This window comes from Rhipicephalus sanguineus, chromosome 2 (genome assembly GCF_013339695.2).
Source record: "Rhipicephalus sanguineus isolate Rsan-2018 chromosome 2, BIME_Rsan_1.4, whole genome shotgun sequence".
NCBI classification, from domain to species: Eukaryota; Metazoa; Arthropoda; class Arachnida; order Ixodida; family Ixodidae; genus Rhipicephalus; species Rhipicephalus sanguineus.
The window spans coordinates 144914526-145058704 of NC_051177.1; the positions used below are offsets into that span (position 1 = coordinate 144914526).

General features: G+C 45.4%; 2 protein-coding genes and 1 non-coding gene across 3 annotated transcripts; all 3 read right to left on the bottom strand.

The window, feature by feature from the left end:
• Nucleotides 1-27068: 27068 nt before the first annotated feature.
• On the bottom strand, nucleotides 27069-76775 carry LOC119381943 (uncharacterized). Its single transcript, XM_049412946.1, has 5 exons — nucleotides 76746-76775; nucleotides 76433-76596; nucleotides 59854-60081; nucleotides 31464-31641; nucleotides 27069-27185 (listed from the first exon to the last, which is right to left on the bottom strand). The coding sequence occupies exons 1-5, from the start codon at nucleotides 76773-76775 to the stop codon at nucleotides 27069-27071; spliced, it is 717 nt and encodes a 238-aa protein (XP_049268903.1).
• A 7874-nt stretch (nucleotides 76776-84649) lies between these two features.
• On the bottom strand, nucleotides 84650-86376 carry LOC119383762 (carotenoid isomerooxygenase). Its single transcript, XM_037652061.2, has one exon. The coding sequence runs from the start codon at nucleotides 86272-86274 to the stop codon at nucleotides 84760-84762; it is 1515 nt and encodes a 504-aa protein (XP_037507989.1). The 5' UTR covers nucleotides 86275-86376; the 3' UTR covers nucleotides 84650-84759.
• Nucleotides 86377-106313: 19937 nt separating this feature from the next.
• Nucleotides 106314-106386, bottom strand: Trnaa-agc (transfer RNA alanine (anticodon AGC)). The gene has a single exon. It is a non-coding gene; the product is annotated as a tRNA-Ala (tRNA).
• Between the last annotated feature and the right edge of the window lie 37793 nt (nucleotides 106387-144179).

The following is a 144179-nucleotide window of genomic DNA, read 5'->3' on the forward strand; positions in this document are numbered from 1 at the left end:
AGTAGTAGTGCGTAACAAGTCTTACGCTTTGACCTCCAAGGTGGTGCCGGTGGAAGATTTTTCCTGTGCGTTGTTGAACAATAAAAAATTCGCAGCGTGCGCGTTAACTAAAAGCCGAATTCTTCTGTCTCTCATTCCCCATTAGCAGCCATTGGCATGTTCCAGTAGGAAACGTTAGTAGAAGTAGAAGTGTAAGTGTTAGCTAAAAGCTGACTTCTGTCTCTCATTCCCATTAGCAGCCATTGTTTACCTCCAAGGTAGTGCCTGGTGAGATTTCTCCTGTGCGTGATTAAACAATAAAAATTTTGTTCAAAACGCCGTTGATTGATGAAATAAACCTACCAAAGACGCCAGATGTTTTGTAAAAGCAAAACGAAAGAACGCCAGATGTTTCTAAAGCAAAACGAAAGAACGCCAGATGTTTCTAAAGCAAAACGAAAGAACGCCAGATGCTTAACGAAAGACGCCACATGTTTTCTAAACAATGAAAATTCACAGCGTACATGTAAAATTAAAGTGAGCTGCAAGTCGTCATAACTCATCGAACCTTTAGTATAAACGCGCCCGATCTCACGTCGGTGACGATGTACTGGGCAGAATTCACGGAAGATTCACGGTTTACCGATGAACCTCCGCAGCTTCGCCCACTCATCATCATTCACTCCGTGGATATGCTGCGATTTTTAAGTTTGCGCGTTTTAAAGAAAGGCCGGAAAATAAGCAGGGGAGTTATCTTAACATAGATGGAAAAATTCGATGTTCCTGAACAAGCGCTACAACTTCTGGATTCAAAACTTTTCTCTAGAGTTACTAATTAAAAAGTTAATTAAGCAATCTTTGTTAATTGCCGAGCTTGGCGGATTGAAAAAAAAAATGTTCTGACGTGCTCTATATTCCTCCGAACAATACTGCACTAATTGTAGACGCGCAGCGCCTATGCTTAATTTTTTAATACTTGGTGCTTTTTAGCTGGAACACCTTGTATAGCATTGCCTTTGAGGCTGGTCGTGCAGCTATTTGCTTGGTCTCGCGCAACACGTATTGTATCTGCGAAGCAAGTGATTGGGTTTGTTGCTCCCTACGTCACTTGTTTCTGAAACTATGGGAGCGATTATGCAGTACTACACGCGATAGCACTTTGATGCGGCTTTGGTCAGCTTTGTAGTTTTTTTTATAAATTTATATATGAAAAAAATATGGGAAGGTAGGCTACGTTAGAGACGGCTATCCCATCATCATGATAGTAGTATTGGAGAAATACACAAAGACAAGAAAATTAGGAAGAACAAAAGAATAAGAAAATAATAAATAATCAGAGGCACTTTGTACATATACAATATGTGGCGTATAAAGCATCAGCAGATTCTAAGGGCATAGTCAGTACATATAGCGGATAGAGTCCGTTGAAACCAATCGTATGTTCAATGAATTAGTCAACCGGTCTTTTCGTTAATCACTTCCCTTGATTTTTTTTTTGTGTGTGTGAAAAACGTACAAATGTCCTGTGCAAGTGACAGGTGCGGGAAAAGGTCAGGCAGGCCGTGGATGTGATTTTACCAAGCTTTCTGAATAGGTTCGACTAGCATCGCGCGGCGTTCTTCGCGATAACTTACCTATACCACATTTTGAGCCTATTTCGCTAATGCAGACTATTTTTTTAATAATCGTTAGTAAGAAAAAAAAAAGAAGATGCATCCTAAGTGCATCAGAAGGCTAACTGCAATGAAATTTAGTTTTGTCTAAGTTACATGAGAGCAGTATTAGCCCCCACCACATCTCTAACTGCCGTCCCATCGCGTATAACGACAGCAGAGAGTCGTCAGCCGCGCTGCACGTGTGTTTGCTACATGAAGGATGCTCAACGCTACCGGCCAATCTGCGCCGCTTTTGAAGCAACAGTTTTTCATGTTTTGTTGAAAAGTGTGGGCGAGATCATCCACAAAAATGTTACCCGCAAAACGGAATTGCAGTCGGCAGCACAATAAGGGTTGATTACTCCGGTGCTCGCTATCGGTGGGTATATGTGCGTAAGCGGTCTTACGGTTTCCGGTCACGACGACGTCGTGGCCGTTACGGCCTGGATGAAATGCCCCCCCCCCCCCCCACCTTTTTTTGTTGGCGATTAGCTTGAGCAATCTGCCTTCTGCCACCATGTCTGCGCAATAGTTCGTATAAAGTTCTCGCTCAACGCGCGGCGCGCATCCGGCACCCCGCTACGTTGGCCACAGAGCTCTCAACTTCGCTGCAGCCGTGAGCTACAAAATGGTTATCGCTAATCGCACTTATGCAATTAAAAAAAAACACAAGAAAGCGGCTGCATCGCGTTAATGGATGTACTGCTTTAGCGGGATGGGTTCAATTGGTTGAAGAGGTGAGGGAGCTTTAAAATTGCAAAGATGCAAGCTGAACGACCCGCCGTGGTAGCTTAGCGCGTAAGCTGTCGCGCTGCTAAGCCCGAAGGCGCGGGTTTTGTTTCTGGGCGATGGCGGCCAGATTTCGATGGAGGCCCGAAATGCGAAGAACACCCGTGTTCTCAGAACTGGATGCAATTTCATAGTAATAATATCTGGGGTTTTACGTCCGAAAAACACGATATCATTATGAGAGACGCCGTAGTGGAGGGCTCCGGAAGTTTGGACCATCTGGCGTTCCTTAACAAGCACCGACATCGCACAGTACACGGGCTTCTACCACTTTGCCTCCATCGAAATGCGACCGATGCGGCCGGGATCGAACCCGCGACCTTCGGGTCAGCAGCCGAGCACCGTAACCACTGCTCCACCGCGGCGGACTTGCAATTTAAGTAAATCCCGGTGGGTCTACATTAACCCGGAGTCCCCACTACGGCGTTCTTCATCGTATCGTGGTTTGCACATGCTTTCTCAGGAGTTATATCATGCAAGCGAAAGATGCCTCGAGAGCATCAGTGAATTAAGATCCTTAAAATTGTGTTGCAGCACGTCACGTACTAGGCCTACCCAATATTTCACAAACTCTTACTTAGAAAATGGCATTTGTACGTGAACTTGTACGGTGGGTATGGTTTTTTAAAAACAGCAACAAAAAAAGTGACACCACGGTGTGTTTGAACACCAGGTTTTGAACGCAGTCACAACGAAGTGCTGTCGTCTAAATTTCAGTGTATGCCTGTGTCCGTCCCTGCAGGAAAACGTTGCATGGTCTTATGAAAACATATCTAGAACATCTTGTACCCGCACGGACAAAATTTACTGGTAAGGAGACAATATTACGCAGTCATGTATTTGCTGCAGCACTGACCACCTGAAAATGACCTTGACTTCGTCTATGATTCAGTTAACGTGCGCATGTTAATCTATATGACGTAACGTCACTTATTCGCTCCTGCATTGCTGAACGGGCTCATTTCGAGGGCGAACTGCTACATCTGACGAGTATAGCATACGACAAAAAGCAACAATCTGAGTTTTCAACAGAAGCTGTGCAAGCGCGCCATTCAGAAACAAAAGTGGAAGTTATCGATATAGCTCACACACACCGTGTGTACCACTGATCAGCTTTCTGCATGCTGTCTTGCACGGTTGTCTGCTTTTTCGGAAAGTATGGGAAACATGTACATCATTTTGAAGCGCAGCGCCGGCAGGCGAACAAGAGGGCGCGCAGCGAGATAGAACAGTTGACACGCCGCGGACAACTGAGTGAAGTGCTGGGTGTAAAAATTTGAAGACCACATCAAATATATCCCTTTAACCGTACAGTGAATGGATCAAGAACTCGTTCTGCACGCAATAAAGATAGAGAGATTGTTCAATGCGCGAGGAAGGCGTCCCAGTGACGACGAAGATTTACCGCTAAATCGTGAAGCATATGTGGCGTTTTTTTCTCTAAAACAGTCAAATCCAGAAACCTAAACTAGGCGAAATTTCATGGGAGCGTAAAACGCTCTAAGTATCTCACTTCTAACACAGTTGGAATCAAAATGAGGCAATTGCCGATTACAACGTGAACTCAAAAAGGAACTTTCGAATAAAAGCAAAATGAGCCAAATCACACCTGCTTGAACCTGAGCCAGATACATTGAACCAAAGCTGCGTCAACAATTCCGAGAAAAAAAACATGCCCGCATCCAATCTCTTTCATTTGTGTCCTAGTGGCTTTGCTATCGTGTCTTTGCTTCCCAATTAGTTTTTATTGGGCGAGTTCATACGTACAGCCGTGGCCACGTCTGTGTGGAGCGCGCGAGCAGCCGGTTTTTGCTGTACGGGGCGACACCTTGAGGCAGTTTCGGGCTCTGACGTGGTCAGCCTGACTATTAGGCCGCGCACCATGGAGGAAGGAAACACAAAGGAGGGAGCATGACGTCACGCGATTGAAGCCCACCGTGTCGGCCCAACACGTGATCAAAACGTCACAGCGCGCGGTAGGTTTTAGTACTACCGGTGGAGTTCTGTTTTTGAACCGCCGGCTGGTCTGCGCCGAACAAGCGCGCTTCGATTAAAAGCTACCGGGCGCCATAACCCGAAGTCTCGGCAAACCTCATTTCTTGCGTGATCATGACGCAAGGTCACGTGTTGGGCCAACACTGCTGGTTCAACACGGGTTGGCTTGGCAAGGCTGGCTGCGTGACGTCATGCTCCCTCCTTTCTTTTTCCTTCCTCCATGCCGCGCACGCTCCTGACACACCACGTCAGAGAGGCGCTGCGCCGTGCTCCCGACCGGGCTGCAGAAATTAGGCGCCTTTTCCTCTTCAAACCACTACCACCACCACCACGTCAGAGCCCGAAACTGCCGCAAGGTGCCGCCCGGCAGAGCAAAAATCGGCAATCATGATTCTTAATGATAATGAAGACAGTGAGCATAAGATACAGTAAGTCACGCTGCAGATAGTGGATAAGTACAAATATCTGGGCGTATGGATAAACAACGGGGCTGAGTACCTAAGGGAGCACGAAAGATACGTAATGACTAAGGGCAACAGGAATGCAGCTGTAATGAAAAATAGAGCACTGTGGAACTACAATAAGTATAACGTTGTGAGCGGGATTTGGAAAGGGGTAATGGTCCCAGGTTTGACGTTCGGCAATGCGGTCTTGTGCATGAGAGCAGAGGTTCAAGCAAGATTGGAAATTAAACAACGTGGCATAGGTAGGCTTGCTTCGGGAGCACACGGGAATACCCCAAATCAGGGGGTACAGGGCGACATGGGATGGACATCGTTCGAGGGCAGGGAGGCTAGCAGCAAGATAGAATTTGAGGAGCGATTGAGAAAAATGGGAGAGGAGCGTTGGGCTAGGAAAGTTTTCAGCTACTTGTACATGAAGAATGTTGATACTAAATGGAGGAAGCGAACTCGATAATTGTCAAGCAAGTATTTAGACAACAGCAGAATACCAAGCCAAAAGGAAACATCGGTTAAGAAGAAGGTGAAGGAAACAGAGAGGGACATGTGGAAAATGGGGATGCTTACGAAATCATCACTGGAGACCTACGGAACTTTCAAGCAGAAAATTGCAAAAGAAAATATCTACGATAATTCTCGGGGTAGTTCTCTGCTGTTTGAGGCCAGGACGGGAGTATTGCGGGCCAAGACGTACCGAGCCAAATACGAACGCACAGACACGTTATGTAGTGCGTGTGGAGAGGAGGAGGAAAGGGCTGAACATTTCATAATGTTCTGTAAAGGGCTTCACCCTACAGTCCAAGATAATGGCGCGGAATTTTTCAAAGCATTGGGGTTTAGGGACAGTGAAGGCAAAATAGACTTTAAACGAGTAGAAATAACCTGGAGGAGGCTAACCGATTGGTGGCTACAATCAAGGCACGATGTGAAATGCAATCCTTCAATACATAGTGATAGTACTTAACTTTATGGCTAGGTGGCGTGAGCCGCCGCCCGTGGTAGCAGTGGCAGCAGTGGCAGTAGTGCTTGCGCACTGGCTTACGCATTCTTCTTACCTGTACAGAATTTGGAGCATCCGCTGGTTAACCCACACGTGTCGACCATCGGGCTATCTTGTCAAGCGAAGCAAGATCTACTCTCAAGGCCACCAGACGGCGCTGGGTTGTCCCGGCATCGCTACTTAAAGGGAGCCTTCACCTACCATCGACCATTCGTGGCAGCAGTGGCAGTAGTGCTTGCGCACTGGCTTACGCATTCTTCTTACCTGTACAGAATTTGGAGCATCCGCTGGTTAACCCACACGTGTCGACCATCGGGCTATCTTGTCAAGCGAAGCAAGATCTACTCTCAAGGCCACCAGACGGCGCTGGGTTGTCCCGGCATCGCTACTTAAAGGGAGCCTTCACCTACCATCGACCATTCGTGGCAGCAGTGGCAGTAGTGCTTGCGCACTGGCTTACGCATTCTTCTTACCTGTACAGGTTGGTTTCGACGGCTTCTGTCGTTTCATTTATTATCCGATTTCTGTCACTGCTGCCAAGAACAGTTTTTAGCTGCTACTTGTACCTGTGTCTTGTATCTACAGTGCTTTGTATAGTTTCGTGCTGCTAAGATGCCTACCTGTGCTGAACTTGCTAAGAGGATTGATGAACTGGAGTCGAGGCTGCTCAGCGAATCTGATCGTATGACCGATCGCATCGTTGACAAGATCGCTGTGAAAATGAAGTCCTCGGGGGTGGATGTGCTAGAGCTAAAGAAGCACGTGGACAGCCTTGAGTCCAGTTTAAAATTCCTGAATGATCTGGTTGACAAATTAAACAGCGAAAAGGCCTCACTGGTAGCCGAAAACAAAGCCCTTAAAGATGAAAATTGTTCACTGTCTCGCAAGGTCTCACAGCTCGAGCAATACTCGCGCATGAATAACGTCGAGATAAGGGGCATCCCCTGCACTCAGGGTGAAGACTGCGTGGCCGTAGTCGAAAAAATTGCCAAGATAATTGAATGTCCAGTTACTCCCTCAGATCTCGACGTTGTTCATCGAGTTTCTACTAAAGATAAGGGAAAGAAGAACTTAATCGCGAGATTTTGCTCTAGGGCAAAAAAGAATGATTTCGTCAGCAAGGCACGAAAAGCAAGGCTCTGTCTCAGTGACATCGGCATGTCTAACGGCACCCACCCTATTTTCGTTAACGACCACTTGACACCTCAGAATAAGGCATTATTTTCTAGGGCACTGGCATTAAAGAAAGCGAACAACTGGAAGCACCTGTGGACTGATAATTGCCAGATTAAGGCTAGAAAAACTAATGAGAGCCGTGTCTGTCGCATTGCTGATGAGTCTGACCTTTCCGTTTTCAACTAATAGCTTCTATCACACGCATAAATTCAGTCGTCACCAACCATGGCGTCTTATCTGACACCATCTGCGCTGAATAAATTCATGGCGTGCGACTGTCATTCAGTAATTCACTTGAACGCTAGAAGTCTTCGCAAGCACCATGATGAATTTGATAACCTTTTTTCGACACTTAATAAGGCCTTTTCATTAATTTGTGTCTCCGAAACATGGCTTGGTCATGAAGATAAGGACCTATATTGTTTTAAATCTTACCGCTCTGAATACTCCCATCGAGTGACGAGTGCTCACGGTGGTGCGGCTATTTTTGTTTCACCTACTTTTCCGTATAAACGTCGTCTTGACTTTGAACTTAATATTCCCAACTGTGAATCGGTTTTTATTGAGTTCGATTCTCTTGTCTTCAACATTGACAGCAAGAACTTACTGGTGGGCTGTATTTACCGCTCGCCTTCTTCATCAATTTCTGAGTTCTGTAGTGCTCTCGATCATGTTATGGAAGAAATATCGCATGCTAAATGCAATGTATTAATATTAGGTGACATCAACATCAACCTCTTAGATACTGCTTCACCTAATTCTGCTAATTATTCTAGTACTTTTCATAGTTATGGTTACGAATGTTTGATTACTCTCCCTACGCGCTGTCCAATCAATAATGATGGCAGCTTGATTGATCATGCATTATCTAATTTACTTGATCAACCTGATGCAAGAATTGTTACTACTGATGTAACCGATCATTACCCTATCGTTTTACGCTTCCAGAATCTATCACATTCAAAGAACAATACGTATTACAGATTTACACTTGATAAACCAAAGCTTATTGATAACCTGGCTAAAACTGAGTGGTCGGAAGTTCTATCGTGCATTGACCCGCAGAAAGCTTTCTCACAGTTTTTAGCTACACTATCATTGCATTTCAACTCGCATACTCATAAGCAAAAGTGCAGAAAAAAGATTGCATCCCCGCAAAACCCTTGGCTTACAGATAACCTTCTGAAAGCTATGCGGTCTCTGGAAAATATGTATAAAAAAACAAAAAAACAACCTTTCAATACCAAATTACTTGCCCGTTATAGGAAATTTTCTAACTCGCTTTCCGCTCAGCTGAGGAATGCGAAGAGGATTTATAACGAGGGAAAGATTGCTGAGTGTGGTAATAATGCTAAAAAGAAATGGGAAATTGTGAACGCTTATCTCAACCGCAGTAACCAGAACGCTATATCGAGGATTGTGCATAACAGCGTGATATACAGTAATTCATCGGATATTGCAGATGCCTTTTGTGATGCTTTTTTTAATAATGCCTCTGGTTCTGCTTCATGTTGTGAAATGTCTTTGAACCGCCTACCTCATTCATTCTTCCTTTTCCCGACTACTCCTGATGAAGTGATTTCAATTATTAAGGCCCTTAAACCCACGAGTGCTGGCCTTGATAATATTAAAGCTCATGATATTAAAATGATTGCTGAACACATTGCCCACGTTCTTTCATCAATCATCAACCTCGTTTTTAAATCTGGTATTTTTCCTCGTGAACTCAAACGCGGACGCGTCATTCCTGTTTTCAAAAAAGGTGATCGTACTTTGTTGCAGAATTATAGACCTATTTGCGTTCTCCCATTTCTAAGTAAAGTTATCGAAAAAATAATCGAGACACGCATTACAAAATATTTACATAAATTCAGTATTCTTTCCCCCCATCAATTCGGCTTTCGCTCCGGCTTTTCGACAAATCTAGCGCTTATAACACTTACTGATTACCTCAAAAAAGCGATTGATAGAGGTGAATTTGCAGCATCGATATTTATAGACTTATCTAAGGCCTTCGACTCTATTAATCACCCCATTCTTTTTGCTAAATTAGAAGCTATTGGAATAACCGGTGCGCCTTTGCATCTAATCAAAAGTTATCTTCAGGACAGAAAACAAATAGTTGACATTTCTGGATCTTATTCCAAAGAAGCAACAACTAACATAGGTGTACCGCAGGGGTCTATCTTAGGTCCCCTACTCTTTTTAATTTATATCAATGACTTGCCGACTAGCCTTTCCTCATCTAAGTGTATTCTATACGCGGACGACACGACAATATTTAATTCTAACGGCTGCCTATCCACACTAACTAGTATGCTTAATGAAGATCTTTTGAAAATCTGCTCGTGGTGTACACAGAACAAACTGCAAATCAACCATACTAAAACCAATTTTGTCATTTTTACCTCACGCCTACGTCCGTCCGATCCTTTTCAATCCATTTCCATCAACAGTCACCTTATCACCCCAGTTGATCACTGTACTTTTTTAGGTGTGGAACTCGACTGCCACCTTAAATTTCATCTTCACGTATCTAATGTCAAAAAGAAAATGGCTCACGGTATACGCGTTCTTATCAAAGCGCGATTGCATTTCTCCTTTTCTACTCTCTTATCCCTTTATTACGCTTTTGTTCATTCTCACCTTAACTACAACATTGAATCATGGGGTAATACATACAACAGTCACCTAGCATCTTTGCAGACTATTCAAAACCGGGCCATTCGTCTAATAACGTTTTCATCGCGCTCTGTTAACGCAAATCAGTTATTGCATTCCTACAATATTTTAAATGTGTCCGAACTTACTAAATATAATCTAGCCATTTTTGTTTTTAGGGCACTGCAGAACGACATTCCGGTGTTCATAATACCAAGGGCATCCCTCGTTAATACTAACAATACTAGATTTGCTGGAAACAATAATTTCATATTACCCATAGTTCGCACGAATTACGGCAAGCAGTCGCTACATTTCTCAGCACTTGCTTTTTGGAATTCGCTTCCATGTACTCTAAAATCACTAAATGCTCATAGGTTCCGAATTGAACTTAAGCATTTTCTGCTTGATTATTCTGATTCCGGTTCTTCACTGCTTTAGGTGTTCTCATTCAGTAGATTTTTTTTCTATCTTCTCATCTTTCCTCATTCTTGTATCCCTTTTCTGTGATTTCCCTTATTTGTTTTTATAATTTGGTTATTGGTTTGAGCTTTACTATGTTTTATACTGCATTTCTGTTTATTCCTTTTGAAATGTCTCCCACTGTCCTTACTCTCATTGACTATGGCTCATTACTTGTTCAATGCTTTTTGTGAAAGCTGTTTATCAGTTATTTTCTTATTTTATTCGCATTAGTCATTATTAATATTATTATTAAGTCCATGAACTGCCAATTTACTTGTGTTATTCATTTTGTAATCATGTACAGGAGGTCCCAATTCAGTTTGTAACTCTGGGACCTCCTTCTGTATATACTAATCATGTATTCTCTCCTTTGTTTGACGTGAAAATAAAATTATTCTGATTCTGATTCTGATCTAAAGGGCACTGCCGTATACATCCATCCATCCATCCAACCTACAAAAACCGGCTGCTCGTGCGCTCTACAGAGACGTGACCACGGCTGTACTTGAAGGACATGATGTAGGGAAAAACTCGAATATGCAGAGGAACAGGCCGACTTTCCTACTTTCTGCCGTTTAGTGTTTCTTTTAGAGTTTTTCGCTACAGTATCACGTCCTTTCGTTCCAAGACAGTGCATTTGAAAATGAACACAACTGAAATGATTTTGAGCACCAATCTATTCTTTGAAGAAGTGGTCCGAAAGGGTGCGGAATAAAATGAGCTAAGAATAACAAGAATAAGAAGCGCTGAAGCATTTTTTGAAGGCTTTCAACGGATGTCAAGAACAAGAAAACGCTGCCGACAGTCCAGAATGGTGCGCCTCTTGCCTGGAAGGACCGCTTGATCTAGTCATCGCCATTCGAGCCATGCAACGAGGACGGCACTGTGGGAAGCACGAGGATGGCGTTAATTTTATCGCAAAATATTGCTGTATCGTTCATTCGTTGTGATTTAAACTTTTTACGAGCTAATTCAACCCAAATGCAATGTTCCAATCTATAAGAGCGAAATCCAAATTTCACTCTTGAATACCGACGATAGTGGGCTATACAGATTTTAGCCGCATTATATATGTGAGGTAATTTGGTGACATGAGCTAGCGCCCTGCCAAAATATGTTGGAGCAGCCCCAACCAGATTTGCAGCAGCAGCAGCAGCAGCAGCAAAAAACTGCGTCTTTCTCGGTGGACCTAACTATTATAGAAAAAAAAAAAGAAAGAGCGCCACACATCTCGCACCAAAAAAGAAAAGAACAGATCGCCGACTATTAGCTACTCCTTCACAGGGGTACGCGCCTGTACGATCACCGAAAAGTAATTTTGTTTACCCAGTAACAGTCACCTTGGTGCCCCCCTCGATAAAATCTTAACACCAGCCCCCAGTTCCACAATTTAAACGAAACGTTAGCATTATCACAGCTAACGTTGATAAAATGAGTTGCGTTATCATATATACTGGACTCCGTTTCAAACAACAGGTGCAACACTGTGGGGGCTAGCGAGACCTCTTGCAGTAAGCGGGTTCGTAACAACAAATATTTTTCCTGGCACGCGGCCCACGACTGAGGACGTTTAAGGAGCGCTATCCGGATTCCAGCAAGTTGTAAATAGACTGAACAACAAGAGCAGCGATATTGAACTGAGTTTCGCCGAAATCATGGCGACACTCGAGCAGAAACCATCTGTAAGATTCATTAGGCTATCGGTGACGACGACATGAGCACCTCTCGGACACAGGAGTGGTACAACCGCTTCACAAGTGGCCGCACATCAGTGGACAGGGAACCGGGTTCAGACAGAGCCTCAACAAGCCGAAATCAGAATGTAACTGCAAGCGCGGTGTTTGGTCAAGGAGGACCGCCACACCACAGTCTGAGAACTTTTGACGGGATAGATGGAGTTATGCATTGGATCAGTATACGCAAGGATTTCGGCATGAGGAGAGCGTCCGCAAAATTGGTACCAAAAGTGCTTGCAATGGAGCAGAAGAAACTCGATCAAGAAAACATTTATGCGATTCGTCAAGCTCCCTATTTCCCTAACAGCCTCCGTGTGACTTGGCGTTTCTCAAGCTGAAAATGCCGCCGAAACGAATCAGATTAGAGCCAAGAGATTTGGAATGCGACGACCCGATTGATCATTCCTAAAGGTGCATGCCAGAAGTGTCCAACAAGGACGGGAGCGCTAGTAGAAGTGTGTCCATTACAGAAGAGATATTGAAGGGAATGAGGGTTTTGTACCTTCTACTCAAATTTATTTCTCATGACCTAAAATTCGATAGTTCTCGGACGCACCTCGTATGTATAGTCGACTTCGTCAATGCTCCCGACAGATCGCAACCTGGTAAAGGAAATGGTCATTGCTCCTGTACACTAATGACTATTCTTCCACTGCAGGCCATCCTCTCCCATCCGCGAATATGCAATATCTAGCTTCATTATCTTGATCATATGAATCTATAAGTACCTTGGAATATGCATGCGCTCCGCTACGCGAGACTGTGTGCTATAGCTACCCATATCTGCAGTTAACGTGTAATTAGGATTAATACATACTTGGTTATGCCTCCGCCGCTCTGCGCCAATATAACGGGTGCCCCAGCTATCTTTAGCCAAGGGTCAAAATATACAATATTAGAGGCAGGCGAGCGAAATCAGTTGCAAATTGCTGACAGTCATCTTGTGCACTACAGACAATTTTTTGTTTGGTAATTATTTTGTTAATTAGGATTATTCAACTAAATCGCTAAACATTCACTTTAGGCAGGAATTGCGACTTTCAAAGTTCGAGAGCATCTTCAGAAACCTCAATTGCATTATTTGCTATAAAGAAAGTCACGTATACCATTTTTTCCCAAGCTGCAAAGAAAGCCCGCAAAATACAAAAAGAACCACATGACTAGCGCATTCGCGCGCAGCGAACATGCTGCTCTCAGCAGTGGTTTGAGCTAACGAAATCAGCTGTGGCCGCGACACGCCGGCTCCGTTGCAGCGGTAGGCCGATAGGTTAACGGTGGTTTCTTGGCCGCGTCAGCCAGTTGGCGCGCGTGACGGTGCAAGTTGGACAGAGTGCGGGCCAAGAAACCACCGTTTACTGATCGGCCAGAATACAATCTGGCACGCATCTACGAAGTTTAGTTCTGGGTGACCATCTAGTCTTTGTTCTTTGCATGCAAGAGATGATTTCAACTTCGTGAAATGTTCAATACCTTCCTGCATGACGAAAAATACCAGAGGGGCACTAACGCACCTTATCGTACCTAATTTGTAAAGCACTACATGCACTTCAATCTATTCCCAGTGTATTCCACAGAATAGAGAATTTTCATTACGCTAAAGGGTTAGTTGATTCGGCGCAAAATGCTTATGTTCTGCCATAAAAAACAAACTAGCGCGACTAAGACGACTGGTCGACGGCACTGAACCTGCGGTTAGATTGTTTCAATGTTTGCCAACGGTGCGGCTACATTTATCGGCAGTGGTAACAGAAAGGAAACCACGCCAGGACAAAAGTCACGGCGCCGATTTCTAAGCTTTGGAACTCACAGAATCCGCGAAAAGAGTGCAAACACGCGACTACCTTCAACCAGAACTGAAGTGAACACATCACGGTATTGCAGTCAAGTTACCTTATTCGGTAGGCTTTGAACACATTTCTTGTAGTCGTTGGCGCAAATGTCACGGTATCGCGCTCAAGTTACCTTACTCGGTAGGCTTTGTGATGTATAGGACGGCAACATGCTAGGTGTCGACGGAAGCCGGTCGAGTTGAAAGAAGCGTCCCAAATTCTTCGCAGGAGCAAATAAATGAAAGAATAACAGGACTACTGTGTATTATTAAAGCACTGCTCTCATCATCATATTTCTTTCTCTACGAGAGTAACTATCTGCTGTTTTTTTTGTTGGCCCGTTCTCCGTTACTATACTGAAGCGCGTTCCTCATATTCATATTGTTGTTCTGGCACGTAAAACCCGACGAATTGTTATTACTCTTGAAGGCTTTTTATGCTGATGTCAAATTTCTGTATTACCACTCTACTCTGAACAAATGAAACTTCGTTGCCACCTGCAGCGGAACACGAATGCTCCAACGAAAATATTGCAACGCATAACTCACCTTCACTTAGAGCGCTGTTGGTAGAACCATGAGGCCTGGCTCCTGGTACGCAGACACCAAGCCATGCCGATATATGCAGATGCTCGATCGCTGAATCGGTCGTCCAAGCACATCTGCAGGAAAACGCGAAGTGCCCACCGCGGGAAGAAGCCGCACGAATCGTTGCCAACACAGAGTTAAACCGCTGTTACTTGTCGACCATGCGGCTTTGCCTTTTATACCAATGTCGCTCCCACACGCATGCGCAAACTGCTTCAAGAATGGAACATTCGTCACGCTTTTTTTTTTGGCTGCTGTATATACGCAAAGTCTGGTCTGACATGAACGCTGTCAGAATCCAGTCGTAATTTGTTTTTTATTTAAATTTTCGTTTTTATTTGCCCAGCAAGTGTCACAATTTCTTTGGGCTTATCAGCTGCCGATGTTGCCTGTACGCGCGACCGAAGAACAACGCACGCGCTTTTACGTGACCGTAGTATAACTACGCGCAGTTTGCATGTCTTAAAGGAGGGGTGACAGAAAACTTGTGGACCTCTTTTTTTTTTTCTCCCAATCAGTGGCGACAGTCTCGTTAATAACGGCAACGAAACTCATTTGCCCCAGCGCGAAACGAATGTTTATTTATAGGCTCGTATATTAGGACTTGAGGCAGTTTCGATTTCGAAAAGCACTCCGGGGTCCCGTGACGTAGCCAGCCTACTCGTTAAAGAAGTACTGACATGAATTTTAAACATTTTCGAATTGTTGCTCCAAATAAAAATTCGGCAGATCCCATGCTTTCTGGGAATCGGTTTCATGCGAAGCAGTCAGCGAGTACTTCAATGCTGTATTTTATGGCTTTGAGCCAAGCGTTACGAGGTTGATCAAGGTGATTTGTAAGTGTAGTAGCTGTGTGCACATATTGGGCTTACCAGGCACGTCGACAACACTGGCATTTAAAGTGTAACTTATGGTGCGACGTAACGTCAGCCCTCACGTTAGAGTACATACGCCAGTATTATTGAAACTAAATGCACATTACGGTGCAATGATGGGAATATCATACGTAACTTTCGTTAATGTATTCTTCCGGGGTCGAGCAATCCTTCATTATAGGTTGCTGAACCATGGGAATACAAATGTAATGTTTATTAGACTGCTATAAAAGCGGAGCCAACACTGAAACCAGAGACGTTAACCTGACATGCCGCCTGTATCGTAGGAGTACATGTTTATTGCATTGTTATACAATCATATACCCAGCACCACAACCACAATTCATGTCGCACCGACATTACGCCTGCATTGGCTGTTTTTCCAAAGTAGCCTCTAGACCTGGCGTGGCTCTGTGGTAGAATACCTGGCTGCCACGCAGAATCCTTGGGTTCGATTCCTGCTGAGATCCTAGCTTTTATTATTTCCATTCAAGGTGAACGCTGCCGATGTCGGTTTTTTTTAATGCTCCGGCATTTAAATTACCAATGTGTGTTCTCGCCGTTCCTGGGTAGATATGAAGTGGCAATCACCTGTGGCGCATACCAGTACACCGCGGCCCGTGGTAAACGGGTGTGTGCCACACGTGTCTGGAGGAAAGGGTTTGACGACGTACGCGACAGGATTTTCATAGTATTCATGTCATGACCCGACAGTCATATTCGTCACACGCAAAAAAAAAAAGATATATATATATATACAACGCCATAAATTTCCTGCAAAGTGCTGTAAAACGCTCCTGCATGAAACTGGGACTCTGTCAGTATTTTTTCGAGGAGTTATATACTACTGCCTGTAGTGAGCCCGCAATGAAAAAAAAAAAAAACACGACGTGTCGAATAACCTTACCCCGAAGAAACACAAGCGGAGGAGCTGTGATAATCAAAATATTTTTTCCTGTGTCTGCAAATTTAGCCGTGTTGCGTGCTCGGCTGTTTTGAGTCCTTAGAAGATCTCAAAATTAGCAACCAGTGTTCAGAACCTGCGCGAGAGCATCTACATCGACACCAATAACTAAAAGTGTAACCTACTCATGAAACGAAAATTCGCCGATGATGGGCTGGAGTAGTGCTTGAGATAGACATTCCTAAGTCATGACAGGCAATTCACCGCTATTCGTAAAGCGGGATGTATACAACAATTGCGCATAGGTCGGCAAAAAAATTGGAGCTCACTCAGACTCAATAAAGAAATACATTTTGCTCAGAAGGCTCACTCGGACTCAGACTCACTAAATGTTTTATCAACCGGACTAACTCGGACTCAACCTCACCAACATATTACTCAGCCGGACTCACTCAGACTCACGGCTTGACCTGTTTCTGAGTGAATCTGAGTGAGTCGATTCATGAGTCTGTTAGCGTTAAATTAGCTTTTTCGGTCATGGTGCCGATGCTCTTTAACGCCAATAACTCACGTAATCGGTGCTCTACGATGCGCCTTTTGATCTTGCACCATCAAACACGTAATATAAGTGGCTGAAATCATGCAAGGACAGTTTTATGAAGTACGCGACTCACACGAGATATATTATCAAGAACTTCCCGTGAAAGAGTCTGCACGGGGAGGTAGACCCCCCCCTCCCCTCACACGCCTCAAACCTCTGATCAATAAATATTGAGGTGGCGCATTAACGCTCGTGCGTTGACATATGTGTGAATAGACTTGGGTATAATGGTAAGCCGATATAAGACTGGTAGTAATGCTGAAGATGAGTAGATATGACCATAGGTCGGCATTAGACGGTCTAGCCCACTCAGACACAGTCAAGAAACTCGTACTCAGACTCGCCAGTATGTTTCTCAACCGAATGCACCTGCACTCAGGCTCACTAAAATTTTCCTCAGTCGGACTCACTCCGACTCAAACACACCAAAACATTGCTTACCCGGACTCGCTCAGAGTCAGACTCATGGCCCGATCTGAGTCTGAATGAGTTTGAGTGAGTCGACTCATGAGTTTGCCGACCTGTGCAATTTCGTATTATTGGTAGTAACATACGGGGCTGAAAACTTGGAGGATAACAAGGAAACTCGAGAAAAAAGTGAAGTACCGCGCAATGTATGACGGAAGAAAAAATGGCCCGCATTAAGACACCGAATGATACGTAGAGGAAATAAGGGAACAGACAGGCGTTGCCGACATCCTAGTTAACATCATCAGAAAAAAGTGGACTTGGGCAGGTCACTAATACGAAGGACCGATAATTCATGTGCCGTTAGTGCGGCGTAATGGATACCAAGAGAACAGAAACGAAGTCAATGACAGCAGAGTGTTAGGTCGAGGTGATGAAATTAAGAATGTCGCAGGAATAAAGTGCAACCAGCTGTCGCAGGATAGAGGGAATGGGAGATCGTTGAAGAAAACCCCAGTTCTGAAGTGGTCACTGAATAGGCTGAAGATGATGACAATTATGTTTATGATGCTCACAGAGGCGTTTCTTGGACTGACCGAAAGAGGGCTTAATTGCAGCTGAATGAACAGTGTGCCCTAGCTGTTGAATATACAAGTTAACTGGATTTAACGTAACGTAGCGTTCTAAGCTATAGGCCCTGATGAAATACGTCAAATCAGTTAAAACGGTCGTTTTTTAATTGTCAACTCAAACTTCTAATGTGATCGTTTACACTTAATTGTAATGGCAAAAATGAAAGCTCAGAAGCTTTCCATTGAAGCTGGTTCAACATTGTCTGCTCGGTGCACCGGTGTACGAACAATGCGCTACACAAGTATTAAGCCTCCAATCATGCTGTGGATTTCCCAATCTATGGCGCGAGGAAGAAAAAGAAACGCGGATACGATGAGAATAAATTGCTTGACTCGTATTTCACGAAGTAAAATGTACTGCATTCAAACATTTCACGTGCAACAGCAGCGCCAGAAGACAGCCTAGGGAGCAGAAGCAAGATTGGAGGGGCGGGATAAACATCCGCCGTGATGACTGCAATACGTCATCGCGAAGCAATAGCGTCCGTAATCTGGAAAAGTTCACATGCGCATACGGACTAACTTATGCTTGCAATAGAACATTCCCAAGCTTAATTTCGGCGAAGCTAAGTGCGTGACATTCCCGCGTTAACGACGAAGCATAAATGTGTGGTTGTGTTCAACGGGTCGTATCTTTTTGCCCTCCAGTGACCCATGTCGGCGACTTTAGACTAATAAATGTTAGTACTGCCCTCTGAATTTTGTGAAGTGCTTATTGGTAGTATCGCATGACTGAATTTGTGAAGACGGACAGCGTAGCCAAAGGCACCGAATAGGTGTGCTATTGGCCGCGAGATCGAGCGGAGTCGCCACCTGGCGACTCCTGACTGAACCGCGCCTAGTGTGGATTGCTCCCTACGTCGTCTGCTAGCCACGTTGTGTTTGAATGTGCGCGTACGTCATGCAGGATCTCAAAAGGCGGTTTGTTCCGTGCGCTAGTGCAACTTTAACAGCTCGTACGTAAGCCTAACACGATGTAAAGAAGCATTTGGCCTTGGTCGGCTGTATATGTACTGTAATAAGATCAGTGAGTGCACTTGTAGGGAGTGCTGTGTGTGGTCGTCGTACCCTCCGTTCACGAGAGTCATATCAGTGTAGGTGCCGTTCTGTGGTTTAAGCGCATTGCAAAGTACACTTGGCGTTGTCCTAAAGCATTAAATCTCATGTGAATATAGCCTTTTATCGGCTAAGTGGTAAAAAAAGGCTCTCATGCACTTGCGCGCTATGGTTAGATGTATAACTTCGGGACTGTCGTTTATAGGTTACGCAACGAGCTTGAGATGTGTATGGTCCTGGTCCCACTACACAAATATTCCTGTGAAGTCACGTCCGACACTTCGGTACTTAAATTGTCCCCTAAAAAGAACGGAAAATAGAATGACACGGAAATCGCGAAACTGAGTTTTCTTGCGCAATTTTAACTTGTGGCGAAATTTATACAAAAACACCCATGTACTTAGATTAAGGTACGCGTTAAAGAGCACTGATGGTAAAAATTAATATAAGCGGCGTACTTTACATTTATGTCGTAGTTATTTGACGCGAAGCCACATCTTTTTTTTTTCCTTTACATTATCTTGAGCGTTTGTGTTGCGTTGTAATAGATTGACGGAAAGCAGCGGACATTATTCGCGTGAAAAAACATACTTTGGTCCTGTGAAATAACCTGGCCTTTGTTCCTTTACTGTCATGCAAGTAATCAATCGAAGAAAGTTCCGTGCTGTACAGTTACCTTTGTGTACTATTACTGGAATAAAAATAGGCGTGTGCGTGTTAAACGCTTCTGTAGCGTTAAAGCGCTGTCAGCCACATAGTTTTCCTCAGTAAACCTATCAACTGTCCTACATTTGAGAAGTGAATAAGAAATTCGGATGAATATTTGAGCACGCAGTGTACAAAGTGCTATTTGAACTCATCGTGCAGGAATACGGGCTTTCTTTTTGTTGCGGGGTATCCAGATCAACAAGAAGTAAATACTTAATTCAGTCGCTCTACAGCAGTGCGTAGTAGATAGAACACAAGTTGAAGACGTACAAATAAAACAAGAAAATGTCATTCATTGCGAAAACGCCGACTGTTGCCGAAGGCGAGCAACCCCGTTCGTTAGCAGAATGCGCTTCTCACAAGTAATAGTAACGTTCGGCGCGCTTCGTGCATTAATTCGGGTATGAAGAGCGCACATATTACCAGAAAGCTGCAGTCAACGCAATTTGTTTGCCGGAAATCGGGTCAAATCGCTCACAACGAAGCGCTGTTGTGTGCGTTTGTATACGCGCCGACAACCGCCTATCCACACTAGCGCGGCGACGGTGCTGCCACATCTAGCCCGATCTCGCGGCCAATAGAGGTTGTCTGAACAGGAAAAACTCAGAGGGTCCCTTATGCAATTGCCTAAGACGACTCGAAGGCGAAAGCCATTTTCTTGTTCTTTTTCTTCTCGGTCGACGTGCTGATCCTCCCCTCCACCGTAACATTCAAAAGCTTTCCGAGTTCAACGTGCTTTTGCACTGCCTCCCGGATCGGAGGCATTACAAGCTTTCTGCTCCTGACATGGTTTTGCAGAGCATCCGTAATCGGCCCGCCTTTAATCAAGTGACGATGCCCTTCGATGTCGCCACTACGATGTGTCGAATTCTCGCGATCTGTGACGTCATGCTGACGTCATGTTACACTGAGGTCATGTGGCTTTTGGTACGCCAGCACACACACACACACACACACACACACACACACACACACACACACACACACACACACACACACATTCACTTGAGTATCACGTGACTCTGAACCCACTTTTATTACATTTTTTTGCATCCTTCAACGCCAATGCCGGTCTCGCGAAGTATCGAGAGATATTGCCAAATCTCGAAGACGCCGACGGTCACTTTTCGCGTTTGATGAGGCATCTAAGGCTTTCGCCATAATAGGGGCCTCATACCGGTTAGCTGATATTTCGATGGGTGGTATATTCGTCAAAGGCGCCATATGTTTGGAAGGGTTGGTCATTGACGCCTTTGACTAAGATAGGCTCACCTACGAAAACATCGGCTAGCCTGCCTTATGCCCTTATTCCTCCCCTGCACTTCGGATTTTCTCACTATGATCAGTGCGCACTACAAATAACTGGGCAGTACACATCATTCTGTAGTGATTGTGTCTACAAAACATGAGTGGCTGCTTCGCAGAAGGGCGGCCAAAATTTGATACAGAAGGTGATGCATTTCTGAGGGAGCCGGGCTTTCTGCGAATGTGAGCCACGGGCTGCAGCGCAGTGATCGAGCCACTGACTATGACACGCAACTTCAGTTAACCCTCTAATCTGAGACGCTCAGTGACGACACTAGAATGGTGCCGCAATGAAAAATAGCGATAAAAACATGCGGGGCCCATCACGTGAATATTACAACGTACTGAGGCTACAGTGTCCACAGGAAAGCGGGAAAAAAACTATGCTTGCGTACTCTTGCCGAGGCAAAGACACAGAGTGCCTGAGTTGTCGGTGGCGCTGATCTTCTGGAAATGCGGTAACAGGACAGTTGAACATCTTGCAACTCTTCCTACAATTAACTAATTTACAAAAAAATCATTCTTAAAATCTTAGCTAGATGGCATCTACAACTTTAGGTGCAATCGAAACAATGTCTTGCAAAGAACACGCACTTTTTTCACGGTAAACAAGCATTCATCACAGAGAACAAGAAGACATGCGTTTCGAGACTCTTGCAGTTGCCTTGTTTACATAAGCAACAGAAACCTTCCAAATGTAACAAATGTTTTCAATGGATTTCGTGAAGGGCCTGTTAACGTACGTTGTCACGTAAAGAAACGCGTTTTTGTTTCCGTTTTTTTTCCTGCTTTAAACAGGCCGCAATAGCACGGTTTCAACCCATGACTTCGCACAAATCTGCAGACTAGCAGATATTCATTGAGGCATTGAGGTGGGATTTGTCAGTTTATTCGATTTCATTTCATTTTCAGAAACACTGAGAAGAAAGGCGAGGGCGGGCTGTAAATTTTGTACTGTGCTTAGGAACATAAGTTATTTAGGGCGTATTTTATTATAAGTTTGAGAAAGGAAAGCCACACGGTTCTAACTATGGCGCCTAATTAAAATACTTCAACGAACGCTACTGAATAATAATCAGTATTCAAATAAATTTGTGCCTTAGTTCTGTCGCTTATTGAACACGAAAAAGCGAAGTCAAGCGACTGTACCACACGGCTTGGCGCTTTCACCCAGTTGTGCAATATAATGGGTTTGTAAACTGACGCCAACGAAAATGAGGGAAGTCAAGCCTGAGCATGCACAGTCCGAAACGCACGACCATCATCATATTTTAAGATGGTATTATTTCTCAAAATTAGCTTCTACGATTCATAACATGGCAGCGACAAAAGGCGTGCTCGCCAACTTTAAAAGGAACCGGGGAGGCCAACGGCACTACGATCGGACGAAAAATATTGAAGAAACTCGGAAAATATTCAAAGAAAAATGAGAGGAAGGGCAGGACGCCTTTTCCAGATTCCGTCGTCTTGAAGAAGGACCGAGCCACTTTGCAACAAAACTAGTGCTGATTCACAGTTGAGCGCGCGCCGTCCGCTCGTCGCATGCGTTGCGATTATCAGTCGGCGATTGCCGGTTCGCGTGCGGTGGTGAAAGCCGATATTGTTGCCTGTCTTTGTGTCCGCTACACTGTCGGAGTTCCATAGCAGGAATTATGAATCTTTAAGGTCCGTACGCCACGTGGTGCCAAAAACAGCGAACTGAAAGCGTCGCGATGTCCAGAATTGCTGGGTATGCGCTACGTTGTGATCATCCATCCACAATAGCATCATTATTGCAACGCTGAGTTTCCGTACGAGCGAGAGCAAGAAGAGGATCATGTGGCTCCTCGTTGCCTCACTCGGACAGCTGAAACTGGCCGCTTGCATCTAATTGAGCGCATGTATCGAGAACAATCTAAGAATTATTTGTTATTGGGCTAGTTAGTCGTGCATAACGGGCTTAGAAATATTACCACATGCATATTAGACACTGCTTCACTTCTTACACAACGCCGGTCTAACGGCGCACATCTAGTACACATGTGGCGTTTTTTTCTCTAAAAGAGCCAAGTCTACTTTAACTGGAACTGAGAAAAACGCAGTTTTATGCTACTGACAATAACGTCAGGCCTGCTCCAACAATCTTTTGCCAGTGTGCTAATGGGCCTTTTTCAGGTGCCCTCTCTGCGCATGCGTGGGGCTTTTCCGCGCCGTGCATCATGGGATGACATACGACGCCATTACTATTGAGGGTCAAGCAGTCGTGCTGTTCGAACGGTGAGAGCGTGCGAACTTGTTTTCTCCGCGTTTTTTTTTTTTTTTTTGGAAGCGGATCACAAACTATGCCGAACCGGTGTGCTGCCGTGGGCTGCGCGAATGTTAGCAGAAAAGATAAAACGGTTAGACTGTTTAGATTTCCTGCTTCCGGCTTTGCATGGAGCCAGAGGAGCAAAATGGCGCCATGCAAGATGACGCCATGCAAGATACCAGCCCTCTGGACAAAAGATGCCAGACTTGTGACGACACACTTAGTCTTGTGCAACTCCAACAGCAGCTTAATGCAGAAATGGAAGTGTCAGCAAAACTAAAACAACAGCTTGAATCTCTCAAAGAGAATATTAGCTGCATTGAGCAGCTTCAACAACAACTATAGCTGCTGAAAAGCAGTGTTCTGAGCGCCCAGAGCGAGAGCTTGTACGTGCCAACAATAGCTTAAAACACTGGAGAGAATGTTACGAAGATTTAAAAGCAAGAACTCTGCGTTTAGAAAACATGAAAACTACAAAAGAGATGCTGTATTACACAGGGTTACCCTCGTCAAACATTTTCAAGCACATTCTAAATTCTGTTCTTGAGCGAAACCCTCAGCTTCTGAAACATCATAAACAGATCACCAGTGCCGAAGGACAATTCTTCATGGTCTTGGTGCGCTTGCGTACTGGCATGGCATCATTTGAGATAGCCAGAAACTTTGAGATCTCTATGCCGAGTTTCAGCAGAATTTTTTTCTCGGTGGGTGCTCATACTAGAGAAAGAACTTTATGCACTGACAGCTTTTCCGACACTCGCTGAAGTGCAGCAAAACATGCCACATCATTTCAGGCAGCAGCCCAACACTCGCATTGTCCTCGACACTACGGAAGTACGAATTCAGAAGGCCTCAGGCCTTAATGCCCGAAGACAGACGTTTTGTTTAGCTCATTTCAGCAATTTCCGCTGTCGTTTTCCACTCCACATTGCTTCCGATGTGGTTCTGTTCAGCATCTAGCGAACTTTCCACAGCAATGGCGACGAGGATGCGATAAAAAGCACATTTTTTAATGCGTATTCTTCTTTTTCCTCTGTGCAACGAACCCGCACTGGGAGGACGCCACCAAGCCCGAGCGTCGCCATTGCTGTGTTGTGGGTGGCAGTCCCGGCGCAGCAGCAGTCGAGGAAGACCGGAGGTGACCGACGCGGCCGGCGGAGACGCCGTCCAGCCACGAACACGCGGGTTGGCGCGAAGCGCCGAAGAAGAACGAAACGTCCGCACTCCAAGAGTGCTCTTCACACTCTGCTTTATTTACACGTCGCCTGTTGAATAACACTACACGCGCGCCCTCTCGAGGGGTCCAAGGAGCAGCGTTAGCAGACGACGCGCCACTCGCTCCCGTGCATATTGCGGGCGCCTGAAACCGAACTCAGTGCTCGCTTGAACCGTTAAATTATTAATATTTGTGGCCTAAGATGCTCATCAGTTATCAAATTACAGGGACAATACCTTTAACGAGCACGTAGCACGTTAAACATGGAAATAAAACGCGTACGTTTCCGAAGCAGGTTCTGAGCGGGTTCCCCACAGCAGCTGTCATGCAGGGCATTTGTGATTATTTTTTTTGCATATTTTGACACTCAGCGTAACTTGAAGAACAGGTGGTGTTTGGGTGAGTTAAAAGTGCTTGTTTTCTAGTTCGAATAAAATAGGCATGTAGTGAGCGTACTACTACTTTCGGAAACTTCATCGGGCTCCTAGCGCTCTTGTATTGCGTAGCGCAAAATACCCGCTATTATTGGTTTGACTGCGCTTGTCAGCGTTCGGAAGTCTTCCCACGGTTACACGGTATTTTTAACTGAGCTTATTTTGCTTATACTCTAAGAGGTTCACTTAGGAGAAGAGGGGATATTCCACAAATGTAGTTGCACTGCATTTGAGGAATATCAGCAACTTGAGTACCTTTTAAGATCTAGTAAATATAGCATGCCCACTAGTGCCTCGCCCATTGTAATGTTTAACTGTTTTTAACAACGTGCATTTATCCAAAGCCGTCCCCCTTTTACTACCCCCGCTGCCTCCGTGTCCCGAAGATGTAAAGGTACGTTGCATTGCAATGTTACCCAATGCAATTTCAAATAAATTTGGTATGTGTATACACGTACAGGTCCTAAAACCAGACTACAAAAGCTGAGTTAGGTGGCTTTTTGTAGAGATGTAAGAGAACAAAAGAGCACTAGCCTATTGAAAAACTGGGTTTTATTGCATGAATAACAAACTTTTTCTTTGGGACTTTTGTTGTGAGCACTGATCCCCCCTTCACTCGCTTGCAGGGTGGCTTCTGTTCCTCCTGCCTTTGAAAATTAGCAAAGATGCTTAGTGCGGCATATATGGTTTCAGTTTTTTCCTCTCAGTGTCTTGCAGTAAAATTTATTCGAACTTCTCAAAAGCATTGTGATCTTCTAGGGAAAACATTACGCGCGGAATGCTTCAACGAAGAAGCCTTAATCGATCTCGCACACAGCAGTGCGGCAAAACACGGCAAGGTGTGGCAAAAAACTAATCCCAAATGCTCATTTCCCTGTGAGCTTGTAGTGTCGAAGCCACCCCGGTGAGAAAAACAAAGGCAGCTTTATTGGGTTCCGAGCAATTTAATGTTAGAAGTACGGGGCGTGACTCTGCATTGACTACTACGCACAAATACACGACATAAAGAACGTCGAAGCAGTAATATCGTTGCTAAGATAATGCTCATGCATATGCACGAACAAAAGCACACCGGCCAGGCGAAAGGCTGTTTGAAGTTATAACTATTACAAAATCACTTAGTTCGCATAGCCGGGTATTTTCTGTGGGCACAAATTTCTTGCGACTGATTTTGTTAGGGCCTTCCTTCAGCATATGTTTTTGTCACCGCGAGGAACGAAAAAAAAAAAGAAAAGCTTTTTTCTGTCCTCCGCGCGGGGAGGCAACCGAAGGCATAGAGACCCGACATACTAGCACTTCACGCTCCAAACATTAAATTCAAACGCGGAATTCCTGCGTCCACTCAATTTCAACTACATAAACGCTTCTAGTTTGCAACGACAATGCGACAGAGGCGCGTGAAGTACTCTCTAATTGCTAAAATCGCCCCACTCCACGCTTGAAAACTCAGTGATCCGTACCGATCGCCGGCACAGCGCTGCCGCCGCTGAACCCTTTGGGCGGGGCGCGAAGGCGAAACGGTCACGTGTCGCCAACTGACCTATCGCAGGGCGCGGCGGCTAGATCAAGACCTTTGGCTACTTTTGAAAGATAGAGGGATTTTATTATGAATGCCAGAGCGGCGCCCCCTGGCATCCGTACAGTGTATTTCGAAACCGAAACCGCGAGAAACACCAACACAACACCAGCGTACTTAGATTTAGGTATAGATGTTTAGGAACCCCAAGTTGTCAAACTTAGCACGGAGTCTGCCACTACGTCGGGCCTCATTTTCATACTGTAGTTTTGGTGTGCAAAACAGCGCAATTTATTTTTATTATTTACTATGCCTCATATATACTGTCCGTGCGCTGCTCCGTGGTTCGTATTTCACCTCTTGGCTTTCAAGTGATCGTGGCCTGTACATCACGTGTCCCGTATACGTTTTATGACTTAAAAATTATCACTTGACAGACTCCCCCCGCCCTCTTATTTTTTCCTTCCTCCATATCCGCATGCACGTATGCCGAGTTCCATGGGTTGTTGGTGCTGTATGCGCACTGGTATTGTGGGACACAGCTTTATTAGGTGCAAAAAAGAGTCACACCGATTGTAACATTCCGCATGAAAAAAGGAAAAAAGAATAATATGTATGAGCGCTGAAGTACGGAACACGGCGAAATGATAGTGCAGAGGGCCTCATTTTAATATTCTAGTTTTGGCGCGCAAGACAGCGCAATTAATTTTTATTATTTACTATGCCTCATATACTGTCCGTGCGCTGCTCCGTAGACGACGTGTATAGCAAGCCACGGCTGCATCGTGCTGCGTCAGTAGTCGCGGTTGTCTTCACGCAGCGTCGCCGAAGCGCTGGCCCGCGCCGTGCACCGCGTACAAAAGCCGGTGGCAGTGGGGCGGTACCTGAGCTCGAACGAAGCACTGCATACCTGCGCAATGAAAGTTCAAACGAGTCTGCAAAGCAGCCTCAACCCCAAGTATAACCGCCTCTGGTATTTCGCATTATCACTACCGCGGCCATGTTTGCGCCAAGTTTACTGCCAGTCCTTAGGTTAGCCTGACAGCTAGCGATCCTATTAACGATATAGTGATCGACCAACGGAGCACTTCCCAGCGATTAGATTTGGGTGTGTACGTCTCCAGATCGGCCCACTGCAGTCTGGCAATTATATCTCTCTCATTTGTATGCGAATTGATTTGTTTAGCTACATGGTCAGTTTCTTGCTTGGGCAGCTGGCTTTCTGTAGGCTGAGTGTCAGTTTGCAGCTGCGGGGGTCGGAACCGGTGCAAAATATACTGGCAGGCTGTTTAACCGAAAAAAGCCAGCAGTAGCAGTGGCCGTAACGCACGATGCGCAACAAATCGTTTCAGTTTTATATAACGTAATTCAATTCACCCGCGGTTACTGTTTCATACCACTGACAGCAAACTGAGCCCTTTTTCTATGACCAGGAGTTAAGATTGAGCGAGCGTCGAGCACAAGTATAAAACCGAAGCACTAAGGCGGCGAGTGAGTGTGCACGCGTAGTAAAAATCACGCCCAAACGTGCGACTGCGCTGCCCCTCTTATCGCTAAAATTTCAAATAGCAAAACTTTGAACCTTCCGCCTAATTTTTTCGGAATAATATATCTCTCGGAATTTTGGCCATTCTTATTATTGATTGTTACTTTTCATGTTCATGCCACTTCATGACAATAGATATGAACTATTCTCTCTATTTTCAGTGATTTGTATAATAATTTTTGTATTACTTGACGCCATGTTAAACTTGTAAAGTGTATTCTGTATTTTGCATTCATGATTGTCCGCCATCCTCCTGCATTGCAAATTTGTAACGGGGTCGGGACCTCGTCAAGCTCTCGAGCTTTTAGTCCTGTACTCCTCCTATTGAAAGGAAATAAATAAATTGATTGATTGATTGATTGATTGATTGATTGATTGATTGATTGATTGATTGATTGATTGATTGATTGATTGATTGATTGATTGATTGATTGATTGATTGAAAAAAGTTCTGGTACACATTTCCGGATGAATCGAAATGAACGCGAGTGATACCCGTTGAGTGTATTACGACCACCTGAAATAAATGAATATGATGGCAAGGAAAACTTATGAAAGCGCACTTGATATCGAAAATCGGTTGTCACAACAATATTGTTCAACTATAGGACTTTTGCAGGTTTAAACAATCGACATTTTGCAGCAAGATGTAGCATTAATTAAACAATTCATTTAGCCGCATCTCATGTCACATTACCTACTATTTTAGTGTGAGCCGTATTATACGGATCCTAACATCCGCAGACAAACTATGTTTATCTGCATTAGCTCGTAAGCATTACGGAGAATAATTCTTTCGGATCTTGCAATTCCAACACCAGCGCAACTGTGGAATGCTCCTTCGCTGAACAAGTGTTCAGCGTCCTGCAGTGCATCTGCAATTTAAAAACTGCGACATATATAATACAGGCGCGGTTAAATTACAGTTTGTCAAAACATAGGATAACAAATCGGTTACGGGAGCACAAACAGAGCGTTGCTCGACACAGAGATAGGCACCTGTACACACAACGCAATGACTATGGTTGTTCACCTGTTTATTCAAAATATATCATAATTAGCCGCCACAAAGATAAGTGCACTCGGTGAAGTTATCGAAGCAAAGACCATAATCATAGAAGGGGCGAAATGTGTCAGCTCACGATCGACAGTGTTGTCAGAAAAAGAAATAATGCTCCTGAATTCGTCAGTGCGCTGAAATTGTCACGTGGCCATAAAAGCGATGTATATATGTAGGGCAGTTTTTCAATAAAATCCAGTTGCTAGAGCGCTTCCGTCTGTGTGGCTTCCTTTATTCCGTGTCCACTAGCGCTACCCTTCCAAGTATGTCAATACTGTACATAAAGTATTTCCTTCCATGAACTTGTCCTTCTAACTGCTCCGAGCACGATGCCCACACGTGTTCGCACCGGCTACGCAATCCCAGTTCCAACAGGGCATAGCTGCTGCTAGTATGCTGCGAGTTCCAGTCTCCCCGTGACGTCATACTATGTTTTCACGTCATTGGGAAACTGCCCATTCGTTATCGAAACCAAAACCGTTTTTTGTTAAGTTAACGGCATTAAAAATATATTCGATGCATCGTTAAGCACCCCTACACTCTTTTTTAGGGTTCTCGACACCAGTGTTTTTATTTAGAGCAACAATCCGAAAATATTTAATATTCGCGTCACTACTCTTTGAACCTTTCACGCTCATTTCGAGGAGCCACAAGTTCCCACAGTGCAGCAACAAGATGCGGCCACGTCCACTGGTGTAGCCAGTGCCCTTCCGAAAATTTCTTTCTGCCATGGGATAAACAGAGCACAAAATTGCACTCGACCACACTTGCCTGCCCGGGCCCCACTTTGGATCAAGGACGTTCCCGCACCAAAATAAATTTCTGCCTACGTCACTGACCGCGTCCATGTAAACGCCGGCTAACTCAAAGCCCGACCTTACGTCTGTTATATAGCATTAATTAAACGCGAAGCAATTCTCTCGCGTAGGGGAGCCCAAAAGCGGTTCAGAAAAAAGTAAGACCTGAAAGCAAAGACAAGCCCCTGTGTTTCTTCCAAACCGCTTTTGCACTTCCCATTGCAAAATGTCCAACCAACTATAGCCCAACAGCTCACTATCTTGAAGCTATTCTCGAACTAAGGGTATGTGGCTGAAAACATTCGAGCAACGCTCTCGCGCGGACAGAAGGCGATCCCAAACAGCGCCGACGATGTACCGAGGAGACGGCACTTTTCTGGTGATATAAGCGTGCAACGATATATGCCATCGGCACTGCATTAAGACAAAGCTGGAAGTGAACTCAATTGTTGCAATGCAGCGAAAGTAGTTCAGCGCCAGCGCGTGCAGCCAAATCGAAGAGACCAACGATATTTTTTTGCGATTATACGGGCACTCAAGGCGTATATCTGCCGCCGCCGTCATGTCCCGTATAAAAGTCCAAATCGATGACATCGTCCCGCATATTCTATTTGCGCGTGAAAGCTTGCGAAGGGGCGCTGCTCAAGCAGAGATGAAGCGCGCCGAGCGAAGGAACGTGAAGGGGTGCTGGTTAGGACAGCCGGGCGAGCAACAGGGCGCTCTGTCTACAGAGATCAGTAGAGGACTCATAGCTGCGTTCGTGCTTTACTCTCACCGCTCACTTCGCGATGAAGCACGAAAAAAGACGGCCACGGAAACCGCTTCGCTCACTGGAGCGGCCGTATTCCCTTACGCCAGAGTTTTGTAGATTTACGTCAGATTGGATCCGTGGGAACCACGCGCGCCGGCTATCTCGAGATAGCGCTGCGTGCTGCGCAGTGGAGGTACGCGTGCCCCACCTGCGCGGTTTAAAAGCCTGCGCGCTGCCTCGGGGAGAGGTATACCTTGGCTGCCGAGAAGGATAGACGCTGCAACCCGCGCTGGGCGATTGCTGCTGCCCGAGATCATTGACTCCGCCCCCCTGTCCCTGGGCCGACCTTTCCGTATGAGCCGTAGTTTTAAATAAATTGCCGTTGCTTGTGATTTGAAGCCTCCGTCGTCCTTGCTTTGACTATACACGGATGGGACGCTGCAAACCCCACAGATCCTAAAGGTGCTTCCAGATAGCCTTACTTCGTATAAGGCTATGCTAGTAGTGAACTTTAGGTGATCTTTCTTTTTTTGCTGGAACCGGCACGTGCTGCTAAAAGGATACAAATGTATCGGGGTCCCGCAAGGCTATAGCATTCCGTTTGCTGTATCATTATCACCATTTATGTTGTAAGTTATACGAGATGACTAAGCGTTGCTTTCTACCCGCCAGTGGTGTATATTTGGCCCATGCAGTCGAAGGCACAGATTCCAATATTTCCTGATGCCAGTGCAGTTCGCGGATTTCAGTGATCGTCGATCACTTCAAGTTGCTGAAGTTGAAAGTGCGCACGTTACGTAGATTGTCATAAAAACCAGTGAATCATAAGAATCAGTGCAACTAGTGGAACCAGTTTCATAAAAACCAGCAAAACATACGAAAAAAAGGGTATCTTTGCATCACCGGAGCAAGCTATTGGGACAAGCTCGAAACGTCGGGCTGGGACTGCACATCTTATTGATGAAAAGTCCTCTGTTCATTTGGGAGGTATACACGCCACGAGTGTGCATCTTGTTTAACAAAGTGACTGTCACCTCTTCGGTCCGTAGAGTGTGCTCCACCTCGAACTCCTCACGGAGAGGCGCCATTTTGGGAGGGCTGTTGAGCCGCTGGAACGAATATCGCAGGGCCTCGCAGAGCCAGAAGAGGCAAGCAAACGTGTAGCCGGGTCGCTCGTCGGCGTTCGCAACTCCCAACCGGTTGTAGTAGATACTGCACAGGATAGCGAAGAACGCTTTGAAAGAGCTCACGCGGCGATTTCGTGCATTTCGTGTGAAAAACGTGGCACCTACATGATTATTGGTCAAAGGCATACTAAATTTAAAGACGATGTCAGTTTAGCGCGATAAATTATTCAGTAAGAGCTCGATTGTCGCCAATTTTCTGATCATAGGTTCGCCATTAGAAGAGAAAAACGAAGGTGAAAGTTGCTTATTCGAATTTCACGCCGGAGCCTCCGCACTTGATTGTCAGCGTGACGTCATGAATTTCAAATCATTCTTTCCGTATTTTGTCCAGCTTGGCCCCATAAAGTTCCCTTAAACCTGGTATATTATTTATTTATTCATTTACTTTAACCTCATGGTTCGAACATTACTGTGCGGAGGGGCATGTTATAGATCAAATAAGGAACAGAACACAAGAAAAGAACAATTCAAGCAGGAAAACATGAACATTCTGGAGATTCATACAAACCTGATGAATTATAGAACATGTCAAGAGCAAAGAATGTAACGATAACAGCAATAAATGTAACAATATAAATTCATGTTGAAAAAGAATAAAAAACAACAAATGAAATACAATACGAAAAGCTCATGTCAAGCAATGCCAAACATGATATTAAAAAAACTCTTAAAGCCTCATGTATCTGTGACAGCAGTAGCTGATTGTGGATTCCATTAGGAGGTGGCCCTAGGTGCGTGCGAGTAGGTTGCGGTTCAGCAGCGAGGAGCATGACCTTTTTGTGGGCGGTCACAAGAGGGGATGTTCACTACAAGTTCATTTCATTTTTGCCGACTATGCAGGGCTTGTTTCAGAAGGACCAGAGAGACCGCAGAACCGATACGTCTTCGGTTTATTGTTGTCAGAACGAGCATAAAAAAATAATAAGAATGTAGAGCGTGCCCCTGGCCACCTCTTCCTCCTCGTCAACAGCTCCACCTTCAATCTGTTTTCTACATATTCCCGCCGGCCAGATTCAACCGATGCAGCCTTCGAGCGAATACAACAGCTGAATCGGTCTCTTGACCAGTTTTCCTTCAGATGTCCGAAGCAAACATGTCCTCACTAGTCCATCCTTGCCTGGGAAAATCTTTTCAACCTTACAGAGTTTCCACTGCGTCCTTTTACGCGCTTCTCCAAGCAGAAGCACATCTCCTTCTTGTATAGCTGTGTGACCAGCCGTTTTTCTGCTAGCACACTTCAGCTCCCTTAAATACTCTTGTTTCCATCTGATCCACCATGTCATTATTGCCTCTTTTCTTCTACTCCAGTAATTCAGCAAACTGTTTTCACCAGGTTTGTCGTATTCTTGCTTGTTAATTACTTGCTTGCCTCCTATAACATCCGCCGGTGTAATGGGTTGTGGCTCGTTGGGATCGTCATACACGTAGGTAAGAGGCCGGTTGTTAATTACTCCTTCTGCCTCAACAACCACAGTCCGTAGTTCTTCTTCATCCAGAAGTCGAGCTCCTATAGCTTTTGTCATTGACGTTTTAAAGCTTCTGATGAGTCTTTCATAAAATCTTCCCCACCATGGAGCTAACTCTGCAATGAACTTCCATTTTACTTGCAAGTTGCTGGTATACTGTTGCACCCTTTCGTCTTCCATCTTTAATATTTTGTTTATCTCTTTTTCGGATTTCTTGAAGGCTCTTGCATTGTCACTATAAATTGTTGTACACAATCCTCTTCTAGCTACGAATCTTCTGAACGCTTGTATAAACGCTTCCGATGACATCTTCTTGACCAACTCTAGTTGTACAGCTCTTGTTACTGCACACGTAAATATCACAATGTAGAACTTCGTAATTTTGCTGCCTTTCTCCTCTCGAGCATTTAGTGGTCCAGCGAAGTCCACACCAACTATGTCGAATGGTCTCGTCTTCGTTATCCTATCAGCTGGAAGTGGTGCCGTTTCTTGCGTCATTGGGCGTGAATTAAACTTCCTACACGTGATGCATTTCTTTATAATGTATTTTACCATCTGGCGGCCCCGAACAATCCAAAACTTTGTCCTTAAGTGTGTCAATGTTGATGCAACGCCACCGTGCATGGTAACGTGATGCGCATGCAGTACTAATAGTTCTGACAAGCGACTTTCCCTTGGCAAAACAATGGGATGCTTTTCATCAAAGCTTAAATCACTCCATTGAAGCCTCCCTTTCACTCTTAAGACACCTTGATTGTCTTCGAAGATGTCCGTGCTGTACAATTTCATTGTGCCATTTATTCGTGTCACTTCGTTTTGTAACGTCTTCTGCTCCTGCTTTAACAGCAACAGTTCTGCCTTGTCCAATTCTTCTCCTGTTAGCGAACCTGCTTTCGCATCTCTTCTTAGGTTTCCAATGTATCGCATCACCCACGCTGTAACTCGCAATGTTTTTTTTTATACGATCCGAACCTGTTGGCATCGATTATTTTTCCTTGACTCGTTGTGGTAGTTAGGCTTGTCACGATCTCTTCGTCGTGTTCGTTGTCATCATTGTCCGATTCTAGCATGATGTCATAATCAGGCCTTTGTTTTTCGTTCCTGATCCACGTGGGGCCTTTCCACCATAATTCACTGTTCAGTAAATGTTGCATCTTCACGCCCCTCGTCATCAAGTCCGCAGGATTTTCATCACTTTTAACATAACCCCATTGACTATTTTTAGACTTGTTCTTGATTTCTGTTGCGCGGTTGCGAACAAACACATCTTTCGTCTTGCTTGACTTGATCCAGCAAAGCACAATTTGAGAGTCAGTCCAGAATCTCACGCTTCTTGCTTTCCTGATGAAATTCTCAGTTATATGACTGGCCAATCGAACTGATACTGTGGCGGCCAACAACTCCATTCTTGCCAGTGTAATCTTTTTGATTGGAGCGACTCTACCTTTTGCCATGAGTAAACTGGCCTCATTGCTGCCATCTGAGTATTCTGTTACGAGATATGCTGCTGCTCCGTATGCCATTGGGCTTGCATCTGAGAAAACGTGTACAGTTGATGCTTTCACCTCAGCTTGCTTGTTGTAGTCATAGCATCTGGTAATAGTGAAGTTATCCAGATGCTGAAGCTCCTCTGCCCAATCCTTCCACGCTGATCGGTTCTGGCTCGGTAACGGGTCGTCCCATTTTAGGTTTTCTATCCAAATCTTCTGCATCAACATCTTTGCTCTAACAGAAAATGGTGTCAAAAAACCTAAAGGGTCGTATAGCTTTGCCGTAGCTTGCAAAACCTGACGTTTTGAAAGATGTCTTGTATCCATGTCCTGTCGCCACGTAGTGTCTGGGAAGCTCAGCAGGTCGTCGACAAAATTCCATTTCAATCCCAAAACCTTGATTTGTCCTTCTTTTCTGATTCTTCTATCTAAATCTTCTCCTTCTTCGTCAAATAGATTTCGTAGTTTGGCGTCATTTGAAGTCCATTTCCTTAAATTCATTCCTGCACCACGAAAAATGTATCTTGCTACTTTGTACAGTTTAGCAGCTGTCGAGTAATCATCGGCTCCTAGTAAGACGTCGTCGACGTATATTCCTTTTCGGAGTTGCGCCACAACTGCGTGATGCTTTTCTTCGAAGTCATCCAAGTGTCGATGAATTGTGGCCGCTAGAAGAAAGCTACTTGGTGTAGTGCCGAAAGTTACTCTCGTCATCCTCCATGTTCTTACTCCGGGCTTGGCATAGCTTCGCTGGGTATTTCTTCCCACCACAGAAATCTCAGTGCGTCTCGGTCATTTTCTTGTATTGCTATTTGCAGGAACGCTTTTTCCACGTCTGCTGACATGACAATCCTGTGTTGTCGAAAGTTCATCAGCAAACTTGTGATATCGGGGTTAAGGTTTGGCCCATTTTCCAGGTTGTCATTCAGTGATTCCCCTGGGTTTTGACTTGACGATGCGTCAAATACGATCCGTATCTTTGTCGGCGTTCTTTCTTTCTTGATCACAGCCTGATGGGGCATATAATAGACAAATTTGTTCCGTACGTCTGTTCCGGCAGGTTCTTCGACGTTTTCTGCTATTTCTTTCTCGAAGTATTCTCGAATAGCTTTGTCGTAGGCTTGAAGGTCATCGCGATTTTTCCATAATTTCTTTGTCACCTGCATAAGCCTCTTCTCTGCAACTGCCTTGTTGTCACATAAGGGTCATTCCACGCCAAACGTCCCAGACATTGCGCTCGACCCTCTCCAATTGTATTGCAAAAAATTGTGGACGTTCATTTCAGTGCACTATTTGCCCTCGGAAAGTATTTTTTGGAAAAAAAATTTTTCTTGTCTGTTACAGTGATTTGAATTTTGCCGTAGTGGGTGAAACATAGGTTGCGAAAAAATACTCTAAAAAATACAATACTTTACGGAACGCCTTAAATATCTGCTGTTTACTTGGAAAGGAATGGCACTATCTTATTATCACCCATTGACGACCACTACTTTGTCTGACGATGTGCTTTGTGGTGTAGCAATGCTGCAATTCTGCGCCCATTTTGACTATTTTTTAAAAATTCTACGAATATTACAGTCAAAATAGGACTATATCTCATGGCTGGATAGTTGGCAGTAAGCGTGTCAAAAAAGTATTGAAGTCGATGACCGAACAGTTTCGAAGGGGAAGGGGCGCAAACATTGAAAAATGTGTGAAACGCTCCACGTTCAGGCACATGTAGAGTGGTCATGCAGTCCAAGTAAAAATGCACGCTTGGTCTCGTTCGCAAGAGTGAACAAAGGAGATTTATTTGTGTAAGTTTCATCGGAGTGTTTTTTGTTTTTGGCGAGAAACAAAAATTTATGTTGAGCGTTCGCGGCGTGCCTGGGCGCGGGCCCGTAAGTCCGCTTCACTGCGCCGCCACTATTACTTGGGGCAACGGAAGTATGCAGCGCCCACGCGGGTGGCACGATCGTGTGCTGCTGTCAGTTTTCACGTTGCTGAAAACTTGCAAACAGTGTATATGGCTGGCAGAATGTTTCGGAAGGGCACTAAAGGCTGCTGGTTAGTAGTCGGAGCAGAGCACGATTTCATTGCCACGTCACTGCATGCACACGTACGACAGGCGCAGAGCTTGGGTTGTGTTTTCGATCTCTGCGGAGGTTGCAGTTCTTACTTCCGTTGCCGACGTATGGTATTCACCACTTGAAATGCCTGTGTTGCTGAGTAGGTGGTGAGCCCGACATTAAGAGTGATCAGGGATGATGGCAAGAAAAGGTTAAACGTGAGCGTACCTTTGAGGGAGATTGTAGACTCAAACCTTGCTGAGAGCTCAACTTTCTGCCACGCTGCAAGCGATGCTTTCATCTTAGTAATCGCCTTGCGATTGCTAAACGAAGGCGATAGACATTTAAAAGGACGAAGCCGCCTTAAAGGCGGCTTCGTCCTTTTGTATGTTTATCGCTTTCGGTTTCCGTTGTAGCGTGTATCCGAAACATATCCCCTAGGATGGCTGGGGCCCATACTGCGCCGCTATTGGCCGGAGATGGTCACGTGACCTACACGCACTTCTGGGATTTTTTTTGTTTTTTTGTTTGTTTTACGTTAACATGGCGGCGTCCATAAGCGAAGCCGCGCGGCCGCGCCCGCTGTAGAGATGACGCCGATATGTTTGGGCTTTTGGGACGGCGGCGTTTATGTCCGCTGTCGGCGGGCGTGGAAGACGCGGCACTTGTACGCCTTCGGATGTTAGCTGTTTTGAGGTAAGTAGTTGTCTTACCTGTGGTATTTACGCTGCGGTCTTCTGTTCCGCGCGTAATCTACATGTGTTTCAAAGTTGCAGTCTTTTGTGACGGGGTGCTGCTTCTTGCTATACCGCACGTTCACCCAAGAGTCCTTTGCCATCTTTTTCTTATGACGCGATGCACCGCCTTCCAGCTTTCGCGCTGTATAGTACCACTGCTTATGAAACGCATAGTAGCGGTTGGAGCCTTGGCGTTCTCTAGATACAAGTATACTCATTTAGGAAGGACACTGAAATGCGCATAGCGGGTGCTCCCCCCCTCCCTTTTTTTTTTAACACAGACTAGTGGGTGCTGTCAACATTTAGCAGTAAAAAATACACGGTGAAGATAAATCGTCTTTCGAAAATAGTAACTTAGCCTGTCCGATTATCTCTTCGCCAATCCGTAAAATTTCAAAGCCTTTGATCACTCTATCACATTAAAAGTAGGGAGCGCAGTTCTTCTCATAGACTGATGGTTAAACTAACGTCCAAAAACGTTTTGTGCTGTTTTGAAAAATTGAAATAAGAAGCAGTAAACGGTACATGCCAGCTTCAATGCATATCTCTGTCATGTTGAATCAGACATGCAGTGCAAGTAGTAGTGTCCACTGTTGCCCATGCAACATGAATATTGAGAAGAAGAAAAAAGTGTATTATTGTGAAACAAAAGTTGGTTATTGAATTCAAAAACATAATTGGACAGTACAGACACGCATGATATTTGCAGACACAGTTATTAGAAATATTGTACACATTCCTTTTATTACTGTCACTGAACATATTACACATGAGTGCTGCTGATACAGATATGAGAAATGAACTGCAAATATGTTTTGTATGAAAAAAAGAACTGCGAGGAAGCATAGTGAAATGACAGACAGTATGAAAAGACAAAGACAAAAGGAGGCAGACATGTGCACTCATAAAAAAAAAGAAACGCTCTATATTTCATGCACTTCTGAAAATGAAATAATTTGCGAGTCAGTGAACACGTCTGTCTCCTTCTGTCTGTGCCATTTCGCGCCGTTTATCATTTCGCTGTGCTTCAAAACCAACCATCCCACAAACAAGCATTAACTGCAGGAAGCTTTCCTAGACTGTGACATGTTTTGAAAGAAATGACTGTGAGAGAAGAGTACTTCACAGTGCATGTTATCCAAGACATAATGCCATGACCACATTGAAAGGACACTTCCGGGACCCTATTTAAAATACTATGTTAGACGACAAGGCTGAAGATATTTTACTTGAAGCAGGATTAGAACACCACAATACGTGAAGCGGTGTTGAATTTTGGAACAAACTGTGTGTTCTAATACCTTGAAGAGATGCCATAAAATTGCACCAGAACATCATTCACAGAAAGACATGTGCTCTTACCCTTTTCTTAAATAGTGTGTTCCCTCGTCTGGTTGATGCAAATGCATGGTCCACCCGATGTAGCTTTCTTTATGGTCTGTCTGCAGCTTAGAGTTAGTCTTAATCGTTGTAGTAATTTTCGGCGTGGTATCATGTTGTTCAGCAAGCATCAACTCCCCCAAAAAATGTTTTTGAACATCAGTCTTGCCTTGGAGGTAGCACTAGGCATACAATACAGCTTGGTAAGCACAGATTTGAACCTGAAAATCTGATTTATTTATTGATTTATTTGTTTGTTTGTTTTAGTTATCTCGTACGTACTGTCGGTCTTGGGCAGGAGTGAATATAAAACGATGCAAGAATAAATGAAACAACATGAGAATACATAAGAGAAATTGTCATGTACGGAACCTTACTGGTGCATGTGACAGCACTCGGCACTGCACACGGCAAAGTAAATGTTAAATGGCATAGCTAGTTTATCAAAAGCAAGCAATGAATACTATTACACACCTAGTTGATCAGAAACAAGAAAGAAATCACAGCAAGCAGTACGAGATTGTATCTGAAAAAATCACATACACAGCATCTTAATGTCGTCGCGTATGACAAGTAAGGAGTAAAAAAACACAGCTACTTAAAACAAACAAAAAAGAATTACCGCATATCAAAGGTGTATGACAAGTGTAAGGAAGGCCGCGAAAACTATTAACGGGAACAATCGAATGCACTCAAGAAAAACCAACTAATTCGGCATTGAGACACCTCGGCAGGCAGATCCTTTGAAATATGGGTACTACTGCGAATGAACATGTTTTGTGCCGATATTCGCTGACGTTCATTGGATGAAAGGCCCACGTTTGCCACTTCTGTACTGTTGGAAAGCACTGTTTCTTATCTGCTCCTAGTTCTGTTCATCTATTCCTACTATCTATGTCAACCATTATAACTCTGGATTTCAGTAGGCTAGGGACTAAAATTTCAAAAAGATTAGGCAGGATCTGCAGTATAATATAATTCTTTTTATTGCTTGTCATTAAAAATGAAATTACCAACAGGGACATACCCAGCACGAGGTCCTTTCAAATGGCGTGGTCTAATGTGTACTTTGGGATGTGATCAATTGTAACCAATTTTCCGCAGCTTCTGGAGCAACTAAAACCTCACTTTCGAGCAGGAAAGCAGCCTTTTGGAGCAGTTGCCAGTCACGCATTTTCTAACATACATTTTGTCGCTAAACACGAGTAGTTTACCATGTTTAACAAAATAAATGTATGCACACATGCATGTATACTTGTCTATGATGTCCCAAAAGGTGAAATTAACCCACAGCGTCTCAACTTTCTGCTGACAGCCCTAGATTTCTATATATCCATGACATCAGGCTGCCCGACATTTCCTTGTGATACACATCTCATTTGCTAATCAGTAAGGCTTTCCCTGATGCTTCAAGATTCATAAGTTTTCCACTCATATACTGTTTACTATCAGAAAGAACCAGCCTTGTGATGACGCCTGTGCTTTCAATGCAGCCTAGGCATTCGAGTTAAGTGGAGAAGTACATGCTGTCGCACTTTATGGCCAGACTCGTTAGGCTTTTGGTTCTTTTGCAGTTAATAAATAATTGGTATATTGTAAATTCAAACAATGAGCAACATGAAATTTGCTAGAATGAAAGGTTTCGCATTTTATTTAAACAGGTTTTCTTAACTTGCACTTTTGCTGAAAAGTATTTGTATTGTATTTCACCGTGCTATCCCAGCAAAATCCCGCCGCCCACTGCAGTGGGCTGACATTATTTATAAATTCTGTCCATTGTATGATATTAAAACTTCAGTGACCTGCATAAATCCTTTAGAAGTCAGAAGAAATAGCAATCAAAATCAAATTTTTTCTAAAATTACCGAACTCGAACACCATGTTTTAATCACATGTGCATACTTCTTACTGTAGTTAATACAGTCAGTCCTCACATAAAAGACTGGAGTCACACAAAAACTTGTAAGTCTGTGCTTGTTTGTGTCACTTCCTTCTTAGTCTCCTGCCCCAACAGTCAATTCAACCAAGATGAATGCTCACCAACTAGCCCAAATTTCTACACTGCTTACTCATGATACATAGCAACTTCAGCTTCCACCTCCCCCTTCCCAGTGTTGCGGTCTGGGTCAGTACAACAAACTCTCATACAACCTTCCAGGTTGCATGAGATGGCGGCAAGCACTGTGTTCATGTCTTTGCTGCTCAAGGTCGTCACAATGGGCAAAGTTGTAGCACAAATGACGGGTAGGTATGAACATTATTGCTGCAATTTACTTGCTCATCACCATTAACTCAATTTAATACATATGCAGACCCTCGTTGGTGTTCGCCCAGCCGTACGTACTTTGCTAACAGCCGCCCTACTGCTCGTTCACCGTCACCCCAACCACGCCGCTATTCCATGCTGACCAACTAAGTATCATCTCGGACGGAAAACGAGATCATGCAGCTCCTAGAGGTAGTCTGCATCATTTTCGACTGATCCCAATCCTCTGTTGACACTCCCTACGAACAAGAACCTAATAGAAGTGCATGTTGTCAGTATTTCTTTCACGGCATTAGTCGATACTAGAGCTCAGGTGTCCATAATGAGTGCTCTCTCTGTCGCCGACTCAAAAAGTACTCATGTCTACTATAACTAAAGCCGCACACGTCACCGATGGTGGAGCTGCTGCCGTCACTGGGATGTGTACAGGTTGAATAAGCATTGCCGGCCACCATGATCCCGTCTATTTACAGTGCTCAACAATTGCTCTCACGACCTAATAATTTTGCTTTTGTGTAAAAATGTTTGAAGAGGAAGACCTTAGAAAGTTGTTGGTACTGGGAAAGCATAGAACGACCCTGCAGTCTGCTGTACGCAGTTTTTTTTAATTGCCTTTGTCTTGCTCCTATTTTTACTTTCAGCAGAGAGCCAGAAGACTGCACTGGAAACTCCATTCAACACCATATTGCAGAACACACAGTGATGTGACCCCAAGGCCCCCGAGTATTTTCTGACATTGTTCCCACTATTGCAATAAATGATGAGATCACACACACTCTACTAGAATAAATGCAGTTGTCGTGCGCTTACAGCAAATAAACTTCTTCAGTCTAATTTGTTTTGTGACTCGTTTATGTTGCTTCCCCAACACCCACCATTATTCACAGCCAGGATACTAACTACCAGATGGACTGGTCCCACCCATGAAAATGTCATAGCTATTTAGCAACCACAGGAGATATACTTTTGTAATTAGAGCACAGGGTTTACGAAAGGACACAGTACATGGGTCTGCAATTGAAAATACACTATCTGACCTTGGAGTCACTGAAAAGTAAGTAGTGTCTGTGGCCCAATCTAAAATGAGACATGGGACAACTTAGTTACAAGATTCCTTGAGTAAGTTCATTCTGTATGTGAATCCAGCAGTACAAATACAAATGAGGCTTATGAGAGCTTTGTTCCTTTATTAAAATATGCTTAGTATAATGCTTTACATTTCACATGGTAAGGGTTGCCAAGAAAGGTAGAAAGTCGTGGATTCCTTGTAATTCTCTGCAAATGTTTCATAAGAGATGCTTCCATATGTCATGAGAAAAAAGGACTTTAACAGTATTTTGGCAATGAACTAATGCAGATATAAAAAAGTGCTTGAATCGAACTGAAGATGTGCAGATTAGAACTTCTACCACAACATGTTGGTGTACAGCGCGAGGAACGACGAAGACCGAAAGAACAGAAGGGACACGGACGAGCGCTCGTCCGTGTCCCTTCTGTTCTTTCGGTCTTCGTCGTTCCTCGCGCTGTACACCAACATGCTGCCGTACCAACTAGCCCAACTTTCAATACTGTTGTTCTACCACAAGGTAGTGCTCTAGTTGAAAGACGTGACGTGCAAACATAGACACACGAGAGAAGACATTGCAATCACCGCCTAACAACTGAAAAGGCACACAGTGGCCGAAAAGAAAGTACCTAGACACGAAACTTATCTGCGCATGCCCAGGCAAGATGTGATACCTATCAGTCCACACACGTGGTGGTACACGTGAGAGATAACCATTCAGGCATTTAATTTCTTTATGCGCGTTAACTGACGGCTGGCTCACACGTGCACTACCATTATTATTTACACGCCATGCCTGAACTATCAGACGTGTTGCTTCATTCCTGTGCCTGTAGAAAACTGCGCATTCATCGAATTTTGTCGTGCATTTACACTCTCGACAATGTCAAGATAGATGCATGCATCATTAACTTGCATAAAGCAGAAATAAAAATCCTGAACAGTTATCGATAGGTATCACCTCTTGCCTGGGCCTGCGCAGGCAAGTTTTTATGTTTACTTTCTTTTCCGCCGCTATGTGTCCTTTCAGTTGTTAGTCGGCGTTTGTGGTGTCTTGATATCTCTCTCGTGCCCGTGTTTGCACGCCCTTTTAACATGAATGCGAACTAGCTCAGCTCTCTCTTATTGTAGTGCTCATGCCGATTTGTCTCTTCCTGAATGAATGTCATCCAATTCATTATAGGTAACATAAAAGCATCAAATCTGGAAGCATTCTTAATCTGTATTTCACGCCTGTCAAAAAACACAAGGGCCTTTTAGGAAGCGTAACATGAGTAATGCATATTTCAAACCAGGACCGTACGCAGGAATTTTTTTCGAAGGGTGTTCGTGTGTAGAACGGCTAACTGCGGCAACTGGTGGTCGCTGTGAAGGCATGGAACTATTTTAGTGTCACACGAAAAGTTAAAGCACGAAAAAATTTTGGGGGGTGTCAGAACCCCCTCAACTTCTCCTTAGTTACGGCCCTGTTTCAAACCCCCGTTCATATATATGTCTAATAAATACACTAGTGCCAAATAATGCCAAATGTCTTATAATTTATTCAATTAAGAGCTTACTTGACCTGTTAACCATCCTTGTCCATTTCATTCAAAATTTGTCACGCTTTTTCCCAGAAAAAGTACTATAGCGTCCATATAACTTGTAACCTACTTTGAAAACACACACCTATTTTGTAACAAGAGTCGGTATTTTAGAATAACAGAGAGCTGAGCTAGTTGGTACGTTTTCATTCTAAAAAGACAGGGCGTGCAAACACGGACACAGGAAAGGAGTCAGGACACCACAAAGCACAAACGGCATTTGTGGTGTCCTGACTTCTTTCTTGTGTCTGTGTTTGCACGCCCTGTCTTTTTAGAATGAAGAGTCGGTAATAGTTCATTGAAGCACTTTCACAGATACTTTTGCTTGCATCAAGAACCTGCTATATATTATACTTTTGCTAATAAAACAGCAAATCGTTAACGAAGTAATGAGCCTTAGCAAACAATGTATTGTACTAGCAATCTACTTACTGATGTGATAAGCAAGCCTGATAAAAAACTAGACACAATATACAATTGAATGGAAAGTCACAGTCAGTGTATAATGATAATATACAGAAAAATAGCAGCATGGTTTACAAGTTGAAGAGGTTCCAGCTGGCATTTGGTTTCTCGTTAAGAAATATATGTGCTGTTGGGCAGGTAATGATGTGTACATCAGAATAAACAGTGCACTGTTCTGTTAGACAAGCGGAAAGGGAAAACAAACACTTTTTAAGGATGGGATGAGATTTTGCTTGCTATTTTAATGTCATTAGTGAACCTTGAACATCACATTAATAAAGAAGAGTCTGTGCTCCAATTTCACGACATATGTCGTTATTTCTGTACTTCATATTCAAGTGTGCATCCAATTACTAGAGGACAGGGGGTGGGGGGTAGTTCTAGGGGTGCTGTATATTTTGTCTTTGCATATTTCTTACAGTAAACATGTTCCTACTATAATGTACCACGTTGAGAGTTTGCAAAATATAGGTATATATTCTCCAAGTACATCATTTCTTGAATCGACTTCTGCTTTCTTCTGTTCGTGCTCTTTTTTTTTCTGATCATGTCGTTAAGTTTGTTAACCGTCCTTCATTTCAATGTATGTCCTGTTTTGGTTTCGATATTTGGGCCCTGATGGGCAATCAATTGGCACTACTACTTGGTTCTGCATGTCCAATTCACTGTGATGGATGCATTGCATGCTGACATGTACATAACATGTCCCATTACATGTTGAAGTAGTAGTTCAATGCAGCAGAGCACCCATTAAAATTACATTAGTTCACATAAAAGAGTATGCTTTGCTCCCTGCCTTTTTCAAAATGAGGTACTACACTTACCAGAAGCTTGGAAGTTTATCATTTAGAAAACGCAATTCCCGAAGCATGTTTTCTTTTTTTTTTACATTTGCGTGCGCTAAATTTTAATTTTAACGGCATCGAGCTGTGTTGTGAAGAATGAACAAATATCCACAAAGTGCCTCCTGTCTTTTCTTTCTCTTTTTTTTCACCGTAGCTGAATAAGAATGCACTCATACGCCAGCAAAATTAAGTTATAGGGTTTCTTGCGTCGTGTCAATTGTTATTGTTATTATTATTAGGTTTTAATACATAGAGAACACGAAGGCACAAAGGAAACAGAGAGGGTACAGGCTGACAACTGCCACCTAACGGGGCACAATGCCTGCCTGCTCCTTGAACGGGCAGGGGGAACAGAGGAAATGAAGATAGGGGGGAAAGAAAGAGGAGAAAAAAACAAATAACACAGACGTAAACACAAATTAGCACGTGCTCGCTGCATAACGAACGCGGGACACTAAAAATTGTGCTTAGTGTCTCACATGACCCACATGACGGACTGTCTACACGTTCATGACGGAATAATATCCCACGCACTCATACAGAGCCAACTTATATAAGAGGGCTCTGTCACGACGAGGCAATCCATGACCACGAATACGGGGAGGGAACAATCCGCTTGCTACACGCTGGTCAGGGTGCTGCTTCAGAAGATGTCAGCGGATGAACAGACGAGCGTTGTCAAACAGGCATGAAATTTCTCGGCAGTCACATTCGTTGTGGGCACAACTTGAAGCTAGGTGACCGGCGTCTTCATTGTCATCAATGAGGGACAACCCCACGAGAAATACCACACGATCGCGTTATAAAGCACGCCAAAGGGGGCGACGCCGTGTACACGCTCCCGGATTAATGTTGATTACCACTTCATCCATCGTAAAACGATCGGCGTATGGGCGTTTGTCAGCAAAAGGCTCAAACATTTCAGCGTCATCTCTACGGCGGGCACGGCTTCAGCGCAAAACAAAACGCGAACGTGGGCGCCGCCATGTTGATTGAAAACAAACAAAAACAAACAAAAAAAAAATACCGGAAGCGCACGTTGGTCACGTGACTATCTCCAGCCAATAGCGGCGCAGTATGGGCCCCAGCCATCCTAGGGGATATGTTTCGGATACACGCTCCGTTGTACAGGCTCTCCGTCTAAAATATGACACGATAGCAGTAAACTCACCATTCGCAATGTTTATCTTACGCGCTGCCAAGGGATGCGGCCGAAAGACGAACCTTCGAGTGCCGCGTGCTCGCTCGGCGACGCGATCACCGAAGCAAAGTTCACCTCTGGCGAAGATCCGAGCGTAAGAATACGTAGCACCATTCGGCTCCGAGGCACGAATGGCGCGAGTCACGTTCAAGCGAGCTGCCCATAAAAAAGAATTATAAGTGTATTACCGGTGCCTGTTAGCTACTCCTATTGTATAATAATATATTTTAAACGACCCATCACTCGTTTTCCCTGACACTTCATCGGTGGCACTGCGGAAAGCCGAAGAATGCGTGTCGAAACGTGAAAAATCACAGCAGCACACGATCGTGCCACCCGCGTGGGCGCTGCATACTTCCGTTGCCCCAAGGAACAGTTGCGGCGCAGTGAAGCGGACTTACGGGCCCGCGCCCGGGCACGCCGCAAACGCTCAACATAAATTTTTGTTTCTCACCAAAAACAAAAAACACTCCGATGAAACTTACACAAATAAATCTCCTTTGTTTACTCTTCCCAACGAGACCAAGCGTGCATTTTTACTTGGACTGCATCACCACTCTACATGTGCCTGAACATGGAGCATTTCACACATTTTTCAATGTTTGCGCCCCTTCCACTTCGAAACTGCTCGGTCATCGACTTCAATACTTTTTTGACACGTTTACTGCCAACTATCCAGCCATGTGATATAGTCCTATTTGGTCTGTTGTATTTGTAGAATTTTTAAAAAATAGTCAAAATGGGCGCAGAATTGCAGCATTGCTTCACCACAAAGCACATCGTCAGACAAAGTAGTGGTCGTCAATGGGTGATAATAAGATAGTGCCATTCCTTTTCAAGTAAACAGCAGATATTTAAGGCGTTCCGTAAAGTATTGTATTTTTTAGAGTATTTTTTCGCAACCTATGTTTCACCCACTACGGCAAAATTCAAATCACTGTAACAGACAAGAAAAATTTTTTTTCCAAAAAATACTTTCCGAGGGCGAATAGTGCACTGATACGAACGTCCACAATTTTTTACAATACAATTGGAGAGGGTCGAGCGCAATGTCTGGGACGTTTGGCGTGGAATGACCCATAACGTTACGTTTTCCTTCCATGGTAGCCGCACTTGATACCTTCCTGCCTTGAACTCCATTGTTTCTCTGATGTACTGTATCACACGGTCATCGCTTGGCTTTGTCTCGGGTTTCTCCGTGATTCCCATGCTTTCCAAATCCCAGAACTTCTGCAGTTCATCGGTGATCGTGTCAGAGTTGGCACTGACCTTGAGGACCATAACCGTCGATGATTTCAGTGGAACAGAACGAAGATCTACAGGACCTTCAACCGTCCATCCCAACATCGTTTCTATTTCCATTACTTTCGGCTGTATCTCGCGAATGCGACCAGTGACTACCGTCCAGTAGTAATCTGCTCCAATTAATATTGAAGTTTCTAGATTTTCGCCGTCATTGCCCGCCTTCTTACTGTCATCAGCCAAAGAAATTCTTAGAGATCTTGCTCTTTCTCGTACTGCCAAAGGTGGAGATGGTAGCACGTCGCAGGATATCACTTCTATCTCGAGCGCTTCAATGGTGATGTGTTCGGATGTAGGGTCCTTCTTCACGTTGACTTCGACGACTTTCAAGTCGAGTTCCACCTCTCCTCCTCCAAACGATCCAACGGTGATTCTTTCGGATCTTTTTACTTTGCACCCTAGTTTTCCCGACAATCTTTTGAGGATGAGTGTCCTCTGGCTCCCATTGTCCAGCATAATCCTTGCGTAGCACCCACTTTCTTCTCCCTCCGTCCATGGAAAGGCTGTCTGCAGTAGTATGCACTTGTGCTCACCAGACTGCTGTGCGTGCATGTTGCAGGACTTACTGACGTCTGCCCGATCAAGTTGGTCGCTTGTACGTATTTGTCCGCCACCGCTGCTTGACTGTTGAGCTGACGTTCCAGATGTTCGTGGTCGACACATGGATGTTGCGTGCCTTCCCTTGCATGTCTTGCAGCGTACGTTGGCGCGGCATATCTTCGCCGTATGGTAAGGTCTCGTACATCTGAAACACCTTCGCTCCCGCTGCAAGGCTTCTTTCTTCTGTTCCATCGTTAAGCTTCTTCTGCAATCTTCCGTGTAATGTCCAGTCAGCTCACAGAAAATGCATTTTTTCATAGAGGTGCTTTGAAGCGTATATGTTCTTGTCCCTCTCGTATTACGTGGTGGTTTGTCCTCGGCCTGTTTCTCCTCATGAGTTTCTTCTCTGCTGCGTATATAGATCTTTAAGAACTCCATCATTCCTTTCAAGCAACGCGTGCTCTCTCTTGATGTTGAGTCCGACGCTGTTGTTGCTGGACTGTTGTCTGCACCTTTCTGTATTTCTTTCATCTTCATCTCAATCCTCATGTCCACTGGTAGCGCAGATTTCACGACAGGCGTTATCACTGTGGCGTAACTGTCCATCTCCACGCCTAAAGACTGCAACGCTCGTGTGTTTACTTGCAACTTTTGGAATAGTTTCTTCAATCCGTCCACATCTCTGGAACTCTTCACTGCTTCTACGTTTGCTAGCTCTTTTATGTATGTCTCCCTTAAACTGTCTTGTCGCCCGAACGTTTCTTTCAGAAGGTCGACTGCATGATCGTAATTCTCATCAGAGAACTGTAAACCTTCTATTAGAGAAGCAGCCTCCCCGCTGAGTGACGCCAGAAGGTAATTAAATTTCTGACCCTTCGGCATGTTCGATCTGTTGTGCACCGATGTCTCGAACTGATGCCAAAACCTAGGCCACGCTGTTCTTTTGCCATCAAACTTGATCATTTCAAGACGTGGCAACTTAACAAGCTCTTGCATGTCCGAGGTGTGGTTAGTACCTTGCATTGTTGTCGCCTGGTCTGCCACTATTCATGTTGTTAGTTGCGTCGCTAGCTCCAACTCTCGTAATCGCTCCTCTATTTTTGTCGTTGCTGCGATGATCTTCATCTCATAATGCAAAACTCTTTCAAATTCTGCCTCCGCGTCTTCCTCTTCGATGAGCGATTCAATCTGTTCGTTAACTTGGTTTAACGCCTGTGACACGCTCTTCATCTGGTTTAGAAGCGTCATTAATTGCGCTCGATCGGCTTCTTCTTCTATCTTCTTATCAATTTCGCTCGTAAGCGTTGTTACATTTGCTCGAAGCGTCTTCCGCTTCTTCGATAAGACTTCTCTATTCATGCGTGAAATCGTGTGAAAAGGCCCTTGCCTGTGTAGCTGAGTTGCCAATGGTCATCTGTCGTGGTCCTTCCCGCGACGGTTCGATGTTGAGCCAGACGCCGCTGCTCCGTTCTTCAACCCGTTGTTGCGAAGGGGATTGAAGTCTTCGCGTCTGTCTTCAGGTATCCTGGTCACGGCACCATGTTTCAGAAGGACCAGAGAGACCGCAGAACCGATACGTCTTCGGTTTATTGTTGTCAGAACGAGCATAAAAAAAAATAAGAATGTAGAGCGTGCCCCTGGCCACCTCTTCCTCCTCGTCAACAGCTCCATCTTCAATCTGTCTTCTACAGGGCTTATGTAGAAGCCGTCAAAATATATGACGTCAAGGCGACTCGGTACGGGAGCCTCAATAGACGTCAGACTCTGCCCAGGCGGCGCTGCGAAAAACCCCGCCACCAGCGCCCTCATCGTAGCCCTGGCGCTAACTGGGTAGTACAAAGAGAGCCGTCCGCAAGCGAATGTGCATAGGCCACAATAGAACCTCCCCCCCCCCCCCCCAGTTCCTTTGGTGTTTAGGCGCGGTTTCCTGAAAATCAAGAACCTGGAAAGCTTCTTCCGCAAAAAAAGTAGGATGCTGATCAAAGAGAACTGCAAGTAGGTATAATGCAACAGAACTTTCAGTTATTCCTGCGCGCTGCAACTCTCAAGTACAAGCGAGCATCGCACAACATTGAGTTCGAGGCAAGCCCTCCGACGTCCGTTCTCTAGCTCCTAAATGCATTAAAATTGGATATATAAGTAATGCCAAAGCGATGAAGTACATACGCGATCAATTTACTTAGCTATGTATCTTACGATCAGTGGTACAAATCTCGCTTTATGCCAGCTTTGTACTCTCGCTTCCTGCGCATTGGACTGTTTTATTCCGCACCCTCAAATAGCCTCTTGATGGTTGTCTTCCGTTTGTATATACTGCAAATTGGGATACCTGCGTGCCCACTTTCGCGGGGCACAACCAAAGGCAAATACCGTGGCCTCCGAGATAGCTACAGCAATCGCGGAGGCCACGGGCAAAACAAAACTGAAGGTTGTCACGGCCAACATTTCGCGATGTACTTGTATGACGCATGTGTTAGCTAGCTCGAACCGGAACTCTGATCCTTCAAAACGTACGTGCGCGATGCTGTGTGGTGACGACCAACTCAGGTTATATATAGGATGTCGCGGTGTGCGTATCATGCGTCTTCAGCCTGCCTCTAGCTGCTCACTCCGTGTTACACGGCACGCACCGCGGTCAGAGCCTCTGCTGAGCTTCATAGTCAAGGTTACCACGCTTCTCCGTCAGCGCCACGCAAAACAACAGCAGAGCCACATCACTACATTTTCTCATGCGACCGGCTGTTGAGAACGCGAGAACTTCGCTTACCCAGCACGCTCACAACGGCCCGTCTCCAGCGCTCTCGCCTTTCTGCTTCGTACGACAACTATGGAAATCGGTAAAACTGAACGTTGTTATTCAGTCCTTTACGTCCGCGGCAATTCACAACGCAACAGTAGCGTCGACTGCGACGTTTATTCGAAGCGTGAGGAGCGGTATCGACTGCTGTTGTTTTTTCTGTCGTTCTGGCGAGTGATCCAGCAAGCACTTGTGGCGGTTCGACGGCGCGTCCGACTAGCGGAGAGACATCCACAGCTCTCTTTCTGAGTGTTAAATGCGACAACACACGCAGTATTAAGCTCACTCGTTGTTTCGCACTCGCTCGTTGGACCTGGTTCAACAGCAAACTGTGCGAGGGAGTCGGTCTTTGTACTACCCAATACTGCTCCGACAGGTGGCGCCACACGTCTTGCGAAACTCCAGAGTTCGACGTCTATACAGCATCGGCACTAGCATTTTCTTTATAAGCGTTTTCTTTAGAGAACCTTCATAGACACACGCCTTCGTGTCTATGAAGGCTCCCTAGTTTTGTGGCTTACCAAGTGTCCTCTCGCGACTTGAGTGGGCGTGCTTTTTGTATTGCGGAAGGATAATTTACTAAGCTCGGTTACAGCCTAAGAAAAAATGCAGTCTCCACCCACAGAACCACGGCGCACCTGCCACTAACCTGTGAAAAAAAGTCGTGCTAGCTTGTTTCCGTTCGAACCGTAAGTATACTTCTTGTCGGCTGATGTAAATACTACGCGTATTAATAGTTAAACGTTCGTCGATACCACCTAAAACATTAGGTTTCGCTGAGCAGCTATGTCAGAGTCCCTGACGAAATTTACCTGGACGTTCAAGTTTCCGATCTAAAACCGGCGACATGATTGCGTGTTTGTATGCAAAGTCAGCTATCTGAAACGCTCCAGAGGCACTTGATGTCACGAGAATTAGTAATGCTATTGGATGGTGCATTTACGCAAATTCTCTGTGGAAGAAAAATCGATGGCTGTGGGCAGAGGTGGCATTTTTAGATGCGAAGCAGCTTTTCCTCGGGGCTGTGTCCGTCCCTTGGCGACCGTCCGCTTTCTGCCACCTAGTATAACCTTCTGTCTTCTTCCTCTTGTTCTTCGACCGTCTTGATGATGATACGTGCAGAGCACTTTAGTGGTCCGGGCTGCCGTATGCTGTCCTAGCTTGGCGTAGCGCAGACAAAACCATGTGTGCTGGCACGCGCGCTAGGGCGTTCGGGCCTGTGTAAGGGGCTGGGTAAGACGCTGTGGCCTCTCCCCCTTGCACTCTCTCAGCAATCACGTGATGGCGTCGGGGAACGAGATTCTGCAGACGCGCGATGAACCCGCGTGGCGTGCTCCAACAAGAGTTCGGGACGAGTAACAGCAACAGCAACTACAGTCGCCGACGAGCCGGCCTGTAGTTCACCGTCACAACACTGACATCGTGGCGCTGCAACGCTTGCGCGCTTCCGTATGCCGACTGAAATGACTCGTCAGTGCGCACCTCCTATATTGCGGCGAGAGCAAAGGACGCTCTCGCTACATGCGCTATGGCGATGCCGCACGCGTGCTGTGCAAGTAAGACACAGGATTCAACTAAGAGATTGCGCATTACAGCGTGCATGTAAGCACTGCATTCTACCAACATTGAAGTGCAGGGCCTGCTATCATCGCAGTGACCAATCGTGGTGAAGTAAAATAATGTCTGCGTTCTTCCCGCTTTCTTCGCCCACGTTCGATGTGCCGAATATGCATCGTGTCGCAAGCAGCGGCTGATGTAGCTTCAACGAACGCATGTAAGGCGCAACCACTTAGCTGATTCCGGTGTATTACTTGCACAGAATGTGGCCGCATCGCCAAAGCGCGCCTAACGAAAGCGTCCTCTGCTCGCGCCGCAGTATAGGAGGGGCGCACTGGCAAGCCATCTCGTTCGACATAAGAAAGCGCGCAAGCATTGCAGCGCCACGCTGGCAGTGTGGTGAACTGCAGGCCGGCCCGCTGGCGACCGGAAGGAGCAATTCTGCAGTGTAGATGTTCTCTTCCTCGCTTTATGCCACAATGCAACACCTTGGTTCCACCAGCACCCACGAGCGGCGCTGCATGTACCGGCAGCCACGCGCTCCGAGTGCCCTATTTCAATCCGTGAGTATACCGTACCTATAGTCAATGCTGCACACTGTAACACACGAACTGAGTCAAGCGGCAGCAATGGAACTTTTTCCCGCCACCCCCTTTCTCCTTGCTGAGATGAAATAAGGTTTGGTGGCAGCCGAGGACCCCTGACGTTGCATTCCGAGAACTGTTCACATTCTCACCTATAACCCGCGTAAAGCCGGGAACCAAACGCAGGCCGCTGTGTGTAGCACGTCATTGCTTCATTCTAATTTTTTGCACCCATTGCGAAGGTTTTTTTCGGACTAGTCCAACGGGTGGGATGGAGGGGCGCTGCGGTGAAGCCCCCTGCCCAGGGGAGAATCATGCGCACGCCTATAGTAACCACCACGTGTTTCTTCGCGTAATTAATCTAGAGGAAGATTGAGACTTGAAGCGATGAGAAATCTTTGAATGGAGCCAAGTGGAGTCATCTTCACGAAGGCAGCGACGGCGCACGCTTCGCTCACTCTACCCGGACCTCGAAAGTGGAGGAGGACTCGCTCGCATTTTGTCGCACACTTTGTGGGAATGAATATCTTGAGACTGGTGCCACGCGCAAAGGTCAAAATGGATACGTCCTGCAAATTCACAACCTTGCGGTTCGTAAATTGCAGCATCCGTTGTAAGGTAATGAATTAGAAGACCATTTGTTATTTTTTGTGAATTAGCCGATTATGCATTTGGATTTTTCGCGCGAGCAATGTCCTCCGCTTGGTTTAATCCAACTCAACGATCCTGCGATTACGCTGTTACTGGCGATTCTTAAAAATTCTGCGTCGTTAAAAATAAAGAAGCCAGTGTAAAATTAAAAAAAAAAAACTGCGCCAAATGGACGAAGCTTTTCTCTCGCAAATGAGCCAGCCGGCTTTACTAAGGGCTATTTTCGGTATCGTGATTGTTTATATTTTTCCCCGGAAAATTTATAAGCTAGAAGCTTTTCGCAAAACGCCCGCTCCGGTATCCTAAGCGTATATAGCACCTTACAGAACGCAGAATGTCGGATACCGATATTGCGCTGACAGTGAGTGTCTTCCGGGACAACTGTTCGAAACTGCTACGTCATCACGCTGTGCGATCAACAGGCGTGTGGTCACCGATATCATTTACACCGCGCGTGTGATCAAGTATGATGAGACACATGTGTACAGAGAAAGAAATAGAACCGTAAGAATTACTCTACGTTGGTTTCGGGGCAATTAAACGTGAAATACGAGTAAAAATGAGTAATTATTTAAAATTCCCACTACATATATGGGGTACGACGTTATATATAGGCATGCGGTCGTGAGTTCAGCTCCCAAACGTAGCACGATACTGCATTTCGATGGGTCGGAAGGCAAGGATGTTAGTGCATACTGAAATATATATGTGCTCGTCAAGGGAACCCAAGTGGTCAAGATCGATTCGCCGCCCTCTGATGCGGCATCGTATACGTTCAGAATCGACGAATAACTTGTGAAAGTTAAAACAGCGATGCAATGAAAACGAGGACTTCCAGGTATACATTCGCGTGAGCACGGGAATTTGGGTAAAGCACTGTACACCATCCTGGGCATGCATAGAAGTGCGTAATGTACACAAGCGAAGCTCGCATCATGACGGCGCCCTTTTGAAGTGTCAGCCGCTGAGTGAGGTGTTAAAACACGCGAGTCAAACGCGTCTCTCAATCCGTTCTAAAAATGACGCTGGCACATTTTCTTTGAGTTCTCTACGCTGCATACACGTGACACCGTTGCACCACACCCAAGCATGTCGGCACTATTCGAAAACTTTGAAATGTTTCTTGCGTTTGCCTACTTTAGCTGATAAGGGGGTATTAGTACTGGGGCCCCCAAGCCGTTGTGGTCCAAGCTCTCGCGTTCTTGTGGTCGCCAGCCCAAGTGCGCAAGAACGCAAGAAGAAGTTTCAGTACTTCTGTTAGCTACAGTCTGTAAAAACAGCGCGAAAAACGTGGACAAAGAGAGAAACGGACGACACAAGCGCATACTAACAACTGAAAGTTTATTGAAAAAACACAGAATATGAAGAGCAAATAAACCACGTGTGCAAGGTTAAACAACAGACAGTTACAAGTGCGCATCGAGATACGCAATCTCCGCCTCGTGCAACGCCACAGATGGCCTGGCAACACAACTATCTCCAGCTTTGAAGATTAAATACGCTTCAACAATATCACGTATAGTACGTTCCTTGTGTCTTGCTAGAACTTTCGTACCGCGGAAAAGCGGGCTGCACTTACAAACGCGACAGTGTAAAGACAGATTTGTAGAAGGCTGTCCTTTCATCGACAACCTGTGGTCATTCAATCTCTGATTAAGACAGCGGCCGGTCTGCCCGATATAACTGTTTCCACAGGAGAGAGGAACAGAATATACCACACCTTTGCAACATTCCGATAGGCCATCCCTGTGTTTGACCTCGCACTCAAACCACTTTGGAGATGCACCCTCCACCTTTCTTTCGACAGCCCCGCAAATCCTGCCCAACATATTCCTCGCCGAAAATACCACGTGTACTCCATACTTCGCGCCAACCTTCTTGAGGTGGTGCGAGACACCATGCAGGTAGGGGATGCTGACCAGTGCATTCTTATCCGGATCACTCGCAACAGGAGTTGAACCTTTTCGCTCGGACTTCAGGTTGCGCAAAATCTTTTCACAAAGGCGGGCCAAAACAGGCCCAGGGAAGCGGGCCTCCCTAAGCCGCCCCACCTGCCTGTTGAAGCTTTCCGCAAGAAGGTGTGGGTATGTTTTCTTTAAGGCTGCGGTCAAACAAGAAACAGCCACCCCGCTTTCCACTAGCTTAGAATGGCTGGAACGCAAATCCAAAATTGGCTTTTCTGAACGTGGTGAATAAATCCAGCAAACATGGGAGCACCGAACCGAATGACCAAATCAAGAAACTGCATAGCACCCTCTTTGGGAACCTGAAAAGTGAAGTTTAGACCACACCCTTTCTCCTTGAAAAGTTTCAGAGCGTCCACTCTAGCCCCAACACATCGACAGGAATCTACGAGAACGAGGTAATCACCAACATACCTAAATGTTCTTACAGCAATATCCGTTAGGTCGGGTTCAATTTCCCTGTCCACTCTGCTCAAATAAATTTCGCTTAATACCGGGGCATCGCTGGACCCAATACAGACACCAGACTTCTGAGTATAGACATTTCCACCCCAACCGATCACAGTGGACCGTAAGTACAAGTCTAACAGTTCCAGAAAACCCCCAACAGAAATACCACAATTGTCTTGGAATACTTGCTCGTCATTATCCTTAACAATGCAGCCCTTCACATAAGAAAGGAGTTTATCGTGCGGCAATGAATAAAATAAGTCCTCAACATCAATGCTAAAACCCGAAAGAGAGGCTCCAACGTCAGTCTCAAAGAAGTGGATCACTTCAGAAGAGTTTTTCACGCGATACGGATCCATAATGCGCAAAGACGACAGGTGTTTTTGCAGAAACCTCGAGACGTGACGCTGCCAAGTCCCACGTTCACTCACAATTAGACGAAAAGGCACACCGATCTTGTGGGTCTTCGCGGTGAAGAACACATGAAGCAGGGAACACTTTTCATTCTTTACAGAAGCAAGAACATTTTCCAGACTCAAGTCGTTCAGTAGACTGAGCGCTTTCTTCTTCATAACTTCTGGTTTGGCGTTCAGCCTTTTCAGATTTTTGTCCACTGCCTCCTTCGCTTTTTCCAAAAACGTTTCTTCTCTCATCGAAACAAAGGACCCTTCCTTATCCGCTATCAAGGGCCGGATTCCTTTCCCAACCAAGTCATTCACCAGGGTAGATAACCGTACACGAGAATGAGCCCGCTCCTGCGCTGAAGCCATAACATCAGCAGCCTCACCAATGGAACGTGGGCGCTCATTTCGGCCACTTTAGCAGAGACTGAACGTGCCATCCCTAAACGCTCCGCCGCTCCGAGACGAGGTTCAAAGCAGAATTTTGGCCCCAGGCTCAACACACGCTTGTGCCCTTCATCCAGCGCGCAGTCTCCCACTGTCACCACTTTTCCTCTTTGTCCACGTTTTTCGCGCAGTTTTTACACAATGCATTACCAACTCGCCCAACAGTCTGTTCTTCTAAGTTATATTACTGGTTCGCTGGGCTCTTTTGAGTGTTCAACCCTAACCTTCACAAATCCCGCCGTTTTGGTGGCCCTTCATGCTGTTTGCGTGTGCCGTGCCCGTTCCGCTACTTGGCATGTCAAGCGGAAACTGTGCCCACCTGACGTCCAGGCTATGTGCGGATGGATTCAGCCTTCTCCCAGTCATTCGAGAAGGATTTGCAAGATTCTCGTGTCTGAATGATGGCGGCAGGCCAGACTTTATGATGATTACCTTCGTGTCCGCTGCGGTGTCTACGCCAATGGGAAGGTGAGTCGCACGTACAAGGATTGGTCGGGCACTAGGCATCGTATTACGGAATTCCTATGGAACGTCTTGCGTCCGTCATTGCCGAAAGTGAAAAAAGAAGAGCCCCCTCCAGGAAAAGTGGTGACAGTGGGAGACTGCGCGCTGGATGAAGGGCGCAAGCATGTGTTGGGCCTGGGGCCAAAATTCTGCTTTGAACCTCTTCTCGGAGCGGCGGAGCGTTTAGGGATGGCACGTTCAGTCTCTGCTAAAGTGGCCGAAATGAGCGCCCACGTTCCATTGGTGAGGCTGCTGATGTTATGGCTTCAGCGCAGGAGCGGGCTCATTCTCATGTACGGTTATCTACCCTGGTGAATGACTTGGTTGGGAAAGGAATCCGGCCCTTGATAGCGGATAAGGAAGGGTCCTTTGTTTTGATGAGAGAATAAACGTTTTTGGAAAAAGCGAAGGAGGCAGTGGACAAGAATCTGAAAAGGCTGAACGCCAAACCAGAAGTTATGAAGAAGAAAGCGCTCAGTCTACTGAATGACTTGAGTCTGGAAAAAGTTCTTGCTTCTGTAAAGAATGAAAAGTGTTCCCTGCTTCATGTGTTCTTCACCGCGAAGACCCACAAGATCGGTGTGCCTTTTCGTCTAATTGTGAGTGAACGTGGGACTTGGCAGCGTCACGTCTCGAGGTTTCTGCAAAAGCACCTATCGTCTTTGCGCATTATGGATCCGTATCGTGTGAAAAACTCTTCTGAAGTGATCCAGTTCTTTGAGACTGACGTTGGAGCCTCTCTTTCGGGTTTTAGCATTGATGTTGACGACTTATTTTATTCATTGCCGAACGATAAACTCCTTTCCTATGTGAAGGACTGCATTGTTAAGGATAATGACGAGCAAGTATTCCAAGACAATTGGGGTATTTCTGTTGGGGCTTTTCTGGAACTGTTAGACTTGTACTTACGGTCCACTGTGATCGGTTGGGCTGGAAATGTCTATACTCAGAAGTCTGGTGTCTGTATTGGGTCCAGCGATGCCCCGGTATTAAGCGAAATTTATTTGAGCAGAGTGGACAGGGAAATTGAACCCGACCTAACGGATATTGCTGTAAGAACATTTAGGTATGTTGATGATTACCTTGTTCTCGTAGATTCCTGTCGATGTGTTGGGGCTAGAGTGGACGCTCTGAAACTTTTCAAGGAGAAAGGGTGTGGTCTAAACTTCACTTTTGAGGTTCTCAAAGAGGGTGCTACGCAGTTTCTTGATTTGGTCATTCGGTTCGGTGGCTCCCATGTTTGCTGGATTTATTCACCACGTTCAGAAAAGCCAATTTTGGATTTTCGTTCCAGCCATTCTAAGCTAGTGGAAAACGGGGTGGCTGTTTCTTGTTTGACCGCAGCCTTAAAGAAAACATGCCCACACCTTCTTGCGGAAAGCTTCAACAGGCAGGTGGGGCGGCTTAGGGAGGCCCGCTTCCCTGGGCCTGTTTTGGCCCGCCTTTGTGAAAAGATTTTGCGCAACCTGAAGTCCGAGCGAAAAGGTTCAACCCCTGTTGCGAGTGATCCGGATAAGAATGCACTGGTCAGCATCCCCTACCTGCATGGTGTCTCGCACCACCTCAAGAAGGTTGGCGCGAGGTACGGAGTACACGTGGTATTTTCGGCGAGGAATAAGTTGGGCAGGATTTGCGGGGCTGTCGAAAGAAAGGTGGAGAGTGCATCTCCAAAGTGGTTTGAGTGCGGGGTCAAACACAGGGATGGCCTATCGGAATGTTGCAAAGGTGTGGTATATTCTGTTTCTCTCTCCTGTGGAAACAGTTATATCGGGCAGACCGGCCGCTGTCTTAATCAGAGATTGAATGACCACAGGTTGTCGATGAAAGGACAGCCTTCTACAAATCTGTCTTTACACTGTCGCGATTGTAAGTGCAGCCCGCTTTTCCACGGAACGAAAGTTCTAGCAAGACACAAGGAACGTACTACACGTGAGATTGTTGAAGCGTATTTAATCTTCAAAGCTGGAGATAGTTGTGTTGCCAGGTCATCTGTGGCGTTGCACGAGGCGGAGATTGCGTATCTCGATGCGCACTTGTAACTGTCTGTCGTTTAACCTTGCACACGTGGTTTATTTGCTCTTCATATTCTGTGTTTTTTCAATAAACTTTCAGTTGTTAGTATGCGCTTGTGTCGTCCGTTTCTCTCTTTGTCCACGTTTTTCGCGCAGTTTTTACAGAATACATTACCAACTCGCCCAACAGTCTGTTCTTCCTGTTAGCTACAGCCAGCTTTAATTTCTTAATGGCTTTAATTTAACACAGTCATGCCTTCACTGGCAGTGTTGTGAACCAAGACAAAGTTTCATAGCTCCCTCTCCGTGGTGAGGCCTCTGGTTTTCGTCCACCTCTGAAGCAAGCTGAAACAGAGCGCTCTGTCCTCAGAAAGAGGACAAGAAAGCCCATATGGATCAAGTGACGACTACTGCTGCAACTATCCTCTGTGCTCGTTTACGTAGGAGCCGCGGTGTCTCGTTCCCGAGTCTATACACTCACATGAGGGCGGCCGCTTGGTAGACGATGCTCACGACGGCCACGATCATGGAACCCACGTGACAGCTGCCACCCCACAGCATCCGACCCGTCGCCAACTGGAGTGACTCGGGCGAGCAGCGTAGCAGGGCCACTAAGAGCATCGCGTCCGAGAGCAGGAGGAACACGTGCAGCAGCATGTCCACTAGGTACAGCAGCTTGCGCGGCATCACGTGACACAGCAGGTGCCGCCTGCGTCGTTGGCATCCCCACTTTGAAACAATGTCGCCTAATGGATTCTATTACGGCATAGGCATTTTTGCGTACAAAGCGGAAGCCTAAAGGGATACTAAAGTGAAACGATGAATCAGTTTAAACTGATAAATTATTCTCCGAGAACTCTACTGCCGTTAATTTCACCATCATAGCTTTATTATTAGAGGAGAAAATCAAGGTCAAATTTTCATTTTCAAGTTTCGCGCCGAAGTCTCCGCACGTGATGTCACCGATTTCGTATTTTGGGGACACTGGCTCCACATTTCTTGAAACTTGGTTTGTTAAGTCTCTAGCCCTCAGACACTTCATTTTTTGCCTGTCAGGGACCTTGTAGGCTCAAGTAGGCGCCATCAAAAATCTATGACGTCACGGTGATTGCTTAGGGAGCTTCAAGGTGGCGTCGCCATTCCTACTTTCTTTTTGCGTGTTTTCCCGCTTACCAAGCGTGTTCTCGCGGCAAGCGGGGTGGTTTTGGTTCTGTGAAACAGTAATTTACTGATACGAAAAAACAAATTGTTTTTCTCTTCGGTGTTCCTTTAAGACTGGAGGCTAGAAAAAGTCAAGAGCCAACTCTGAACTGAATTTCAACGGAAGGTGACCAGCTCCCCCCGCCAAGTGCCCTACTCTGCTAAAGGTTATCTTGGGAGGCAAGTCCCGCTTATTTGATAGACTTTTATTGGGAAAAGTCAGAAACGCGGGTTCTTTATCAATAGCGAAGAATGAGTGAGTCGGAAAATAATGTCAACAACAGAAATCTGCCACATTTCACATCTTGGAGCCACCTATCCATTACGACGCATAATCTGACCAGCAAAGGTAGTTCCTTTGTATAAATTCAGGTTACCGCTCGGATACATAACGAAGCATCCGTGTAGGACCTGTTGGTGGCTAATGTGTTGAGCAAGTATCATTCGATTTATTCGGTTTAGCTGCACAAGTAGTGAACAATATCTGAACAACACAGTGAGTATTCATTTTTCAGTACAATATGAATGTTGTAGAGCGCTCTAAGAGGCATCTGATTTCCCCGGCTTCCATCTGTCTTTCTGCTTCTCTCGCGTAACGATATTTCTGTGTCTAAAATAAATGCCGCGAAATACGAATACTAACAGCACGTTACGTGTCCTCACTGACACCGCGATTACTGTGCTCACGCGTCGCGTATCAACGAACAACACACTTAGCGCGAACCGACGCCTTCGTCTGTATACCTGTATACCTTATCAATCTAAATGTGCTGTTCGTTCATTACGTTACATGTGTACGTTGCTTCGAGAGCCGAAACTGTAGTAAAGATGTTAGCTGGAAAAAAGACGTGGCCACAGGACGGACTTCCGTATACACTTCGAATGCGCTACACTGAGAGAGCGAGAGCGAAAGGTTAAGTGAAAGGCAGGGAGGTTAACCCGAATAAACAGCTTTTTTTTTCTTTATGTTTTTTTTTTTAAATTCCTTACCTTTCTATCCTCCCCTTGCCCCTTCCCTAGTAAAGGGTAGCAAACCGCTACATTAAAGAGCTGCAGACACAGTCCCCCTTCACAGAAAAAAATTACAGCATATCCACGGGTGAATGATGAAGAGCTTGGGCGAAGCTCCTGAAGCAATCATGATCTCGGGATCGGCTTCTCGTTGAGCCCGTTTCGCAGCGGCGTCCTTGGCGCGCACCTTCTCGGGATCCGGCTGGCTGCCGCCAAGCGAGCGCCCGCCGCTGCGCATCGTTCATGCTTCACCAACGATCCGACACGTACGGCGACGTTCCAGGAGATTGAGAGAGGCGCTCGCTCCCCGCGCATCCCCGCGAAGCCCGCGCAGCAGCCAATCGGAGAGGATGGATGGATGGATGCTATGAGCGTCCCCTTTATAACGGGGCGGTGACATGTCTGCCACCAGGCTCGAAGGCGAAAAAAAAAGAAAGAAAAAAAAAACTTCCTTGTTTCATGTTGTCCTAATGTCTTATCTACATTGATTAAATCTACGTTATTATACCCAAAAATATAAATTCACGGTCCATCTCTCTGCCTCTTAAGGCAGAATGACCTTTTTTTTTCCCAGTTATTTATTTTTGTACTTTATCTCTACTTTTCTGCCACCAATACTCTAACCGTCTCTTACTTATTTCTATCGCGGACGTGTTCAGCTTTCCATTGTTGTCCCTAAAACCCAAGGCCTCATGTAGACTCGTGCCCACACGTATACCTGGGTGAATATCGCCACATTCAATCAGTACATGTTCCATCGTTTCCTTAGTTCCCCCGCAGCATGTACATTGTTCTTCTTCGTTACTGAATTTCGCTTTATAACTACGCGTTCTAAGGCAGCCCGACCTTGCCTCAAACAGCAAAGCGCTTCCCCTTGAATTATCATAAAACCTTTCCCTCCTTATTTCGTTTTTTCCTTTTCGGTAGTTACTCAGAACCGGCTTCTTTTCCATCGCTGTCATCCAACAAGTCCTCTCCGCCTCTCTGACCTTCCGCTTAACGCTCCTTGTTGCCATATCGCCCGCACTGCCAGCCGTATATTTACTGGTGAGCCTCCTAGTTCTTTTTCTCCACTGCGTGTCAACGCTTTTTCTATACAAATACCTGAAAACCTTCTCTGCCCATCTACTCTCCTTCATTTTCCTCAGCCTCTCTTCGAATCTCATTTTGCTCTGCGCTTCCCTCACTTCAAAGCCTGTCCATCCCATATCACCCTTTACCGCCTCATTTGTCGTCTTCCCGTGAGCGCCCAACGCGAGGCGGCCCACCGTCCTTTGATTTACATCCATTCCTGATTGCACCTCTGACTTCATGCACACCACTGAGTTCCCAAATGTAAGCCCCGGAACCATCACACCCTTCCACAGCCCTCGAAGCACCTCGTACCTATTGTATCCCCATAAAGCTCTGTGCTTCATAATTGCAGCATTCCTCTTTCCCTTTGCTACCGATGCTTTCTCTTGTACTTCCATATATCTATCCCCCTCATTTACCCATACTCCGAGGTACTTGTACTCGCTTACCCTCGGTATTTTTTGGCCCTGTATGAAGACCGTATGGTCTCCGTGATCATTGAATACCATCAATCCACATTTTGTTGCACTAAATCCTAGTCCTAGAGCCTCACACTCCCTTCCGCATATATCTGCCAGTCGCTGTATATCATCTTGACTGTCCGCAAGTAAGACAATATCATCAGCATAAAATAGACCAGGAAGCTTCTGCTCAACCATCGCTCCGACCTGTTTGTGTGACAAATTAAATCCAATGTTGCTACCTTCTAGCGCTTTTTCCATCCTCGCCATGTACAGCATGAATAACAGCGGGGACAGAGGGCATCCCTGTCTCAGCCCCTTGCTAATTTCAACGCTGTCCTTGCCACTTATTCCTTCCCATTCTATACAACTGTATTTTCTCGGTATATTTCCTTCAAAAGCTGTACACAGTCGTCACCTATGCCCACTTCCTTCAATATATCCCACAAAATTTCCTGATTAACGTTTTCATACGCCCCGGTGATATCTAGATAAGCTACGTATAAGGGCCTGTTTTCTATTTTAGATATTTCTATACACTGGGTAAGAACAAACAGATTATCGTCTAACCGCCTGTCGATTCGAAATCCATTCTGAAGTTCTCCCAAATATCATTTTGTTCTACCCACGCTTCTATTTTTAATTTTACTGCCTGCATCGCCAACCTGTATAGCACCGATGTAATTGTTAGCGGTCTATACGAGCGAATGTTATCTTTTTCTCCCTTGCCTTTATAGATTAAGTTCATTCTACTTTTTCGCCAACTGTCTGGTATTTCCCTCTTCTGCAAGCACTTTTCTACGGCTTTCAGCAGTGCTTCTTTAGTGTTATGTCCGAGTTCGTTAATGAGACTGACGGGCACCCCATCTAAGCCCGGAGTAGTGCGCTTAGGAATTTTTCCTTCGGCCTTCTTCCAATTGAAATTCTCTAGTACTACATCTTCGTCGGTTGCACTCCTTTGCGTACTTTTACTCACCGGGGGAATCCCCTGGGGGACCTTTTTAAACGAATCGGCTGTTATCTTTCGGATGTAACCTAGCGCTTCATATCCTTCCAATTTATTTCCTCCTTCATCTACCATATGCTGTTGCATTGCGACAGACTTCCTACCCAGCGCTTTTAGGTGGCTCCAAAATATCCTAGGCGCGGCCTTCTTCTTTTCGCGAATCTCTGTCATCCAGCGTTTACTTTCACCTTTAATTTTTGCCTCGACTAATTTCTGCACAATGGATTTTTGCTCTAAATATATTTCCCATATTTGGTTGACTTCGTCCTGTGGTCGCTTCTCCTTTTTTGCCTGTCTGTGCTCCCGTGATGCCTGACGTCGCATCTCGATTGCTTCCCGGATTTCTTTGTTCCACCAACTTTTTGGCTTTTTCTTTCCTTTCCAACAAATAGTTTTCTTCTCTATTTCCATTTCTTTCGTGATTACATGTAGCAGCTCACTATACTTCCAGTCTTTGCCTGGTAGTTCGTCTACTTTTTCCTCGACTCTTGCGGCTATATTTGTTATTTGTTTGTCATTTAGATACGAGCTGCCAAACTTTGATTCTGTGTTCTTATTTTCAGTTTTATATCCCATTTTAATATTATGTGTTTATGATCACTACCCAAGCTGTTAATGCCTTCTTCGTCTATTCTCATCTCTCTAAGTTTGTCATATATTCCTTCTGTCATGAGACAGTAATCAATGCTCGATTGCCTGTTTCTGACTTCCCACGTGATCTGCCCCTCACACTTAGGCCCCACGTTAACTATCTCAAGACTATGTTGCTCGCAGAGATCTAGCAATAACTTGCCATTGGTGTCTGAATATCCGTCAAGGTCATGAATGTGAGCGTTCATGTCCCCTAGAAGGATTATCTCGGCATCATGACCAAATTCTTTAATATCGGTGCTTATGCATTTCACTATCTCCAGATTCTTTTCTCTGCAGTTATTCCCTGTCCACAAGTAAGCTACACCTAGCCACGTTTTCTTTCCACCTACTGTGCCCGAAACCCATATGTGCTCTGAACACGTTTGTTTGACTCTCTCCCATTTTGTTCTGCTATGAATTAGCATTCCAACCCCCCCACCTCTCCTTTCTGATGTGATCCTGTTACATCCTTCCCAAACATAATTTTCAATATGTGGTGGCTCTTCCAAGTCTCTAAGGTGTGTTTCTGTAACCGCATAAACACCTATCTGTTCCTTGTTTAGCTGTTCCTCAATCTCTAACCATTTTACCTTTTTTCTGCCACCCTGCATGTTAATGTAACTAATTGCAACACGCGCCTTCTCCCTTCTTTTACCTTTTCTCTGTTTTTTCGCTATACTACCTGTCAAAGAGTCCCCCTGGTTGTTTTTCTCATTACAAGCTACCATGGGCACCGAAGGGCCCGCGTGCCCCCCAAAAAAGCTACTGCGCGTCCTGCAAGACGCCAACCCACCTCATGGCCAAGCCTCCTGTCGAAGTGTATTCCGTCTCTTCGAAAACCACCCCACCTGTGCACCTCTCTGTTTATTTCCACTACCTCGATGCCTTTCTCTCTACTCATCTGCCATATCTCTTTGTTTGCGTCGACAACCGCTCTTTGCAGGTTGCCGTCACGCACCGGTACCTCCGGTATTGTGCATACCACTATCTGCACCTGAGGGGAAATGGCGCGCATGTCATCGACACCTTTCGCCAATGTGGTCGCTAGTTCGGCTGATTCGTTACTCAAGACGTCGTTTAGACCTCCCGCGATTATCACGAGGTTACGTCCATTAGACTTAGTTGCGAGTTTTGCGTTAGCTTGTTTCATCACTGATCCCAGCCTATGGCCCGGGAACTTCCCTATTAAAACTCGTTTGTCGCCTCTCACCCTTTCCTTGACTGCTTCTGCGCATGTAGCTAAATTCGAGTCCCCGGCGATTATCACGTGATCTGACTTTTCTGCTGGACTGTCCCGCACCTGGCCACTGCACCTGTTACTAGCGCGTGCTACTGCTGTTGTTTTGTCCCCTCCCGTTCCCAAGACTACTTCGCGGAAGGTGGGTCCTGTGACCCTTGCACCTGTCTTTTCCAAACCTGTTTCCCCCTTCGCGCCTACCACTGTGGGGGTCGATGCCCCATTGTTCCCGCTGCCGCTTGCTTCCTTGTTCCCCATGGCTACCTTTGCTGGCATGTCTACCTTTGCTAATCCCTCCTCGGCTGACTTAAGCCTTTCCGCCATAGCCATCGTTTTTTCCCGTTCTGTCGCCGCGGCACTTCTAGCGCCATCTAGTGTCGATTCACACAAGCGCCATATTGCATACAATTCTACTGGATCAACGCCATCTAGGAAATGAGACGAGAAATGGTGATGACGACACGGATTGTGTACAGCGGCATCTAGAATATCGTCCGTGAACTGCAGTTTGTATGTGGATGGATGGATGGATGCTATGAGCGTCCCCTTTAAAACGGGGCGGTGACATGTCTGCCACCAGGCTCGAAGAAAAAAAAAAACCTTCCTTGTTTCATGTTGGCCTAATACCTTATCTACATTGATTAAATCTATGTTATTATACCAAAACAATATAAATTCACGGTCCCTCTCTCTGCCTCTTAAGGCAGAATGACCTTACTTTTCCCCCATTATTTATTTTTGTTCTTTATCTCTACTTTTCTGCCACCAGTACTCTAACCGTCTCTTACTTATTTCTATCGCGGACGTGTGCAGCTTTCCATTGTTGTCCCTAAAACCCAAGGCTTCATGTAGACTCGTGCCCACACGTATACCTGGGTGAATATCGCCACAATCAATCAGTACATGTTCCATCGTTTCCTTAGTTCCCCCGCAGCATGTATTTGTTCTTCTTGGTTACTGAATCTCGCTTTATAACTACGCGTTCTAAGGCAGCCCGACCTTGCTTCAAACAGTAAAGCGCTTCCCCTTGAATTATCATAAAACCTTTCCCTCCTTATTTCGTTTTTTTCCCTTTCGGTAGTTACTCAGAGCCGGCTTCTTTTCCATCGCTGCCATCCAATAAGTCCTCTCCGCCTCTCTGACCTTCCGCTTAACGCTCCTTGTTGCCATATCGCCCGCACTGCTAGCCGTATATTTACTGGTGAGCCTCCTAGTTCTTTTTCTCCACTGCGTGTCAACGCTTTTTCTATACAAATACCTGAAAACCTTCTCTGCCCATCTACTGTTCTTCATTTTCCTCAGCCTCTCTTCGAATCTCATTTTGCTCTGAGCTTCCCTCACTTCAAAGCTTGTCCATCCCATACCACCCTTTACAGCCTCATTTGTTGTCTTCCCGTGAGCGCCCAACGCGAGGCGGCCCACCGTCCTTTGATTTACATCCATTCCGGATTGTACCTCTGACTTCATGCACACTACTGAGATCCCAAATGTAAGCCCCGGGACCATCACACCCTTCCACAGGCCTCGAAGCACCTCGTACCTATTGTATCCCCATAAAGCTCTGTGCTTCATAATTGCAGCATTCCTCTTTCCCTTTGCTACCGATGCTTTCTCTTGTACCTCCATACATCTATCTCCCTCATTTACCCATACTCCGAGGTACTTGTACTCCCTACCCTCGGTATTTTTTGGCCCTGTATAAAGATCTTCGTGATCATTGAATACCATCAATCCACATTTTGTTGCACTAAATCCTAGTCCTAGAGCCTCACATTCCCTTCCGCATATATCTGCCAGTCGCTGTATATCATCTTGACTGTCCGCAAATAAGACAATATCATCAGCATAAAATAGACCTGGAAGCTTCTGCTCAACCATCGTGCCGACCTGCTTGTGTGACAAATTAAATCCAATGTTGCTACCTTCTAGCGCTTTTTCCATCCTCACCATGTACAGCATGAATACCAGCGGGGACAAAGGACATCCCTGTCTCAGCCCCTTGCTAATTTCAACGCTGTCCTTGCTACTTCTTCCTTCCCATTCTATACAAACTGTATTTTCTCGGTATATTTCCCTCAAAAGCTGTATACAGTCGTCACCTATGCCCACTTCTTTCAGTATATCCCACAAAATTTCCTGATTAACGTTGTCATACGCCCCGGTAATATCTAGATAAGCTACGTATAAGGGCCTGTTTTCTATTTTCGATATTTCTATACACTGGATAAGAACAAACAGATTATCGTCTAACCGCCTGTCAATTCGAAATCCATTCTGAAGTTCTCCCAAAATATCATTTTGTTCTACCCACGCTTCTATTTTTAATTTTACTGCCTGCATCGCCAGCCTGTATAGCACCGATGTAATGGTTAGCGGTCTATACGAGCGAATGTTATCCTTTTCTCCCTTGCCTTTATAGATTAAGTTCATTCTACTTTTTCGCCAACTGTCTGGTATTTCCCTCTCCTGTAAGCACTTTTCTACGGCTTTCAGCACTGCTTCTTTAGTTTTATGTCCGAGTTCGTTAATGAGGCTGACGGGAACCCCATCTAAGCCCAGAGTAGTGCGCTTAGGAATTTTTCCTTCGGCCTTCTTCCAATTGAAATTCTCTAGTACTACATCTTCGTCGGTTGCACTCCTTTGCGTACTTTTACTCACTGGGGGAATCCCCGGGGCGACCTTTTTAAACGAATCAGCTGTTATCTTTCGGATGTAAACTAAACCATTACAAAGGACTCAGACAAACTTACTCCTTACCACATCGAACATTAAATAAAGAAGAATCGGTCAGCTGGAGGCAAATTCAAACCGGCACGTTCCCAAATTTGCACACCCTCAGTAAAATGCATCCTACTGCATACTCTTCTTACTGCCCATGGTGCCCAGCAAAAGCTACCCTGTACCACGTTACGTGGGCATGCCAGGCCATTACAGCCTTACCCCCGATACAAAATCCCACAGCGGAGCGATGGGAACAGCTGCTGGCCAGCGAGAACCTGGATGATCAGCTGAGTCTAATTGACCGGGCCCGTAGAGCGGCTGTTGCGAGCGGAGCCCTGGACTGAGGGCCCCCCCACCGCAAGTCAAGAACCTCCGCATATCCGGAGCTTCTCCGCAGAAATTCTGTCAATAAATGTTTTCACCTAGCGCTTCATACCCTTCCAATTGATTTCCTCCTTCATCTACCATATGTTGTTGCATTGTGCCAGACTTTCTACCCAGCGCTTTTAGGTGGCTCCAAAATATCCTAGGCGCGGCCTTCTTCTTTTCGCGAATCTCTGTCATCCAGCGTTCACTTTCACCTTTAATTTTTGCCTCGACTAATTTCTGCACAATGGATTTTTGCTCTAAATATATTTCCCATATTTGGTTGAGTTCGTCCTGTGGCCGCTTCTCCCTTTTTGCTTGTCTGTGCTCCCGTGATGCCTCACGTCGCTTCTCGATCGCCTCCCGGATTTCTTTGTTCAACCAACTTTTTGGCTTTCTCTTTCCTTTCCAACAAATAGTTTTCTTCTCTTTTTCCATTTCTTTCGTGATTACATGTAGCAGCTCACTATACTTCCAGTCTTTGCCTGGTAGTTCGTCTACTTTTTCCTCGACTCTTGCGGCTATATTTGTTATTTGTTTGTCATTTAGATACAAGCTGCCAAACTTTGATTCTATGTTCTTATTTTCAGTTTTATATCCCATTTGTAATATTATGCGTTTATGATCACTACCCAAGCTGTTAATGCCTTCCTCGTCTATTCTCATCTCTCTAAGTTTGTCATATATTCCTTCTGTCATGAGACAATAATCAATGCTCGATTGCCGGTTTCCGACTTCCCACGTGATCTGCCCCTCACACTTAGGCCCCACGTTAACTATCTCAAGACTACGTTGCTCGCAGAGATCTAGCAATAACTTGCCATTGGTGTCTGAATATCCGTCAAGGTCATGAATGTGAGCGTTCATGTCCCCTAGAAGGATTATTTCGGCATCATGACCAAATTCTTTAATATCGGTGCTTATGCATTTCACTATCTCCAGATTCTTTTCTCTGCAGTTATTGCCTGTCCACAAGTAAGCTACACCTAGCCACGTTTTCTTTCCACCTACTGTGCCCGAAACCCACATGTGCTCTGAACACGTTTGTTTCACTCTATCCAATTTTGTTCTGCTATGAATTAGCATTCCAACACCCCCACCTCTCCTTTCTGAGGTGATCCTGTTACATCCTTCCCAAATATAATTGTCAATATGTGGTGGCTCTTCCAAGTCTCTAACGTGTGTTTCTGTAACCGCATAAACACCTATCTGTTCCTTGCTTAACTGCTCCTCAATCTCTAACCATTTTGCCTTTTTTCTGCCACCCTGCATGTTTATGTAACTAATTGCAACACGCACCTTCTCCCTTCTTTTACCTTTTCTCTGGTTTTTCGCTATACTGCTTGTCAAGGAGTCCCCCTGCTTGTTTTCCTCATTACAAGCTACCGTGGGCACCGAAGGGCCCGCGTGCCCCCCAGAAAAGCTACTGCGCGTCCTGCCAGTCGCCAGCCCACCTCATGACCAAGCCGCTTATCGAAGTGAATTCTGTCTCTTTGGAAACCGCCCCACCTGTGCACCTTCCTTTTTATATCCACTACCTCGAAGCCCTTCTCTCGACTAATTCGCCATATCTCTTTGTTTGCGTCGACAACAGCTCTTTGCAAGTTGATATCTCTCACTGGTACTTCCGGTATTGTGCATACCACTATCTGCACCTGAGAGGAAATGGCGCGCATGTCCTCGACCCCTTTCGCCAATGTGGTCGCTAGTTCGGCTGATTCTTGATTCAAGACGTCGTTTAGACCTCCCGCGATTATCACGAGGTTACGTCCACTAGCCTTAGTTGCGAGTTTTGCGCTAGCTCGTCTCATCACTGATCCCAGCCTATGTCCTGGGAACTTCCCTATTAAAACTCGTTTGTCGCCTCTCACCCTTTCTTTGACTGCTTCTTCGCATCTAACTAAATTCGAGTCCCCGGCGATTATCACGTGCTCCGACTCTTCTGCTGGACCGTCCCGCACCTGGCCACTGCCTCGTTTACTAGCGCGTGCCACTGCTGCTTTGTCCCCTCCCCTTCCCAAAACTACTTCGCGGAAGCTGGGTCCTGTGACCCTTGCACCTGTCTTTTCCAAACCTGTTTCCCCCTTCGAGTCTACCACTGTGGGGGTCGATGCCCCGCTGTTCCCGCTGTCGCTTGCTTCTTTGTTCCCTATGACTACCTTTGCTAACCCCTCCTCGGCTGACTTAAGACTTTCCCCCATAGCCATCGTTTTTTCCCGCTCTGTCGCCAACGCAATCTCCAGCTCGGCGATTCTTACCATGAGCTTATTCTGGGCAGCCATCATTATTTCCATTTTCGCCTCTAACTCGCATTGCTTACACTTGGCGTCAGCTCCCTCTGTCTTCCCATCCGTACAAACCTCTATTTTCCATCCCATACCGCACCCTGAACACTTTACGGTCTTTTTGACCATGGCTAGATCGTTCACACGGCGGATTAGATACACTTAAAGTCAAATGGTATCACAAAACTCCGCTAGTATGCTATACTTCAAAGCACATGTGTGCCTTTCAGACACGTGGTGACCGAACGAAAAAAAAAAAAAACCAGGCGACTGTCACACAGGAAACAGTACAAAATTGTAAGCCCTATTATGCTTCAAAGCTTCAATCTAGTGGCTTATGTACTCATATAACTAAAAAACACGCTCGAATCATGCAAAAAAAAAAGAAACACTTATCTGACGCTGTCATTCCGGAGCCCACGAAAAACACGTCCGTCCTCTAGCAGAACAGGTAGCCGTGTCTTCTACTTCTATCAGACAGCGCCATCTGCCGTTTACGCCGGACAGAGATACTGCCGTTGACGCCGGACAACGGAGACGTGACAAGGTTAGACTAAGAGGAGCTACGCCCCTAAAAAAGAACACAACTTACGCTAACACTGTCATTAGGAGAAATTAAGAAAATCGGCCCAGTCGGTACTGTATGCACAGCGCACTCAGGCCTATGTCCATGTATTTTTCTCGCTTAAAAAGAAATTCTGAGGTTTTACGCGCAAAAAACCACGACATGATTATGAGGCCCGCCGTAGTGGCGGACTCCGGATCGATTTCGACCACTGTAACGTGAGCCTAAATCTAAGCATGCGCGGGTGTTCTTGCATTGAGCCCCGTCGAAGTGAGCCCGCCGTGGCCGGTAACAGAACCCGCCTGTTCAAAAGAGAAAGTTTCCGCCCATCTCGATGCTGGACACATAATTGTCGAAGCCCAACCAGGGGAGTGAAACTTCCTATACCTTCCATGGAACGCGATATCCGCTCGCAGCGCCAGACGAACACCTGGTGTTTGGGGGCGGTGCTAAAACATGGCGGTGCGTTGCAGACACGCACTGGGGGACGCCATCTTGATGAAGACTGAGCATCCGAGTGGCGGGGGGAGCGATTTAGCGCCAAATTCAATTGGGATGCACCAGCAAGCCAAACTGAGCGAGTGGAAGGTATTCAGATGGCGAGCGCGCGACCGTCTTCCTGTTGCGCAACCCGGCACATGATCAAAACGACAATCGTTGCGTTCTGATTGATGATGGTTTGACCATCCACCTATTTTCGCACCACTTATTCTAAGTAAGACTGTGTTTTTGTTTACGTGTACACATAAATTAGACAGAAATGAAGAGCATAGCTTATTTGAATCTTTTATTGCCTAAGCGTACCATTCATACAGTAAAAAACACAACACAAAAACAAAAGCAGACAATCAAAATGTAATAAATAAATTACGCACGTGTATGCTCAATTAAATTACACAGCTACTGCTGCAACCGTATCCTGATATGCCGTGCAAGCGTAGAAAAACAAAACGAGCAGCATGCAGATCGTACCTTTCGCCCGCCGCGGATCCGAAAGAATTTTATGCCGGTACGGCGTGAAGAATTTTGACACCGCTCAGCACCGCACGATTTGTGATAACGGCGCGAATACATTCATGCGTCTGTTTCGCTCAGGCTTGCAAGGGTTTTGCCACTTTCGCTGAAACAAACTTTACAGTGGTAAAAGCGGCCTTTGGGACACCGCAAGCCGCAGCATACACGGGCGCGTGAGAAGAAACGCCCCTTTTTCGCCGTGAGAGATAACAGGGTGCAGTTCCCGTTTTCCACTCCGGGTGGCGCTCGTATTTTCGCAATTCCGAACTGCAACCTTTCCGTTCACTTGCGTATTAAAAACACCGGAGTTAATAAGTAAACTGGTAATAAATATAAAATGGAACAAGAACGTTCATTTACGCTCGTAGGTATAGTACAGCCCCCAAACATTAGGATCGCTGCAGCCACGGGACAGAAATACCGCGAAGTTTCACCCCCCTGGCCCAACGACGAAGAGCATTTACGAAGGAAAAGCTGTTTTAAAAGCCGTCGATGTTTACACCGCCTGTGCAGGCCCGTTTCTCGTTTCCTTCATATATCTGTTTCCTGCGATCCCGTTTGCGCTTCGCCTTGAGCGAAGAAATGTCGCTTCGTGCACTACTTGGACAAGTGCTTAGGTCGGCAAAAAAATTGAACCTCACTCAGACTCACTCAACATATATATTCTGCTCTGAGGGCTCACTAGGACTCAAACTCACCAAATTTTTCCTCAACCGGACTCACTAGTACAGAAAATCACCAGCCCATTACTCAGCCGGACTCACTCAGACTCAGAGACCTGAGTCTGAGTGAGCCTAAGTGAGTCGACTCATATGAGTCCGTGAGCGTAAAACTGGCATTTTCGATTTTGGCGCCAATGCTTGGTAATGCCAACATTTCACGTAATCTACAATACGCCTTTTGATCTTATACATTCAAATACGAGTTATCAGTGGTTGCGGTTCAGTGAGGATATTTTACAGCGAAAGCTGTTATGAGATTATTTCACCGGCCGTTTTTGAAGCCGTAGTTGTCCGCCACCGCCGCCGCCGCCGCAGGTGTCCGTAACCAGTATCGCTCGAAATAAGAAAAAAAACAAAATAAGAAAAAAATTCCAGGATGGAACGAGGTTCGAACCTGGGCCCTCTGCGTGGGAGCCCAGTATTCAACCTCTGAGCCATGCCGGTGCTTGAAACTGCTTTGAAAAAAGGTCCTATACAGGCTTCATGTCGGGAAGGAACCACATTAGCATATGCAATATAGCGTGGTAGAAGAGTAAAATAAGCACCAAGCGTCGCACAACGCGAATTCTGTAACCAGGCGTCACACAATGCGAATTGCGCAACGAGTAGGTTGTTGAATGCTTCCAACCCATTACAAAGCGCTCTGCCATAATTCTTCGTCGTCATCAGGCACAGCATCAACAAAGTGCGCATAATGCCTTACATGCGTTTAGCAGGTACCACGGCTCTCCGTAGAATGACGAAAAATGGCACAGTGCCTGCTGCCCTACTTCTCAAAAATTACAATGATTTATAGCGTAGTGGGTTCCTCGCAAGTGCACTTGTATTGGTTGCCAAGGAAGCACATAAGCGCATGATCCATTTCCTCGGGGTCTCAGTAAAATTACAATGATTTGTAGCGTAGTGGGTTCCTCGCAAGTGCACTTGTATTGGTTGCCAAGGAAGCCCATAAGCGCATGATCCATTTCCTCGGGGTCTCAGTAAAGTTCTTCGCCCCCCCCCCCCGGTCTCTCTCCCACGTCAGCGTATGTTATACAGCATGACGGGAGAGGGAAATAGGGACCGGGCGTCACCCAATGCAAATTACATAACTGGTGTGCCGTTCAAAGCTTTAAACCCATTACAAAGGGCTGAGCCATCGTCATCAGTCGTCGCGTCAGCAAAGTGCACATAATGCCTTACAGACGTGTAGCTGGTGCCTCACTTCTCCGCAGAATGACGAATAATGGCTTAGTAGGTGCTTCCCAACCTCACAAAAATTGTGATTTATGGCGTAGTGGGTACCTTTCTAGTGTACTTGTATTGTAGCCCCAAGAGAGCTTACAACGGGTTCTAGAAACGCCGCTCTTCCAGCTTTCGCTGTGACTGTGCTGCGGTTTCAGCGCAGGCCTGGCGTTTTTTATGTAACACCCGACTCACACGAGATTTTTCTATCAAGAACTTCCCGTGAAAGAGCTTGCGGGGGGAGGCCATGACACCCACCCCCTTCCCCAATTCACGCCTATGATAATTGAATATTGAAGTGGCGCATGAACGCGAGTGCATTGAGATATGTGTAGATAGACTTTAGTATAAACGTAAGCCGGTATAAGGCTGATAGTAATGATCAAGTTGAATAGGTAGGGCTATAAACGTAAGCCGGTATAAGGCTGATAGTAATGATCAAGTTGAATAGGTAGGGCTATAGGCCAGCAATAGAAGGTGGAGCTCACTCACACTCGATCGAGAAATATATTTTGCGCTTAGGGTTCATTCTGACTCATACTCACCAGTATTTTTCTCAACCGGACTCACTCGGACTCAAACTCACCGAAATATTACTCGCCCGGACTCACTCAGACTCAGACTCACGGGCCGATCTCAGTCTGAGTGAACCGACTCATGAGTAAGTTTGCCGACCTATGGAAAAGAGCCAGCGGCCACGATTCCAGTAGTATACGCCTTTATCCGGGTTACAAAAAAAGGGTTACAAAAACATTTGCAGTCCCTTTAGCTGACGCTAAAGGAAAGTGACAGGCGAAAGCCTGTATGCTCTCACGAGACACACATTAAGCTACTTTGACGTTCTCAGTCGGATGCATTGCTACTTCCGGTTACTTGTTCTCTTTCAGCCGCCTAGACGTCACCACTGGTTCTACATGTTCAGGCTTGTTCACCGAGACGTTGATTAATTTCTAGTACACTTTAACGTTTTGTTCACTGTCATTGAATTTTGATTTACTTTAAATCAGTTTAGCCTTACTTTTAATTAACTTCACATGTTATTCGCCTTTAATTAAAGCTAGCTCTCCTTTGTTCCCATTTACTTCACTTTATTTTAAGATTTGTTTCACATTATGCACTAATTGTATAACTTCTAATCAGATGGCACATACACTTATTACATTAAGTGCTCTCTACCCGGCAAAAACTGCTTACTTTTACCGGCCGGGAGTGGTCGTCCGCGGTCGCGCGTGCCGTATCTGGACAGTAATCGGCAGACGGTTCATACCTTCGTGCGTGTTGTGCTCTCATCGCTAAGTTTGCGTTGAAGCTCTGTACAGGACGAAGGTCGCTTCGCTCGCTGCTGCGGCCGCGTTTCCTTACGCCAGCGTTTGGAGTTACGCCAGGTCGCGTGCTAAAGAAGTGAGCTGCTGGGCCTACTTCTTACATTCCAATTTGTTGCATTCGTTGTTTCGCCCTTTCTTTTTTTGCGTATGAAGCCATATGCGCCTTTCGTCGCCTTGCTAGCCATAGTGCGACGACGTGATCCGCGGTGAACTCACCCCAAGAAAATGAAGTGCAAACCGAGGGCCGCCATGTACGGCACGCTCGAGTGCCGCGTAGACTTAGCCGCGTAACGCGTGTCCTTCATCACAGCGTAGGCGGCATGAGACGCCATGGAGGCGTGGTACAACTCCTCGAGCACCTCGATCACGGCGTACTCGCCCTGTGAAGCAAACGTGAAACATGTTATGCGATACCGTGACTCGGTTGGCGATTAGGTGGCATGCTCCGGTTCGCACCTAATCGCCGGAAAGATCGCAGTGCGATTTACTGTACAGCAAGGACAATATGCTTAGGAAGTTAAGCACTCACCATTGCTTGCTGTTCTGGTCTGGTGCACATGCGGCTTATACCCACTATGAGGGAGTGGTATGGTCTGGTGCACATGCGGCTTATGCACACTATGGGGGAGTGGCAGGGAAATGGATCAATACTACTCCGATTTCTATTCAGAAAAGAATTGTTCGGTCAGCTACAGCAGGCCCTTCGAAAACTTTATACACGCAAGTTTTTTTAAAGGTGACGACCTTGAAGGCAAATTGGTAGATCATGCAGGAAGAGCGCTTAACTAAAAAAATTCGGCAGATGCCACGTACCGTGGGAATCGATGTTAGCATGCGCAGGATAGTGACTGTGGCGTAATTTTTCACACTGACCGAAACGTTACGGAATGACGCTAGAGAAATGAGGAAGTGGTATACGCACACTCATATGTTGAAGAGTCGCATATGTATTATATAACCAGTTGTTTACAGTTGCGTAACATTGCCAAGAGCAACATGGGTGTTAGCAACACCAGATGCGGTATGCTGATATGTAGTGCGTATATTCTTCAATACTGGATAGCGCGTATCCGAACAGGACAAAGAAGGAACAAAGATGCACAGGACAGGCGTTACTCGCAACTAAGCTTCAATCAGGAAAGTTTCCCTAGATATATATACAGCCGAGTGGCACGCGCAAGCGCACTGCACGTACGCTACAGTCACAGTTAGAGTGGTTATGCTTATACTTGTCCGTTATGACGGAGAACGCACACACGTTTCACGAACCCGTGTGTATGTGTAGAAGGGGTTCTTGACAGTTCTTGAACAAGGTCGTCATCACCGTGATCAGCGAGCACACGCAGTTGGATCGGACTTGTTAATCGAATCCGTTCGTGATCGCGGCTATGAGGAGTCTAAGTGTAGTGAAGTGCGAAGTATAGTGCAGCTGGTGGAAATCCTGGATGCCTCTTACGATGAAATGACGTATGATGCCTCCTGTCCTGGACGTGGCAGCGAGGTCTTTTGATTCCCTGTCCACATCCAAGCCGCCTTTCATGCAGTATAAAGAGCAGGCGTTGTTGGGTCTTGATAAATCAATGTTGAAGTCACCGGTAATGATGAGAGACCTGGTTCTCTCGGCAGGTATAATTTAGGAAGTCTTGATCCCGGTTTTTGCGTAATCCACGTGGTCCACGTTGCGGACCATGTGGACGAGTGCATGGTAGTCGAGCGTCTTCCAGGGCTGTTCCGTGCTTTCCGATATCTCGAGCACAATCACATTTAGTGTACTGCATTAAGACAATGCGGCGGTGGTGAGGACACTGACACTAAAAGGTGCAACCTAGATCAATATGTCAGGGAGATACTATCTTTCACAAAAGCAGTTCCAAAAAACCTTTCACGTCGATAGAGTATATACGGGGCCTGTATATCACAGTGATGCTAACTTCTCTCCCCAACTTTCCTTCTTTCATTCACCGAGTCAGGTGATAAAATATGCGGAACGTTGTTGGGATAAGTGAGGAATTAAGAAGGACAGAACAGAGAAATAACTGATACATTTTTCTGGCCCAGATCTCAGTGCATCGGCGCTCATAAAAGTAATGGAGAACTTATCCATCTTTACGCAGCGCACAAAATTGACAAGGCTCACAAGAGAAGAGGACGGGACAAGCGGGGACCCGTCATCTTCAGCGCTCTTCAGCGCTTGTCCCGTCCTCTTCTCTTGTGTGCCTTGTCAATTTTGCGCGCTGCGCAAAGATGGATAAGTTCCAACTGACCCGCCTATCAGTCCTAATGGAGAATTTACAGCTCCCTATGATGCGCCCCGTGTCTGACTCCCTTTTCGAGAGCCCTTGTGTTCACCGATAGAGCACGTTCACGCTGATTGTGAGTGATAACGTTTTTTGTTTTCGTTTTTTTCTTTGTGCGTGTGTGTCTCTCTTTGTGTATGTGCCACAAGCAAACACCCTTTTGGGGAGAAGTGTCCGGCGCTCTCTTTGTTCTCAGGGCGACGTCAGTCAAACTCGTGTTCTTCTCAGATTTAGTATTTCTCATCCTAGCAATATACGGTATTTATTCAAATCTAAGCCGATCTCTTTTTTTTTTTTCGAAAAACGATCTGCGAAAGTGGGAGGGGGGGGTCGCTTAGATTCGAGCACAATGATTAAGTTTTTTTTTTCCCGGGCTTGCGAATTTCGGGGCTAGGCTTAGAATCGAGGCCGGCCTAGATTCGAGTAAATACGGTAGTCGCGTGGATGAACAATTACGAACGCGCGCTGACTGCAGTTAAGACTGTATGCCTAAAGATTTACTGTGGACTTCTACAGGCCTACATTTGAGCCGTTTTCGCCACCTCCGTGCCACACGACTCAGGCCTGGCAGACCACCAAACCTCGACCACTGGATTCACGGACCTTTGCACCGTTCACTCCTAGACCTTATACACGAAGCAAACTTGCACGTGTGTTTTTTTTTTTTTTTTTTTGGGTATCGCGAATTCACTATGCGTAAGGGCAGGCTTTCGAAACAATAGAAAAAAAATAAATGTGGAAATCGTTGACCGAACGCACAAAGCCTTTTCTCATGCAAGAGCTCTTAGGCACTGGCCTTTCTTGTTAGTATGCCCGGCGCTGAAATTGGCCAACATATTCTCTTACGAACTGTTCAATCGTTAGGTCTTTTATGTGAACACGTGCCGAGACTTAGAATGTGCTTTTTGTCTGGTGAAATGTGTATGCCTGTTCACATCTATAGAGGCATACCAGGGGCTGAAGAATTGACAGTGCCAGTTTTATTCAATGAAACCGCGGTTTCTTAAATGAGCGCCACAATAAAAGAGAGTGAGAGAAAAAAAAGAGGCGTTGCTCTTTAAATCAGCAGGAGAGAAAACATTAAAAAAAAGACACGCTTAACTTATTCGAGGAATGGTCTCACGTGACGTCTGAAAACTCGAGAGAAGTGAACGAACATCATTAACGCGACAGCGTTAAAGAGCTCGTTTCGCAGAAATTCCGGTGTCGGCGTCGACGTCCTTGGCTGTGAGCGAGAAAGCGGCGCCATCCGCGAGCGAAAAATCGCGATGGATGAAAATAACAAAAATTCGGCAGATCCCACGTACCGTGGGAGTCGATGTTATGCGAAGCATGCGGCGGGAAGGTGACTGTGGCGTAACTTTTTTTTAGTGAGCGAAACGTTACAAAAGGACGCTAGAGATTTGTATCAATTTTATACGCACGCATATATGTTGAAGAGCCGCATATGTGTTATATGACTAGTTCACAGTTCGGCAACGCTGCCAACGGCAACGCGGGTATTACCAAAACCTGAAGCGTTAAGCTGATGTTTAGTGCTTATACTTGTCCCTTATGATTGAGAACGCACGCACGTTTCACGAACCCGTGTGCACGTGTGGATTAGTTATTGACAGTTCCTGAGAAGGTCATCATCACCGTGATCAGAGCGCGACAGCTGGTCATAACTTCTTATCAGATCCGGTCGTGATCGCAGTGACGAGGGGTCCATGTGTAGTGAAGTATGAGCTACAGTACAGCTGTTAGAATTCGTGGATGCCTCGGTCATTTCGTCGACAAATTGTCTGTCCATAGAGCCGGCGACATGTCGGAACCTGAGGTCACCCTTCCCGTCGGTGAGGTATAGGCCGTCGAGGCTGCTAGGCCTGGATACTGCTACGTAGATCAACATCAGTGGATGGCGCTTGTCGTACCTGGGTGTATGTGGCCCACGAAGCCTAGCCTATAAAGCGGCTGTCAATCAATCTGGCATCATCCTCGGTCAGCATGAGGTCATCGCCCAGCCTCGTAATAAATGAAGAGGACACTGCGTCGTGCTGGCGGACTAAGTGCACTTTACGGTGCGGTGATGTGAATATCATACGTAACTTTCGTTAATGTATTCCTCCGGGATCAAGCAATGCTTCAATATTGCTTGCTGAATCATAGGAACACAAATGTAATGTTTATTAGACTGCTATAAAAGCGGAGCCAACATTGGAATCACAGACGTTAATCTGATATGACGCCTGTATCGTAGGAGTACACATCGTAGGAATATCACGTAGTGTTTATTGCTTTCTTGTAAAATTAGATAGCAAGCACCACAACCATAATTGACGTTGCATCGATATTACGCCTGCATAGGCTGTTTTTCCAAACCACTTTATAGACCTGGCGTGGATCTGTGGCAGAATACCTGATTACCACGCAGAATGCTTGGGTTCGATTCCTGCTGGGATCCTAATATTCATTCTTTGCATTCGTCGGGTCAATGCTGCCGATGTCGGTTTTTCTTAACGCTCCCGCATTTAGGTTACCAATGTCTGTTCTCGCCGTTCCTGGGTAGATATAAACTGTCAATCACCTGTGGCGCATACCCGTACACTGCGGCCCATGGTAAACAGGTATGTGCCACACGTGTCTGCAGGAAAGGGTTTGACGACGTACGTGACAGGATTTTCACGTTATTCATGTGATGACCCGACAGTCATATTCGTCAAATCCTCTTACCCTCCCATGCCAATTTTGGTCGACACCAAGTTAAGGAGGCGATCATGAGAGCACTCAGACGTAGGCGGCTAGATAGATAGATAGATAGATAGATAGATAGATAGATAGATAGATAGATAGATAGATAGATAGATAGATAGATAGATAGATAGATAGATAGATAGATAGATAGATAGATAGATAGATAGATAGATATAAACGCTCAAAGTGCGAAAGGTTCGCTAAGAAATGCTTCGCATTTAAAAATCACGGGTCCGAGCCCGAATCGAATCCAGGCCTCCTGGCAAGCAGGTGCACTACCGGCGAGCAACGCCAGTACTTTAAACTGTTTCAGAAAAAAAAACCTCATACGCCCGCCATTTAGATAGAGGGGTCGCCATAACGCATGTTATATTGCGTGACAGAAGCGTAGAGGCTCACCATGCCTCAAAAGATGTGAATCGTGCAACGAGTGGGCGTACCTTATATTTAGGTGCACATTTTAGGATCTCAAGGGCTAACAATTAATCCGGAGTACTCCGCTAGTTATTTTTCACACGTAGAACTCCGAATTAAAGATGAAGAAGAGAAACAATAACAATGTTTGTCAATGTCACCCCCCCCCCATCCTTTTTTTTTCCTTGATGCGGCTTTAGTACCAAATATTACATATGGCTAACCACGATGTTAATTACATATGTGCCTCCAAAAATGAACGATGAGAAGTTGTGCCGAGCTTTCAGGCAATTCTTTTCTGTGGCAGTGAGTCTAGCTAAAGTTTTCAACGTCGAAAACCGTAAAAGCATAGCCGAGTCGAGAATTAGTGCGCACCTTTGCGTACGCAGGGAAAGCTGCGACAAAAATACAGGCCAGTTCTGGGATCTGTCGAAATTTACTCATATGTACGACATCCTGTAGCAAAATGTTCTTACTTCCTTCGTGCATATATAGTCCCGCATACCAGCGATACCGCGGCTCACCTAAACCAAAGAGTGAGCTCTCTACAGTTGTGAAAGATTTACAGGGTTTGTGTTGATTCAGCCAACTGCGCACGTAGCTGACGCGGTAACCTGGGGCCGTGACGCGGTAACCGTATTCACAAACTTGCCGTTCGTAAACATGCTGTTCGCCAGTGGCCGACCACCCTTGCTAGAATTTTATGTACAACGTATAATGATAGACTGGACTCCGCTCTTACAAACAAGTCTGGCGTAAAAGTTCTTTTATAATATTGGCGCTGTTTTCTTACAGATGGTGACAATATTTCGTCCTACTGCGTGCACCAATCTGTAGAAAAAAATGTTAAAACTACAAATAGAACATTCAAACGCATGGATGACATTGTCATTGACAGTGATGGTATTGAAAAAATAACACAGTCTTTGAAGGTTTTCGCAAGTCCAGGTGTGGACCTTATTAATGCAAAATTTCTCAAAGGTACAAAGGCATACTCATCTCCGTTTTTGCTACTAGTTTTTCTACAGTCCATTGATACAGGTAAAATTCCTGACGACTGGAGAGTTGGGAAGGTGGTTCCAATCCATAAACCAGGTAACAGCGCTTCTCCATACAACTACCACCCAATATAAATAACCAGTATCTCGTGCAAAATCTTGGAGCACATTTTTTACTCCGAAATTTTTTATTTTCTTCACTCAAAGTCGTTTTTTTTTTCGCGCGCACAACACGGCTTCCGAAAAACTCTCTCTTGTGAAACGCAACTAATTGCATTCGCTCATAAGCTTCATCGAATTCTTGACTGCCGCTCGTTCGCCGACTGTATCTTGGATTTTGCAAAGACGTTTGACAAGGTTTGCCACAAACTGCTTCTCTCGAAACTAGCGCAACATAACCTTAGTCCGAAAATCCTGACATGGCTAGAACACTTCCTCTGTAACCGATGTCAGTTTGTAACTTATAACTATCATACGGCACCCAGTAGCTCAGTCGATTCCGGAGTGCCTCAAGGGTCGGTCTTAGGACCGCTTCTTTTCTTAATCTACATCAACGACTTACCTCAGCGCGTAACTTCTAACATTTATTTGTTTGCTGATGACTGTGTTGTTGTCCGTGAAATTACTAACGCTCAGGACGTAACCACATTGCAAACTGATCTTAACGCTATTTATGACTGGTGCAACGACTGGCTAATGACACTAAACAACAACAAATGCAAAGTCTTACGTGGATCCCGTACTGCGTCTAATCCACCAACATAACAGCTTAACAACACCATCCTTGAGCCAGTAACATCTTACCGCTACCTTGGAGTACACATACCATCAGATTTAACTTCGTCTCTTCATGTTAACCACATAGTTAACAACGCTAACCGAACACTCGCATACCTACGACGTAATTTCTCTTCCGCCCCCGCATCACTAAAACTGCTTCTTTACAAAACCTTAATCCGCTCCAAACTTGAGTACGCTTCTGCTGTATGGGACCCGAGTACTTCCAAGCTAATCGATTCATTTGAACTTGTTCAAAATAACTCTACCCGATTCATTCTCCACAACTACAACCGAACTGCTAGTATCTCCTCCATGAAACTTAACTCTCAGTGTACCACCACTTGCTTCACGCCGTTATTTTTCTCGACTCTGCCTTTTTCATATAATTTACTTCCGTAACAGCCATCTGCGTAATGAACTAATCGCTAAACCGTCCTACCATTCCGTTCGCATTGATCACTCCCACAAAGTTGGAATCATTTCCTGTCACACTGATCACTGTTATCATAGTTTTATTCCGCGCACATCACAGGATTGGAACCGCCTTCCCGGAAGCATCGCCGCCATTGAAGACCATCAACTGTTTAAAACAACATTAGCTAACACTGTATAAATAGGAGCCGAAGAACGTGTATTTTTACTTACTGTTTGTTGCGTTTTCTGTTTCCTTTTACTTGTTTTTTTTTTACTCACTCCCCTCTGTAATGCCTTTGGCCTTGAGGGCATTAATGAATGAAATGAAATGAAAACGTCTGGTGCGCAATCTGTAGTTATGTATGGGCTAGTGAAACTAGTTTCCTTGATCCGAGAAAAAAGGACTGCATAAAGAATACATAAAGCTCAGAAAGAGAAATATCCTGAAATTTACAGCGCGAAACTTCAAGAAGGAAGCAAGGACACTCCGACGAGTGCTTGTACACGTACGTACGTGCATCCTCTCTTTCGTTCTTGTAGTTTCGAGCTGTAAGTTTCACTATGGTTTATTTACGTGCCCAACATACTATCCTGGCTTTAGCAAAAAAATCTTCAAAGCTTCGAGGTGCGCAGTATACGATGCCAAATGTATACCTGACTGAAAGAGCACAGCAGTTGAACTCCTTTGCAATTTACCAGTTAAAGAAATTCGATTCGGTGATATTCGATACTCTTAGCCCTGCCTTTCATAGAGTATAGCCTGGCGTACCACTGAAAAAAACATTCGAAAATGTTCCTTTTCGTAAACGAGTCGCAAAATTACTTTAATGCAATCGATCACTTTACAGAGGGACAAGATAAGCCTAAGTTATACGTTAAAAGCAAGCACAACAATTTTAAACGCTTCTTACACATTCTGCTCGAGAAACCACCCATGAAAGTCTGCTGGAATCGCGGACGGGCACTCGAACTCTGCAACGGCGATTTGTTCGAGCGTCTTCGCGTCCAACACCACTAGAGCCAGCTTCTTCTCATCGTTCTCGTGGAGAAGGGAGCTCAGGATGACACCGTCGTCCTCTTCAACAGCGTCTGGACGTGCTACGAACACGGGTTCCGAGGGAAACCACCCTTGGCGTTCCCAGCGCAGCCAGTCGCCAGTAACGACATCAAGCTTGGAAACGAAAGCCCTGTGTTCTTCACCATCAACATTGCTCAGGCTGTAGCTGTACCTGTACTCTTTCCCGTTACGGCGTTGGTCTATCCTTGGAAGCTCTCCACGAAGCTGGCCCTTGGCTAGTTCCTGTGCCTCAACCAGTACCCGCTCGCCCGGGCCTCGGTTCAGAGGCAGCGAAAAACGACGCATGCGGCCCATCTTGAACACGGTGGGCTTCTCCACCGTGTAGTCGAGACACCGGATGATGCTGTCGTCGTCAAAGCATATTAGGTCGACCACGAGTTCATCTCCCCGTTGGAAGGCATTGATGTGGTGGAAAGTGAAAAACGCGGCGGATTCGAACACGGTTGTGTGAAGCTCTCCCGTCGTCTTGTTCATCACGTGAAAGCGGACGTTCTTGTTGGCATCAAACCTGAGGGCGTTCACGTACGCCTTGTAGCCCAGGTACCGCGAGACGAGCATGGAGGGCAGATGCATGAACAGGGATTGTTCCAGCACGACGACCCAGCTTTCGGTCATTCCGAAACTGTGTATGTAGGGCACTGACATGCGAGACTGCAGTGGTACCGTGCCCACGGCTCTGGCGCGGTCCACCGAGCTTTCGGATCCACCGGGAGGAAAACGAACGAGCACGAACGACGGACGGCCGCTCATGCGCGTGCCGATGTTGTACGTCGCGCCGTCGTCGGGGTCTAAATGTGGATGGGCGGTGGCGATGTGCACAGCCACAAAGTCTCGCAAGTCTTTCTTCTCCAGTGTTTCCAACGAAGCGGGGTCCACCCGAGTCATGTGAGGCGTCTCCGTCATAGCGTACACCTCGTCGCCCACGGGCATTACGTTCACCAGAGCGTTGTCGGTGAAGTCCATAGAGAAATACGACGCCAGCCGCTCGAACACGGTGGCACAGGGATCGGGATGCGCCACGGTGCCGAACTCGGAGACGACGATTCTGTTGGCCCTCAGGTTGCGTGCGTACGCGTCGCTTCGCAGGAAGCGGTTCTGATAAAGCACCCGGCCATCCTCGATGGTGAACTGTCTCAGCAGAGCGGGGCCGTCGAATACGTGGTTGTAGCGGTCGGACCCGATCGAAGACCGTCCCGGGCCGTTCCGCAAAAGCCTTCCTCGAAGCCACGCCGGCAGCTCGCCTCGGAGCAAGCCCGTGACCGGCTCCGAAACCTCGGGAACGCACGAGCGCCCATATAACTTTCTCGCGTCGATGCCGGGAGTCGCTTCCTCGCTCGTTGCCATCGCTCGCTGCCGTACGCCTCCGCAGCCTCGGGGATACTACGGGGAGCGACGTCAAGGCCGCGTCAATAAGATAATGCCGGCGAGAGTCTTGGGCCGAATCGCACGCAGCGGATCCTTCGCAAACAGATGGGCGAAGGTCCTTGCGAGCGGCTGCGACTGAAATAGATACGATTGTATTCCCCCTCCTCTATGCTCTGGAACCGGTCTTGAGGGCGCCTTGCCACCATTCGCCCCTCAAACGTCTTTCTCGGTACTTTGAACCGTTCACAACTATGCGTGATGACCGCCCGGTTACGTAAGGCGGCCGTTGTAAACAACCGTGTGCTGTACGCATACTTGATCTTCGAATCATTACTTTTTAAGAGCACAGCTCTTTGAACTTTTCGTTGCGCCGGGTAGTGCGAACAGAAACTATCATATTCATAAATCGGCATGCGCTCTCTTCTTCCTCTCAGTCTTCTTGCTTATCTTCTGCTTCGCTCCCCAAAGCACCTGCGCCGATATCTCCGGCGCGAGATGGAATAACTCCGATGGGTTAGAGAACGAGTACAGAGAGAGAGAGAGAGAAATGCTTGGCGCAAAAAATTCCTTGGCGAGGCGGGATTCGAACCCGCGTACCCACAATCCGAAGTTCTAACCACTCGGCTATCCAGGCACGCTGGCAGAACATAACATAGCCTTGTATAGTATCGCATAGAAAGGTGGCGGAAAAGGGAAGCGAGGGCGAGGAGGGGGAAAGAAGAAGGGGTGAGAACAAAGCATAGCATAGAGAGAAAGAGAAAAATAGAACGGAAGAAAGTGAAGAAAGAGAGAAAGAGATAGCAAGAGAGAAAGAGCGAGAAACACAAAGGAATGCAAAGAGAGAGAAAGAAAGAAAAGAAAATTCGGCAGATCCCACGCACTGTGGGAATCGATGTAATGCGAAGCAGCCAGCAAAGAGCTGCATACATCGCCTTGTTTGTCTTTGAGCCAAACGAAATCATTCATGCCATGGCATCTAGTCCACCATATATCGCATGTTTGCCATGCACGCATGCATGCACAATCTAGTGTACACCATGCCAATGAAACGCATATTCTGGTATATAAATGCATGAGATGTCGTTTATGTTCATCACGCACTCGTGTCATGCCATACCAATTTTGGTATATATCACGTTAACAAAACGGTCGGAAGCGCACCATGACAGTGGCATGTAAATCATACCGTACATGACATGCATAACATGATTCGCATGTTAAGACCTCTCATTTATGTTCGTCATACAGTCACATCGCGCAATACCAATTTTGGTGTATATCAAAGGAGCAAATTGGCCGCGAGTGCACCATGAGTAGAGCATGTAAATCACGCCATACATGACATGAATATTATGGTTTTTCATATTACCACCTGTCACTAATGTTCATCATACAGTCACATCGCGCAATACCAGTTTTGGTCTATATCAAGCTATCGAAACGGCCGCGAAAGCACCATGAGCGTGGCATGTAAGTCATGACATACATGGCATGCATGTCATAGTTTTCATGTTACGACCTGTTATTCATGTTCTTCATACAGTCACATCGCGCAATACCAATTTTGGTGCATATCAATCTAGCGAAACGGCCACGAGTGCGCCATGAGCATGGCATGTATAAATCATGACGTACATTTCATGCATGTCATGATTATCATGTTACCACCTTTCATTTACGTTCGTCATACAGTGGTGTCGCGCAATACCAATTTTGGTGTATACCAAGCAAGCGAAACGGCCGGGAAGGCACAATGAGCGCGGCATGTAAATCATGACATACATAACCTGCATGTCATGATTTCCATGTTACCGCCTCTAATTTACGTTCGTCATGCAGTCGCGTCGCGCAATACCAATTTTGGTGTGTCAAGCAAGCGAAACGGCACGAGTGCGTCATGAGCATGACATGTAAATCATGTCGTGCATGTCATGATTTTCATGTTACCACGTCTCATTTACCGTCGTCGTACAGTCGCTTCGCGCAATAGCAATTTTGGTGTACATCGAGCTAGCGAAGCGGCCGCGAATGCATCATGAGCGTGGCAATTAAACCATGACATACATGACGTGCATGTCATGGTTTTCATCTTACCAACTGTCATTCATGTTCTTCATACAGTCACATCGCGCAATACAAATTTTGGTGTATATCAATCTACTGAAACTGCCGCTAGCGCATCATGAGCGTGGCATGTATATCAGGTCGTACATGACTTGCATGTCATGATTTTTATGTTACCACGTCTCACTTACGTTCACTTTAACAATGTGCTTGATTGGGCTGGTTGGTTCTGCATGGTAGACGACGAATAGAAACAGCGCTAGACACGGGACGAGAAGAGGACACATACACAGTCGTGTCGCGTAACACCAATTTTCGTGTATATCACGCAAGCGAAACTGACGCGAATGCACCATGAGCATGGCATGTAAATCATGACATACATGTCATGGACGTCATGGTTTTCGTGCTACCACCTGTTATTCATGTTCTTCATAAAGTAACATCGCACAATACCAATTTTGGTGTATATCAATCTAGCGAAACGGGCGCGAGTGCGCCATGAGCGTGGCATGTAAATCGTGTCATACATGACATGCATATCATGATTTTCATGTTACCACGTGTCATTTATGTTCGTCATACAGAAATGTCTCGTCATACCAGTTTTCGTATGTATCCCTTCATTTAAACGGCCGCGAGCGCCCCGAGACCTTGTCATGTAAATCATGCTGCATATGACATGCGCGTCATGATTTGCATGTTAGGACCTGTCATTATGTTCGTCATGAACTCTTGTCACGCCGTACCAATTTTGGTATATATGAAATTAACGGAACGGCCGCAAGAGCCCAAAGGCCGTGGAATGTAAATCGTGCTGTTCATGACATGCGTGTCATGATTTTCATGATATGACCTGTCATTTATGTTAGTAATAAGGCCATGTTATGACACACCAGTTTTGGTATACATCCGATTAACGGAACGGCCGCGGAGCCCAAAGGCCGTGGAATGTAAATCATGCTGTTCATGACATGCGTGTCATGTTTTTCATGATATGACCTGTCATTTATGTTCGTAATAAGGCCATGTTATGAGACACCAATTTTGGTATACGTCCGATAACGAAACGGCCAGGAGAGCACAAAGTCGTAGGCGGATAGATAGATAGATAGATAGATAGATAGATAGATAGATAGATAGATAGATAGATAGATAGATAGATAGATAGATAGATAGATAGATAGATAGATAGATAGATAGATAGATAGATAGATAGATAGATAGATAGATAGATAGATAGATAGATAGATAGATAGATAGATAGATACGCTCAAAGTCGCAGAAGTTTGCTAAGAAATGCTTCGCATTTAAAATAAACAGAGACAAACAGGACATATAAAAAACAAAGGTATGAGAGAAAAAGAAAAAGAGCCAGCGGAAGAAATAAAGAGAAACAAAGAAAGCCGCCCAGCTCCGCGCATCCTTGAGGCTTAGCACCCCTAGTACGAAGCTGCCTTCATTTTGTTCTTCTTCATAACAATACGCATACACACAGGTGAGGCTCCAAAGTGTTGCAATGTGTGTTATGTTTCTTGTGTACTAATCAGTTCTGCACTGTTCGGATCATAATAATAACTATCACCGCAGATCGCACTAAAAGGTGCAACATATTAGAAAGACGTCCGACAAAAAAAAAAAGAAAACACGGGAATATTCAATCCTTCCTTGATTGTCTTACGTGTGCTGGAGGCAATACATACCGGCGGCCGACGATTGCGATTGCAGCTATCAGTTTTGTACAGAGTGTATAGCTTGTACTTTGAGTTGCTTACTTCTCTGGGCACAGGTTCGCCCAGTAAAGAGTTTCCTCTCTACCAGCTTGACTGCCACCTCCTTCAACGTCACTACCACCTGACAATATTTAATTCACAGCAGAGCATGTTCGTGAAAATGAGGTTGACTGAAGAACGATGATGGGATCGAGAGGATACAGCAGACATTCCCAGACTGTGGCAAGCAGTTTACCACTGTTCCTAAAGCGGAAAGAGTAGAAACATCGCGTTCTACTTGTAACATACGGACCAGAAACTTGGTTGATAACAAACAAACTCGAGGAGATATTATGGACCATGCAGCGTGCGATGAAACTAAAAATGATAGGTGTCACGTGAAGAGATAGGAAGAGAGGAAAATGATCAGAGAAAAAACATGGCTAGCTAATATCCTTGTTTTAAAAGAAAAAGCGGACAATGAGCGGATCTCTAATGCGTAGGGTAGGTAGCCGATGGTATGTGAGAGTGACGAAATGAATTACAAAGGTCGAGAAGCGCTGTCGAATTCAGTACAGTGTTCTGCGGTGTGATGAAATTAAGGAGTTAGCAGGAATAAACTGCGATCAGCTAGCGCATAAGAGCGTAAATGGAGGATCATTGCGAGAGATATTCGTCCTGCAATAGACATAGAATAGTATCATGATGATCAAGATGATAATGAAGGAAACGATGGCGGTGGTGGCTATTATGATTTACCAATTCTCGCTTTAGACATGGTATGAGAGGTGGTAAATAAAGTAATGGTTCTTAGCGTCTCCTAAAGTAAGCAAATGCGCACGAAAGACAGGTTCACAACTTAACTAAGGTCAATTACACGGTGAGACACCGGAAAGATAAGGTACCTTCTTTCCGTGTTATACTGCTACAAGCCATTGGCGTTTCGGAACAAGTCATTCGTCTTTGAGAAGACGACGATGATCTCTAAGCTATTGCTGCCTGCCCCCTGTAAACAAATGTTACCTGTGTACTTGTAAATACAGGAGCTGCATATAGCGTTCCGTCTGCGCATTCTCACCTAATAGCTTCCCCTGATACGTGTGTTGCAGGGGCGTAGCCAAGGGGGGGGGGGTTCAACCCCCTCCCCCCAAAAATTTTTCAATTTTGCTTGCGTATATATACACGCTCACTTACAAACGCACGCACGAACATAAAGTATAGTTGAACCCCCCCCCCCCCCCCCCAAAAAAAAAAAAACAATTTCTGGATACGCCCCTGGTGTGTTGTATCAAGGTACTCGCGTATAAGTCCTAAATATGTGGGTTGTAATGAGTGACGCCATCAGCTTATCTACTTGGGTAAAAAAAGTTGAACCACAGTGCAACTACCGAGAAAAGGACAAAAGGAAGAGGCAAGATCAATGCACTGACTTATCACTGATTTATTTCCTTCAAAAACGCGCATATATAGCGGCACCGAAGGAGAAAAGGCAAGAAAAAGGAAATCCGGAAAATGGAAGCAAAGAAAACTGCGCTTAGTTTGGGTACCTGGACACGAATGACCCGTATTAGGCTAAATGAAGCGGCAGACAAACTATAGCTAAGCCTTTCCTTGCAGTCTGTGTTCTTTTTCTCATTCCAGTTACGGGTTTCATTACTGCGGCCAGATTTGGAAAGTATGCTTTTTATTGTCTACACCAAGTCTCGCCCCCTCACCTGTCTAACAGCACTCCTACGCTTCTCTCGGAGCATAAAATGTTGCAATACAAATAGACAGAAGCAGCAATGGCAGGACTCCGATGAAGAATCCCTAAATATTTATATACATGCACTGAACTTGTGTGGTGATCACTCCTTTTTGTTCGTTATGCAGTTAGGTGGAGACATTTGATCAGTTCTTGCTGGATTGCCGACGTTTTTCCTCCCTCATGAACACGAACCATCGAAACTATAATGCGGAAACCCGTTATGTCATGTGCTCCATCTTTGCTGTTGTCATTTTGAGATTGCGTGCTGGCACACTCGGACAGGAATATGTGCATTGCTGGGGATAAATTAATGTCTGAATCAAATTGATTCAATTGTTCCATCAATTTATCATATCAAATGCGGAGCATCTCTTAGCGAACCAAAGAGACTTTGACCGTTTCCATCTATCCATGGTGATGATGATGAAATGAACTTTATTTCTAGCCGCCGACGTCTGGACGCTCTTATGGCCCCCTACTTAACTTGGTATATACCAAAATTGGCGTAGAAGGACATGAATGCATGATGAACAAGATTCAGAGGTTATACATGAATAAGGTGACTTGCCTGTCACGTACGTCATCAAATCCTTTCGACTAGTCACGTGTGGCACATACCCGCATACCACCGCCCGTGGTATATGCGCCACAGGTGATACACGGTTTATATCAACCCAGGGACAGCAGCAATTGACATTGTTAATCTTAACGCAATAGCTTTAAGGACCCCGTATTCAGATAATGCGGTGCTGGAGTCGGAGGCGCTGTCCATGAGGGAAAAATTCCGACCGAAGCGAAGAATAAAATTCACGGCTCGAGCGGGAATCAAGCCCAGGCACTGTGCGTGACAATCACGCACTCTACCACAAAGCCACTCTAGTGCTTGAAAGCGCTTCGGAAAAAGACCGTAAGCAAGCTACATGTCGGGGCAACGCCAATCGTGTATGCAGTTGTGGCATCGGCTGTTTTAGTAATGTAAAAAAACAATATATAAGTGTGGCTCCTCAAGCTACAGTCAAGCGTTGCTGCAATACGCCGACGACTGTCACTCATGATATGCAAAACATCACACCCTAGTGTGCATTTCGTTGCCATAAAACTGACCCTTCGCACGCAAGTGTAGTAGGCGTGCCTGGTAAGCCCACAATATACGCACAACTAATCAATTTACTGAATGACGTCGATCCTCCTGGTAACGCTTGGCTCGAATGGAAAAATCCTGCTTATGCTGCCACTCGTCGTCTGCTTCGCATGAAATCTATTCCCACAGTGCATGGGATCTGGCGAATTTGTTGAGCTTATGGTCTTCGGACAGAACGATTGCTTCCTCTGTTCGCTCCCTTTTTTTGGTGTTTATTATTTAATTGAAATGGTTGACTTGGTGTTCTGATATTCATTAAGATCAACAATTCATTCTGATTGACTTCATGTTTAGTTGAAATGGTTGACTTGGTGTTCTGATATTCATTAAAAACAACAATTCATTCTGATTGGCTCCATAATCTCTAGCAGGAAGTGAAATTCCTAAGATCTTGTGATACGCCCAACTCTTCCCCAATCCCCCTGAGTGGGCAGGTGCCAATTACCCTAGGATCATCATGATAACCACTATCATCAACAAGTGAAGCCAAACGACTGCTCGTTATCAGCTGCCGGTGGCACAGCGGTTACGGTGCTCTGTTGCTAACCCGAAAGTCGTGTATTCGATCCCGGCCGCGGCGGTCATATTTTTGATAGAGGCGGAATGCTAGAGGCCGGTGTAACTATATTTAGGTGCAAGTTAAAGAACCGCAATTGGTTGAAACTTCCGAAGCCATTCACTACTGCGTACGTCGTAATAATGTCGTCATTTCGGAGCGTAAAGCATCAGAAATTATTATTATTACTCGCCCTCGACCCGTAATCTGTTATTATAGTCAGACTTTCTTCAATGGTGCATTCGATGCCACGTTTGAGCATACTTTCGTGCTTATCTCAGTAGTTGCGCAAACATGTATCACCAAATCACACAAGTTCGTTAAAGAACCACAGGAGGTCAAAACGACTTCCCTCATAATCATATCGTGGTGTTGGGACGTTAAACCCCAGATATTAATAATAATAATAATAATAACAATATAATAATAATAATAATAATAATAATAATAATAATAATAATAATAATAATAATAATAATAATAATAATAATAATAATAATAATATTGTATTATTATTATTATTATTATTATTATTATTATTATTATTATTATTATTATTATTATTATTATTATTATTATTATTATTATTATTATAGTAGAAGTTCAAGCCGTGGCTGACTGTTTTGCCATGCATTTTTCATCTGTCTATAAGTCTCCAGCCTCTGTAGCTAGTAACGGTCGACAGGTTAAGGCAGTTGGCACAGCTGATGCTGTGTCGCTAGATGAAGATTCCATTTCAGAATGCATTAAGCGCTTGAAACCATCCTTTTCAGCTGGCCCAGATGGCATCCCCTCTGCCATACTAAAAGCCTATGGCAGTATACTTGCCCCAGTATTGACTGCCATATTTAATAAGTGTCTGCATGCTTCAACGTTTCCTAGCATGTGGAAAACTGCTCGTGTTTTCCCAGTGTTTAAGTCTGGCTGTAAAAGTGACGTCTCGAACTACCGCCCTATTTCCCTTCTTTGTGCCGCATCCAAAATCTTTGAGCTTGCTCTTCACAAAATATTGTCTTTTGATGTAAAAAATTCATTGATTGTGAATCAGCAAGGTTTCTCGCCGGCCGCTCAACTGTCAGTAATCTTGCCAGTTTCATGATGCAAGTCTCCACGCCTATTTCGCAGAGAGGACAGGTTGACGCTATTTACTGTGACCTTAGCAAAGCTTTTGATGTTGTCAGCCATTCGCTGCTTGTAGATAAACTTGCACACTTTGATGTTGATTCTTCAATTGTGGATCTCCTCCATAGCTATCTTCTGGATAGATTATGTTACGTTGCCGTTAATGGCCAAACGTCCTCTTTGTATAAAGCTACTAGTGGGGTTCCTCAAGGGTCGGTACTGGGCCCACTCCTCTTTTTAATTTATGTTAATGATGTTTCTTCTGTCATTCGGAATTCTTCTTTCCTTTTGTATGCCGATGACATAAAGATATTTAAGGAAATTCATTCAGTTATCGATTGTCGCTTGCTGCAATCTGATTTGTGTTCTTTTTCTGAATGGTGCAGGAGCAATAACCTCTCCCTAAATATTTCAAAAACCAAGGTAATGAGTTTCACTCGAAAAACATCTAGTGAGCCATTTTTATATTCGGTCAATTCTGTGTCGTTGTGTAAGGTATGTGAGATCAATGATCTAGGTGTTCTTTTTGATAGCACCTTACACTTTTCTGCTCACGTTAAGCGTATTGCTTTGCGGGGTCTTCGCACCCTAGGCTGTGTTTGCAGAATGTCTAGAGAATTCCGTTCTCCTGTGCCCTTCCGAAAATTGTACACCGCGCTATGTCTTCCTCAACTAGAGTATGCATCTGTGATCTGGAATGGCATTCCTAATTCCAGCAGCAACGCCATTGAGCGAGTCCAGAAAAAATTCCTAAGCATTTACAACCATCGTTTCGCTAGAAATGACTCTGGATCTCGTTCTAACGCTGCTGGATTATTATCATTGCCATCACTTTGCTGCCGACGAAATCGCGCTGATCTGTTATTTCTTTACAAGCTTTTGCATGGTATCATATCCTGCCCTGTACTGCTCAGCTGTCTTAATTTCCGAATTCCACGTAAGCTGACCAGAGAGAATAGACCTTTTCATGTAACCGCCTGCTTCTGTGAACATTCGACCATTGGCAGGATACAACGTCTTTACAATGCTTACTTTTTGGAGCTCGATGTTTTTCACAGCTCCCAGTCGTTGTTCTGCTCCGAGCTTTGCACTGTACTTACATAGCCTTGTACACTGTTGATATTTTTTTGTGCCTGCGCATAGTTGTATATGTGCAATTTTGTAACGTTTTTTATCCCTGATATTTTATTATGAATGTTTCCTTTGTTTTTTGTTTTTTTTTTGTTTTTTTCGTGCGCCAGTACAAAGACCTTACGGTTGTTCCTGGGCACATTACATAAACGTTTGATTTGATTATTATTATTATTATTATTATTATTATTATTATTATTATTATTATTATTATTATTATTATTATTATTATTATTATTAACTTGCAAAAATTTTCACATTGCTAAACAGGCACGTCTTAATTGGGTTAAACAAAAATGTCATTGAAATAATCGAACAGTATGAGAATATCTGCGTGCGTTCACTCCTTACGCGTTCAAAATTAATTTCCAGTTGTCCTAAATACTTCCATCATTATTGACAGACTTAAAGATTGAAATATTAAAACTAAACGTTAGTAAGACACGATCACTGGTGTCCCGTGAATACGCAATAATAATAATAATCAATCAATCAATCAATCAATCAAACGTTTATTTAACGTGCCCAGGAACAACCGTAAGGTCTTTGTACTGGCGCACGAAACAAAAACAAAAAAACAAAAAATATATCAGCGATAAAAACGTCATAAACTTGCACATATACAACTATGCGCAGGAAAAAAAAAAGACAACAGTGTACGAGGCTATGTAAGTACAGTGCAAAGCTCGGAGCAGAACAACGACTGGGAGCTGTGAAAAACATCGAGCTGCAAAAAGTAAGCATTGTGAAGACGTTGTATCCTGCCAATGGTCGAATGTTCACAGAGGCAGGCGGTTACATGAAAAGGTCTATTCTCTCTGTTCAGCTTACGTGGAATTCGGAAATTAAGACAGTTGAGCAGTACAGGGCATTATATGATACCATGCACAAGCTTGTAAAGAAATAACAGATCAGCGCGATTTCGTCGGCAGCAAAGTGATGGAAATGATAATAACCCAGCAGCGTTAGAACGAGATCCAGAGTCATTTCTAGCGAAACGATGGTTGTAAATGCTTGGAAATTTTTTCTGGACTCGCTCAATAGCCTTGCTGCTGGAATTAGGAATGCCATTCCAGATCACAGATGCATACTCAAGTTGAGGAAGACATAGCGCGGTGTACAATTTTCGGAAGGGCATAGGAGAACGGAATTCTCTAGACATTCTGCAAACACAGCCTAGGGTGCGAAGACCCCGCAAAGCAACACGCTTAACGTGAGCAGAAAAGTGTAAGGTGCTATCAAAAAGAACACCTAGATCATTGATCTCACATACCTTACACAACGACACAGAATTGACAGAATGTAAAAATGGCACACTAGATGTCTTTCGAGTGAAACTCATTACCTTGGTTTTTGAAATATTTAGGGAGAGGTTATTGCTCCTGCACCATTCAGAAAAAGAACACAAATCAGATTGCAGCAAGCGACAATCGATAACTCAATGAATTTCCTTAAATATCGTTATGTCATCGGCATACAAAAGGAAAGAAGAGTTCCGAATGACAAAAGAAATATCAGTAACATAAATTAAAAAGAGGAGTGGGCCCAGTACCGACCCTTGAGGAACCCCACTGTAGCTTTATACAAAGAGGACGTTTGGCCATTAACGGCAACATAACATGATCTATCAAGAAGATAGCCATGGAGGAGATTCACAATTGAAGAATCAACATCAAAGTGTGCAAGTTTATCCACAAGCAGCGAATGGCTGACAACGTCAAAAGCTTTGCTAAGGTCACAGTAAATAGCGTCAACCTGTCCTCTCTGCGAAATAGGCGTGGAGACTTTTTTTTTTTGCATGTAAAAAAGTAAACTTTATTTGGGCATAACACATACAGCGTTTGCCCGCGAGGCAAGGCAAAAGGAGGACTTAAACCCCCTGACTAGGCCTTACCTCGCTGGGGCAGCAGAGACAGCGGAGTCGAAAGTTCCAATTTCTCTAGAACGTGATCAATTAACAAGAACATAATCACTAATACAATACCTCGGAGCAAAGCAGGAAGCGGGAACTTGCAGGAACTTGCATCATGAAACTGGCAAGATTAGCGACAGTTGAGCGGCCAGCGACAAACCCATGCTGATTCACAATCAATGAATTTTTTACATCAAAAGACAATATTTTGTGAAGAGCAAGCTCAAAGATTTTGGATGCGGCACAAAGAAGGGAAATAGGGCGGTAGTTCGAGACGTCACTTTTACAGCCAGACTTAAATACTGGGAAAACACGAGCAGTTTTCCACATGCTAAGAAAAGTTGAAGCATGCAGACACATTAAATATGGTAGTCAATACTGGTACAAGTATACTGCCATATTCTTTTAGTATGGCAGAGGGGATGCCATCTGGGCCAGCTGAAAAGGATGGTTTCAGGCGCTTAATGCATTCTGAAATGGAATCTTCATCTAGCGACACAGCATCAGCTGTGTAGCTAGATGAAGCTTAATACCCTCAAATGCTCGACTGTCTTAATTTCCGAATTCCACGTAAGCTGACCAGAGAGAATAGACCTTTTTATGTAACAGCCCGCCTCTGTGAACATTCGACCATTGGCAGGATACGTCTTTACAATGCTTATTTTTTGCAGCTCGATGTTTTTCACAGCTCCCAGTCGATGTTCTGTTCCGAGCTTTGCACTGTACTTACATAGCTTCGTACACTGTTCACATTTCTTTATTATTTTTTTTCTTTCGACCATTGGCAGGATACAACGTCTTTACAATGCTTACTTTTTGGAGCTCGATGTTTTTCACAGCTCCGTCGTTGTTCTGCTCCGAGCTTTGCACTGTACTTACACAGCCTCGTACACTGTTGACTTTTTTTTTTCCTGCGCATAGTTGTATATGTGCAAGTTTATAACGTTTTTTATCCCTGATATTTTAGTTTTTTTTGTTTTTTTTCGTGCGCCACTACAAAGACCTTACGGTTGTTCCTGGGCACGTTAAATAAACGTTCGATTTATTTATTTATTTATTTATTTATTTATTTATTTATTTATTTGATTGATTGATTTATTTATTTGATTGATTGATTGATTGATTGATTGATTGATTGATTGATTGATTGATATTATTATTGCGTATTCACGGGACACCAGTGATCGTGTCTTACTAACATTTAGTTTTAATATTTCAATCTTTAAGTCTGTCAAGAATGATGGAAGTATTTAGGACCACTGAAAATTAATTTTGAACGCGTAACGAGTGAACGCACGCAGATATTCTCACACTGTTCGATTATTTCAATGACATCTTTGTTTAATCCAATTGAGACGTGCCCGTTTAGCAATGTGAAAATTTTTGCAAGTTAATAATAATAATAATAATAACAATAATAATAATAATAATAATAATAATAATAATAATAATAATAATAATAATAATAATAATAATAATAACATTATTATTATTATTATTATTATTATTATTATTATTATTATTATTATTATTATTATTATTATTATTATTATTATTATATTATTATTATTATTCATCTTTCATCTTCGACTTCGCCGCCAGCTGACGTAGACACGTCGGAGCGTGTCAGTGTGATGCCTGTGACAGCCTCTTCTGCAGCGGTGACTGAGGGTGAAATAAAGAAGAAACCCGCCTCGTTTGGAGTTATGAAAACATCCACTATATCTGTAGCTCAACGGCCACAAAGGCCACAATGGCCAAAGGCCATTTTTGTTACGAAGCTGAGCCCGGACGCCACTACTGCTGACATTAAGAAACATATTGCTTCATTGGATCTGTCTCCCATCTCCTGCCGGCGACTTCAAACAAAGTTCCAGTCATATTCTTCATTCTATATTGAAGTTGACGAGGAAACACTACAACGCCTGAATGACCCTTCGATGTGGCCCCTCGGATGCCTCTTCAAGCCATTTCGTGGGGAGCTGCGCGATGACATGCTTCATCCCTCTGAGATAGTGACTGGAATCCAAAGTGCCGTGTGACGTAGACATATTCTACCAAAATGCTCGGGGTCTGCGTACCAAGACATTCGAGTTTTTCTCTAATGTTCTTTCGTCTGCTTTTCCTATTATTGCTATCTCTGAAACCTGGCTCGGCACTGAAATTCCCTCATCTGACTTTTTTCCCCCGCCTACACCACCTTCCGCAGTGACCGAGATTTCAGTGAAACCAAACAGAAAGGCGGTGGCGTGCTGATTGCCATTGACAATTCACTGAACTCTGTTAGACGGAAAGACCTAGAAACTATCAAAGAATCCATCTGGCTAGAAACCAACCTTGAGCGCCGTGAAAAATTGTTGATTGGATGTTTCTATTTACCACCCAGCATTTCCCCTGCCTCGTTTCATGATGTGATGTCTTCAATTGAACTTGTGATATCTTCTCATAGTGGACACAGAATTATTGTTCTTGGGGATTTCAATGTACCTGGAATTGACTGGAGTACGCTTACCTTTTCTCATTACAATCATTTCATAGAGAAAAAGTGCAGCCTGCTCTTGGACTTTCTGGCGTTTAATTCCCTACTGCAACATAACTCAGTCGTCAATTGCAGTGGCAATGTCTTAGACCTGTGTGTGTCAAACGATCAACCCCTTGAAGTTTCCCGCTCCAGCATCTCTCTTGTACGTCCTGACAAATTCCACCCACCACTTAACGTAAGATTATCCGCATCAACCGAAACAACGAGCTACAGCAGTTATGTAAACAGATCTCCAAGATTTGCTTTCAAGCGAGGTGATTACACGGGCCTGTATCATTACTTGTCCACCGTTGACTGGTCACAGGTTACTGACAAACCAAATGTTGATGACCAGGTTGATCAGTTTGCGGAGCTTGTACTGAGCAGCATGCGTAATTTTATTCCCCAATACACACATAAACAACGTAAATATCCCCACTGGTTCTCATCTGAACTTATCAGTGCACTGAAGCATAAAGATCGCGCACACAGGAAATCTAAATGTTCTCCATCGAGCGAGTGGAAGGAAGAGTTCAGCTTTTTTCGAACTCTCGCTAAACGCCTATATAAACGGGATCATAGTTCGTATATTGAATTCTTAGAAAAAAGCGCTTCTGACAGGCCAGCTGAGTTTTGGAAGTATGTACGTAAACGGTCCAGCAAAAGCGGAGAGTCTTTCATACTACTAGACTCAAATGGGGTAGAAGTGCATGCCGTCGCTGACTGTTTTGCCGCACATTTCTCATCCGTTTATAAGGCCTCAGACTCTAGCACTGATATCAGACAGCCTAAGGCAGTTCGCTCACCCAGTGCTTTGTCGCTGGATGAAAATCTTATCTGCGAATGCATTAAGTGCTTAAAACCATCCTTATCATGTGGCCCAGATGGCATCCCCTCCGCCATACTAAAAGCTTATAGTAGTATATTTGTCCCAGTACTGACTACGATATTTAATAACTGCCTGGACACTTCCACATTTCCTAGCATGTGGAAAACTGCTCGTGTTTTCCCAGTATTTAAGTCGGGCTCTAAGACAGATGTTTCTAATTATCGCCCGATTTCTCTACTATGTGCCACATCAAAGATCTTCGAGCTGGCTCTTCACAAAATATTGTCTTTTAGTAAGCTCATTGATTCCTAATCAACATGGTTTTCTCGCTGGCCGCTCAGCTACCACAAATCTTGCTAGTTTCATGACGCAGATCTCCACACCTATTTCTCAGAGAGGACAGGTTGACGTACTCTACTGTGACCTGAGCAAGGCTTTTCACGTAGTCAGCCACACACTGATTATGGTTAAACTTGCGCAATTTGATGTTGACTTGTCGGTTGTGAATCTCCTGCAGAGCTATCTGCTCAATAGATATTGTTATGTAGCGGTAAATGGCCAAACGTCTTCTTTGTATAAAGTGACTAGTGGGCTCCCTCAAGGGTCAGTATTAGGCCCACTCCTATTTTTAATTTACGTTAATGATGTTTCTTTTGCCATTCGTAATTCTTCTTTCCTCTTGTATGCCGATGACATCAAGATTTTTAAGGAAATTCATTCAGTTAACGACTGTCGCTTGCTGCAGTCAGATTTGCGCTCTTTTTCCGAATGGTGCAACGCTAATAACCTTTCTCTGAATGCCTCGAAGACAAAATTCATGTCTATCACTCGCAAAACATCTAGCGTGTCATTTCAATACTCTGTCAATTCTGTGTCCTTATGCAAGGTTTATGAGATCAGTGATCTTGGTGTTGTTGTTGATAGCACGTTAAACTTTTCTGCTCACGCTAAGCGTGTTGCTTTGCGGGGTCTTCGCACCCTAGGCTGTGTTTGCAGATTGTCTAGAGAATTCCGTTCTCCTATGCCCTTCCGAAAATTGTACACCGCGCTATGTCTTCCTCAACTGGAGTATGCGTCCGTGATATGGAATGGCATTGCTCAATCCAGCGGTAACACCATTGAACGAGTCCAGAAAAAAATCCTTAGCATATATAACCATCGCTTTGCTAAAAAATCTCGTTCAAATACTGCTGAATTATTATCATTGCCATCACTTCACTTCCGACGAAATCGTTCTGATCTCTTGTTTCTTTACAAGCTAGTCCACGGTATCATATCCTGCCCTGTACTTCTCAATTGTGTTAATTTTCGAATTCCGCGTAAGTTAACCAGAGAGAACAGACCGTTTCATGTACCCGCCTGCTTCTTCCAACACTCTACCGTTCACAGAATACAAAGTCTCTATAATGTTAATTTTCTTGATCTTGACATTTTTCATAGTCCACAATCATTGTTTTTATCCGAGCTTTGTACTGTTTTGACATAGTATGGCACAATGTACAAAGTCTTCCCTTCTCCGTCTTTCCGCATAGTTGTATATATGCAATCTAATTTTTCATTCCCCTTCAATATTTCTCGTGTTGTCTTATTTTACTCCTCCCCTTTTGTGTTCATTTCTCTTTGTCTACGTGTATTTGCTCTTTTTATTTCTGAAGACTGCCTGTATTGTATAGTTTATTTTTATTGTTTTTTTGCGTGCGCCTGCACAAAGACCTTACGGTTGTTCCTGGGCACGTTAAATAAATGATTGATTGATTGATTGATTGATTGATTGATTGATTGATTGATTATTACTATTATTATTATTAATATCTGGGGTTTAACGTCCCAACACCACGATATGATTATGAGGGAAGTCGTTTTGACCTCCTGTGGTTCTTTAACGAACTTGTGTGATTTGGTGATACATGTTTACGCAACTACTGAGATAAGCACGAAAGTATGCTCAAACGTGGCATCGAATGCACCAATGAAGAAAGTCTGACTATAATAACAGATAATGGGTCGAGGGCGAGTAATAATAATAATTTCTGATGCTTTACGCTCCAAAACGACGACATTATTACGACGTACGCAGTAGTGGATGGCTTCGGAAGTTTCAACCAATTGCGGTTCTTTAACTTGCACCTAAATATAGATACACCGGCCTCTAGCTTAATAGCCTGGAGACATCGCATAATACTACTACTACTACTACTACTAATAATAATAATAATAATAATAATAATAATAATAATAATAATAATAATAATAATAATAATAATAATATTAATTGTTAGGGTTTCGCGTCGCCAAAGCCCGATATGGTTATGAAAGACGCCGTAGTGGAGGGCTTCGAAAATTTCGACTACTTGCTTTAACGTGCACTTAAATCAAAGCACACGGGTCTCTAGTGTTTTGCCTCCATCGAAATACGACCGCTGCCGCCGGTATACGATCCCGCGGCTTTCGGGTCCAATACCTAATAACAGAAGCAAAGTCAGGTTTCATTATTAGGAATAAATGCGATGTCTCCAGGGTATAAGCTACTCTAGTCCGGCCTACGGGCTTCGTACGTAAAAAGACAGATCGTAAACTAAAAAATTATTTAGATCTCATTGCAAAATACAATTACAACGGTGCAATGATATTATATGATTCACTTCGAACATTAAAGTTCACGTCACAGAGGTCCGCCTATACGTGTTCCTCCCATAAAGATGCCCCAAATTATCTCGAAATTTCAAAGTTCGCATTGTGCCCATTTCGTGCTCTTTGTACCATGAAATTCGATGGTCGTCATGCAAGTTGCTACAATGTTCGTAATTGACCCAAAGTGCAAAATACCATAAATGAAAAGTGCTTTCCCATAGTGCACCCTGTAGCATCAGTATTAGCGATTCGGTTTTCTACACACATTCCTAGCGTTCTCTAACTTATTTAGCTTTACTTCGAGGTACTTTACTTTTACTTTGAGGTATGGCGCAGTTGTCTAAGGCAGCGCATGCGGAGCGAGGGGTCGCAGGTTCGAAGCCCCGGTCAAGCACTTCGGAATTTCTTTCTTCCAAACTATTTTGTGGCTTTTACTTATATATACATACAGACATATATCCGGGACATGACGGCGATGGCGAAGGCAAGAATCGGCCGAGAGTGTCCATATAATTGCTATCGCAATAAAACTTCCACACTTGGCGCTGATTAAATTATACTGTTATGAAATTACCCTAACTGAATTACTATTTGCTGTAATGAGTAATGTAATGAAAAACACAGCACATCCACGGAGTGAATGATGATGAGTGGGCGAAGCTGCGGAGGTTCATCGGTAAATCGTGAATCTTCCGTGAATTCTGCCCAGTGCATCATCACCGACGTGAGATCGGGCGCGTTTATACTAAAGGTTCGATGAGAGTTATGACGACTTGCAGCTCACTTTAATTTTACATGTACGCTGTGAATTTTCATTGTTTAGAAAACCATTGCTTTAGAAAACATCCGGCGTCTTTCGTTAAGCAGCTGGCGTCTTTTCGTTTTGCTTTAGAAACATCTGGAGTTCTTTCGTTTTGCTTTTAGAAAACATCTGGCGTCTTTCGTTGGTTTATTTCATCAATCAACGGCGTTTTGAACAAAATTTTTATTGTTTAATCACGCACAGGAGAAATCTCAACAGGCACTACCTTGGAGGTAAACAATGGCTGCTAATGGGAATGAGAGACAGAAGTCGGCTTTTCGCTAACACTTACACTTCTACTTATACTAACGTTTCCTACTGGAACATGCCAATGGCTGCTAATGGGGAATGAGAGACAGAAGAATTCGGCTTTTAGTTAACGCGCGCGCTGCGAATTTTTTATTGTTCAACAACACACAGGAGAAATCTCCCACCGGCACCACCTTGGAGGTGAAGATCTGGTACTAGCGTTAAGACTGGTTACGCACTACGACGGGGACGAACGGGTCTTCGCCCCTAAAACTTCCAGTGAGTAATTTAAATAGGATTACTCATTACTTTTCCAATTACTTCTGACTAAAGTATAGCACGTCTGCTCGAAACGAGTCGCTGGCAGGTGCCCGTTACCAGCTGCCTCGTTTTGCTCGTGCAGTACGCTCTAGACTGTTGTTGAAGCCGTGCACGTATCGCTTTTTTCTCTTGCCTGAGGGTCCTCCATATCAGCCTTGTTTGTCACGTGTTGCACACATGAGAGTATTACCGTATTTAAGAGGCGAGTGCTGTTCACCTCGGCGCATTTTTATTGTTTCACCTTTTTGCCCACGTGTGTGGGGTGCGACACCACGTTGAATGTTACTACGGTAACGGTGTGAACTCTGATATGAATTGAACAGGCACCAATGCTGTGCAAGGTTCCCCTACGTAGAAAGTTTCAGCTCATTCCATTGGCGGCACCTTGCAACGTCAGCGGCGTGTGAAATGTGGTCATGTGTGCATAGGTCGGCCGAAAAGCTGGAGCTCACTGGAGCTCACTCACTCAAGAAATATATTTTGCACTTAGGGCTCAATGTCGCTGCCGCCGCTCACTTCGCGACGCATGTTAGACATGGACGAACTGCTACCACCGCGCGAGGGCAGGGGCCGACCGCCGCCGCGGCTGTGGTCACTGCTGCGCATCGGCTGCGTCGACGTCGCTGCCGCTGGGAGGCGGCACTCACTAGTGACAAGCTGACCGACCAACTTTGGGCCGTCCGTCAAGCCGAGGATGCCGCCCGGGTCCAAGGGCTTCAGGCCGTCACCTGAGGCCATCATCATCGACGGAGAGTGGGACGGGATAGGGGTTAATCCCCTCTTCCCCCCGCCTCACCCGGACTTTTAATAAATTTTATTCACTCACTCACTTAGGGCTCACTCGGACTCAGACTCACCAAAATTTTCTACAACCGTACTCACTCGGACTAAACCTCACTAGTATTTTTCTCAACCGGACTCTCTTGGACTGAGACTCACCAAAATTTTACTCGCCGGGACTGACTCAGACTCACAGCTCATTCTGAGTCTGAGTGAATCTCAGAGGGTCAAGACATGAGTAAGTTCGCCGTCCTATGCATGTGACCCCGCTAAGATGGAGTTGAGAGAAGGCATCTTTTTTTTTTTTATTTTGCATTTTCTGGACTGAAGGATTTCGAGTTCGGTGCCTCTGTCGCTGCTATTCTTTCTGGATTAATCTGTCCATCCTTCGGTCTACGCAATCAAAAAGTAAAAAAATGCGGGCTTGAATAATGTTAGATGGCTCCTTTATTTCTGGGAAAACAAAAAATAAATTTAATTTGAAAATTAAAAAAATGTTTTGGAGGTGCTGGGTATCGATCCCAGTACCTCTCGCATGCTAAGCGAGCGCTCTACCATCTGAGCTACACCCCCGGACGATGTAACGGCAGCAGTAAGGGCTCTTTGAAGTACACGCATTGCCTCGCTTCTCGGATCCGCCCTTTCCTTCGACCCAGATTGAATCCGGTTGCGCGCCCGCTCGATGTTAGGCAGCCGGTCGCAGCAATCCGCAGATAAATCTCTTCATTGAACGAGTTTCGCTCTCGCGCGCTTCACTTGTCTCCGATGACCGCTAACTTTAGCCGGGGGAAATCACGTCGAACCAAAGCCTCCTATGCTATGGTTGAACGTTAGGGCTTTTCAGCACACGTGCAGTGTAGCTACAGCGCCCTCCACCCGCTACACTCCAGCACACACCGTGCCTTCACTTACAGCACCTCTATGACATGTAAATGAATTCTTCTCATGTGGTAATGATGTTCATATTACGTGGTTTTCGCAAGTACGTTGTTTTAGGATTTTCCTCGTACCTGTGCGTGAATGCGTAATCGATACCGCTGTCATCAGGCATGTAGTATCGCGCGTTCCACATCGGCGCAATAGTTTGCTCACGGCAGTTAACATGGAAAGGTGTATGTTGGTAATAACGGGTTTGCTACGCTCGAAGCAGCATGGCTGAGGGCGCTGCATTATGGTAGCGCATGAGCGCAGTCACGTGGTCTGATTTCGTATTTCGCGCGAGCTTTCTTTAAAGGCCGGAAAAAATCACCGCGCTGCATGTACGTTGCCACAAAAAATTGGATCGGTCGTTTGGGAATGCCTTCTAAAACGCGAAATGAAATTGGCACTAAAGTGAATATTAGAAATTTTGAATAACTGATATTAGTTAATTTACTTATTAGGTGTAATATAAAAAATACCATAACTAGTGCCACATGACGGCAAACCATGTGTCGTTTGGTTCGTTGAGGTGCGGTTAACCACTTTTTTTAACCCTTGGTTCTTGTTACGTGACACACCCTGTATAAAATAAATTAACAATATTCAAAGAAAATCTATCTTTACTCTACTTGGATTTCATCACAATTAGGCCTCATCTTGTGCGAGAGTGGACGCAATTGCACTCTATTATAGTATATGTCTCTTATTGATTCTATGTTGTAGAACGTTTGCTGACCTAAATATGTGCTTACTGTCGTCGAAACGGTCGCCTGCAATTTATGAAGAGAACGTCCACGATTGTACCTTTCCAGACGCGCATTGCGTGGTCGCACTCCCGCGTGCTCGAAATTATTCGTGGGCAAACAACCGTACCTCATGTCTTCGACAAGAATAACTTCGCAGAAGTTTTCGTTCAGGCGAAAGAGAGAAAAATAACGTTAGAGTTTCTCGTGAAAGGCGAAGCGCTAATGCCGATATGAATGCATCCAATCGCCGTAAGGAATTAAGTTTCGTAGCTTTATCGGTACTGTATATTGCAACTAATATTCGCGTACTAATTAAATTAACGAGCATGGTGTCTGCGCATGCGCACGAACAAGAAGAAATCTTAGTCGGTGACCGTGAACGCTGCTTGCAAACCGCTGGTGTAACGACAGCGCGAACGTATTGAGTCACTTCTCGCTTTAATTTAAAGCGATCTGCAACATTAGGCACGCGGAAATTCGGATATACCGGTGGTGACAGTCACGCTATAGGCTCATTCATACTTGCGACTAGCACCAGCCGCGCGACGATTCGCGTAAGTGACGACCAAAATAGAAACTTGAGGACTCTTGAGCTTCGTCTTCAAGAGTAGAACGCTATAGCATAATCGGGCTCCATTCGCATCGTCTTCTTAATCGCAAGCCAAGATTCTCTCCTCGGTGGACACCTCAACCGAGCCGCGAGGAAAAGAACGTCTGTGCGAGTAACATTGGCCGTTTCAAATTCTCTGCTGCAAATGCAGTTGCGAAGTGAGGACTGCGCCATAATTCATCGTACTGCGAATCAGCGGCTCCAGCTGCTGTATACGAGCTTGCCTCACTTTACAAAATTGTATTTTTTAAAATTTTTTGTCGGTCGAAAGCAATAGCGATGTACCTTTTGTTAAAGCTGGTGAATATTTGTCTCAAATTAAATGTCGTGGAATTCTTTGGCTGTTTAGAGAATGGTTACGTTACCATTCTAGGGCTGCTTTTAATATGGCTGCCTTACTGTTCGAAAACTATCCCAATAATATTCTATTTGTATGCGTAGAAGATCCGGTGTCATCGCTATTCGATTCTTATTCGGTTCTAAAGTAAAATCAACTGACGGCGACCGATGTCACACCTGTTTGCGCGACCTATTCCTTTCGCCACACCGAATTCGCGTACTGCAATATCCCCTCAAGATAAGCGGACGTCCTCAGTCAGCATCCAGGACGTCCTGACTGAGCCAACGAAGTCGCTTTGCGGCTAATTTGATCGCGAGACCAGCGCGAGTTACCGGATCGCGCCGTGTGAATGCGCCATATCCTCGCTCAACCTTTCTCAATAAACTCAGATTACTCGTGAGATGAGACGCGCACATTACCCTTTACGACACTGACCAGCATCCCCCCCCCCCTTGCCTGGCCAGAAGAGAAACGCGTTTTCCTCCCCCGATAAGACGCTCTCTCCATCCCTACGCTGCGTGCTTCCATACCCTTGAAAGCGCTGCCTCGGAAGTTCCATTTGATTGTAAAGACACTGGTATGCTGCGAACACGGTAATTACTGCTAACGCTGATAGTAAAAAAACAAGAAAGCATCGCCTTTCTTCTAAAGCCCTACGCTTGTTCCTGTTTATTGTAGTTTCGGTTATAGGCTTTGGGCTGCCATCTCGTTGTAGCTGTCGCAAATCAAACAACACAAGACTAAAAAGCCACTAATGTTAGAGGTGGAAACACGTTTCATGATCGCCCATGGAACAATTGAAATATGTAGACGCGACGGCCCGCCCTAAGTTAACTGTGTCTGCGTCGTGCTTTGTTGTGCTACCTCGCGAGTGCTCAGTTAAATTATTAGAGTTTGTAAAGACTATGGGCAGCCACAACTTCGACGCCATTGTCGAGTCTGCGGTGAGTTAATTTGACTTGAAGTGTTACAGCCGCTGTTCGAGGTATCCTTCCGTATCAACTCGTGGTTGTGTAGCAAGTTCAGTGTTCGATCAAGCTTCAGGCCACTTGATTCAGCGGTGCCTTGTCATAAACTGCGTTGGCATAAATTCGCCCCATGGTCACTTGACTATTCCAAGAAGTGCCCCGCCACGGTGGTCTAGTGGTTATGGCACTCGACTGCTGACCCGGAGGTCGCGGGATCGAATCCCGGCTACGGCGGCTGTATTTTCGATGGAGGCGAAAATGGTTGAGGCCCATGCACTTAGATTTAAATAGGTGCACGTTAAAGAACCCCAGGTAGTCGAAATTTCCGGAGCCCTCCACTACGGCGTCCATCATTATTGTATCGTGGTTTTGGGACGTTAAACCCCAGATATTATTATTATTATTATTATTATATTCCAAGAAGCTTCGTTAAAGACATGGACGTCTTTGTTCGCTCTCTAAACAAGTGGGTTGCTGATCACATGTAAGCGTTTTCGTGGTATAGGTCGTCAGCGTGAATTCACTGATGATTATTCAAATTCTGAACCTCATAAATGGAACCCCGTCAGAAACCGTTTGACCTGAAGGACTGCCCGTGCATTTATTAGGCGTCTCGGGGTTCGCACCGTGACCGGAGTCTACATGCGCGTTTGTTTCATAAATAACAAGCACACAACGTGACAATTATCAGGCCCCGTACGCGACTCTGCCGATATTCACTGCTGGTGGGCGACACTGCACAACAAACCGTCAACACCGTAATACACTGCGCATGCTCTCCAGCATAGCAATGCTGAACTGCGATAAAACTGACTATAGACCAGAACACAGCGAATTCCATGCGTAGCGCCATAGTGGCATCGCGTGTCGCGCCGTCTATCGTACACGCTATGAAAAAACACGCCCGGGCTGCCATGCCAGCAGACGCTACACAGAGCAAACACGGAACTCCTGAAACTCAGCCCGTCGGAGAGCGTGTTTCGCGTTTTTTCTAGCCTGGACATTTTCGCCGTTTTTAATTAGAACATCAAGAACACCTTGCTCATCCAAGTCCACAATGTATACGCTATATATACGTGCTGAGCAGGCTGCGGAAGCAACATTGTCAGGTACGTACGCTGTTACATTTCTAAATAAAACGTCCTCGCTGTAGTACGCGTGAGTCGTAATTGCAATGCAGCTCGCGAATGAGTGAAACGATGCTTTTTTGCCGCATATTACAAGTTGCGCATAAAGTTTTGTAAAAACTCGTCATTTTAACATGCATCGCGTAATAGAGTACGCTTTGCGCGTAGTTTCGCAGAACGTAAATTTTGTTCCACGAGCGCTCTTACAATAATGCGTCTTGCTCACAAAAGCGTGTTATCAGAGAGTATCACCTGCAGTGACGTTCATCGATCCCTTTTGGAAGCTACCTGCGCGATTTTAATCCTGTAACAATGATGATTTACACGCGAAACTATGCTACTCTTAGTTAAGCCGATATTGAAATGCGCGGAATCCAGTTGTCTCTTATTAAATGTGTGCTGTGTAAATATTTGCATGCTCATCATTGATTTTTTTTCAGGGAGAATGCACATGTAAGGCTGGCCTCTCCGGTCAATGCAAACATGTGTTTGCCACACTGATATATTTGAACAGGTAAAAACCTTTGAACAACATGCATTTATCATAATTTGTTGGTTGGTTGTCTTCTGCAATGTGCACCGAGGGACTAACAGTGAATGTGTGCCATATGCCGTACTAAAAGCTTCAATGTAAAAACGAACATAGAGGCTTCACTGCAATTAAAAGGAGATGAAATTGCATCTGGTGTTTCTTGTTGCACTCCCAACTGTGACTTTCAATAACATGTTTCTACTTAACAGTCACATATTAGTTGTTTCAGTGGCTTGAAATGGGTACGTGCTGTATTAAAAACCACAGAAAATGCAGAAATTCTTCAATCCTTCTGGGCTTCTTGCAAATGTTTAGTGTAAGGATTCGTGTTTCTGAAAGTGTTGTAAGAAATTTCACATTGCATAAGCAAAGGACGAAACAAAAGGGAACTGATATAGAAGTGCTTGCACAAGACTGAAGCGGTTCCCTTCTGTCTCTTCCTTGCTTTTCGCGCCAGTAAGTTACATTGGAAAATACCTGCAAGTCCTATCTACGACAGTGCTGCGAAATTATTTTCTTTAATTGTGCGATACATCCGCAAGAAAGCCAAAGCAGAGCATCTGACCAACATATGTTTATTTTCATGTACAGAACAAGTGCCACGTCTCTGGACTCATTGTCGTGTACAGATGTGCAACAGCAGTGGGGCCGTGCCAGTGCTACCAGCTTATACAAACCAAGGCCAATTAGTTTGTTTTGCCATGTGGAGCAGCCTCAGTCAAGAAGCTTCCCAGAAGACATTCAAGCCCAGATTAGGAATGAATTCATAGAGGCAGCAAACGATTCTGCACTAGCAAAGCATAAAACGCGCACAAGAAAGCTTGCCCCCGCCACCATCAGTCCAAACACGGTCCATGCCATCGACAAAATTTTCACACAAGGCTGTTATTTGAAAGAGTACACAAAATTTTTATTTTTTGAATCGGTGCCTAATAATGACAAAACAACGATGAAAAGGTTCACACTTGAACATCTCAATGCAAGTGAAAAGACTTTCTATCTTGAAAAAGTGTGCCTTAGCTACGCCAAGGCCAAGGAAATATGTCGCGAGACAAGTGATCAATCATCCACCTTCTGGCACAGTGAAAGAAAAAAGAGAATCACTGGAAGCATCTGCAGGGAGCTCTTGACATTTGAAGAAAGTGGCATGCGCACTTGGGAAGCAAAGTTGGAGCGGCTGTATTGCAGGGAGCATTTTAAGGGAAATGAGGCCACCAGATATGGCACTGATAATGAGTCACTCGCACTTGAAGAGTATGCAAGAACACACAACAAGTGCGTGAGCAAGATGGGGCTCGTAGTCATTCCGGCTGTGCCTTGGCTTGGCTAAAGCCCGGACGGAGTAAGTGAGCAAAGAGGAACAAGCGTCTTGCTGGAAGTGAAATGTCCCGTTCAAGGCCAGCACTCCAGCATAAAAGACCTTATAAACGCTAAAAAGCTTGCATTCGTTGTGCGTGATGGAGAAAATTATGCACTGAGACATGCACATAAGTACTATTCCCAGGTTCAACTGGGCATGCTCCTTCTGAACATGAAGGTCTGTCATTTTATAATTTATTCAAAAGTAGAGAGCCTGGTCGTACCTGTGCAGAGAGACACCGAGCACATACAGCAACTTGTAGAGAGGCTGCAGTACGTCTACTTCAAGAAAGTACTGCCTAAGCTTGTGCATATTAGCAAGGGTTGAAAATATTATTTTTATCACTACCCCGCACCAACCTATTCATTATTTTGGAACATTTAATCAATGAAACATACGTAGCAACAATAAAGCTATTGTGACAGTATGGTTGTCATTATTTACCACTGAACATGTGACCTCCCAAAATACAGACCCGCTGTAGTAGCTTGGGAAGTAAAGTGTCGTATTGCGAAGCTTTAGGGCACGGGTTCGATTCCAGACTAAGGTGGCTGCGCCTAGATGGCGGCTAATTGCAAAGAGCACCCATGTGCTTAAATTAGGTGCACGTTAGAGAACCCAAGATGGTTGAAATTAATCCGGAGTGCTCCAATACAGTGTGCCTCATAATCATAGTATGGTTTTGGCATGTGAAATCCCACCAATTATTATTACATAGAGCAAAAGAAGCGGTGAAGTAATGTTAACACTCACCAGATTGTGCAGCACTAACTATAGTAACATATATGTTTGTTCAACAATGAATTCTGTCACGTTTGAAGTTGCGCCTACTGAAATTTATCGTCAGCCAATATTGGTGCACACAAGTTTCTTAGCCCGCATGCAACTGCAAACAGCTCATTCACGTAAGGTAGCATCTCCCAGGAGAGGGTGGAGTTGAAAAGCTTAAATATTTTAACTCGCTGGATTGCCTGCTCTACATGAACTCGAGCCCTAGCAATATCGGCTGTCCTGAGGGCATCACTGCGGTTGAATTGACAGTCCTTCTTAGCGAGAGGTGGCCGAATAACGCCAATTGCACAGGCACTGCAGAGGTCATCTATGAAGAAACCCCTATCAACCATAATGTCGTCAGTGAAGGACTCAAACCTTTCCAATACTCCGCACTCAGCTGTAATGGCTTTATCCGACGCTCGTCCACCAAAAGCTTCACTAATAAATGTTATGGTGCCAGCTGGACTTACACATACCAGAAATTTGACAGTGTAAGTTGACTTGTACTGGGAATAAGTGAGTAGCTGGCATTTCACACACCGTGACCTTTCAACTGGCACTTCAGTACAATCTGCGACACCTCGCACTCGTGAGTATTGTTTAAAGTGCAATGGCATGTTGTTTAAGATTTCCTCCTTTGACGGCCACTCAATGGCAGTTTTGAGCACTGCAGCAACCAGGGGAAGCGTGTGCACAAAATATCTGTGTACAGATGAAATGCTGCACTGAAACAGCACACTGAGGCACGAAAACGACATGGCCTGTTTCAGAACCATGAGCACCAACATAACTCTGTCCCTCACGGAAGCTTCCATTTTGTTTGCTTCTTCGTATTTCTCTACAAGTGAAACAATCTTGTTTAGAAGTCCATGATGAGGTACACCAGTCAAGGTATTTATGTGGGCGTCGGAGAGCATCATGTCTGAAATCCCGATTTTTTGTGTGCTGATGTCCAGCGTATTCACCTGAATAGACTTGTTTAGCTCGGATGAGCTGCACAGCTCTTGAAGGTGAACAAGTGCCCTTGCGGCGTCTTGTTCTGTTACGCAAGAATTAAAATTAAACTGAGTTTGTTGAAATTTTAAGCAAAAAGTTACCTGCTGCTGTTCGTGTGTCCTGCAGTGTAGACGTGCAAGAGCTTGAAAGGGGGGGGGGGGAGCCACTCCTGTAGAGGTTGGTCTGCAATGCAATGAAAATGAACCAAATTCTTCATAAAAGAACGTGAAGTGTTATAACAAGACGGTGTCCTACAGCAAAACATACTGGATTGCATGGGCTTGCCTTTGCTTTAAAATTAAAAGAGCAGAGAATGACAAATTAGATGTGAAAGGCAAATAACTTACCAGGAAGGTAAACATCCAGCTTATCAACCTGCAGATCAGTAAATGTAATAGGAGGCAAAAAAGAGATTACATGAAACGCACAGAAAGAGAGTGCGACAAAATTAATAGAAAAGAAAACAAAAGAACACAGCGTACTGTCGGAGTGGCATCAGTAGGCTACTTGCTCAGATGTGGCAACAGATGAGCCTCAGTCAATCGAGTAAAAAGTGCAGTTATTTAGGTGCCCAAAATATTTTGGATAAACCACCCTGCAAATAGCTCTTTAAGGTACATGAAAAATTACGCACAAACTGCCTTTCCTCGTCTGCGTGAAACTGCCATCTAAAGCCTGCGGGAACGTCTAGACATCAAAAGTACGGCGCGAGTGTCGCACAAACATGATTCTCACCGTCGAATTCACCTTCTTCAGAATAATTCGGAAGCTCGCACGCGCAGTCCCCGTCAGTGACTGCTTCAGGTGGTAATGCAGTGTCCTGGCCCTTGTTACCTGCAACATTGTTAAGTCAATAACAGAGATGTGTTATGACCAATGTAAACAAATGCAAACTCAGAAACGCGTGTGCACGACCTCCGATTGGCACACGCCTTTCATTACGGCCGAAAGCGACACGGCGAAAGTTGTCCATTCACTGCCTGTTACATTCGCACAGTTGCCGCATACAATCGCCAATTTGCTGTGCTCACGACGAAGCGTCAGGCACCATAGCACAATATTTACCGAAACACCTCGAGCGCAGGAAGAAAACTTCATAAAAGGTGACACTTGGGTATTCAAACTTACCTTGTGTATCTGCAGTGTGTTTTCTTCTGCAGATCCTCGGCCTCACTTCTGCCTCGTGGGAGCGCAGCGGGATATTTTGAGAAGGTACGGCGTTTCTCTTCAGCCGCCTTCGTAAGGGCTTCAACTCGTCTTTAAAACAAAATTGCACCATCAGCTCATCACACACACAAAAAAAAAAGAAATGAAATCATCGATAGCGGCGCAACATCGAAGTAGACTCACCAAGGTGGCCCCCAAAAAAAGTCATCCTTGTTGAAATGCTCGCTACACACGACCATTTCTTTGCTCACTTGCTTCCCAATGCGGAGCTTGATTGTCCACAATTTCTGTCGTTTTTTCTCTTTCGGAAAGTGGTGCAAGCTGACTTTTCCAAATATTGCACGATTTGTGCATTGTGGCACACTCCACATGCGATTGCTCTTCGCTCTCAGCCCGTTTTTCACCATGGCACACTACTACGACCACTACGACGCTCCGACAGCCACACAAACGGGGTGAGTGGGAAAACCACCACCGTCTGCCGGCTTCCGAAAAAAAACCCGCATTTCCCCGAAGGGGAGTATGAGGAAGTGCGAAGCACGGGGTGATGCTATGCGGGGGCGCGCGCGACTAAACTGCAGAGCCGAGCGAAGGAGACGGCAGCGAGAGAGCACGCGCCAGCCGACCCACGGATCTGTCTTCCGAACTCGTTCCAAAGAACCCGCAACGCGTTCAACTTGTTGGCGGCGTTGCGCACGCCCGAGATGGGGCTCAGGTTGTTGTCGAACCACAGTCGATCGCACACCGCGCAGCTATATCCGAAGCTGCAGTCCAGGAAGTCCCGCTTGAAGCGCGCGTCCGGCCGATCGAATTCGAGGGCCCGCGCTCGCTCACGCATCGCGCGTCCCCGCGCCAGATCGGCTTCGGGGTGCTCGGCTCGCTTCGCACGCTTTCGTTCGGCGCTGCGCCGTGCTCCCGACCGGGCTGCAGAAATTAGGCGCCTTTTCTTCTACAAACCACACCTACCTACCTCTCGCAGCCGGCCTTCGTCACCACAGGCAATGCGCGGGGCGCGCGCAGCCACGGAGCGGAGGGCGGAGCGCGCGCAGTCACGTGGGGCGTGACGTCGCTGCGCCGTTGCTACAGACGCTCCTCTCCGCTCCTCGCGCCGTTGCTATGGGACGGCGGATTCAGGGTCGCTTATAAAGTGCATTCGCACTTAAAAATCCGCGCGGTGGCGCTAGCTCATCTGGAAAGTTTGGGAACTCAGTGGTGTGCATGAAGTCAGAGGTGCAATCAGGAATGGATGTAAATCAAAGGACGGTGGGCCGCCTCGCCTTGGGCGCTCACGGGAAGACGACAAATGAGGCGGTGAAGGGTGATATGGGATGGACAGGCTTTGAAGTGAGGGAAGCGCAGAGCAAAATGAGATTCGAAGAGAGGCTGAGGAAAATGAAGAAGAGTAGATGGGCAGAGAAGGTTTTCAGGTATTTGTATAGAAAAAGCGTTGACACGCAGTGGAGAAAAAGAACTAGGAGGCTCACCAGTAAATATACGACTGGCAGTGCGGGCGATATGGCAACAAGGAGCATTAAGCGGAAGGTCAGAGAGGCGGAGAAGACTTATTGGATGACAGCGATGGAAAAGAAGCCGGCTCTGAGTAATTACCGAAAAGGAAAAAACGAAATAAGGAGGGAAAGGTTTTATGATAATTCAAGGGGAAGCGCTTTACTGTTTGAAGCAAGGTCGGGCTGCCTGAGAACGCGTAGTTATAAAGCGAGATTCAGTAACGAAGAACTATGTACATGCTGCGGGGGAACTAAGGAAACGATGGAACATGTACTGATTGAATGTGGCGATATTCACCCAGGTATACGTGTGGGCACGAGTCTACATGAAGCCTTGGGTTTTAGGGACAACAATGGAAAGCTGAACACGCCCGCGATCGAAATAAGTAAGAGACGGTTAGAGTATTGGTGGCAGAAAAGTAGAGATAAAGTACAAAAATAAATAATTGGGGGAAAAAAGGTTATTCTGCCTTAAGAGGCAGAGAGATGGACTGTGAATTTATATTTTTTGTTATAATAACATAGATTTAATCAATGTAGATAAGGCATTAGGACAACATGAAACAAGGAAGTTCTTTTTTCTTTTTTTTTCTTTTTTTATCCTTCGAGCCTGGTGGCAGACATGTCACCGCCCCGTTATAAAGGGAACGCTCATAGCATCCATCCATCCATCCATCCAGTGCGAATAGCTCGCTGTTCTGATTTAAGGCCTAGCGCGCTGCAGTTTTGACTGAACAAGTGGCGCCTCCCGCGGCGCGGCGCGTTTCTAGTCAGTCGCGGCTGAGAGCGGGTGCCTACGGGCGGAACCATAGCAACTCGAAAGGACGAAGCTCATTCGCGGTCAAACAGGTGTGTAACTATGTATTGTGGCGTGTATCGCTGTCGCAACAGCTACAGAAACACTGTCGTTAAGCTGCCAGAAATAAAATTATATGGATTTATATGGAAGGCTCACGGGAACGAGCGATATGACAGCGTCGGATAAGGGCGGTGCGACGTGCGAGATAAACAGACGCTCTTAGTTTTTTAATGCTTTCCTTGCTATTACTGGGCATATTTGCTCGTTGTGGTCATAAAGTCTGCCTTCTTTTAGCCCCAATGGAGGTCTTAGGCAGCTCGTGAAGCACCGAAACCGCATATGCAGTGCCCACTTCTTGCGCAATGATGAGGGAAGCTCGATAGCCCTGCATTCTGCCTGTGTGTTCCGACACGTTTTCCTGCGTGCTATGGGAAAGGTGACAGCGTGACCCTGCGACGAAGCTTTAAACATCCTCGTATCTAGAAGGGGACGCGGCGATGGCCAGAGCCACGCGCATGACAGGTCTGTGCAGGAGGTGGGCTCGCACTTGTTGACAACATATACAAGGCGGCGACGAGTTTACTTACACCATCTTCAGCGTCCACCCTTGCATCTGCACCTTGCTCCCACAATGTGCAATTGGGCATATAGACAGCTGGAAAATGTGCAGAAATCATCGAAAAGTCCGAAGGGAACGAGCCACCGTAAAAAAAAAAAAAGTGAGAGGAACGAACGTTTTTTCTCTTGCTTAGCCCGAACACCAACTAACACACGCAGACTGATTAATAGCGAGAAGCCCTGCTGAATAGCCAGAATGGATGGAAAAGTCAAAGGTAGCTCTTCGCGTAATGGATGAGGGAAGAAAAAGCACGAGCCGAGCGTGCCGAGCATTGGCGATTTTGCCGGAGGGAGGCGCATCTTCGTCACAATGCCTATAATTTAATGTAAATATTAGAAAACCTTGATAAAACTGTGATAACCTGAAGGCGGACGTCCTAGTCGACGCTCTTCACACACTTGCAACTGACTTCGAAGGGCCCCTTTGCTGACACAGTTTGCTCCCTGACGCCGCAAACATGGTTAGCGGCGTAAATATCACTGCCGTGAAGAAGACTGCTTTTATTTTAAATAACTTTCTACGTATTCAGTCCCGCGGAATCGACACAATCACGCGCGCTGCTCGTTCCCCAATACCATTGCTCTGCTCCCACAGAGCGGCGTTCGCAGCATGCCGCGACGGGATCACGCGCGCGGCCGCTACTCGCGGCGCTGACTGTCCTAGCGCCGCAGCGCCACCATACCAGCTGTCGAGGCCTATTGGCACATATCTTCATTTTATTGTGCATGCATACCATACTCTGCACCACCAAAAACTTTGGCTAGTAGTTTATGTAGTCTGTAATTTCTTTTTGTAGACGGAATTGCCTGGTGATGAACTTCAAATATCAGCGCCTCACATTTGCTGCACTCCTGACAAAGTCTGCGTTTTCGCTGGCAGCCAAGCCGAAGTCATCTCTGTCACCACATCTGGATTACCGCGGGCACTTATTTTTTTGTCTTTTGGTGTATTATATCAAGAACTTAGAGTATCCATTTGCGTATTCCTAGATGCTTGCTTTTGTGCAGAAAATTGGATTGCCAGGAGATAGGCCACCAAAAAGGGTGGTTTGTGGACGCCTGAAATATTTTTTGGCCTTTCTAAAGCAGGAAAATGTAATTTAAGCTGCATCGCTTTTCTCTGCTATCTGTGTTTATGTAGTAATGCTGTATTACTTTATGTAGCTGTATTTGTGACATCTTTCGTGTCTTTCATAGCTGTAGGGCTCTGACACTACTCGACGTGTCACCCTTTTTTTGATATTACATCTTGCAAAGAAGAGATGTTTAAATAAAGAATTTCGTACCTCACAGTGCTTTTTTGAGAAAATTCAAAAAAATGTTTAACGGAATGCCTTCTTTGAAAAGTTGAGACAGAGTTAGGAAGTTCACTAATAGAATTGCCTTCAAGTTTATTTGATAAGCCATTGATATCCGAGACATTGCCCGGAGAGTTTTGCAGTGTGACTGAGCTCACCTGTTCTAATACTAGCCAGCCTAAAATAAATACAAAATATAGCTGCCACAACCCTTTCTTTTCGCATCATGAACCGACTCGCCCAAACCTACAAGTTGTTGCTAACCCTTTCTCGTCACTGCGTGTAGTCGTGCATGTTTGTGAATGTATGCGTACATGCAAAATTGAAAATTTTTAGGGTTAGAACCACCAACCCTCCTCCCTCTACCAGCTACGCCAATGTCGAAGGAATACCCGAATGAACAGCAGTATATATGTGTGAAAAAACTGCAGCTGGTTTATGTGAGTGGGGAAGCCCCGACAGTATTCAAAAGAGTGTGTTGATTTTTCAGGATATTTTAGCTACTTATATGGACATTTTGCTGTTTTGATAGCACTCTGTTTTACAGCCAGTTTTCAACATCTAGACGATGTCTCACGTCAAGAAATATTGCCCACAAATTTGGTCAGTAGTGTGATCCCTTTTTGTTGACTTGTCGGTTCTTATGAGACAATCTGTGTAGAAGACTGAGTAATGGGACTGAAAGAGAAACCATATACGGATAAAGCAGCAGTGCGAGAAAGCGTCATTCTCTTCAATGACTTGTTCAAATGCATCGAAATATAGGCGAAATGATTTTATCAGCCTCCCAATTTTGGCATCACAATCTTCTGTGAGAACAATTGCCAGACGTGACAGTACCATTGTAAACCTCATTACAGTGAACCTAAGGTTGGCCATACCGGGTGTTTCAAGAAATGTGCCGAAAATTCCCAAAAATCGCGAAAATGCGATATTTGCTGGCTGCCTTGAGAACTGCTTGCGCTGTAGCGGCAGGCGTCTTAAGATTGTTAAAGATCGTTTGGGACAGCAATTAAAAAGTTAATATAATTAACTTTTTAATTAGTGAGGTTAGGTGGTTCTGTCAAAGGGGTGAATTGAAGTTCTTTATGCAAAGAACCAATCTCAGCTTTGAAGTATAGAAAAATCTGCCTCTAGTAATTTTTTTGTCGTAGTGACATTCAACCAAATTCCACGGCTTTCAAAGGTGGCATTCATTGAATTTGGTTGAATTTCACTACGACACAATAATTACTACCAGGCTGCTTTTTCTATATCTCAAAGCTGGCATGGGTTCTTCGCATGTACAATCTCATTTCACTCCTTTGATACAAACACCTAACCTCACCATTTAAAGAGGTAATTAGTTTAATTTTTAATTACACTCCTAAATGAGGTCTTTACCAATGTTAAGATGCCTGCTGCTACTGCGCAAGTAATTCTCAAGGTAGCCAGCAAATATCGCATTTTCGCGATTTTTGAGAATTTTCGGCAGATTTCTTGAAACACCCGGTGTAAATAGAGTGCAATCAAAACTAAAAGATATCAGTAGCTGACGTAACCCTTAAAAACACCTTTTTATAAGTTACATTCAATTTTTAAAAATACAAGGCTACAGCGTAACCTATATAATATCAACAATTATAAGAGTTACAATGTGACTGATATCTGTAACCGTTACAATGTACCTTATATATGTAACAGTTACAATGTATCTTGCTAAGTTATTCGTTACAAAGTAAAGGATAAACATGATTTTGTGCACGGATAGTAAGAGTTACAAAGAGTGTAGTGGGCGGCTGTTTCCGTTGTCTTGAGGAATGGTGACAGCACTGACATGTAAGCGTTGTCGCTGCTTCTCGAACATATCAAGCAATTACCCATCCTTCCTGACAACATTAAATAACTGCATGTGTTGTAGTGTCAAGCAATAGTAAGAGGTATAAACTTCCCGTATATTATTTGCTATACAACCCGAGCCCTGCGGCACTGCACTCAATGTACCCTGAACGGTTCCCAAGCCCGGACTGCCCCCTGTGTGGTGGTTATGCGGACTTCGAGCATGTCCTGTGGGGATGCGCCTCTGCCGGTCCCCCTTTCACCCAAGCGGAAATGAAGAGGCTCATTGAAGGGCCCCTCACCAGGTTTGACAATATTAAGCTAACGCAATGCATACACTGGGCGTTCACGATCACGTCTGCCAAATTTTGCAACGCTACGCGCCGCGGAAATGGGTCAAACTTCAAGGTGAACGCTGCTTGCCCTTCCTCTCGCGGGCGTGCGCTTTAGAGAATGAGGGGATGACGTACATGAGAAAATGGCCCTACGTAGATGGCAGTGCTGTGACGTCGCTCCTCTACGTATAGACTACTGTGCTCTGACGTCGCCAACAGTAGCACGTGACACTGTGATAATTATTTGACACATTTGTAGTTTGTGTAATTTGTTGCTTGAATAGATTAATAAAACTTGAGAGAAATAATGAGACACACAAAAGGAATGTGTGCATCTTATTCATTTTTTTACAGCGAAAGCTGTGATGAAATAATTTCACCGGCCGTTTTTGGCGCCGTAGTTGTCCGCCACCGCCGCCGCCGGTGTCCGTAACCAGTATCGCTCGAAATAAGAAAACAAAAAAACAAAATAAGAAAAAATTCAAGGATGGAACGAGGTTCGAACCTGGGCCCTCTGCGTGGGAGCCCAGTATTCAACCTCTGAGCCATGCCGGTTTTTTTTTTTCTTTACTACTTACTTTTGCACATCATACAATATTACCTCTGTATGTACTGAGCCATGCCGGTGCTTGAAACTGCTTTGCAAAAAGGTCCTATACAGGCTTCATGTCGGGAAGGAACGACATTAGCATATGCAATATAGCGAGGTAGAAGAGTAAAATAAGCACCACGAGTCGCACAACGCGAATTGTGTAACCAGGCGTCACACAATGCAAATTGCGCAACGAGTAGGTTGTTGAATGCTTCCAACCCATTAAAGGGCTCTGCCATAATTATTCGTCGTCATCAGGCACAGCATCAACAAAGTGCGCATGCGTTTAGCAGGTACATGCGTTTAGCAGGTACCACGGCTCTCCGTAGAATGACGAAAAATGGCACAGTGCCTGCTGCCCTACTTCTCAAAAATTACAATGATTTAGATCGTAGTGGGTTCCTCGCAAGTGCACTTCTATTGGTTGCCAAGGAAGCCCATAAGCGCATGATCCATTTCCTCGGGGTCTCAGTAATGTTCATCGCCTCCCCCCCCGCCCGTCTCTCGCCCACGTCAACGTATGCTATACAGCATGACGGAAGAGGGGAATAGCGACCGGGCGTCACCCAATGCAAATTCCATAACTGGTGGGCCGTTTAAAGCTTCCAACCCATTACAAAGGGCTGAGCAATAATTCTTTATCGTCATCAGTCGTGGCGTCAACAAAGTGCACATAATGCCTTACAGACGTGTAGCTGGTGCCTCGCTTCTCCGCAGAATGACGAATAATGGCTTAGTAGGTGCTTCCCAACTTCACAAAAATTGTGATTTATGGCGTAGTGGGTACCTTTCTAGTGTACTTGTATTGTAGCCCCAAGAAAGCTTACAACGGGCTCTAGAAACGCCGCTCTTCCAGCTTTCGCTGTGACTGTGCTGCGATTTCAGCGCAGGCTTGGCGTTTTTTCGTGAATCGCAGCGAGATGCGGGGCTAATGTGCCTCCCTTTCCCATGCGTTCGTGTCCCCGCGGTTAGCGCATCGAGCAGACGCCAGCCCTGGAAACGAAAGTATTGTTCTGGCGCGTTCGAGCACTCATTACGCTCGTTTATTCTACCGCGTCCAAGTAAACGTTAATGCGGCACTGGCTCATGATACCGCCAGCCCATACAAATGTCGCAGCTTTCATGCCCGTCCCGCAGAAACAGCCAGTACACCAAAGAGAACGCCGACAAAACGTCCATGGCCGCTACATAAAAAAAAAAAGCTAGCGGCCGTGCAATGCCGCTCTCGTCCTCGGGCTGGCTCGGGCACGTCATGCGCACGTGACCATGCATGCGCATGACGTGTTAATGCGTATGTGTCAAGTGAAGAAGGCAGGGAAGGGATTTGGCTTGCGAAGGCTACACGGGGCGAGTGGCAAGGGTTTGAAACTCGCCTCCTCGCATCATGGTTTCGCGCCGCTACAAATTATTGTTTTTCTCATCTCGTAATTAACCGATTTGAAAAATTCTTGCGGCATACTGCTCTTCATTCATCACACAACAACTTCCAGCGTCTAACTAAAATTGGCTATGTGGCCTGGTGATGGGCCCTTTACGGCCCAGGACCAGACCTCTCAAATCCTGGCCGTCCAGAGGGCCCGCGCAAGGGCCGTCAGGTTTAACCTGATAGTCCCCGAGTAGGCCTAGCCAGGTGACGTTGAGTTTACTCGCGTCTATTGTGGACCGAATAAAGTTGTTTCACTCACTCACTCACTCACTCCTCGTCTTGTCAGCGAAAAAAAAAATATATTTTTTATGTCCGTAGCTGTACTATTTGTATTCCAAAAAAAATTCGAAAAAATGACCGATTTGATTCGAACGTGGTTTTCATTATTCTAATGCAGGGGTCGGCAACCTGCGTCCCGCGGAGCACTATTAACACGAAAGTGTTTTATGCCGGGGTCCACCAATACTTCAGTGACGCATTTCCCTCACGGAAATGACGTCGAAAAAATATACACGATCAGATGGCAAAGAAAAAAAGGTACCGTCATCGGGCATCGAACCGACGACCGCCCGGTCCGAAACAACAGATGCCGGGCACGCTATCCACTGCGCCATGGTCACTTTTTTTTTTCTTTATTGTTGCGCCATGGTCACAGACTCTGGAGGCTTCACAAACGCGCCTTTTATATCTACCACTCTCCCGGTTGGCTGGGTAGTGTTGACCTCTGGGAGTGATAAGGTAAAGTAATTCGTCATTGCTGCGGCCTCCGCGACCAGCACCTGCAACGCGTACGCGTCCGTCCCGTTCGGCGCGTTTTCAATAGAAGTTGAATTTTGTCAATGCCTTAACACACCTCGAGGTGGCGACCTTTGCCCAAGCGTAGTAAAAGCGTCGGCCTCGCTCATAGCATCACGCTAATACAAACCAAAAATAGCTCTGCGATGCGCGCCTGTCTCACCTGGCTGTAACACAACGTTCCACGCTCAAACGCTCGCCCCGAGAAAAATCGAGGCCGGGCTATCGAGGCGGCACGACGCGCTTTGCGTTTCCCTCTGTCCGGCCGTGGTGTTCAATCACATTTTAACATGCCGCGGGATGGCGACCAAGTTCTGCGTCCAATATGCGACGCTCTTCTGGCTATCGCACCTCGTTCTCTGATTACCCTTTCACCGTTAACTACTGCAGCTACCACAATGGTTTGTATAATCATTTAACATGGACGTTAGTCGTCGGGATGGAGATGTACCACCAGTCATCAAAGTGGGTGCATACACGTTAAACGGTGCCAGACATCAATATACATTGTGCAACTCTCATATATCAATGTACAGTAAGCATTCAGTTCTTTCTGTAAGGGCACGCTTTACTTTCGTGTTTTATCCGATTCCTAGGACGGAGGGATCAACCATGTTTTCTTTGTTGTTTTTTGCGGTCCCCGGCACGACTTCAAACAACCGTCCCCGTCTTCCCTTATCACTTCCTATCTGAAGGCCGACATGGCAGTTTTGACCTAAAATGGGATATTTTCGTTGTAACCTATGTTTAATTGCAACATTGTGGCATGCGTGCTGAAAATAAACATGATTTCTGAGCTACTTCTGTAAGTTATTGTCGATTTGGCGAATTCTTTCTCTTTGCCTGCCAATCCATCGCACGTGTACGAACGGGCACCAAAAAGCACAAGTAACGGCACTGGCTCTGCGTTGGGCAGAGCTATCGTAGTGCGCAATTCTCACGCCTCCACAAAAAATACTGCTTTCACGAAAGAAAAAAAAAACACTATACCCAGGACACAGCTTCCTGGGAGAATCCACCGGATGAAACGAACTCAAAAGGTGAGGCACGGTGCTCGCCTTGTCGGATAATTGCGTGCAACGGTAGCTCCGCACAACTCAGCTCCAGTCCGGTTACTTCGGGGCAGCTGTTTATCATTCATTCATTTTTAGGGGCGAAGCTCCTTAAGGCGGCACCCGTTCGTCCCTCGTAGTCGTAGTCGTAGTGCGTAACCAGTCTTACGCTTTGACCTCCAAGGTGGTGCCGGTGGGAGATTTTTCCTGTGCGTTGTTGAACAATAAAAAATTCGCAGCGTTAGCTAAAAGCCGACTTCTTCTGTCTCTCATTCCCATTAGCAGCCATTCTTTACCTCCAAGGTACTGCCTGATGAGATTTCTCCTGTGCGTGATTAAACAATAAAAATTTTGTTCAAAACGCCGTTGATTGATGAAATAAACCAACGAAAGACGCCAGATGTTTTGTAAAAGCAAAACGGAAGAACGCCAGATGTTTCTAAAGCAAAACGAAAAGACGCCAGCTGCTTAACGAAAGACGCCAGATGTTTTCTAAAGCGATGGTTTTCTAAACAATGAAAATTCACAGCGTACGTGTAAAATTAAAGTGAGCTGCAAGCCGTCATAACTCATCGAACCTTTAGTATAAACGCGCCCGATCTCACGTCGGTGATGATGTACTGGGCAGAATTCACGGAAGATTCACGGTTTACCGATGAACCTCCGCAGCTTCGCCCACTCATCATCATTCACTCCGTGGATATGCTGTGATTTTTTTTCACTCGCTCATACATTCGATCATTCATTAAATGCTGTAGCTATCAGCGCTTCTTTTAGTTGAATCTGAGCCATGCTTGATGAGGAATTCATGACAGATATTGAAACAAACACGTCGCAGGCATTTTCATCATCCTGACTTGTTTTTTTGAAGAATGTATACGAAGCTTAATTTGGTTTCCGCTCTGCTTTTTGATGTGGAGGTTATGCGCAAAGCTATTTGGATAGGCAGCACCACTTTGCAAGGTAACCAGATCCAGTACGCTGGCTTTTAAAAATAACTTAAGCTAAGTGTGGCTCTCTACTTTTGGCTCCATCGACAGTGCCCCGACGCCGCGATTCTTTTGGTTCGATTTCCTTGGACAGCTCACCATAGAGTAACATAGTATACTATGTTACTCTATGAGCTCACCGCTCTCGCAAGGTAGTGAGTGAAATAACTTTATTTAAGATCCGGCGAATGGAAGGCCCGGGCCTGGGGCCGCCTAGATGGCCGCTTGGAGCTGTTGCTCCCGCGCTGCCTCCACGGCTCGCTGGACGGCCCAAAGTTGTTCCGTCAGTTCTGAACTGAGCAGCGCGGTCGACCACCGCGCCCGTAGATCCTCCGGGGAGACTGCCATGCGATCTTGATATTTTGGACATCCCCACAACATGTGTTGTAGGGTGGCTCTAGCCGACTTGCATAGCTTGCATGTGTCGCTCGTGTATATCTCAGGGTAAAAAGTCTTTAATTGCACGGGATTCGGATAGGTTTCTGTCTGTAATCGCCTCCAAGCAACGGACTCAGCTCTGTTGAGTTTACTGTGAGGCGGTGGAAAATTCGCCTCCGCATTTGATAGAATTTGTTATATCGCTAAATGTTGTTAAACGATCTTTTTCTCTCCACATCTCCTCCTCCACGTTCCCTGACCGATAGAAGTCACTCCTTGCTCAGCTCGGCGAGTAGAACTCGAGCTTCGCAGTGGCTACCTCGTTGGGGTTGATTGCGGAATGTCTGGAGTTGTATGTGCTGGAAACCAGAGCAGTTGCCTGTCGTTCTTCTCTGATTGGAGAATATGGCTTCGTTAACATGATGATGTGCCACGCCTCCAGGGGAGATCCTGCCCTTAGCATAATTTCGAATGGCCGCCTGTGAATCGCTAATGATGTATGAGCATTCGTGGAGACCAATGCTAGTGCAATGGCTACTTCCTCTGCTGTCTCGGAAAATTTGGTATTAACTGACACGCTGGTAAGAAGCTTTTGGTTATGATCTATGACTACTGCCACGTAGCTATTTCTGTTGGGTATTCAGCCGCGTCAACGAAGGCGGCTCTGTCGTCTGACCCATAGCTTTGAATATTTTCTCTGCTCTACTTGTGCGTCTACCTTGTTGTAACAATGGATGCATGTTCTTGGGTATATTCGGTACTAGCAGTTTCTCACGAATTTCTCTCGTGATTGTCCTCTTTTCTCCGTATTGACTGTGGTAATTCATTCCTAGTTTGCGTAGTATATTCGCCCAGTTGTGGTTTTCGTTCGTCGTTCCGCCTGAGATATTTGTTGTGCTTCTATGAGTTCCTCCAGTGTGTTGTGGAGTCCTAACTTTAGAAACTAGTCCGTGCTCGTACTGATGGAATCCCTAGTGCTACTTGTACACCTTTTTATCAGGTTGTTAATTTTGGTCTTTTCAGCTGCAAACCAATTATGGAAGGCTGCTATGTATGTGATCTGACTGATTAAGACTGATTGTATCAGCGTATGATGCTTTCTTCCTTCATACCCTGGTGCTTGTTAGTAATGCGTTTGATTAATCTCATGGTGTTTGTTACCTTCGTGTCTAATTTCCTTATGGTTTTCCCCGTTCGTACCTTTGTTCTCGATTACTAGGGCCCAGTACCTTGAGCTGGTTGACTATGGGGATACTTCGGCCGTCCCTTGTGTGTACCTTAATTTCCTCGTAAGCCTCATTTCTGTCATATCCGTTGGGAGGCCTGCCCCTAAGGGTGGGGCGGTATAAGAGAAGCTCGGATTTTCTGCAGAGCATGTGAGACCTGTTCCTATGAGGTGTTCCTCTACTGTGTCTATTGCTGTCTGGAGTCTTTGTTCTATTGAGGCCGTCACTACCATCGCAGACCCAGATAGTGATATCGTCCGCGTAGATTGAGTGGTGAAGGGATTCAATTTTATTGAGTTTCTCCGGCAGCCCTATCAAGATGAGATTGAACAGCATCGGGGATAGGACAGACGCCTGCGGCGTGCCGGCACCGCCGATGTCGATCTCGGGCGACTTCAGGCCTCCGACGGAGATGACTGCCTTCCTGTCTGATAGGAAGCTCTTGATGTAGTTATATGTCCGCTGCCCTAGTCCTATTCGTTCGATGTTTTCCAATATGGCTGCATGGCTGGCATTATCAAAAGCCTTTTAAGATCAAGGCCCAAGATCGCCCTTGTAGAGCGCGTTTTATAATCGATTACCTGATGCTTAAGTTGAAGCATCGCATCTTGTGTCGAAAGGTTTTTGCGAAATCCTATCATCGTATCTGGGTATATGTTATTGTCCTCTAGAAGTTGTCTACTCTGTGTAAAATGACATGTTCGAGTAATTTTCCGACGCAGGATGTTAGGGAGATCGGTCGGAGGTTGTCGATCTCAAGCTTCTTACCAGGCTTTGGAATGAGCGTTATCGTCGCTTTCTTCCACTGGGCTGGTACCTTTCCTTTTATCCAGCACTCGTTCATGTATTCTGTTAATATTGTGATTGATTTATCATCGAGGTTTCTAAGTGTCTTGTTAGTGATACCGTCTGGTCCTGGGGCTGATTTTGTGTTTAAGTTTGTAGGGCCGCGCGGATTTCGGCCTCCGTAATTCCTCGTCTAGTGTTGAGTTTGCATTACCGTTGTAGCTAGGATGGTTACAAGGGGGTGCCTGTGTGATGTATTTCTGCTCTAATTCTTTGAGAAATTCCTCTTCTGTGCCATCATAAGCGTGTATTAGCTTAGTAATGGCTTGAATGTTGTTTTTCTTGTTACTGTCAGGGTCAAGTAGGAACCTGAGCAAGTGCCAGGTCCTACCGGTGCTTAATTGCCCGTTCATGGAATTACAAATCTCGTCCCACTGTTGTTTGCTGAGTTGCTTAGCATATTGTTCGATTTCTTTGTTAAGAAGCGCTATGCGCTTCCTCAGCTTCCTGTTATGCTTCTGGCCTTTAAGTCTATGTTGGAGTGACTGCTTAGCTTCCCACATGTGGAGAAGCCTGCTGTCACATTTCGTTAAGTTAGATTCAGGCGGCACTATTTTAGTAGCAGCTTTGATGTCATCACTCAGCTCCTTAGTCCATTGTTCTATGTCTGTGATGGATCGTTGCTCCGTCGCCTCTCGCTTTCGACGAAGCAGTTCCCAGTCTATTAATTTGATTTCTCTTTCTGTGGGGCTACTTGGGCCATCTGCGAAGTGTAACTCTGATATGCGATGATCGCTGCCCAATCTTGTAGTGTGTTGTGCCATGTTTGCCTGTTCAATATTTTTGGTGAAAGTTAGGTCTGGGGTTGTGTCCCTGTTTAGCGCCGTGCCTATTCTGGTTGGACTGCCAGGGTCGGTGACGAGCGTTAGGCCTAATTCTTGCGAGTCATTCCACAGGGCCCTTCCTTTTGGCCTGGTATATAGATATCCCCAGGCGGTGTGCGGCGCATTAAAGTCTCCCTGCTATAACTACTAGATTTTCTCCAGCGAGTCCTAAGTGTGTTCTGGAATAGGTTCTTGAATTTATGCTTATGTTGCATGGGGTTGCTATAAATGTTCAGAATAAATAAGCTGCGCCCTTGCTTCTTTCGCGGGAGGAGTTCCAATAAAATATTGTCTATGTGCGCTATACCTGTATTGTGTTGCACGCACGCGATGCTTCTTTTTACCAGCGTGGTTAATGCCCTGGTCTCCCCTTCGGCATAGCCAAAAGATCTGTATCCTGCTAGCTTTGCGATACCATGTGTTTCCTGCAAAATTATGACGTCCGGTTTATCTTTGTCTTTTAAATACTGCTGCAAAAACTGACTTTTTGTTTTCGTAACTTCTACAGTTTCCATTGCCACAATCTGAAACGCTTTCTTAGCCCGCGTCACTGCGGGTGTGACCATGGCGTGGAAGCAGGAGGTTGGAGAGAAGCTGACCTTATATAATTCTGTGGCTGAGAATTTGGTATAGATTGTGGTGCTTCTCCTGCACCAGAGGAGAGTCCCACTGCCTGGCAACTGCTTTGCTTCTAAGACGTCTATCTATTCATAATAGTTGCTATCGCCTTAGCCATTTGGTTCATCATGTCGTCCCTTTTTTCATTTGATTTTTGTATCTCCACAAGGCTCTTTTGTATATCGGCTAATGCTTTATCTACCGTCACGTTATCTTGTTTAACATTTCTGGCCTGGGCCTTGCGTTTTAGCGGAGGGGGATCATCCCCTTCGTCCATGTTGTTGTCCGGGATTTCAATTGTTTGGCTCTTTCGTGCTCGCATGTGGAGCTGGAGTTACCTGACTTACTAGGCGTTTTTTCCTCCTTGAGAATTTGATTTCATCGCTCATGCGTGCTAGCATAATCCTCAACTGCGCGTTCTCGTGTTTTAGTTCCCTTATCTCGTTGGCAATGGCAGTCTCCCCTCCAGACCCCGGGGGCGCGCCCTTGACCATGTCTGCCCAGCTCACCTTAAATTTCGGGTCTGCTGAAGTAGGTTTCGGGTCTGCTGAAGTGGGTGGCTTGGTTGTAGACCTGGACGTGGATCGGGATTTGGGTCGTGTCCCCGGTTTCCTGGAGCCAGAATGGGATGAGGATCGACGGGTCGATGGAGATCTCGATCTCGTGCTTGACCTTGTTCTTGATCTCGAGGGCCGTTCCTTTGCGTTTGGGAGACCAGACTTTCCGCGAGACTCGGCCTTGTCTTCTCTTGAGATAGAATCTTCATATTCTTGTTGTCGTTCCTGTTGCAGCCTTTGCCATTGTCTCTGCTTAACAATGAAGGGTTTCTTGAATTTGGCTTTGCATGTCTTGTCTGCGGTGGAATGGTCCGCACCGCATAGCTGGCATTTTGGTTCGCACCGATGACCTTCATCTGGATTTGGTGTTCCACAACCGGCACAAAGCTTGTTGTCAGGGTTGGGACACACGTCTCCCCGTGTCCCAGTCTGTTGCATTGGCGACAGAAGTCCACTTTTTCCGGTACAGGGAGCAGCGGAGCAGCGCAGCCCTGTATCGGACAACGTGGGCACTTTGTGTCCGTTCAAACAGCACAATCACTGTAGTAGTATTACGAGGATCTCTTCGCTGCTATCGCCGTTGGGTTTTGGTAGTAACAACCGCTGCTGTGATGTCTCTGGGACCCTCTTCGAGTGGGATTCCTCTGATGACTCCTTTGGCCGTCATGTCGGCGCCGTCTCATAAGCATTTGTCTCGTAAAACTTGTCTTGAACTTTGATACGTGCTATTGCCTGATACTTGTTGGCATGCTCCTGATCCGGTGTACTGGCGATCAGGATATTTTGATAGTTGTTGGGGCAGATGATATCCTCCTCCCTTTCCTCTAGAGAGATGCCCGCCGCATCTTGCACCGCCGCTGTCAGGTTAACTACACCGGTGCTCAGATATTTTGATTCCTCCAGTTGGTCTGATTACAATCTTGTAATCCCCTCTTGGCAAATGTGGCATCCTACTCGCCTTGCATATTTGCTCTAGTCTTCCTTTCCTGGGTGTATCGTTGCGCTCGGACGGGCCGCGTCGGCGACAGGTTGTTATCGTGATGTTGCGAGTCCTGCCGGCTTGATCTTCTGTTCCTGACCTCTGTCCATCCCTTGCTGTTATCCATTTCTTCCTGTGTGATGCTGTGTCCCCTCTACGGTGACTTCCATTATTGAGAGAATGATCGGCAATCGTTGAGGAATCTGCCTCTACGGAACGCCAGCCGCGGCCGCGAGGTCGCAGGAAAGGTGCGTTGCGGTTTTCCTGGCTCGAGGCCTCGGCTGCCGACGCAGCGTCAGAGGGAACGCTGGCGGCGCGCCGACGGGCGTTGGGCCGGGCTTCCTGCAACGCGTTCTGGGCAGAGAAACGGCCGTATCTTCGTGAAAATCGAAATGCCCACCTGGAGCTTCGTGTCCCCTGGTTCTTGGCGATGAGCTCGTTTTGCTGATGTGGAACTTTCGATCGTGCTTGGTGATTTTCGCCGCGAAAACATGCGAGAAAGACGGAGCCGACGTGATGTGCGTCCGCTCACTCTGACGATCGCAGCGCCCCCCTCGCAAGGTAGAGTAGTAAATATTAATTTGAATGATTCATTCAAACACTTTTTCCAAACACACTATTTGCAGTGTACATGTAATGTGGGGGAAAGCCACATAATGCCACAAAACAAGGTAGCACGACAGTGAGCTAGAAAATACATTACTCCAAGGTATATGTAAACTGGTAGCGAAACTCCCATTGAAGCCCATGTGACCAGAAATTGGCGGCTCGTTGCCACCGTCAGAGCCAGGGGCGTAGCCAGGCGGGGGGGGGGGGGGGGGGGGAGTTGGGGGGTTCAATGCCCCCCCCGAAATTTTTCAGTTTTGCATGTACACATACAAACGCACGCACGAACATACATAAAGCATGGTTGACCTCACGCCCCTGGTCAGAACCGGCATGTCGTGTCGGAGCATGCGCAAGCTTGCTATGGCAAACGCCTTGAATATAATGCACGAGTTCGTTGTTTCTATTAAAGTTTATTATTTCTGCAGTTTCACGCGCATGTCTATCATCGTGCTTGCACGTCACCTTAAGAAGAGGCGGCGTCCGCGACAACGACTTCGGCCCAATAAGGCGTTCATCTGGACTAGCGCCTAAAGGAGGCGTTGCCTGTACCAGCGCCTCCCTGGACAAAGGTTGGCACCACCCCGATCCCGGGGAACGCAGCACTGACTTCGATGCAACCACATTCGGAGAGGCACATCGCGCCCTCGCATGGCGTCCTGTGAAACGCCGGGTTGGTAGCGTTTTCGAACTCAGGATTGTAAAAAGCACGCATTAAACCGCGCTTTTCGCAGGACCCTTTGTTTTGATGATTCATTACACGATCTAGCTCACACTGGCAACCACGTGAGCGCGTCCGCGCTAGTACGCGCGCTGCGATTGGCGTAGCCGTCTTCTATAAGGTGTCATTGCCTTTCTCCAATATGTCTCGTCAACCAATCGCGTTTGTCCGACGTATGGTGACGTAAGAGATCGCGCTAGCGGCTTGTTCAGTTGCTCTTCGGTCTCGCCATGGGTTTCAAGCCTGTCGTACATTCCAGAGAGGAGCAGTCAAGGGCGTCCGCAGAACGTTTTCCAGGGGGGTGCATCAGCAGAGTGTGGGGGAGGGGGGCATACAGCATAGGTAGCTTTTGTTTCATTGCCGTGACATGACCGGCAAGATTAGTCCATTGCAGTATGTAACGTGCAAAGTTGGCTGGTAATCCTGAATGATGTTTCACGCGGATATGCGGGACTGGAGTGTGCTAATCAAGCTGTGTAGCTTACTGCTAATGCATAGAAAATTATTATCCAAAATTCCAAGGGGGGGCAGCTGCCCCCCCTTGCACCCCCCTCCGGACGCCCATGGGAGCAGTGGCAGTGCGAGGAACGTCGGCGCGCCTAGAAGCGCGAGTGTGCGCTTCGCCGTCGAGCCAACGCTACCGATGACGATCGGGCAAGTGAAGCCAAACGCATGCGCGAGCCTCGCCGTCAGAACGCCTTTTCAGCTTCGCTGGTCCTCCCTCTCCACAAACAATTGGAAGGGCTCTAGTTTTTAACACGAAAGTGTTTTATGCCGGGGTCCACCAAGACTTTTATGACGCATTTCCGTCTCGGAAATACGTCAGCAAAATGAACTCCATCAGATACCAAAGAAAAAACTACAAGAAAAAGTTCCCTTGACAGGAGTCGAGCCCACGACCACTCGGTCCGCGACGATGGTTGGCGGGCGTTTAGCCGACTGAACCACCACCAAACACATTACGGAGGCTACATGAACGCGAATTTTATCTTTCGCACTTTCCTCTCACAGTGCTCTTGAGTGGATGGATGAATGCTATGAGCGTCCCCTTTATAACGGGGCGGTGACATGTGCCACCAGGATCGGAAATAAGAACGCGCCGTTGCTACGACCATCCCTTTCGGCGCGTTTCCATTAAAGTGTAATTTCATCAACGCTTTAACACACCGCGAGATGATGGTTTTAGCCCAAGCCTCCCTCATAGCGTCCATCCATATCGAAAAATAGCTCTCCGACGTTCGCATGGCTAGAGTGTGCTCTAGCCTGGCTGTCGCACCGCGTTCCCCGCTCGCCCAGTGAGAATTAACGGCCAGGCTAGAGGGAAGACACGACGCGCGTAGCGTTTCTCTCACGGTGTAAGAAAAATTATTTTTCTTACACCGTGGTTTCTCTTCGCGTTTCAAGACGCCTTGAAGCAGTGCATATCGAATATCAGCGTTTATTAGGTGCTTGTTTATGCCATCTTTGCGCGGGATTCATCATATGCGGTGTCTACGCATAGGTTAAGAACTTCAGCTACCGCAAGGGTTATACCATGATCATGGGCGTTAGTCGTAGGGACGGAGATGTGCCACTAGGTGTCAACGCGAGTGTGCCCACATCAAGCGGTGCTATATTTGCCAAACAACAGTAGACATTGCACAGACATTGTACAGACTCACGTTACCCACTCACGTGTTAAGTAATGTCTCACCAACGCCAAGCGCAGGAGTCATTGATGTGCCTATCACTGATCATCTTCCCGTATGTGTAACAATCCCCGCAAATATACGTCTGTATAACACGTGCCATTTCACCTCAACCTTCACTAATGATAACTTTATCAAGGCAATTCATGGCACTGACTGAACATCCATTGCCAATTTACGAAATCCTGAAGAAGCACTCGACAATTTCGCTCCTTATTTCTTAAAGCTGTGTATGGAAATACTAAAACTGTCAAATACAAGAAAATATTTAAGTTTTCCCGTAATTCCTGGTTAACTCACGGTTTGTTAACTAGTATGCGAAAAAAAGATAATCTCTACAGGACTCCTGCAAGAATTAAGGAAGAAGCTGACGGGAGGTGCCCAAGCTGCAGCGATTCCTGCTTTGCACCTAGATTACACAGGAAAACGAAATGATGAACTCGATCGCCCGTTCACTCTGGGAGAAATGGCAGCGGCACTGGCAAAACTTACTCGAAACACAACCCCAGGTAAAGACCGCATAAATAACAAGATACTCCGCAACCTAGGCAAGAAAGAGGAAGACTATCTCCTAAAAACTATCAACGACAGCTGGGAAAGTGGGACCGTTCCAGCAATCTGGAAACATGCTGACATCGGCATGATTCCGAAGCCGAACAAACCACTGGGAATAGGAAATATGCGACATCCTGCGCCGGTAAGCTGTATGAGCATATGGTCCTTAACAGACTAACTCCATACTTGGAAGAAAACCGCTACTTGCCTGACACCATGTATGGATTCCGCCACTATTTATCAGCGCAAGACATTTTATTACAGCTGAAGGAGGATGTCATCGATCATCTAGGCAAGCACAGCAAGAGCGCAGTCTTGGCATTGGATGTGAAAGGAGCCTTTGACAATGTCTCTCATAGGGCGGTACTGAGGAACCTTCAGGACACGCACTGTGGCGAAAGAACGTACCGCTACGTACGAAACTTTTTCACCGGCAGAACAGCAACAGTGCGCCTTGGCAGTCTGAAATCGGACCAGTTTGAAATGGCCAACAAAGGAACGCCTCAAGGCTCCGTTATCTCGCCACTCCTTTTTAACATTGCCATGATGAAACTGCCGAACATATTGAAAGAAATAGAGGGGATAAGACACGCCCTATATGCAGATGACCTAACCATCTGGACAACCGGTGGCTCTCCAGGAATGCAACAGGACGCACTTCAAGAGGCGTTGGATCGCACAGAAAACTACCTCAATACTTGTGGGCTCACATGCGCTCCCGAAAAATCCGAGCTTCTTATACTAAAAGCTAGAACAAGAGGACGACCACCAATAGGTGAAATCCCAGAACCAGAGCTTTGGATGAATGGAGTACAAATACCTAAAGTAGACTCGCTTAGAGTCCTTGGTCTGCACATCCACAAAGACGGATCGGGCGCAGCCACCTTACCAAAACTGCAAGCAACCGTCACGCAAGTCGCGCACTTGGTACGACGGGTATCCAACAAAAGGCATGGCTTGAAAGAAGAAGACACAATCAAAATCATCCAAGCGCTCATCATTAGTAGAATTACTTATGGGACCCCTTATTTAGACCTCAAGAATGCAGAAATTGAAAAACTGAATACCCTCATACGAAAGGCCATCAAGACTGCCATAGGTATCTCTGAACGTGCTTCCACACAGCGACTACTACGCTTAGGTCTCCACAACACCTGGGAGGAGCTCGTGGAAGCACACAAAATGAACCAACTCGAGCGACTTAGACTTACTGAAACAGGACGGGCTACACTTCGAAGATTAGGCTATCCTGAAGCCATACAACAATGTGATGAGAAAAGGCCTATCCCAGCAACAATTCGACAGTACATCTCGGTAAGCCGCATCCCACGAAATATGCATCCTACCTACCATCTAGGAAGAAGAAAATCCAGAATAGAGAAACTGCGACAAGACTACGGCCGAAATCCGGACACAAGATACACTGATGCAGCAAAATATTCAGGAATCCCAGCCCATGCCGTGAGCGTAGTCGACAGTAAAGGAAAAGAGAGAACGGCAGCTAGCATCTTAACTACGGAAATCGATACGGCTGAAGAAACAGCCATAGCGCTGGCCATCTCAACCTGTGCTGAGGAAGCAATCATATACTAACCGATTCACAAGCACCTTGTCGAAATTTTCAGAAAGGAAGAATTTCCAGGCAAGCCTTACAAATACTCACAGCTACAGCAAAGAAGAACCTACCAGAAACGTACATCGTTTGGACTCCGGGTCACGAGTCCCTGATGGGAAATGAGGCAGCCGACGCTTCCGCCCGAGCTCATGTTCACCGGGCCTTCCCACAGGACTCACTTAGGAGGAAAGATGATGTACCCAAAAAGTACAGCGACATCTTACAGCACTACAGGCTAGGCCGAAGAACTTATCCGCCAGCTCACCCCAGCCTAACTAGGGAAGAGGCAGTAACCCTCAGGAAGCTGCAAACAAACACTTACGTTCACGGTATATTACTTCACCGTATCTCACCGACTGAGCACTCGTACATCCGCAAGTACTGTGATGTTCCGGACACTCTATGCCATATGCTATGGGGATGCAAACAAAACCCTAGCACCGCTACACTGACCGAAGAGCAGTGGGAGGCCAAGTTATCGGACCCAGACCTGAAGAATCAGCGAAGCCTGGTTCAACGGGCACGAGAGATGGCGAAGGCCCGCGGCTACCTGGAATAAGGAGGCCGCCCACCTTGGGCGCACAGCGCGCTTGCTCAAAATAAACGTTTATTCTCTCTCTCTCTCTACAGGAAAACTAAAAAACAACCATTCAATATAAGTCTGAGAATTTGGTATTAAAAAATATGGTAATATGTTGGATAACCTTCTCAAAAAGTCAAAACGACTTTATTATGAAAAACAACACTCTAAGGCGAAAAATCACCCCAAGAAAAAATGGAAACTTTTCAATGACTTTTTAAACAAACCTCAGGCTAGTAATATAATTCATAAAATTAAATATAATCAGTAAATATGTACTGAGTCATCGGATATAGCTGAGTCGTTTAGTGATTACTTCTATGAAATATACAATAATAGGCCCAAAGCTTTGTCGTACCCTCTCACCCGCTGTACCCATTCATTTTTTTCTCTTTCCTGTAACTCCTGATGAAGTCTATTCTGCAATCCTAAGTCTAAGAAACCGTAGCGCCGAGCTTGATAATATATCGGCGTTTCATTTAAAGCTTGCTGCTCCATACATTGCAGAAATATTAAGCAATATAGTTAATGTCCTTTTCGAACGTGGTACCTTTCCTAGCTTACTAAAAAAGGCTAAGTTAATCCCAGTGCACAAAAAAAGGGGACACGACCGATGTCCTTAACTATCACCCTGTTTCTATTCTGTCCTCCATTAGTAAAATTATCGAAAAATTATTTCTGAAACATATTAACAAGTACCTCAACAAATTTAAGTTGGTAAAGCCTTATCAATTCGGTTTCCGTGCAGGGAATTCTACGAACTTAGCACTACTCTCATTAACCGATTCCTAAAGTATTCCATCGACAGCGGTAACTTTGTTGGTTCTGTATTTCTTGATTTCACCACAGCCTTTGACACTGTTAGTCAAAATATTTTATTTACCAAATTAGAATATTTCGGTATCACTGGTCCATCCTTAACCTTCATCAAAAATTATCTACTTGATCGCGAACAATCACTCTGCATAGGGGGCGTTCATTCTGATGTTAAAATCATTAATCAAGGGGTACCACAGGGTTCTATACTTGGGTCCTTACTCTTTTGTATCTACATTAATGATTTACCAATTGCCTTAATGATTCCAAACTTATCCTATACGCTGACGATACGACGATTTACATGTCACGTAAGTCATTATCAACTCTGATCACTAATTTGAACAACGAACTGACCAATGTTGTTAAATGGTGTCGCTTAAACAACTTAATTTTAAACCCACTTAAAACTCAGTTCATGGTTTTTAAAACTTCTCAAAGAGTGCTCCCTTTTTTACCACAAGTGTCCACTGACCATCATTTCATTCCTGCAGCTGCCTTTGTATGTTTTTTTGGCATAAAATTAGACCCTTATTTGAAGTTTACAAATCATATTGCTCACGTTAAACAGAAAACTGCCTTTGGTATAAGAGCCCTCATGAAATCTCGTCCATTTTTGTCATTTGATACCTTGTTGTCTTTGTACTTTGCCTTCATACATACTCACATCACCTATGGCATTACTTCATGGGGAAATACGTATAACACTCATCTTTCGTCCATACAGCACATTCAGAATCAGGCCATTCGCATTATTACCAACACATTTTTTATTCTAATGCTACTCCACTCCTCAGGCTAACTACATTCTACCTGTGTCTGGATTGTTTAATTTTCACTTAATCATGACTTTATTTAAACAACTTAACAAACAGCTTGTGTGTGAATTAATCGATTCTAGATTGCTCATAAACTCCAATAGCGCTAGGTTTGTCCATAATCACAACTTCCTTTTACTTAAATGTAACACCAACTATGGCAAAATGACATCCTCCTTCACAGCGATAAATTATCGAATAACTTACCCTACACACTAAAATCATCATCATTGCATACATTTAAGCATGAACTTCAACTTTTCGTCTTGTATAATTAGGCTGTCAACAATAATTATTTCTTATGTAAAACTATGCATAATTAACTTTGAAAATGTTTGTAAATTTAGGTTTATATTTTATGGCGTGCTCATTTACTTGCATAACTAGCTCTTATGTAATCGTTATATTGCATTTATTGTGTGTTTTTTCACTAGTATGTTCATTAATCACTCACGTTTGGATTGTATAATTTCTGATTAATCATTTCAACGTTATTGTTAACCGAGGGTCCCACTACAGTCACTTGAATTTGGGACCCTCGTCTGCATACTACTAACCATGTACCTTTGAATTTGAGAGAAATAATGATTTGAAACTGAAACTGACTCTCATATACCAATACGCTATAAACATTCAACTACTTCTGTGACGACACGTTTCACTTTCGTGTTATACCGATTCCTATGACAGAGGGATCATTTTCTTGTGCGCTGCTCTATTACTCGCTTTTGGTACCTACGCGATTTCTTCCGTGTCTTTACCGTTCGCTAATAGTCGTATGCGAGAGAAAAGGAAGATTAACAGGAAAGATCTGAGATGCAAGCTCATATTATTGGACAAATAGCTCACTTGCAATATGCACCAGAGTACTTTCCACATAAACATATGATGACACAACCGTTCGCAAACAGAAAAGCACAATAATTCAGATGCTCACCTTACCCAATCAAGAAAAACCTAGGAAGCGACATACCAGCCGTGAAAACAAATCACGTTCGCGACCTTACACACAGCGCACCATTTCCTCGTGTAGATTCCCGCGTTCACCATCACGAAGGGCGAGGGCACGCTGACCGTGCGCCGACGAAAGCATTCTGCAGTCAGAGGAACGGCTATCTGCAGCTTCAGTGAGCTAGTTTAGCGGTTTAGCGCCTCTGAAGTATCACGCCAGTAGCACAGAAACAGCCTACGGATGATACGCGCAAAACCATTCCACAAAAGTGAACGATGCATGCCTTGTTGACCCGGTAATGCGCCGAAATAAACACAAGCCTTCATTACCAGACTGCCTGCATGCAGACTGCATACGCCACCCGTTTCTGGCTATCGACAAAAAATGATGCGATCAACTATTTAGCCAAGCGCCAAATAAATTCCTTGTTTACTATGCCCGACTTAAGATAAATAACGTTCGAAAAAGAAATTTCACTGAGTTTTTGGTTTTCATTATTTGTCCGTACCTCACCTAGCCGCGCCTCAATGTTATACGGTGCGCGGATATCTGTAGCAATATGTCTATCGCCTCTTTTCGTTCCCAATTTCGCGACAATTAGGAGTTGACTTCCGAAAGTCTTCTTATTAAACGTGGTTTTGCACTGCCTCCAGTATCGGAGGCATTGCAAGCTGTCTGCACGTGACCTGGTTTTGTACTGCCTCCGTGATCGGCCCACCTTTGACCAAGTGACCATGCCATCATGTGAGGTCACGTTATGTAACGTCATGGTGACGTCGTGATGAAGGTGACATGACAAATTTTGGCGATCTGTTACGTCATCGCGAGATCAATTTTTGCATCACTCTTGCTGACGCCGCGAGTCGACGTCGACGGTCAATTTTCGCGTTTGATGAGGCACCCAAGGCTTTCCCCTAAAATTGCAGCCATTCCTCTTTGTGCAGGTGGGTGACCAGTTGAGTTCATGGGCGCACTCCTGCTCGCGTCGGCGTTCTTCATAAGGGCGCTGCTCCTCGGGCGGGTGTTCTCACAACGCGCGATCGACCCACATTTGCCTCGTAAGGCGGCGCCAACGCAGCGCCTATAGGCTCGACTGACGTGGCGAAAGGTGTGCCACTCCGCTAAGGCGTTCTTCACATCGCGTGGTGCTGCACTTATTCGGGATTGGCCCACAACTGACCGATCGAAGATCTCAGTTGATGACGTCACATGAGTTCTCATGTAGTGAAGTCATCTACTGACGTCATGATGACGCCATAATGTTGGGTGATCTGTGACTTCATGATGACGACACTATGCGATGTCATCGCCTGTTCATAAAAGGTCGCGTCTTTCTTCTTCTGATTTGTACGCGGGCACGGCTAAATTAAGGAGTGCCATTTACGGCTCCATTGTAAAAGCGGAAAATAGATTACGTCATCTTCGAGGATGTGCACATGGTTGGTCGGAAACCGAGCGTTCGAATACGAAACGTTGACAGGCGATTGAGAAGATAGCACTCAAGTAAGTCCCCGACAACGCCAAAGCCAAAGCGAGAGGCTACGGAGCGGGCTCGGCGATCTGCAGCCAGGCAACGTCCCGGTCTAGGGATGGCCAACTTACATGTTTAATTTGTTAACGATTAACCGTTCAATGGCATAGCCACTAACCGCTATCAAAACATTGTTTCGTGTTCATAGGAAGGAAATATTTGCAGGTGACAAAACACTCCACCAAATAATTGTTCAGCACTAAGTTTATGGCTGGTCCATCTGGTTTATTCTGCACTGCGCTGTTTTCTTGGCTGTTCTAGACGTATCCACTCTCCCAGCTTACCAGTCTCCCAAAGAATACATAGTACTACTTTAAATTATTAACAGGTCTTACGGTGAACCTTTATAGCTCTTGTTCCCTCGGCTTACCTTTATTTTCGTTTGACTTTTCACGTCTTTTTATGCTGTTTCTATCTGATGCCGATGTGCATTTCCCAACAATTACAAGCAGGCAATGCATATGTTCATAGTTTTGCCTCACGTGCACGTGAGCGCGTCTAAGCGCGTGCTTCGCGCTTAGACGATAGTATTTAAGATTTATCAATATTACACGGGAAAAACTTGGTGAACACTTCTTAGGTAATGTTGTATATAAGCGTCAATTAATGTCATTCACTGCACAGACAAGCTGTTGAGTTAGTATTTTAATTTGATTGTTGTAAAGCTGCAGTGAGTCGCTTCGTGGTAATTTTCAGAATATCACTTTTACCCTGACATTTTATTTGTTTTGTTCAAAATATAGGCATGCGAGCTTCTTTTCCATACAACTGACTTCGTCAACACGTTGACCCAATGCGATGAGAGTACAGGAAGAAGACTCGAAGTTATAAGTGACAGAGTTCGCCCGAGGGAAGATGCTGTGCCCACAGTTTTCCCCAACTGTCCGAAACTGTGATGCGCTCAGTAGTGAATGCAGCGTTGAACGCACTGTTGAAAAATAATTTTTGCAAAGTGAAAAATGATGCAGTGCAGTATGACGCCCAGAAAAAAAGAAGCTGCCATGGGCAAAGCAAATGCATTAAAAAAGAAATGAAGTGTGCGTGGCGTAGCGACATTTTTATTAAAGAGAACTGTGCTGCCTGTATTTCCGTCCTTTCTTAGGGGGGAACAGCTTGTCTGACATGCGTTTAATATGTGTTAAGGCGATAAAAAAAAGCTGACTGGGTGTATGTAAATGTGTATGTGATTAGATATAAGAAACGTCCGATTTTCTATCGTACACGTGAAAGCATGACCAAACAGCGCTCAGCTTTTCTCAAAGCGGGTCAATGTTTTTTGCCATTCCTGTTGTAAAATTACTCAGTCTCAGTAGGCGCGTACACGAAATTCTAGCGTTCGTTAAGTTATTTTCACGCCGTGCGCACCTCCAACGCGATAAACAGAAGGGAACGTTGGCAGCATGCAAAGCCACGAAACGAGCGGTGCGGGCAAGTACCGTGACGTCACGACGGGTATGGAGAGGCCTTGAGCTAGCCTAAGTGGTGTTGCGCCAGCCCGCACTTAACGAAGAGGGAAACTAGACGACGCAGTTCCCGAGGCAAGAACTGCGCAAGTTTCGGTTTGCCCAAGTCCTCATTCTTTCCCTTCCAATGTTATTGATGTTGTGGAGATAGGTTTGCAAGACGCTTACCCTACGAGGCGACCGGGAAGGGACGCGACGTTCTCCACTGCCGCAGCGAACAAAGACGCTATGGCCGGGTCCGTCGACTCTCCAGCACGGCGCAGAAAAGGCACTCGAGGCAGGATGTCAACAAACAACACGGGTTTTTTAACCCAAGATGCAGCACAGTACGAGAGTCACAGGCTTGCAGGCCGTAAAGGGAACTCCGCAAGACCGATCGAGTACGCTTGCCAGCGGCGCTCCGACTACCACACAAAGGGCAGCAGTCGAGCGCACGGAAGAGAAGCCGCCTGCCAGAGCAGCGCATCAACCCCCCGTGCTGGCCTGAGAGCATCTCACGCAGGGTTGCCAGATCCTCGAAGAAAAAAAGAGCCACGAAATTAGAGTGTACTAGAACTGTCGAGTGGCGTGAACGCGCCTCTCCGCCTGATGCCTTCCGCGTCGACCGTAGCGGCGGCGCTGCAGTCGCTCGGTACTGAAGGCGCGCGGCGCCGCGCGCAAGAACTGCTGGGCGCGTCGGCGGCACCCGGCTAATCGGCACTATTACTGATGCGGCTTTCGTTGCGTGTCTATCATTATTAAGCTTAGGACTTGTCGTGGTAAGCCTTGATGGACGAAACTTCAAAGCTTTTAATGGATGTTTGCTTCAAAATACCTTTGTGA

Excerpts from the sequence above, each read along its gene's own strand:
- LOC119381943 (XM_049412946.1), bottom strand. The coding sequence starts at position 76,775 with ATGTGCACCAGACCAGAACAGCAAGCAATG. Across the intron at positions 76,597-76,745 it reads GACCAGAACAGCAAGCAATG|GGCGAGTACGCCGTGATCGA; the intron begins GTGAGTGCTTAA and ends TTTGCTTCACAG. Across the intron at positions 27,186-31,463 it reads ACACTCTACGGACCGAAGAG|GTATGCAGTGCTTCGTTCGA; the intron begins GTGACAGTCACT and ends TTCATTGCGCAG.
- LOC119383762 (XM_037652061.2), bottom strand. The coding sequence starts at position 86,274 with ATGGCAACGAGCGAGGAAGCGACTCCCGGCATCGACGCGAGAAAGTTA.